Source organism: Dipodomys merriami, unplaced genomic scaffold (assembly GCF_024711535.1).
Source record: "Dipodomys merriami isolate MVZ:Mamm:240054 unplaced genomic scaffold, mDipMer1.0.p SCAF_1, whole genome shotgun sequence".
NCBI lineage: Eukaryota > Metazoa > Chordata > Mammalia > Rodentia > Heteromyidae > Dipodomys > Dipodomys merriami.
The window spans coordinates 39,484,584-39,628,762 of record NW_027202270.1 but is presented as its reverse complement, the minus strand read 5'-3'; the positions used below and the strand labels follow the sequence as shown (position 1 = coordinate 39,628,762).

The 144,179-nt window shown below is 37.1% G+C and overlaps 1 protein-coding gene and 1 pseudogene across 3 annotated transcripts; one reads left to right on the top strand and one right to left on the bottom strand.

Moving 5' to 3' along the window:
* Positions 1-34,413: 34,413 nt before the first annotated feature.
* On the top strand, positions 34,414-143,969 carry Agps (alkylglycerone phosphate synthase). Of its 3 annotated transcripts, XM_070020327.1 has the most exons (20): positions 34,414-34,775; positions 63,033-63,122; positions 68,692-68,782; positions 72,129-72,249; positions 72,439-72,513; positions 76,270-76,341; positions 78,965-79,044; positions 81,779-81,859; positions 85,816-85,941; positions 88,273-88,381; positions 93,641-93,768; positions 100,479-100,530; positions 104,459-104,535; positions 106,406-106,518; positions 112,833-112,902; positions 114,375-114,436; positions 115,445-115,534; positions 122,266-122,365; positions 125,957-126,014; positions 138,554-143,969. In XM_070020327.1, exons 1-20 carry the CDS (start codon positions 34,444-34,446, stop codon positions 138,673-138,675), a joined length of 2,049 nt encoding a protein of 682 aa, XP_069876428.1. In that variant the 5' UTR covers positions 34,414-34,443; the 3' UTR covers positions 138,676-143,969. The 3 variants fall into 3 exon arrangements, with proteins under 3 accessions (XP_069876428.1, XP_069876431.1, XP_069876432.1); XM_070020330.1 differs by lacking the exon at positions 125,957-126,014 and having other exon boundaries at positions 34,505-34,775; positions 138,554-138,667; XM_070020331.1 differs by lacking the exons at positions 122,266-122,365; positions 125,957-126,014 and having other exon boundaries at positions 34,505-34,775.
* On the bottom strand, positions 48,953-49,383 carry LOC138833447 (tubulin-specific chaperone A pseudogene; annotated as a pseudogene).
* Positions 143,970-144,179: the final 210 nt, after the last annotated feature.

Here is a 144,179-nt window from a genome sequence, read left to right as displayed (position 1 = left end):
TAGCCTCTAAATAACCATTTTGCGGTATGAACTAGTAAGAGGAAAATGCTGGGCAAGCATTCCTAAGCTTTCTTGACCTTTCATAGAATTGGTATTGTGTGGAGCATATTTTAGGAAATATTACAATGGAAAAAGGAAATTGGTCTGTGGCTATGGCATGCACACCACTCACAAGCATACAAGTTCCCCCTCCTGTCACCAACTGCTGCTCCTAACAATAGGGATATAGCTTTATGAGAACATCATTGAGAGTACTTGCACAAGGCTAGATGGTATAGGTCAATTACTCCAGATATGGTCTCCTATGTGATTGAGAGATGTGGTGAACAGAAGATGTATGAGACTGCTCCTGGCTCAACATGGCAGACTGTATTTACAGTAAGCTGCCTCTGCCGCTGCCTCCTCCTCCTCCTCCTCCTCCTCCTCCTCCTCCTCCTCCTCCTCCTCCTCCTCCTCCTCCTCCTCCTCCTTCTCCTCTTCTTCCTTCTCCTCCTCCTCCTCCTCCTCCTCCTCCTTCTCCTCTTCTTCCTCCTCCTTCTCCTCCTCCTCCTCCTCCTCCTCCTCCTCCTCCTCCTCCTCCTCCTCCCCTTCTTCCTCCTCCTCCTTCTCCTTTTCTTCGTCTTCCTCCTCCTTTTTATAAACAGAAGCACTACTCTCTAGGCTGGACAAGGTGGCTAATACTTGTTATTCCAGCTACTTAGGAGGTACAAATGAAGAGGATCAAGTTCAAAGCTAGCCTAGGCAAAAAGATTTGATCTCAATTAATATGCCAGGTATGTTGGTTCTTGTCTGAAGGCCATAGACAAGAAGCTCATGGTCTGAAGGCAACCCTGAACAAAAATACATGACACTACATAAAAAATAACTAAAGCAAAAAAGAGAGAGAGAGAGAGCTAGAGGTATGGCTCACGTAAGAGTGCCTGCCTACCAAGCACGAGGTTCTGAATTTAAACCCCCATGCCACCAAAAACAAAAAGGCTACACTCTAATGATAAAAGTTAAGGTATAGCAAAGAATTCTTTATGTATTTGTTGGTCCTTGAACTCAGTGCCCAGGTGCTATCCCTAAGTTCTTTTGCTCAAAAGAGTTTTAGAAACTTTCCTGCCTGGGCTGACCTCTATCATATCTCTTCTCCCTAAGCAGCTTGTATTATAAATGTGACCCAGAAGCACCCAGCTGAAAATTACATTCTTCATGAAGCTAAGTGAAATTATTGTTTCTTTTTCAAAACTTTTCTGCATTTAGAAAAGAAATATATAACTAATTCATTTGACTCAAGAAATAATGCCCCTAATAAGGCATTAATAAGGTTGGTAAAGCCTGGTGCTGGGTGGCTCATTCCTGTAATTCCAGCTGCACAGAAGGCTGAAATCTGAGGATAGTGGTTCAAAGCCAATCTAGGCAGGAAAGTCTGTGAGAGTCTTATCTACAATTAATCACCAAAAATCCAGAAGTAGAGCTGTGGCTCAAGTGATAAAGTGTTAGCTGTGAGCATAAAAACTCAAGGATAGTGCCCAGGCCATGAGTTCAAGGCCCAGATTCCGCCCTCTACCCCTGCCCCACCCTGCCTCAAAAAAAGGGAGAAGATAAAAAGGCACCATCTACTACAAGGGAAATATATGGTTTTCATTTTTATAAAAGCAACTAGGACTCAGGGAAGTTAGTTTATGTAATAGTTTGCAAAGGTCAGACTAAGGTTCCAAGGTAACCCCAAATTCTTTTTTTTTTTTTTTTGAGTTGGAGTTGGACATGCTGACCTTGAACTCCTGGGATCAAGGGATCTTCTTATTTAGATGGGATTATAGGTATGTACCACCACATCTGGTTTTCCCTAATTTTTATAACTTAAAAATATGCCTGCGCGGGGCTGGAATGGTGGCTCAGTGGTAGAGCGCTTGCCTTGCATGCCGGAGGCCCTGGGTTCGATTCCTCAGCACCACATAAGCAAAAAAAGAAAAAAAGCCGGAAGTGGCTCTGTGGCTCAAGTGGTAGAGCGCTAGCCTTGAGCTGAAAAGAGCTGAGGGACAGCGCCCAGGCCCAGAGTTCAGGCCCCATGACTGGACCCCCCCAAAAAAAATATATGCCTGGGGCTGGGAATATGGCTTAATGGTGGAGTGCTTGCCTAGCATGCATGAGGCCCTGGGTTTAGTTCCTCAGTACCCATATAAACAGAAAAAGCTGGAAGTGGTGCTGTGGCCTATGTGGTAGAGTGCTAGCCTTGAGCAAAAGAACCTCAGGGACAGTGCACAGGCCCTGAGTTCAAACTGCAGGACTGGCAAAAAAAAAAAAAAAAGGAAGTGGCGCTGTAGCTCAAGTGGTAGAGCGCTCGCCTTGAGCTGAAGAGCTGAGGGACAGCACCCAGGCCCAGAGTTCAAGCCCCACGACCGACAAAAAAAAAAATGCTTGCAAAAGTAAAAACTAAAACAGTTTTACTGGATTTAGAGAACAATGCATAAAAATATAGGAGACTTTCTGAGAGCAGAAACCATGGGCACATGTCTATTCTCTTTACCATATCCAGTACTTAGCACACGGAATGTAGGTCCCCAGTAAAAACCTGTTCAATGAAGTACACACATATGACAACATTTGAGAATAGGTGGTAAGCTTGCATGAAATACTTTAAATAACTTACTGCATTGTTTTTGCAAGATAATTCACAGTTATGTGTCTGTAAAAGACAACAAGATAATTTAAAGCAGGATGTTTGAAAATGAATTTTCGCTCTCCAGGAAATAGTCTGAATCTGGTTAGATTAATTAACCACATTGTGAATTAATTTGTCATAACTGAAAGCTTTCCTCTTCAGATCTTTCTGGTCATGCCTCAACAAATTCATTCAATGAAGATGGCTCAAAATAGTAGAACTGAAAGAAAATTAGAGATAAACGCAAAGAAAAAACATTTTTTCTATTTATATTTTAGCACCTTTCTTCACAATAGGACCCAATATATGCTGTAAAAGAAGGTATTCCAAAAATACAAGGATTCTGAGAGAAATGTTGGTGTAGTTAAACATCTTAGGTTTTATCCTTGGTGGCTCATGTGAAGTTGAACCAATCCTTTCTCCTTTTTTATACTTTAGTACCTTAATCTGGAAGTCAGAGATTTTGAACTAGTGGATTGCGGGCGCTTTTGGCTCACACCTGTAATCCTAGCTACTCAGGAGGCTGAGATCCGAAGATAGAGGTTCAAAGCCAGCCCGGGCAGGAAAGTCCGTGAGACTCTTATCTCCAATAAACCACTAGAAAACCAGAAGTGGCGCTGTGGCTCAAGCGGTACAGTGCTTGCCTTGAGCTGAAGAGCTCAGGGACAGTGCCCAAGCCTAGAGTTCAAGCCCCACAACCGACCCCGCAAAAAAGTTGTTGAACTAGTGCATTGTGGATGGGGCTGAGGTCATTCTTGGTATAAACAAAGCCATACCTGTTTGTGTACACTAGGGGGTACTGTAGTACTAGTGCAGTGACCTTGGTCATTCAATGTAGTCAATTCTATTGACCTTTTTCCTAAATTTATTCCTGTGGAAAACATTCCTTACCTTAAACCTTCAAATTCAAGTGTATACTACATACAAAGTATATACTATATACAAAGCCTGATTTAACTGGTATTGGAAGTTAGATAAACCTAGGAAGCAGTCACATAATAATTTATATGGCAGTAAACAGCACTTTATGCTTTTGCTTAAGCCAAAAGGAGGGCCTTGGAATTTGCTTCCCCCTCCCTTTTCTCCTCCCCCTTCCTTCCTTCCTTCCTTCCTTCCTTCCTTCCTTCCTTCCTTCCTTCCTTCCTTCCTTCCTTCCTTCCTTCCTTCCTTCCATCCTCTGCTCTCTCCTCCCTTTCCCCCCTCTCTTTCTTCTTTCTATACTGGGGTTTAAACTCAGGTTTTGTCTTTGTGGTTGCCAACAAGCATTTAACTCCTAAGTCATGCCTCTGTCCTCCTCCCCGTTTTTATCCTGCCACCAGAGTTTTAGGTCAGGGCTTCATGCTTGCTTGATTTGCTTGTTCCACTGGTGTTGTACCACTTGTGTCACTCCTGTGGCCTGGCTTTTCATTGGTTAATTTTGGAGATGGACATTTCTGTCTAGGCTAGCTTTGAACCATGATCCTCTGGATCTCAGGATCTTGAATAGCCAGGATTACAGGTGTAAGCCACCAGCAGCTGGCTCCATCCCTGTTTTTCCTTGGGTTAGTTTTAAAGAGTCTCACGTTACGTTAGCCTGGACCCAAATCCTTCTATTTATGCTTTCTACTGCAGCTAGGGTCACAGGCTGTGTCACCATGCCCATATTTTTCTGTTGAAACAGGGTCTTATGAACTTTTCTGCCCATGCCAGCCTTAAAACATGATCTTCTTGACCACTATCTCTAGGGTAGTTAGGATTACTGGTTGACCGACTGGCTCCTTGCTGAAATTCTTCCAAAGGTAGATAAATTAGAACAAATTCCAATTTACATAACATGAACAATATAACTTAAGTGTGCCAAACTCATGTTAAGAGAAATAGGTCAAAATTAGAAAGAAAATGACGTTATGTTTTCCCATATATGTGGAAGCTATATTAAGCTTATAAAATTACAAGTAAATGTACATAAATACACACTTGCATACAAGTATATTAACTGAAATATAATAGATTTGAGGGAGAATTCAAATAGTATAATTCTTTAGAAAGGCAAAGGCAAAGTTCAACAAAGTAAACAGCAGAAGGAGGGATGGTGTCAAGAGGAAAGGTGTAGACCAATGAAAAGAAGAGGGGGAGATGCAGCGACAAGTTCAGGGCACAGCCTACACAATTAAGAAGTGTGAGGGAAAGGGTAGGTAGGGGAGGAATTGATGAGAATGTTGAAAGGGGTGACATTGATCAGCAGGCATTGTATTCATAAACTGTATTGTTAAATAGAAATTCCAGGAGACAAGAATGCTGGAGCAAATGTATGTCTGACCCAACTACTCACCCAGCTTCCCAAAGAAGGCACGGTCAAAGTCCCTGAGAAACTAATCGACGAGAGAAAAGACAACATCTCAGAAGGCAATTCTGAAGAATGTTTGTGTAGACAAAGAATGAGGCTACAGCTGAATCTGGCTTAGTGAATTTCATGGTAATAAGAGAATTCTAGTATTTGATAACTGCTTGTGGTTAACTTTGAAAGCAGTAAAGTCAGTGTAAAACCAGAGTGCTCTGACCCAGAGATCTTGGTAGATGATGAACTGAAACATGGAGCCCCTAGAGATGCCCACAAAGGTCCTGCTTGAGGAAGTGGCGCTGTAGCTCAAGTGGTAGCGCGCTTGCCTTGAGCTGAAGAGCTGAGGGACAGCGCCCAGGCCCAGAGTTCAAGCCCCACGACCGACAAAAAAAAAAAAAAAGGAATTGTTACTCCTTGGGGCTGGGAAGTTGGCTCAGTGGTAGAGCGCTTGCCTTGCATGCCTGAGGCCCTGGGTTTGATTCCTCAGCACCACATAAGCAAAAAGGAAAAAGCCAGAAGTGGCGCTGTGGCTCAAGTGGTAGGGCACTAGCCTTGAGCTGAAGAGCTGAGGGACAGTGCTCAGGCCCAGAGTTCAGGCCCCACAACTGGAAAAATAAAAAAAAAAACAAAAAAAAAAAAAACAAAGGTCCTGCTTGATTTGAATAATGAGAAAACAAGCAAGCTAGAAAAGACAGCCATTATCTTAATCTCAGATATAGACAGACATTATCCAATTTTCAGATACAAAAGAAATATTGGAATCTATGAAGAAGTGCCTATTCAACATTTCCTCCTGGCATTTATTAGGATAATTGTGAACAAAGATGAAGCAGAAATAGTTTGCTTAGTAAGGTTGCTAAGGGTCTTTCAATTTTTGTTCATTTTTTTTTCAAAGAATCAACTTTTTGTTTTGTTGATTCTTTGTATTTTTTTTAGGTTCTAATTCGCTTATTTCTGGTCTAATATTTATCATTGTTTTCCATCTACTGATTTTGAGTTTTGGTTTGTTCCTGTTTCACTAGGAGCTTGAGATGCATCATTAGAGTAATGACTGGAGATTTTTCTAATTTGTTGATGTAGGCACCCATTAAATATAGTGCCTTTGCTGTGCCCTAGAGGAGCTGATATTTTATGTGTTCATTTATTTCAGAAATGTTTGGATTTCCCTCTTTATCTCTTCAATGACCCACTGATAATTCAGCAATGTATTGTTCAGTTTTCATGAGTCTGAGTATTTTCTGTGATGCTTTTGCTGTTGAGCTCTAGTTTTATTCTATAGTGGTCAGACTGGATACAGGTAGTTAAGTTTGATCATCTAGAATTTGCCATTTTGCTTTGAGATCTAGGATATAGTCTATTTTGGAGACTGTTCCATGGGCTGCCAAGAAAATTGTGTAATGTACTGCTGTAGGTAGAATATTCTGTAGATAACTATAAGGTCTAGATGATCAATGCAGTTATTTAGACCTTACAGATCTTCTTTCCTGAATTTTTGCCTGGATAATCTATCCAAAGAGGACAAGGATGTGTTGAAGTCACCAATGTATTTGGATCTATGAGTGTTTTTAGCTCAATGAGTATTTGTTTGATGAAGTTGGGAGCTCTAACATGTGGTATATAGATGTTTAGAATTGTTATGTCCTCCTGATACAGAGTTCCTTTTTTTAAAAAAAAATATAATGTCTTTTGACTATTTTTACTGATTTTAATTTGAAAACTGTTGTGTGTGTGTGTGTATATGTATATATATATATATATATATATATATATATATATATATTTAGCCTGTTAATCAGGGTTGTTTTCTTGAAAGACTGGTTAATATCACCTTCTTATAATAGGATTTTATCACTTGGTGACATGACCTTTGTAATTTCAATCACCAGATCTGAATCTGAATCTATGGAAAGTCTCTAATTTCCTCATTTTATAAGATATCACATTGAATCAGAAAACTGTTAATATATGCAGATGAGGACAACAAAAGAATTGAAAGTAGTCATTGATCTTTGAACCTTGAGAGCTATAGAGGAGGAAGTTTTTAGGGTCCAATAGCATAGACAAGTTGCCTATGAGCCTAAAGTGGAGATAAAATCATACTTGAGCTCTTTACCAGTAATGAAGAGGCATTATTTGGTCAACCTCTTTTTTATTGAGTGCCATCTAATCCTGAATTACCTAGTATCTTCGCAATCTAAATTGGTCCAGATATTAAGTAAGGCTCCTAACTCAAGTTGAAAAGATGACTACAGTTCAAAGCTTAAATAAGGCAAGTAAATTAAATGGGCATATTGCTCATATTCTCTTACTGCCTATACATGTCAATTTTACATGTCACTATGATCAATTGACCTGAGAGGAAACAATAAAAATCATGGCTCAAGAGGATTGCTTCAGCACTTATAGTTCATTCAGAGACTTTGAAAGACCATGGGAAAAAACTCCAATCCTCATAATGAATAGAACCTTAAACAATATATATTTCCTTGTTCAGTTTGTGTGGAATTAGCACTGGCTTAGGGTTTGGTAACCTGGCTAGTGACTTGGAGAGACAGATTAGTGATGAGCAAGTATAAAAAAAGGTATGTGTAAGGACCACTAAGAATAGACCAGAAAATGCAAGTATTACATCTTATTTGTCATGGAAAAAGGAAACAGAAATGATAAGATTTCTTGGTTATAATGTTTAAATTTTTAATTTAGCTTTGGATCTTACACTACAGATTGATAAATCAAATAAATGTGATCATTTAGTGGTTGAATCTGGCTCTCTCTGTATATGCCTATGTGTGTTCATATGTGTGTAAAATCCCACCTTTTCCTTTCTCACTCTACTTTTATGAACCCCTAGGCCTCCTAGAGTATAGCTTGAAGTCATCAATTAATCCAATCTCATTTTAGAGAGTAAGAAAAATCTAAAGGATTGAATTGATAGGTCTTTGTCTATACAATTGTTGGCATAGCCAGAAAAACCTTCAGTTCTGCCTTGTAAGCTAGTGCTTTCTCCAAAATAACACGTGAAGAAAATAAATTTAATAGCAATTCTATTCTAATTCATATCTGATCACACCATCATTTTCTATTCTTCAAAACATGAAAACTGAATGATAGGGTAGGTATTTGGATGGTCACTGGTAACATACATCATTTTTTTCTGACTTGGAATAGCCTCCCAACTACAAAGGATTCACTTAGCATGCTGTGTTTAATTGAAAGAACAGACAGCTTAGGTCTTTGAAAAATGTCTCCGGCTGTGAGTCTTCCCTTATTTTAAAATAGCTCTGTCTAGTACAGTAGTCAATAGCCCATATGGCTATTCAATACTTGAAATCTGGCTAATCTGAGATTTGCTAGAAGTATAAAATACACTCGATTTTAAAGATTCAGGAAAAGAAGGACAAAGCAACGTATTTAGTAACTTTTTAATGTTAGCTACATGTTAAAATGCTAACATTTTAGAAAACTATGATTATATAAAATGCTTTATTAAATTAAATTTTACAAAGAAACCAGTCTGAGAAGTCTGCATTCAGCATAATTCCAATTGGATGACATTTTGCAGAAAGCAAAAGTATGCATACAGTGAAAAGGTCATGACTGAAGGGTTAAAGTGAAGAACAAATGAATAGGTAGAGATGGGATTTTCAGGTCAGTGAAACTATTCTATTACTGTAGTTAGATATATGTCATTACAACTTTTTTCCCAAACCCATAAGATACACAACATTAAGAGTGAACTTTTTTTTTTTTTTTTGTCGGTCGTGGGGCTTGAACTCTGGGCCTGGGCGCTGTCCCTCAGCTCTTCAGCTCAAGGCGAGCGCTCTACCACTTGAGCTACAGCGCCACTTCCGGTTTTCTGGTGGTTTATTGGAGATAGGAGTCTCACGGTCTCTCCTGCCCGGGCTGGCTTTGAACCGCGATCCTCAGATCTCAGCCTCCTGAGTAGCTAGGATTACAGGCGTGAGCCACCAGCGCCCGGCGAACTTTTTTTTTAAAGAGTGGACTTTAATGTAAGTTGTAGACTGTGAATGATAGTGATGTTTAAGTGTAGGATCATCAGTTATAACAAAGATCACTGTGGTAGAAGGTGTTGGTAATGCTATTCATATGCAGAGGCAAAGACAATCTGTACCTTCCTCCTAATTTTGTTATGAACCTAAAACTGCTCTAAAAAATAAGGTCTTCCAAATTAGTATTTTAGGTTTTTTTCTCATCTAATTGATCTAAATTATTGAAATTATTGAACTATCTATCTTAATATTCTAGATCTAAAGACATCATTTTCCCTATTTGAATACTTTCTAAAAGAATTCTTGTTGCCTACAGGATAGTTACAACTTTTTAAATATCATATTTAAGGTTCTATATATTCTACTCTTAATTTACTCTCCCAGACTTAACTTTTTTTGCTCCCATCATACTCTAGATTATAACTAGCAAAGTTACAAAAATCATATAAATAAAAATCCATCAAAATTCTGAATTATTTCTTAAGATTGATACTGTGGGAGAAATGGAATGGATTTGTGTATGGTATAATGAAATGAATATTACTCAAATACAAACCTATTATTTATGGGAAATTTATTTTATGTATTTCAATATATTCTATATTCAAATTGGTATTTGTTATCACAAAAAGAGTAATTATTGCCTTATAAATTTCTTTTTTTTTTAAATTTATTTTATTTTATTTTATTTGAGAACATACTGTACAGAGGGGCTACAATTACATGGGCAGGATAATGCATACTTTTCTTACCAAGCATTGCAGCCTCCTCCTTTGTTTACCCTTCACCTCCCTTCCCAGCCTCCCCCCTCCCCCCACCCAATTATACCCCCCTCCCTTGCCTTATAAATTTCAAGGAGGGTTTTATTTATTTATTTTTTGGGGGGGGTCCGGTTGTGGGGCCTGAACTCTGGGCCTGGGCGCTGTCCCTCAGCTCTTCAGCTCAAGGATAGAGTTCTACCACTTAAGGCACAGCACCACTTCCGGCTTTTTTCTTTTTCTTATGTGGTGCTGAGGAATTGAACCCAGGGCCTCAGGCATGCAAGGCAAGCACTCTACCACTGAGCCACCTTCCCAGCCCTTCATGGAGGGATTTAAAAGCTAACCCCTGGGCTTCATTCCTGTAAATCTTAGCTAACTAGGACACTGAGATCTAAAGATCATGATTTGAAGCCAGTCTGGGTAGAAAAGTCTGTAAGACTCTATTTCCAATTAACCAGCAAAATGCAGAATTGGAGTAAAGTGTGGTTCGAGTGGTAGAGCAGCAGCTGTGAGGGATAGCGTTACACCCTGAGTTCAAACCCTAGTACTGAATGACACCAAAGGGTGAAAAAACTCAATTGAAGAAGTAAAGACTGCATTTGTACCTTAGGAATGATTGGCGGGACATCATTGCCATCACAATTCCCTTTGTGAACTGGGTTGGCTCCTCTATATGCCTTCTCCTCTATTCTCATTGCAGATAGGATTTCTTTATGAAGCAGAAAAGAAAATGAATGGCAATAGTTCCTTGGGTTAGTATTTTTTTTTTTTGTCAGTCCTGGGGCTTAAACTCTGGGCTTGGGCGCTATCCCTCAGCTCTTCAGCTCAAGGAAAGTGCCACTTGAGCCACAGTGCCACTTCTGGTTTTCTAGTGGTTTATTGGAGATAAGAGTCTCACGGACTTTCCTGCCTGGGCTAGCTTTGAACCGCAATCCTCAGATCTCAGCCTCCTGAGTAGCTGGATTACAGGTGTGAGCCACTGGCACCTGGCTTGGGTCAGTATTCTTTAATAATTAGATAGCTATCTTTCTTTTTTTTTGGGGGGGGGTCCGCTCATAGGGCCTGAACTCTGGGCCTGGGCACTGTCCCTCAGCTCTTCAGCTCAAGGCTAGCACTCTACCACTTGAGCTATAGCGCCACTTCTGGCTTATTTTTTTCTTATGTGGTGCTGGGGAATCGAACCCAGGGCCTCATGCATGCAAGGCAAGCGCTTTACCACTGAGCCATCTTCCCAGCCCCTAGATAGCTATCTTTCTTGATTGCAGTTTGAAAATTTCAAGTAAAAGAATCTGCTTTTACTGGCATAGGTAAGGTGCCTATTCTTGATTCTACCAGGTGTTGTCAAGGGAGTAGTATCACATAAACACAAAAAAGTTCTGGCTATAACAATGTAGTTGCCTGAGCTGAAGAGCTGAGGGACAGTGCCCAGGCCCAGAGTTCAGGCCCCAGAGCAGACTCCCCCCCAAAACAAACAAACAAACAAACAAACAATGTAGTTTGTGTCAGAGGGAGGGGGCTATGAGTTTTAGGCAAAAGAGCTTCTGAAGGAAATAGTACAGACATCTGCTTAATAATTGCCATAATAAACAGTTATTACAATTCCAATGGAATTAAGATAAACTAACTGAAATTTATCATTGTTTTTCACTTCAATTATAATTACTGATTGGTCAAAATTAGTTAACACTGTAGTTGGATCTACCTTAATAGATATTTAGGTCTGCTTGGACTATATATTTGTACCCATATTTGCTTATTCTATCTATTTATTTTGTTTTTAGGTATCTAATCATTTATTCAAAGTACAGATAACTTTGTTTCCCAATAATCATAGTTAATATTTGCTTTGTTACTTATTTTATTGGTCTTAATCTCATAATCAGAAACAATTATTTGTATTATTATAGAGCTTGTTATTATAAAACCTAGTATGATAAGGATGCAGGAAAAGCATATCTCCATTGAATGAATATATAAGAGCCTGTCAGAGCTAGAACTTCAAGATAGGCTTGTAAGAAGACATTATGCAGACTACAGCACTCCCAGCTTTTACAATTTTTTTTTTTTGGTCGGTCGTGGGGCTTGAATTCTGGGCCTGGGCGCTGTCCCTCAGCTCTTCAGCTCAAGGTGAGCGCTCTACCACTTGAGCTACAGTGCCACTTCCGGTTTTCTGGTGGTTTATTGGAGATAGGAGTCTCACAGTCTTTCCTGCCCGGGCTGGCTTTGAACCGCGATTCTCAGATCTCAGCCTCCTGAGTAGCTAGGATTACAGGCGTGAGCCACCAGCGCCCGGCGCTTTTACAATTTTTAAATATTTCATTATGAGTTAGTGAACTGCTGTTGCTCTGAAGTATTATCCTTTTTCACAATTCCACAGTGTAATGGAAAATATATTCTAAAAGAAAAATTCATCTCTTCTTCCTGATAATGAAAGTTCTAAGATTATTTTTCCCTATAGGACCATATGGTTTCTATATAATTGGGTTCTGGTATAAATAAACCAGTTGGAGACAGGGAGGCAGAAAGACATTGAGAAAGATAAAGGGAGGGAAGAAGGAAGCGAGGCATAAAGGAGAGAGAGGGAGAGAGACAGAGGGAGAGAGAAAAAGGGTGAGAGAGAGTGAGGGAGAGAATACCTATATGAGCATATGACTGTCAGAAGGAAAACAAGCCAAAAAGGAAGTGCAGGCCCCATTCATGAGGTAGTAATTACCCTCATATACCAGTTTGGATCGCAACACAGTTTTGAAAGGTTGCTCTGAGGGCAAAATGTAGAAAGAATAAAAGTGAGACAAGAATAAATGTGAAGCGGGGCGCTGGTGGCTCACGCCTGTAATCCTAGCTACTCAGGAGGCTGAGATCTGAGGATCGCGGTTCAAAGCCAGCCTGGGCAGGAGAGACTGTGAGACTCTTATCTCCAATAAACCACCAGAAAACCGGAAGTGGCGCTGTAGCTCAAGTGGTAGAGCGCTCACCTTGAGCTGAAGAGCTGAGGGACAGCGCCCAGGCCCAGAATTCAAGCCCCACGACCGACAAAAAAAAAAAAGAATAAATGTGAAAAGAATATTCAGAATCCAGGCAAAGAAATGAGGGTGATGTATATAGGGTAGAGACAGTGGGGACGAGAAGAAAGGATGGGAGGATAGCAAGATCTAAAGAGAAAAATATGGCTTGACAGAATCAGGGTTGGTTTTTTTTTTTCTTTTTCTTCTGGTCTTGGGGCTAGAACTCAGGGCCTGGGCGCTGTCCCTGAACTTTTTCACTCAAGGCTGGTGCTCTACCATTTTGAGCCACAGCTCCACTTCTGGTTTTCTGGTGGCTAATTGGAGATAAGAGCCCAGGCTGGCTTAGAACTGTGATCCTGGGAGGCTGGGAAGGTGGCTCAGTGGTAGAGGGCTTGCCTTGCATGCCTGAGGCCCTGGGTTCAATTCCCCAGCACCACATAAGCAAAAAGAAAAAAAGCTGGAAGTGGCACTATGGCTCAAGTGGTAGAGCACTAGCCTTGAGCTGAAGAGCTGAGGGACAGCGCCCAGGCCCAGAGTTCAGGCCCCACGACCAGACCCCCCCCCCAAAAAAAAAAAACTGTGATCCTGCGATCACAGCCTCCTGGATAGCTAGATTTACAGGTGTGACCCACTAGCACCCAGTTAATTCATTTATTTTAATAATATTTTCTTTTCCCTCACATTCCAAACCAGACCCCAAAGCAGATCAGAATTTCAAGAATCAGTCATCTTTCCCTAATCCCTGTATTCTGAAACTGTGTAAGAAATTGCTTGTGCAATCACACCCTAATTAATTACTCTCAATCCTTTCCCAGAACCTTGTGCTCAATTTTAAACAGTCATATAGTAAAGGCATCCAAAAGACAAAGAAGAAAATTAGAAACCTGTAATCAGCTGGAAGAAAAAACTGGTGGGTAAATATGGGTTAACAGAACTGAGTCACAGAAACATTTGGGCACAAGTTCTCCAGGTCTTCCTGTTTTGGGTGGAGATGCATAACTAACTTTATAGAAAGAACTTGAGCTGCAAGTATGTTTGCGGTTCTTATCTGCTGTAGCAACACCCAGTACTAAGGTAAGGTTTGGACCCTATAGTTTCTTGCCAAATATTTGTTGAAGCATAAGTTTAACAATGTATGAGACAGGAAAGTCACAAGGTCTCTAGGGTTGTACATTTCCATCACAAATGACTTACAGCCTCCAATTTCTATCAGTTCATTACAAAAAGGAGAAGGACCTGGGTGCCTGTGGCTCATGCCTGTAATCCTAGCTACTCAGCAGGCTGAGATTTGAGAATCATTGTTCAAATCCAGCCAAGGCAGAAAAGATCGTGAGACTCTTACCTCCAATTAACTACAAGGAAAAGCCAGAAGTGGTATTGTGGCTCAAGGGGTAGAGTGGTAGCTTTGAGCAAAAGAAATGCAGGGACAGAGCCTAGGCTCAGAGTTGAAGCCCAAGGATCCGAAAAAAAACAAAAAACAAAAAAAAGGAGGCAGGAAGCAGATGAGGGCTTAGCTGTTGTGGAAATAGAGGCTTTCTGGAATACAAAATAAGTCCTGGAGTCTTAGATCTCAGCCTCTTGAGTAGCTAGGATTACAGGCATGAGCCACCAGCACCCGGCCTCATGAGCATTTTTGCTTACGGATAACACTATACACTTCCAGCTTTTTTGGGTAGTTAGCTGGAGAAACAGGCCTCACAAACTTTCCTGCCTTGGCTGGCTTGGACTGGAATCCTCAGATGTTACTCTCCTGAGTAGCTAGAATTGCAGGTATGAGCCACAGTGCCCAGCACCCAGCTTCCCTCATCTTTTTTTTTTTTTTTTAATAGAACAGTATCAGAAGGGTTAACAAACATAATCTCAAATAGAGATTTTTAACAAAGAACCTATAAAATTATATTTGTCAAAAGCAAATTTTCAATGAAGAGTCTTTAGACAATGAATCATTCTCTCTCCTTATAACAGATATTCAAGTTACTTCTTGGAAGGGATCCAGATTCCTTGTGAAAACACAATATACAATAGACACAGTCTTCTAATTCCAACAATGAGAAAAAAGAAGTGGTTTCTGGAGGTCCTTGGTCATAGGAAAATTTTTTTTTACAGGTATCTCATAATTGGGGTTGACATAGAAAAATAAAAAATCTCTCAGTAAGCATAAATTTAGGGTAGCATAAAAAACACCAAGTTGTATTTATTTGAATCACTGAAAAAAAAAAACAGAAACAAAACAAACAATCCCTTCTTTCAACAATTAAGTAATTCTTTGGTGTATTTTATTCAGAGCTTAGAATAACTGAGATGATTCTTTTAAAAGGTGCTTAAAAGAAAAAGCTATGTTCCAGTGGAACTATGAATAAGGAGAGGAAGAGGTCCTTATTAGTGAAATTTGATCCATATAAAAAAAAATCTTCTTTTTCCAGCATTTGGAAAGAAGCTTGAGCAAAAGGTCTGATTTAGGGAACCCAAGAAAATCCTCTTGTCTCCTAAATAGATCTGTTCTACTTACTATATTCATGGGTAGCAAATGTAGGTAAAAGTGGCACCCAACTAGCAATTCTTATACAATGAGGTAGCTTTTGCCTAGTCTTACTTCCAAGGGCTGGTCCTGAAGCACTCAAGTCACTTTCTAACAGTTGAATTTTAAGATGTAGAGAGGAAACAAATATATAGAGTTTGCTTAAAGTAGCAATATATTTTTCCTTTTAAAATGTGCAACCTTAACATTGTTTGGTGCTTATAAGTTGATGACTGATTTACTCTTCATGGATTGTTCCCCTTAATGTATAATAATCTTCCTTGTCTTATTGATTTTTTTTTGTTTGTTTTTGGGTCCAGTCGTGGGCCTGAACTCTGGGCTTGGGCACTTTCCCCTCAGCTCTTCACCTCAAGGCTAGCACCCTACCACTTGAGCCACAGCACCACTTCCGGCTTTTTTTTTCCTGCATATGTGGTGCTGAGGAATCGAACCCAGGGCCTCATGCATGCAAGGCAAGCGCTCTACCACTGAGCCACCTTCCCAGCCCCTGTCTTATTGATTTTAATGAGAAGTCTATTTGATCAGATATCAGTATGGCTCCTGCCTTCCTGCTGGGTGCATTTGGAAGATCTTTTTCCACCCTTTCACTTGGAGTTTGTTTTTATCTTTGGCTGTGAGATAGGTCTCTTGGGGACAACAAATGGATGGATTTTGTTTTTTGATCCAAGCTATAGTTCTTTATCTCTTTATTTGAGACTGAGTCAGTTAATGTTTAGGGTTATTATAGAGGGATGTGTTATATTTCCTGACATTTTCTTGCTTTCCTGTATTTTGTTTCTTTCCTTTTCCTGTGCTTAATAAATTGATCTTCTAGTGATTTCTATCTGATGTGGTTCCCTGATCTTTATTGTTTTCTTCATCTTGTATTCCTCCTTTTAGTATTTTTTTGTAGTGCTGGTTTAGTGTTCATGTATTCCTTTTGGTTTGTCATGAAAGGTTTTAGTTTCACTGTAAAATGTAAATGCTAGCTTCACTGTGTATATCAGTTTGGGTTGGCAGTTGTTGATCTTCAGGACTTGGATAGTACCTTTCAAGGCTCTCCTTGCATTGAGGGTTTGTATGGAGAGGTCTGCAGTGATTCTGATTTTCTTCCCATTGTAATATAGCTCCTTCTTTGATTTTGCAGCATTTAAATCAGCTGCTTGCTACTCAAGTCTAATGTTTTTACTATGATGTGTCCAGAGTGTTTCTTCTAGGAGCCTGTCTACCTGGTGTTCTATATGCTTCTGTTATGTGGGCGAGATTTTCTCCCTTAAGATTGGGGAAATTAGTCTGGTGCCAGTGGCTCACACCTGTAATCTTAGCGACTCAGGAGGCTGAGATCTAAGGATCGTGGTTCAAAGCCAGCCTGGGCAGGAAAGTCCATGAGACTCTTATCTCCAATAAACCACCAGAAAATGGGAAGTGGTGCTGTGGCTCAAGTGGTAGGGTGTTAGCCTTAAGCTGAAGAGCTGAGGGACAACCCCCAGGCCCAGAGTTCAAGCCCCAGGACTGACAAAAAAAAAAAAAAAAGATTGGGAAAGTTTTCTGTAATAATCTCATCGACTAAATGAAGATGGACTCTGGCCTCTTTGTCCTCTTCAAGTATTGTGTCCTTCTTGGGTGGGAGAGGTAGGGATCTAGGTCAAGCTCTGTGGCTCACTGCCAGTGCTGGTCTCCCATGATAAGGGATGTCCAGCCACGCTGTGGCAGATCTTTGTATCCATGCAGCTTGCCGCTGGTTGCTGGGCCATCACTCTGTTCCACTGCCATGATTGTGGGCTGAGCAGTGGGGCAGTGGGAGCTCTCCAGATCTGAGTTTTTTGGTGCTTCATCTTTGGTCTCTTGTCTCTGTTTGCACTGTCCAGGTCCAGTGCTGTGGGAGTTTTCTGTGTCTGGGTTCTGCTGTCTGCTGGTGTTCCTGAAGTCCCAGGCAGTTGCGGGCCACTTTCACGGCTTAGCCACTGTGTCGGAGAGGGGTGGGGTATGGGTCTTCGAGATTTTCTGTGTGTGCAAATTCTGAGTTTTTTCTTTTTCTTTTGTTCAGTTCCTGTGATTCTCTGCCTGTTCATTTATTCATTGTTGTTGATCTCTTGGGGGAACTGTGTGTTGGGACCCCAACTCTCTGGTAGGTTGGAGAAAGCCAGAGTGTTTCCCTATCATCTTGGCACCATCTTCCAAGTTCCTTTTTCTTATAGACACACTGGCTCTTGTCCAAGTTTTATTAACATTTGAGACCAGTTCTCAAATTTTAATGTTAATAAAAAGCATCAAGAGTATTTGTTCAAACAAAGATCTAGGATTGGTTGTGAGAATTTACATTTATTACAAATTCTCAGAAATCCTGATGCTTGCTGGTTTGGGGACTACTATATACTGATGCTGGGGGTTTACCCCAGAGATCTGAATATATTAGGTGTTAGGTACGACATTGCTGTATGAAAATACTTCCCTGGTATAAACCATTAGGATTGAGAATCACTAGAGGTTGATCACAATTAGACTTTAAAAGGCTAGCATGTCTGTCTACCTGTTTTCCTACCTCTTTCTACCATCTCCTTAGAACTCATTCCTTTCACAGACATTTGGCAATTTGTTCTAATGGGAAATGCATCCTGCCAAGATTAACCAAACAAGAGTTGTATCTAGGAGTTTGCCACATTTTATGGAAGACATAGGTATGTTCATAAACATCCACACTGGGGCTGGGAAGGTGGCTCAGTGGTAGAGCGCTTGCCTTGCATGCCTGAGACCCTGGGTTCAATTCCTCAGCACCACATAAGCAAAAAGAAAAAAGCCGGTAGTGGCACTGTGGCTCAAGTGGTAGAGCACTAGCCTTGAGCAGAAGAACTGAGGGACAGTGCCCAGGCCCCACGACCGGACCCCCCCAAAAAAACAAACATAAACATCCACACTAAAAGAAAATATAAAATCTACTGAGCCATATGAGTTTGAGAAAAACATATGAAACAAATAAAGTATAAGAGAAAAGCTCAGAAGGGAAAATAACTTATAAAAAAGGAGACATTATAAAGGTGTGTTTCCTACATATTGGATTGTTGGGAATAAACATTTTTTGGTAAAAGAATAGTACATACAAAATCTTGAAAGGTGGGCTGGGAAGGTGGCTCAGTGGTAGAGCGCTTGCCTTGCATGCCTGAGGCCCTGGGTTGGATTCCTCAGCACCACATAAGTAAAAAGAAAAAAGCCGGAAGTGGCGCTGTGGCTCGAGTGGTAGAGTGCTAGCCTTGAGCTGAAGAGCTGAGGGACAGCGCCCAGGCCCAGAGTTCAGGCCCCACGACCGGTATTAAAAAAAAAAAATCTTGAAAGGTAATTTGGGCCAAATTGTAAAAGGCACAAATGCAAGAAGATAATGGGGATATTTAGTGGGTTTGAGAGAACAATGATATATTCAGAGTACTATGGGCCTTTCAGCATGGCAGGAGTTCGTAATATAAACCAAAAATGAAAATTATACTGGAATCTTGTTTAGGTATTGGAAACATTTCTCTGAACTATGAGAGTAATTGTGATATTGGGACTTAAAAATATGAAAACACAAGGAAAAGAGTTGACAATTGTTTTGAACTTACGAGAGTATTTGTTCATGTGTTCTTTTGTAAGTTATTAGAGGTGGTCTGCATTTTGGCAGAATTTTGACAGCAGGATTAAGAACTGAGTAAAGATATGTTCTATCTAATCTTTCCTAAACCACATTTTGGGACCTGGTATTATTATTATTTTTGGGGGGGTCCGGTCGTGGGGCCTGAACTCTGGGCCTGGGCACTGTTCCTCAGCTCTTCAGCTCAAGGCTAGCACTCTACCACTTGAGCCACAGTGCTACTTCAGGCTTTTTTTTTTTTTCTGCTTATGTGGTGCTGCGGAATTGAACCCAGGGCCTCAGGCATGCAAGGCAAGCGCTCTATCACTGAGCCACCTTCTCAGCCCCCTGGTATTCTTATGAAACCTTTATCTCTGGCCTATCAGAATTTGGTCTTAGGATGGAATCTGATATCAATCATTTATTCTTTGGCAAGATATATTTCAGAGTATTTAAAGTTTCTTTTACATGTTTATATAAGGCAAAATTGATTTCATACTCTCCCATCACTGTCCCTTGCCCTCAGAAATCATCTAAAACAAACTCTATTTATAATTAAGGCAAAGTCAGTCTGTAGAATTCTTAAAAAATAAACACATGAAAAAGGAATTGGACCTATTGTATGATCAACAACTTTCTCTGGGAAAAAGTATGCTGAAGAGAACCTAAAAAAAAAGAAAAAAAACACAACACCAAAAAACCCCTATTCAATTTGTAGTATATAAAGAATGAGGCAGAGAAGAGATGCTTTTGATCTTAAGGTATTTCTCTTCTAAAATATGAAGAAACGTATTTTGACTTTTTTGAGGGGATGTTGTAGAGATACTTTATCCTTAGAATAATACAAAAAATCCTATGAAGAAATACCAATGAATTAGCTTAACAAGAAAAAAACATCTGACAACACTAATCCCACATGTTCTGCTAACAACAAGAGAGGACAGACTCAAATGAAAAAAATCCATTTTTTTTTTTGATACTGAGAATTCTGTTAGGTTGGAAGAAGATAATGATTAATAATGACTATTAAAGTCAGATTGAATGGTCACATTTATCAAACACTTTCCACTAAAGATAGCTAATTTATTATCTCACTGACTGTAAAAATGAACTAGTAAATTTCTTCTTTATCAGTGAATAAAATTATTATAGGCTATTTCTTTCAAATAGCTGTTATTAAAGTAAAAAGAAAATACTCTTTCTATCCTATACCTCAAAAAACATCTTTCATAGTTTATGATGATTAGGGACAGTTATGCAAATATTATTAGCCTCTAGTTTTGATGAAATATATATATATACAAAATACATAAAAATATATGAATATGCAATATATAATATAAATATATACATATTATATATATGTATATATATATATATATATATATATATATATATATATAAATAGAAGCTCCTTAGGAGTCTCAATGTAAAAATTACAAAGGAATCCTAGAGACCAAAAAGTTTTAGTAGTACATTCCTATAAGAGTAGCTACATAAAAATAAAATTAAACCAAACCAAGTGATGGATTCAAGATTAGTTGGTAAAACCATAAAGAAAATGGCAAGTAGACAGTAAAGGGAGAGAGCTTAAGGAGAATTGTTGGGTTGCTAGCAATACTTCTTGACCTAGATACCAATTATGCAGGTGCTTGCTTATGATAATTAATGCTTTTGGTTTGGTTCACATTTCTCTGTATTATACTTTATAATATAAATAGTAAAAATGAAGAATTCATATATTTAGGTATCAGTATCATTGAGCAGCTCTGAAGAAGAGTAATAAAAATCAGTGCAGAAAAGAAATTTGATACCTATTTCAGATAGATATTTATATATCTATTCTATTTATATCTCTTCTATGCTTCAGAAAAATATTAACGCAAATAAAGGCATTTCATTTATTCCACATGGCTTGGGTTTCCCTTCATTTTTGTTCATGTGATAGCTCTCCACATGGCTCCAAGTTATTACCAAAGGCTAGATGTCTGAAGACTCAGAAGAAACGGGCTCACTGAAATGGCTTTTCTTTTCTTTTTTTTTTTTTTTGGTCCGGTTGTGGGGCCTGAACTCTGGGCCTGAGCACTGTCCCTTAGCTCTTCAGCTCAAGGCTAGTGCTCTACCACTTGAGCCACAGCGCCACTTCCGGCTTTTTTCTTTTTTGCTTATGTGGTGCTGAGGAATCGAACCCAGGGCCTCAGGCATGCAAGGCAAGCGCTCTACCACTGAGCCAACTTCCCAGCCCCTGAAATGGCTTTTCTGAAATGTGAGGTTTTGATTTTTGTGGGAATCATCTTAATAAACCCAGTTTCATATGAAGCCTAAAAAGATGTTTCAATATGAAACATTTCTGATAGGCAACACGAAATAAATTTTAGGCACTATTTTTGGGATCTCTTGTAAGGGGAGGCAGGAAAAAGCCCTTTACCAAGGTCACTTATATCATACTTGTCCTATCCAACAGTATTACACTTTTTCCCCCACATATATTCTAACTCCATGTTGATGAGCCACTGGCTTATATACTTTTTTTTCGGGGGGGGGGGGTCTGGTCATGGGGCCTGAACCCTGGGCCTGGGCGCTGTCCCTCAGCTCTTTAGCTCAAGGCTAGCGCTCTACCACTTGAGCCACAGTGCCACTTCCGCCTTTTTTCTTTTTTCTTATGTGGTGCTGAGGAATCAAACCCAGGGTCTCATGCATGCAAGGCAAGCACTCTACCACTGAGCCACCTTCCCAGCCCTGGCTTAAATACTTTTGCATCTCATAAGTTAGGTGTACAATAGGTTCTCCATGAATGCTTTTACAGACTATATTACTTATTATATTGTAGTAAATTTCAATGTTAGAATATTTTAACACTATACATATTTGAAACATATGTAAATTTTACATCAAGATTTATTTCATCATGCATGATAATGCTTTTGGTTATTCTATTGTCTGCCAAACTTATAAATTTGGCAAGAATTGGTAATCCATGATATATCCAGACTTCAATTTGAACAAGACTGAAGAAGTCAGTTATATTTGTACTTAAGTATAACAGTAATGTTAAGACTGGGGAGTCTGGCAAACATATTTATTCTATTCTAAATAGACTCCTCTTTTCTATTGAGGATACCGTGCCTTACATTTTTATTTGAAAAAAAAAAACTATGGATTTATGTGACTGCAAGAAAACATGCTAGTTGGTATTGCAGTACTGTTCTAGAAATATATATACGATTGATGACTAGGATTGTTGAATTGTCAAGTTTGAAGATTTTGCCTTGAGAACTCATCAGTTTACTCCATCTCCTGTTTCTTTTCTTCATTCCTACTCTATGTGAAAAAGCCAATTACTTCTAGGAAAAGTACAGTGACTAAAAGTAAGTAGTAGCAAACAAGAGTTGGGCTCAGTGATTCTAGAGCTGGATTGGAGAGTCTAATACTGAATTATGTCTTTATATCTGGAGATGAAGCATTTACATCAAATCCTCCTCATTATTGTCTGATTTTTTTCCACATCATTAAATATTTCTTTTGCACTGGTTAAATAATTTGGAAAAGGTCCTAACTCTTTCACAGAGGCTATTTTAAAAATTAAGTGGTTTGTCAGAAAAGAGCTACTTCATCAGGCTTAGAACCTTTATAGGATTCCTTTCCTAAGACTTGTTTTATTTAAAATAAATATGTAAAAAATATATTTGTATGGTTAGATCTGTAAGGCAGTTTATGAAAGCTTTCTGATCTGGCTGGAGGCATGGTTAAGTAGTAGAACAAGGACTAAGACAGAGTTCATATCACACTCCAATACTGCTAAGAGGCTATCAGATCCATAATATACTGTAAGTTGCATTATTTTGCCATATGTAATCATTAATAGCATTTTTGCATTAAATATATTTATAGCACTAAGTCAGTAAGAAAATATTTTCTCTTACACATTCCTCCAAAGTTAAGTGTGGATTATACAAGGAAATAAAAAATGATAAGGTTGGTATTTCCAAGTACCAGTAACTTATTAACTCTCTATTAACTCTCTATCCAATGCAGTCAATGTGAATAACATATGTCCATTTAAATTTACATCAATTTAAAAAAACACAGTTTTTCAATCATCCTAGTCACATTTTAAGTTCATTTAGTTACATGCAACTAGGGTTGCTGTATTGGACAACACAGACACAGGACATTTTGTCACTGTGGATATAGTTGTTCTGTGAAATGGATAACTTTGTATATTAATTGTTAGCTAGGCATTTTCTATTTTCTTTTCTTTTTCTTTTTTGTCGTTTGTGCTGCACTGGGGTTTGAACTCCTGGGACTTGGACTCTAGCCCTCAAACTCTTACTTGGCTTTTCCCACTCATGGCTAGTGCTCTCACTTGAGCCATGCCTTCACTTCCCTCTTTTTGCTAGTTCTTTCTGGAGATAGTATTTAAAACCAGAGTTGAGTTTTGAACTTCGATTCTCAGAACCCAGGAAAGTGTAATCCTGAGTAGCTAGGATTATAGGCATGAATAACTGGTTCCTGGCTAATGAAGCATTTTCATTTGGAATAGAAAAGAAAAAACAGTTGTTATTAGGCCAGTGGCTCCAGTCCTCCTCAAACTCCAGTTTGTAGGTCTCTTCTAAATTAAGATTAAGTTTCAGCTTCTTGCATACTCTATGTATTCTGCTTTCATGGCAATTTTGGCCAGGCTGGAGAAACATATACACAAATTGAAAAAAATTAACAAATAAGATAGATTATGATAAATAGTGAGAAATTTTAAGGAAACATTGCATTATGGTAAAGAGGCTAAAGTGCTGTTGAAGCACTGATTGTAACTAGGAAAAAGACAAAGGCTGAAAATACCTGTTGGAACAGGATGGTGGGATGCTGGTGGACAAGGAAAGATAAGAGGAGAAAATGGTTTCTGTTCCTGTCCTATTTGAGGAGTCTTAAGGAGAATCAATACACTTGCAAAAGCAAAAGGTATTCTACTATATTGAAGCTCAAGGACATCTTAACTCAGTAAATGATTAGTTTATCATTCTCTCTGAAATTATATCACTAGTGACATCTGGGTTTGTTTTGTAAACTACAGGAAGTGAAACAGAGGAAAGAGGTAATGCCCAGATAACCAGAAGCAGTTAGGAATAATCCTTGGGTCATTAATTCTTGGGAATGAGCTACTTTTACCAGTTTTGATGACTTTATCACCTCAAAAGATCTGTGATTTTGTTCAAGCTGCACAAGACAAAAATGCCACTAGGATCACAGGCGTGACATTACAATTTTAAAGCAAGAGACAAATTCTGTAACTGACAATGAAATCAAGTAAACAAGAACTAAGATCTCTTTTGTCTGTTACTAAATGTGCAGGAGTGTATATCATTTTTCTAGTCATTAGCTGAATCCTGAAAATGTCAATCTTGACAAGTTTTCATTTGTGATAGGGTGCACCAAAGCAGGGTGCATGTATGCAAAAGTAAAACACTATTGGCTCCCAGGTTTCAAAATTTCATTCCACAAGAACTATTAGATTCTTTCTCAGTCATGATGAAATGGATACTGGGTCTAAGAACATCATCTTGTCCTCACTGCCCTCCAGGCGTCTTAATAGATGATGAACACTTTTCACCCAGATCTGAAAACCCTAGAAGTAAAATAGGTCATTCTTCAAATTGCAGATGTATCATGTTGTTTAGCTCCAGGAAAGTTTTGTTCCAGAGAATACTTGCCCTTGATTGTTCGCCTCAGATAAGTGGCTCAATGTTAGGCCCACCCAGAAAAAAATGGCACCTTCCCCATTGTTCTTCCTGGGTACATAGGTGACTCATTTTCTAGAAAGCCTGGCCCACTATTCATAACCCAGGTTATGAACTGGTACACCTGGGGGCAGTGGGAGGTCCCCAGGCTCTGCAGTCATCCCAGTAGCTATATCTCCTACCCACCTTCTTTCTATATATCAGTTTCCATCATTAGTTCTACTCCTTTTCCTTGTTTTTCCCCTGGCCCCCTTGCTACCTTTCCTTTGCTCCTTGTCCTTCTCTTCCCTTCCCTTCCCTTCCCTTCCCTTCCCTTCCCTTCCCTTCCCTTCCCTTCCCTTCCCTTCCCTTCCCTTCCTTCCCTTCCCTTCCCTTCCCTTCCCTTCCCTTCCCTTCCCATCCCATCCTTTCCCTTTCCCTTCCCCTGCATCTCTTGCACTCTCTGCACACCTCTCCCCCCCAATAAACTCTTTTCTGCCTGAACCATGTGGTGGTTTCCTTTGGGTTCTGTGACTGGTGCCAAACACCAGAAGGGGTCAGTGTCAGGAATGGTGGGATTCCCTCTGCTTTTCCTTTTTCTGGGGGCTAATTCACATCCTGACAAACCCTTTTGAACTGAACTACTATAGGAATTTTGTGCCAGACTTCCCACCTTTACTATTGATGGCCTTGTATCCAGGCCACATTGGTCTCCCATCACCCTCTACTTCTGGTCAGTGTCTACTCTAAGCTTTCTGACTCTGTCTCTCTAGATGTGGCACCACACAAGAGCATCCCTATACTTCCTTGGCCTATCATTTCACTTTGGGGATGCCTGAATCAGAAATCAGAAACCTCTAAAAGAGGCATGTGTGGATAGGGATACCTTCTATCCATCACCTCTTTACACTCACCAGACTCCCTTCATGTGTTTCTTATTCCCTTTCTACTCAGGACATGCCTTTGGAGTGTCTCCTACACTCTCTAGATGTCCTTTTCACTAAAGGACTGAAACACCTTATTTTTATTGCCACTGTTTCTGCTAATACAATAGTAAATGCCCATAAGTTCTGCACGTTAATGCTCTCCTTGCTCATCCTTCTCTCTGTCTCCTGTCTCATAAGCCTCTGAGCCCTCTCCTCTAGAAAGGTAACCTTCCTTATCTTGTAGGAGTTCAATCTCCTCTCCCTCTCCCTCTCCCTCTCCTTCTCTCTCCTACTCCCCCCCTCTCTCTGCTTGTGTTCTTGAGAGTGAGATGCAGGCTGGGTCCCAGGGACCCCTCCCAGACTGGTTCCCTCTTAAGGCTAGCCATCCTGGCTTTAATTCTGTTAGCTAAAACTGTCTCTCCTTAAGAACATCCTCACTGTTAACAGTGTGCCTTGCCTTTCTGCTTGTCAGTGTGTCTGATGCTTGTCTGCTTGCTTGCTTACTTAATAAAGTTCTTTTTTTTTAATTTTTTTTTTGGGGTCCGGTCGTGGGACCTGAATTCTGGGCTTGGGCGCTGTCCCTCAGCTCTTCAGCTCAAGGCTAGCACTCTACCACTCGAGCCACAGCGCCACTTCTGGCTTTTTCTTTTTGCTTATGTGGTGCTGAGGAGTCGAACTCAGGGCCTCAGGCATGCAAGGCAAGCGCTCTACCACTGAGCCACCTTCCCAGCCCAAAAGTTCTATCAAGTTTTCTTACCATCCTGATTTGTTTTTTCCATGTGATGGGTTTTCATGAGACTCTCTACACTTCTAGCAAGCATTCAAAGGTCAATTTGTATGCTAACCCAGAAATATGCCATCTTGACCATGTGATGTGGTTTTTGTGCAACCCCTATCCACACACCAAGTGTTCAAAGGTCAGTTTGTATGCTAATGTGTCTCTTGACCAAAATTGTTTTAAAGGTTTTCTGTAGGCCAAAGGAAAAAATGGGCGGTTTTATAAGATAAAACTCGTGAGTAAAGTTGGTATGTAACTAAAGTTGTCTGTGATTTAAATAAGGTCAAGATTAATGTAAAACCAGAATGTCATTCTTTATGTCCATGTATGAAAGCAATTTTTTGTGCACTATTAAGTTTGTCAAGTTTTGATATGTGTTTCCCAAGTATGTAAACCACCTTAGATACAGATCTGACAATGGTTTCAATCTTAAGTAACATCCTAAAGCGCTATATTTAGTTAAGCAGTTACTGTTTGAAAATTCTCATCATATCTACTGAATTTTGTCACTACAGATTTTATCCTCTGCAGCATTTAGTCAGACCCATAATGAGACAAGTAACTCTGGCAAGTATTTGATGCTCAATTCTTAACAAGTTCCAGGTAAATCCTACTTAAAAACTTTCTATTGATCTCCTTGTTGCTTCACTTGGGAAAATAAAGGGACATTGGCAAAGGCTCACTTGATCTGAGGATTGCAGTTTGAAGCCAGCCTGGGAAGAAAAGTCTCTCTGAGACTCTTATCTCCAACTAACCACTCAAAAGCCTTATCTCCAACTAACCACTCAAAAGCCAGAAATGGAGCTGTGGTCAAGTGGTAGAGTGCTAACCTTGTGCAAAAGAGCTCAGGGACAGTGCCCAGGCCAAAGAGCAAAAATGTCAACTAAGACAATTCATACTACCAACAAGCACCGAGATGCCTCGGGACAAAGCTGGCAGTGAGGGATCATGGAGAGGAGTAAGAGGGAAAGGTGTCACATTCTAAATGGACTCATTTTGTGCTGCCCTTTCAAAACTTAACAGAGCTGGGGAGATTAAAAGGAAATAGTTAATGAGCATACCTATCTAATATTTATACCTGTCTTCTAATTGGATAGGAAGTAAAAATGAGTCTTAGACTCAGGACAGTTAGCCTTGGCAGCTTTCTGGGTCTCCCATACATACTCTATAATCCAGACATCTACAAGGCCTCCAGCCAGGTCCTTAATCACTCCAATCTAGCTCCAGTTCCTGCTGTTTGTTGGTCCTCTATTACTTTTTCTTATTGCTTAGCCCCTGCCTTGTAAGATTTCTTTTAGGTTTCATCTAAAGACACATACATGTGTTCACCACCAAGGAATAGTCACTACTGCCTTCTCCCGACTGGACAATTTTGTCTTCTACCATTAATGTTGATGCTACTTGCCAGCAAAAAGTAACCAAAGAGAATCAGTGCCCCTTTATAATTATCCGAAGACTGGAATGTTAGGCCTGCCCAGGAAAAATGGCCCATTCGCCACTGTTCTTCCTGGGTTCACATGTCCCTTTCCCTAGAAGCCTCTGCCCACCATTCATAACCCAGATTACTGCCCTTTCTTCCCTGCTTTCTCCCTCTTCCTATAAAATAGTCTCCATCATTAGTTCTGCCCTTTTTCCTTGCTTTGGCCCTAACCCACTTGCAGCCATTTCCTTGCTCCTTGATCCTTTCCCTTCTTCCGTGCCTTGCATCCCTTATATCCCTTACACAACTCTATCTTGTGCAGGATGGCAGTATGATCTCCCCTCAATAAATACTTTTCTGCCTGAATCACATGGCTATCTCCTTTTGGCTAAACCTTACACCTTATTGTTCCCCTCATGTACTTTGCTTATGTATAATACTTTCGTTAGCTTAAGTTCCCCACCCTAATCATGTGGTTTTTGTTTTTATAAGCTTGTGCTAGCTACATTTAGGGCTGCAGGTTTTGGGGACAGGAGTCTGCTTGCAGACTCAAGATGTGGCTTCTAGCCAGGCGCTGGTAGCTCATATCTATAATCTTAGCTACTCAGGAGGCTGAGATCTGAGGATTGATTCAAAGCCAGCCTGGGCAGGAAAGTCCATGAGACTCTTCCCCCCACCCCCAGACTCTTATCTCCAATAAACCACTCAGAAAACTGGAAGTGGCACTGTGGCTCAAGTGGTACAGCACTAGCCTTGAGCTAAAGAGCTGAGGAACAGTGCCCAGGCCTGAATTTCAAACCCTTAACTAACAAAAGAAAAAAAATTGTGGCTTCTCTGTATTTTGCTGATTGAATTCTCATATAACAATAAGAGAACAGGAAAGTGCATGATTAACAAAAGGAATTTTTTAAAGACTATAAGCAAATTTTGGACCCTTTGTAAGTCAAAATGCCCTTCATTTGGTGTAAGAAGGGGATTACTAGACCCTTCTATGGAAAATAATTTAGGAGAGGTACCTCCTCCTCCCCTTGGAAATCCTGTTTGGGTACCCTCCCTACTCCAATTCTCTCTGCTGGCCCTGGAGAGTGATACCCACCTAGGGAGTGTTCAAAGGTCCATTTATATGCTAATGTGCCTTGTTAGTACAGTTCTAATCATATTCTGTTCTTGGTAATCTATGTATAAGTGTGGAGAGTCTGTTAAATTCTGTTTGTTATTGACAAAAGTTGTATTTTGCATTTTGTCTTATATATTGTTTGGTATTATCTGATTTTTTTCTAGCATTAACAATGTGGTTCTATCATGCAATGAGCAAAAATATAATTTGCAACTGGTAGTCCAGAAAACATACTGGCAAATTCAATTTTGAAACCTAAGTGTGCTGGGTATTGGTAGCTCATGCCTGTAATCCTAGCTACTCAGGAGGCTGAGGATTGTGATTAAAAGCCAGCCCGGGCAAGAAAGTCCAAGAGACTCTTATCTCCAATTAACTGGAAAACTGGAAGTGGCGCTGTAGCTAAAATGGTAGAGCGCTTGCCTTGAGCTGAAGAGCTGAGGGACAGCGCCCAGGCCTAGATGTCAAGCCTCATGACTGACAATAAACAAAACAACACAAACAAACAAAAACCTCTAAGTGTGTATTAAAATTTTTGTGCATAAGTGAGTGTGCTCATGCATGTGTGTGTGTCTGTGTGTATATATGTGATAACATGTTCAAAACAATCTCATTTTAATGCATAAAAAAATGTCAGCACTGTAAGCAGGAGTTAACTGGCTCAGCATGCCAAAAGGAAAAGAAATGGTAGTCTAAACTGTAAAGAAGGTCATCAGATATGGTTTTTTACCAAATGTGTCTAAGGGTAATTATGACTTTAAAAACTTATCTAAGTATTTTTCTTAAGGTCTAGATTAATACACTGAAAACCAGGTTCCCATTGTTCATGTCCATCCAAAAAAGAAACTGCTTGTGAAATATTAAGCTCATCAAGTATGAATCACATAATTAAGCCAAAGTTCATTTAATGATCACCTTTTAAATAGGTATTTAAAACTAATGTACTAATTTTTGCTGTCTAATGTGTGTTTCCCAAGTATGTAAGCCATCTTTGATACAGAGCTAAAAAATCATGAAACAGGCTTATGTTCTTGCATGCCTCATTGTAATCAAAAAAGGTTAGTGACATCTACAGTGGTTTCAATCTTAATTAGTACCCTAAAATGCTATATACAATTAAATATAACTAGATGTTTAACCAGTTGCTGTTTTAAAACTCTCATCATAACTACTCTTTAAGTTTTCCTATTACAGATTTAATCCTCTGTAGCAATTACAGTCAGACCACAGAGGGACAGATGACTCTTATTTGGCAAGTTCACCTTTGAGTCTTACTAAGTTCCAGGTAGGCCCTATTTAAAAACTATTTCTATTTAAACCCACAGACCTATAGCCACCTAATCTTTGATAAGGGAGCTAAAAAAAGAATAGAAGAAAGAGCTTCTTCAGTAAATGGTGCTGGCAAAATTGGTTAAACACCTATAGAAAACTAAAGCTAGATCTTTATATAGCACCCTGCAACAGAATCAACTCCAAATGGATCAAAGATCTGATGGCAAAAGTAGACACCCTGAATACATTACAGGAAGGAATAGGAGAAACTCTAGGGCTCATTGGCATGGGCTGAAATTTTCTTAATAAAGACCCAAGAACAAATCAAAGAAAGCTTGGACAAATGGGATTGCATGGCAAAGGACATAGCTTGCAAGATCAGTAGAAAGAACACAGATTGGGAGAAGATCTTCACTAGCCATACAACAGATAAAAGCCTTATATCTAAAATATACTTAAAACTCAAAAAGTTAAATCTCCCAACAACAAATCCTCAAAGAAACAACTGCCCCATTAATAAGTCCGCTAAAGACTTAAAGACAGACTTCTCTGAAGAGGAAATAAGGATGGCCAATAACACATGAATACTCAACATCTCTGGCCATAAAAGAAATGCAAATCAAAACAACATTGAGATTCTACCTCACCCCAGTTAGAATGGCTATAATCAAGAAAACTAGTAACAATAGATGATGACAGGTATGTGGCCAAAAGGGAACCCTACTGAATTGTTAGTGGGAGTGTAAACTTGTTCAACCACTTAAAAACAGTATGGAGGTTCCTCAAAAGACTCCACATAGAGCTCCCCTATGATCCAGCAATCCCACTTTTGGGCATTTATCTAAACGATCACAAACAAGGCCTTACTAAAGCTACCAGCACAACTATGTTTATTGAAGCTTTATTCACCATAGCTAAGATATGGAACCAACCCAGGTGCCGCTCAGTAGATGAATGAGTCAACAAAATGTGATTTTATACACACACACAACACACACACACACACACACACACACACACACACACACACACACACTCAGAATGGAATTCTATGCCTACATCAGAAAGAATGACACTGCCCCATTGTTAGGAAATGGAAAGATTTGGAAAAAATTATATTAAGTGAAGTAAGCCAGATCCAAAGAAACGTATGTCCAATGGTTTCCCTTATTTTCAATAACTAGTATACATCTAGGATAATCTTACCAGACAAGCAGAAAAGGTCAAAACTATGTTCATATGACCATATATGATGATGCTATGTGAAGTGAACCTCAAGATAGGGACACAAGAGGTTTAATCTTTATTGCTGTTGTTTTTAATGTACTATATGATTTTTTTTTGTTTCTTTTGTATGTTCTTCCCCCTTGGTCTAACCCTTGTTTTCGTTGTATTTGATTCTGGTGCTCTGCATCTTGTATATACATTCTTTTTCTAATTTGGGGAGGGGAAGGGAAATAACAAAATGCTTAAATAAGGATACAGGTTGACCCATTGTAACAATGAGATGTACAAGACACTATGTTGAAAACAACTTGGGAGAGGGAGGGAGGAGTTGGGGAGGTGGGGAGGGAATGTAGGGGATAAACAAAGGAGGGGGTAGGAATGCTTGATAGGAAATGTACTCATTACCTTACTCATGTAACTGTAACCCCTTTCTGTACAGTATCTTTACAATAAAATACATATAAAAAACAATTTCTATTGATCTACTTGTTCTTAAATTGAAAATAAAGGGGTCTATTGGCACCAACTCTAACCCAATCTGTCAGCCATCTCCCTTCAATGTGAGATTCAGTCAACTGGGACAGGTCATCCCAGATCAAGCAAAAATGCCAACTGGGAGATTATCCCAGCAAGAAGAAGAGATCTATCAGACCTGCCAAGACAAAGTTTATCCTGGCAATGAGGGACTATCTAGAGGCAATTGGGAACAACTGCTTAGATAAAACTGAATGGTGTCAGATCCTGAATGGAGTCACTTGTTCTTGACCCTTGAAAAGTAACTAAAGAAAACTAACAGTGGATCCCTGCTTATCACTATGCACTAATATCAATTCAAAGTGAACTAAAGACCTAAATGTCAGACTTGAAACTTTGAAATTACTACAAGAGAGAATAGGAGAAACATTAGAATTTATAGCTATTGGTATTAGTTTCTTGAAAAGAATCCCATGGCACAGTAGGTAGGAGGGAGACTTGACAAATGGAATTATACCAAGACAAAATAGTTTCTGCTAAGAACAAAAGTTTAGCTAAGGACATAGCTATTAAACTAGAAAGACAGCCAACAGACTGGAAAAAGATTTTTACCAGTAATACATCAGACAAAGGTCTAAAACCATATACATACATACATACATATATATGTATATATACACATATATGTATATACACATATATATGTATATAAACATATATATATATATATGGAACCAATACCCCAATGTCAGCAGGAAGTAGCCAGAAAAGACCACAATGTCACAATGTCCCTTTACTTTTTATATCCCTTCAGGGTCTCAGGGAATCTGTTTTGTTCTCATAACTCAATATTACTCCCATAGCTTGACCCACTGATTACCTTTCCTAGCCTTCAGGAAGGGGTACCTTCCTGAAATTCTTCAGCGGAGTTTCCAGCCCAGAATCTTAACCTACATATGAAAGCTCTTTCCGTTCTCTTCCCACCAGGTGACAGGTGCCTGAGTTCCGTTAAGCAGAAATGGGCAGGGCAGGAAACTTGTTCAAACAATAGGTTTCTGCACCAGGCCTGCACCATAAACTCCAGAAAGCCTGGTATCTCCTGACTCTCTTCAGATCACCATCACATCCCTCTTCAACTTCCCACCTGGTCTGTTGAGTTCGCTTCCTACTTTTTCTTTATTCTAATACTTTCATGACTCAGTTTCTTAAGAGTATTGACATAACTTATTCTATTGCTGGTCATTTGTGCTGTTTTGGATGTGGGATTGGCATCTCTTTTTATTATTTTTATTTTTTATTTTTATTTTTTTGGTCCGGTCATGGGGCCTGAACTCTGGGCCTGGGAACTGTCCCTCAGCTCAAGGCTAGCACTCTACCACTTGAGCCACAGTGCCACTTCCAGCTTTTTTCTTTTTGCTTATGTGGTGCTGAGGAATTGAACCCAGGGCCTCATGCATGCAAGGCAAGCGCTCTACCACTGAGCCACCTTCCCAGCCCCTGGCATCTCTTTTTATTTCTCAGAACAAAAATGTTTATATGAAGGTCAAAAAATATGTATTTTAGAATTTGTGGGACCATTTGTAGGACTCTCTTAGACATTTCTTGTCTTCCTTTTCCCCCACTTAAGGAAAGGTTTTCAAACATAAAACTAAATAGCTCTAGGGTTGTATAAATACAGGTCATAAGCTAGAGGTGATTTTTTAATAGAAGCTTGCCTTAATGGACATTTTAAAACCATTTCTGGGCCTGTCTCGAAGTTCATTATAATGATAGCTTCTCAGTCTTAGAAGCTGTCAAGACCCTCTGCTTTTTCCTTTTCTAAGTTAGACATAACTTGAAAGTGGTAATACCATGTAAAATGACAATAGCCTGTACAGTCTTTAAGCTAACTCTTAGCAAGACTGGCTGGAAATGGTTCTGAACTATGTTTGTATGGGGATTCCCCAATCTCATGGCAATCTACTATCTAAAACTGAAGTCAATTTGTCAATAATTGAGAAATCTTCACAGCTCTTGGGTAATTTTATCTGTAGCAATAAAGATCGCCTACAGCTGGATTAGGAAACAGAATGTAAAATGCAACCCAGTTTTAGCATTTACTACACAATAAGCTCTTAAACTAGTCACATGTTTCTGAGTCTCAGTTTTTGCATCTGTAAAATGGCGATTACTTACTTGAAGTCTAGCATTAAAGCAGTGTCAGGCGCACAGCAAGCCCTGAGCAACAAGAAGATGAGAGCTACTTGCACTCTTAAGAGGTAAAGGCAAAGAGATTCAGTTTGGACTTCAGGTGAGTGAGGTAGGACAGCGCCTGGAAGGCGCGGCTGGTTCAGATGCCCCAGGGCGTCCCCAGCCCGCAAGCGCCTCCAGAGTTTCAGGCAATACCCCAGGTCACCCAGACCCCGCGGCGGGGAGGGGGTGGTGCTTGTGGTTTGGCTCATAAACTGGTGGGGCCACGGCTCATCCATCACCGGTTGTCGGGCGACTCACCTGCCGGGCTGACGCTCCAGGCCGAGGCGTGACCCTTTCGGGGCGGGGCGGGGCGGGGCGGGGCGGGGCAGGGGGCGCGGTGGGCGGGGGCACAGAATGTGAAGCTGCGGGCGCGCCGCACCCTCCGCCCAGTCGCCGCGGTGGCTGCCGGGAAGCGCCGCGGCGAATGGTCGCGCCGGGCTCCGCTCTGAGTGACCTTTCACCCGCGTCCAGCGCTCCCGGGCGGCGGCACCAGGCGGAAGCCATGGCGGAGGCGGCGGCCGCAGCTACGGCGGGCGGGACCGGCGCGAGCTCGGGCTCCGCGGCGGACCCGGACCCCGACCCGGACTTGGGTCGCGCGGGGCGGAGGCTGCGAGTGCTCTCGGGCCATCTGCTGGGCCGGCCCCAGGAGGCTGTAAGTGCCAATGAGTGCAAGGCGCGGAGAGCCGCGGCGGCGGCCCCGGCGTCGCCCACGGCCACTCCCGCCGCGCTGGAGACTGGCTCCATCCCCAAGAAGCGGTGAGTAGCGGGCCTGGGGTCGGAGCCGGCGGCGGCGGCGGCGGCCTGGCCGGGCCTGCGCTGCGGGAGAGCAGGCGGGGAGCGGGACGCGAGCTGACACGGGCGTGCGGAGAGCATCCCGCGTCCCCAGAGTACCGGGTGACCTCGCGGAAGACAGGCAGCGCGGGAGGGGAGGGGGGGGTTCGGTCACGATTTGAGGCGCCGAACTGAGGACAGGGTTGACAAGAATCCCTTCTCGTGAGTTTCAGCTGCCAGCAGCCCCCTCTCTGTCTGAAGTGAGCGCTGGGGGGCTGCGGGCGTGGAACGGGCTCGTGGTGTGTGAAGTTTGCTCTCGAGGGAGACTCCCGGGAACGTCTGGGTGCAGGGGTGTGGCGGCGGGGATGGCGGGGAGCGCTGCTCCGGGGAAGGTGCTGACGGGGTCGGCGGGGTACGCTTCCGCATCCGTAGGGGACATTTTTTTTAAGGGGATGAGTGAGAGATAAACTGCAAACACTAGTTCATAATCGATTTTAGGGTGAGTTGCAGGGGAAGGGGTTCCTTCATTCTTGATGAAAGCTACTGCGAGTCGCTGTGTTCTGCGATGTAGCTTTTTTGTCAGCGTGTGTAAACTTGGAAAGTGAAAAAAAAAAAAGTGTTCCTGGGATTAATGTGTACTTTCAAAGCAGCAGAGTTTGTTCCCTGTCCGTTGTTTGTTGTACTTCTTCGGAAACTATGAAGTAGGTGTGGTTATTACCTATTTTGCAGAGGAAGAAACTTACACAAATAAAAGGCTAAGGCACCTGCTGCGTGAGGAGTCCTTCCCCCCCCCCTCCCCAAATAATATAAGCTACTTAAAAGTCGGTTGCAGGCTTGTCAGATGTACTTTGTGGTAGGTTAGAATTAAAAAGCCCATTAAACTGATTTTGGTGCCAAGTTGTTCTCATTACTTTTTTTTTTCTCTTTAGAATTCAGGTTTCTTCTCTGCGTCCTAAGTGCTAGAATTGTAGGTATATGCTACCATGTCTTACACAGTGTTTTAATTTTTAAACTACATGGCTTCTCATGACCCTAGATCTTGGTTAGAATTTCATGCAGCAGTTTTGCCTGTATGACTAGACATTTCAGCCTCAGAGTTTTAGTCACTTTATTTTAAGAAATGAGTATAGTAATCATAATCCCTGCCTTGCCAGTGTATCTGTGAGAAATGTAGAATTAAAAGATCCAGTGCTTTCCTGTTATATAAGCTCTTAAACAGTAGCTATGATTTTTCATTGTGTCCAAAGGTGGAAAGAGAAACTTGGACTGTATTATTTGAAGGAGGCAAACTATTGGGAGTAGGCAACCTATTTGGAAAATAATTTAGAGGTTTATTTTCCCAGAACTTACAGTGGTGATGGAGAGAGGGATGAAGGATCATATCTTATTCTCTATATTAGCTGTCACTGGGCTTAAGACTTCTCTTTTCCAGGTGGCTTCACATACTTTTTATATCTACTCATTTGTATGCATCTGTGTGTGATTGCACATTTATGTGCAGATTCATACTGTTGGAATTAAGTTGTGAAGGTAGGTTTTCTTTGTGGTTGGGTTTAGTGGCCTTCATCCACAGTATTATGAAGAAAAAACATTAATGTTTCTACTGGGTCAATGAGTGAGGCATCTTAGGACAGAAGATAACTGGTCCAAAGTTGTCTGTGTTGCTGCCAAGGACTGAAGGCATCAATAGCCTAGGCCCAACTGTAGTGTGTTTATGGCCTACGTTATAGTTGTTGAGGAGCTCAGGTTTAGATGCTAGTGGTAAAATCTAGTCCTGTATAAATACTTTGTAGTTTACTTAGAATGCTGGGGTTTTGACTAGCTCAAAACACAACACCAACTTGCATTAAACAAAATATTGCTGTTATGAAATCCAAACACTTCTTTGAGAGTGATCTTAATAGATTATTCATGGGAAATTCAGGTCTGTCTTCTACTTCTTACCACTTCGCTGGGCTTCCGGTTGCCAGCAATAAAAAATAAGCCTAAAGGGAGGGCAAATGATGGAGGTAAGTGGAGCCAGAATGTATTTCCAGTAAGGCATAATTACAGCTATATGATTCATTTTTGAATCCTTTGGTAATTTGTCCATTCTTTTTTCTTATTCTGGATGTTGGTATCGGTTGTATTTTTTAAGTTAAGTGGTTGTGCAATGAAGTTACAATTCCACATGTCAGGTTATAAGTGTAGTGCATCTTGATCAATGTTACCCCTTCCATCTTTCTCCCCCATTGTTTCCCCTCTCATCCCTAGCCTCAAGTTACATATGTAATTGTTATCTTATCATGGACTCGGAGTAGTGACTTCTTGATGCAGCATGCTTTTAGTCTTCTTCCAGAATAGGTTGTGTACATTAATTTAACGAATATTCGCAGAGTAATTGCTTTGTGACAGGGACAGCATAGGCACTGAAGGTGAAGAGAGAAATCCTTAGCCTCAGGGAATTCAAGTTTAGGTCTGGTGTTGATGGCTCACACCTGTATTTCTAGTTAATTTGGAGGATGAGATTAAGAGGATCTTGGCTGAGGCCAACATTGGCATACACAGGAGACCTCAGCCAGTAGCTGGGTGTAGGAGGATTGCAGTTCCAGGTCAGCCTGGGAAGAAAAGTCTGAATAATTCTATATCAAAGGAAAAAGCTGGATGTAGTGGTGCCTATCCCAGAGCTATGGTCAATCTAGGTGAGTTCAGGTGCTCACTTATTCAGGAAGCAAGGTCCTATCTCAAAAATAACTAATGCAAAAAAGAGCCGGAGGTGTGACTTAGTGGCAGAACACCTGCCTAGCTGTGTGAGGTCCTGAGTTCCCGACAAAAATCCCCAAGAGTTCACAGTCTAGGAAGGGAGATGAAATGTTTAATAGTTTAATTAGAACCAGTGTAGACAAAGGTACAGATAGACAAAGGTACAGATATTGCACAAAAGAAAGTATGTCTTATTTTGTCTGTAGGGTCAAGAAGCCTTCTGGAGGAATGATTGGATGATGGGGAGATTTTATATTCCAGGCAGAGGGAATAGCATGTGGGTATGTAAAAGTAAAGGAGTGTGAAAGTGAGTAGTTCATTGTTGATAGAGGTAGAGATTAAATAAATAAGAGAAGAGCATTGGTAGGTCATGGAAGCCTTTTGCATGTAGTTCATTAGCCCATTCCTGCATTCATTTCACTCATTCAAACAAGTAACATATAGCAGTGAACAAAAACTGTCCTTATGGAATGTGCATTTTAGTTGGAGTATAGACACTGGACAAATAATATAGCATATTAGATAATATAAACATGAGAAAAATGAAACAACTTAGGAATTTGGGTGATGGAGAATCCTAGGAATTAAACTAGTCAGATTGAATTTGAGTTTGAGAAAAGTCACTTCAGCATTAATTATTGTTAGGAAAGGATTGGAGAAGGTAAACATGGGGAAATTAGCTAGAGGAGGCTGTTGTAGCACAACAGGTAAAAAATCTTGAAGGATTAAACCATGATCATGGCAGTGAAAATAGGAAGGAAAGGATAGATTTGAGAGTTTTGGAGGTTAGTGCATTAGGCGATACTTGAAAATTAAATAACTAAGTTCCATGGAACTTTAGGACACTGATCAAAAGCATTAGGCGATACTTGAAAATTAAATAACTAAGTTCCATGGAACTTTAGGACACTGATCAAAAATAGAAAAGGGATGACAGAATCCTAAGGAATGAGAAGCTGATAACCCAGACCAGTGACTTACTTGTCCTATGGTCTCCTGTGAGTTGGTTCCAATTACTTTTAGCCAGGTATGGATAGTTTAAGTATTTGAAGTTGATGAGCAGAGTTTTGACAGTGAGTTACTTGTGTACTCTTCTTTTTACTTTGTGTGTTATTCATATAGCTTTTATTTTGACCTTCTGAATGGAACTTTAAGTTCTTTAATATCAGTTATGTATGTGACTTTTTTGTCTTAGTTTTAGATTTTTTTCAGTTGTTTTGAAAGCAATTGTAATGTGTTTATAAATTATTTTTGTTAATATACATCGAGAAGACAAAACTATGTAGGATCTGGAAGAAAGTTGATGTTTAATAAATGTCTATTGTTTTTACACTAGTAAAATGAAAAGAAAAAATAATAATTATAATGGCAGATACTAATGATGAACATTTATTCTCCTAGCTATTCAGGAGGCTCAGATTTGAGAATCTCAGTTCAGAATTAGAGCTATTGTAATGTTATGAAAAAGAGGATGAAAAACATTGCTTGCTACCATACATTTTTAAGCACTTTCCCCATTTTACCCTTGGTCACAATCTCATTGTGGTTTACATTACTAAGAGTTGCTCTCAGTTTTTACAGAAATCGTAAACTCTGGTTCAGATTAAAATAATATCTCATTAGGAATGATATGAGTTAATTGACTTGGTTATGCTTTTCTTCACATAACATTCTTAACAAGTATTAAAATATCTATTGCAGCTATAGTTTTTAAGAGGGAAGAAAGCAGAGTTAAACTTTTTTTTTCAGATCTGCATCCTGAAGCCTACAAGAGCTTAATGCGTTTTGAAGCAAAAATTATTTGTGCACATGACTTTTGGCAAAATCATTTTGTTGACTATATTTAATGGAAAAGCATACTATGAGTTATTTAGTAACGGTGGTAATAGGATTTCTAAGTTGAGTAAGTCAACCTAGTAGGCATCATTCTAAAGCTATGGTTATATCTCATTGAGTCTTATATACTAAATGATGGGGAAGTAGAGGGAATATTTTACAGAACAACTAGCAAACAAGTATTGTTCCTTTTAACTTTATTTTCCTGTTGAGAAGATAACTTCTGCTGTTCATCAGATTAGTAAATCCTAAGTCAAAGATTCTTATATGGTCTGATACCTTAAGGCATTGGTAATTGCCCTCCTCTCATTATTGCTCTTTTCTTATGCTTTAGTGGTATTATTTAATCATATTACTGTTCCAATAGCTAGTCAATTGATAATGTGTATATGCTACAGAAAGATGAAAAGTAAAATTGTCACCTTTATTTCTGATGAAGCTGGTTGGAGAGCATACCTTAGGTCTGTACCACTAATAATAATACTTGCTCTGACTTAGATAGACTGCCTGGGCACGGGCAGTACTGGGCTACAGAAAGCCTACTCTTCAGGGGCAAAGCCAGCTCTTGTAAGCTCCCTACCATCTACCTCTGAATCTCTAGAGGAAGTATGTTCTTTTTTTTAATTTTAATTTTATTGTTAAAGTGATGTACAGAGGGGTTACAGTTACAGAAGTAGGGTAGTAGTACATTACTTGTCGAACTTGTTACCTCCTCCCTCATTTTTCTCCCTCTTTCCTCCCCCACTAAGTTGTACAAATCATTTCCAACATAGTGTCTTGTGAGTATCACTTGCATTGGTTCCCCCTTCAGTAAATGGTGCTGGCAAAATTGTTTAAACACTTGTAGAAAACTAAAGTTAGATCCTTACGTATCACCCTGCATCAGAATCAACTCCAAATGGATCAGAGACCTGAAGATAAAAGCAGATACCCTGAAAACATTACAGGAAAGAATAGGAGAAACTCTAGGGCTCCTTGGCATAGGCTGAAATTTTCTTAATAAGGATCCAAGAACAAATCAAAGAAAGCTTGGACAAATGGAATTGCATGGCAAAGGACATAGCTTGCAAGATCAATAGAAGCCCACAGATTGGGAGATCTTCACTAGCCATATAACAGATAAAAGCCTTATATCCAAAATATACCTAGAACTCAAAAAATTAAATCCCCTGACAACAAATCCTCAAAGAAACAACCACCCCACTAATAAGTGGGCTAAAGACTTAAAGAGAGCCTTCTTTGAAGAGGAATTAAGAATGGCCAATAGACACATGAAGAAAGCTCAACATCTTTGGCCATAAAAGAAATGCAAATCTAAACAACATTGAGATTCCACCTCATCCCAGTTAGAATGGCTATAATCAAGAAAACTAGTAACAGTAGATGCTGAAGGGGATGTAGCCAAAAGGGAACACTACTATACTGGAGTGTTGGTGGGAATGTAAACACTTTGGAAAGCAGTATGGAGGTTCTCAAAATAAAGAGCTCCCCTGTGACCCAGCAATCCCACTTTTGGGCATTCACCCAAATGACCACAAACAAAGCCATACTAAACCTACTAGCACAACTATGTTTATTGCAGCATTCTTTACCATAGCTAAGATATGGAACCAACCCAGATGTCCCTCAGTAGATGAATGGATCAAGAAAATGTGGTATATATACTCCATGGAATTCTATACTTCCATCAGAAAGAATGATACCTCCCCTTTGTAAGGAAATGGAAAGTCTTGGAAAAATTTATATTAAGTGAAGTAAGCCAGGCCCAAAGAAATACAGGTCCCATGGTTTCCCTTATTTGTAATAATTAGTGTACATCTAGGACAGTCTTAGAATAGCTCATATGTCATATGTACATATGACCATATAGGATGATGATAAGTGAAATGAACTCCAAGACATGGACATGAGGTTTTTCTTTGTTGTTGTTTTTAATGTACTACATGATTTCTTTTTTCTTTTGTTTTCCCCGCCATGGTCAATCCCCTGTTGTCATTGTATTTGACTTTAGTACCGTGGGTATTGTATATATGTTCATCTGAATTAGGGAAGGGAAGGGGAACAAAAAAATGGTGAGACAAAGGGAGTAGGTACTAGCTGGGCCCTGGTTGGCTCACGCCTGTAATCCTAGCTACTCAGGAGGCTGAGATCTGAGGATCATGGTTCAAAGCAAGCCTGGGTAGGAAAATCTGTGAGACTCCCTCCAGTAAACCACCAGAAAACTGGAAGTGGCACTGTGAACTCAAGTGGTAGAGTGCTAGCCTTGAGCTGAAGAGCTCAGGGACAGCTCCAAACCCAAAGTTGAGGCCCCATGACTAACCAAAAAAAAAAAAAAGGAAAGGGAATAGGTTCTAAAGAGAGAAAGAGTTTACCCAAGTGCTCTCAGAATTCACTCACTACCCATATCATTCCTCCCTGAGAAGGTGTGTATAAGTAAGGGCTGGAGAGAGACAAGAGAAATTACTTTTGCTGAGTATTTTTCTACATTGGCAACTGGAGAAAGGAAGTATTATTGAAATGTTTTTGGAGAAATTAGGAAGAATGGTTGAAACTTAAAGGTAACTGAAGTGTCTTCTACCTTCCTCATTAGCATATATGATAATCATTATCAACTGATTACATTACATAAATTTTTGATAGGGCATTAAGGTCTTCCTAGATAAAAGTGTCCTAGTTAGCCTGTTTAGGCCTACTTCTTATTTCTTGATACCTACTATGTATACACTGTAGCTACATATCAGAATTATTATACTCCTGGAGCATGCCTTTCTCTTTCCTTCTCTTTTTTACCTTCCCCCATCTCCCTACCCTCCCTGACTTTGTTTTTGGTAGTCCTGAGAATTTGAACCTATGACTTTGAACATGCTAGACACTACTGAGCTTAGCTCTCCTTCCCTTTCTTTGGTTTATTTGACCCTCACAAAAACCTATTTCATAGTTTAGGGACTGAAGTTTATAGATACTTGCCAAAAGTTAGTTCATAGATACTTGTCAGAAAACAATTACTTTCTAATTAGTGAGTGTAGAGCTACTAATCTAGATCTTTTATTTGAAGTTTAGAGCTTTTTCTTTAGTATTACACTGATAGCACAAGTTCTTTTCATTTTTCATAACTCTTTAAATATATTTTGTGCTTAAAGTAATATGTATTAAATACTTTCTCTGCTCTCGTAAAACTTACATTCCAATGGGTACAAGAGATAAACATAATAAGAAAAAAATTATTAAGCATTATTAGGTTAAAAGGTGATGTGTGCTCTGAACAAAAAAAAGGAGGTAGGGTTCAAATTTTAAATAGGACATTACTAAGAAAGTGAAATTAGAACAAATATTTAAAGATGATGAGAGAGCTTACCTGTAAGGATCTTTAGGCAAGTGAGTATTTTAGGTAGAGGAACACATGTACAAATACCTGAGGAAGAAGTGCATTTGTGATATATTTGGAAAGTAACAGAAAAGTATCCTAATATCCATTGTATTATCCCTTAATCATTGATTAAAGTCTTTTAAGCCTGAACTGTTAACTTACCTGCTTATTTACTGTATTAGGCAAAGTCTATTCCTGCCACATGGTCCAGCTTTCACATCTTTTTCAGTGCTATTCTTTGGGAAACTGTAGTTGTTGATACTAGGATGAAGGATATATTGTTTGGGATCTTTCCTTTTGAGTTTTTTGAATTGGGAGGCATGATCTGTTTTCCCTTACTTTTTTGTTAGGATTTCTCAGGCTGTAAACAGTAAATCTTAAGTTATACAGTCAAATGCTAAGGGTCAGGGATGTAATATTGAGATCTTTGATTCATTTAAATCAATTAGGTGCTCTCCTGATATTTCGCTTACTTAAATTTCATCTGTCTAGGTTTGTTGGCAGTTTATGCAACATCTTCTCAGTTCTAAGAAAAGGAGTAACATGGAATTTTTGCCTTCAAGCTTACTTAGGTTTTCTAAGAAGACGATTTTGACTTCTATAATTACAAGGTGATAAGTATAGAGGTACATGGTGATTGGTACAGCTATGGAAGAACAACTTTATTTCAAAGAAAGATAATACTAGAAGAATTAGAAGAGTACTATGTTGTATCAGGATGTTATGCAACAATCCTTAAATGTGTGACTAAAACCATTGATAGAATTGGGATAAGAACAGAATTAGAGTTTGGGTAGGACAATCTATAAACAATATAATAGTGATTATAAAACTGGTATGGAAGGGAGGGGCGATGGGAGGGCAGGGATGGTAAGGGGAAACAAAGGAGGAAGTAACAATGCTTGATGAGAAATGTACTCATTATCTTGCTCATGTAATTGTAACCCTCTGTATGGTATTTTCACAATTAAAAAAAAGGAAAAAAAACTGGTATGGAAGATGGAACTGTTAGTGTCTGGATAGCCTTTAGAAGTTTATTTCTGCTAACAGAATAACTGGCAGTTATTAAGATAAAAATGGAAGGATAAATAAAATTTTGTTCTGAAACATGCATTTTATTAATAGAAAAGTAGATAATCAAAATGAAGACAAACATCTAGGCTAATTAAGGTATCACCATTGTAGTATAATTAAGCATAAGCATATGGGTATAAAGTATCTTAAATATCATGCTTCATTTACTATCTTGTATAAAACTTTCCGTATCAAGAAATACTAACATTGGGCGGGGGGAGGGTTTTGAGGGATGTGGGGGAAGAGATAGGAAGGGGAAACAAAGGAGGAGGCAACAATGCTTGACAAGAAATGTACTCATCTTGCCCATGTAATTGTAACTCCTCTGTATGGTATTTTCACAATAAAAAAAAAAGAAAAAAGGAAAAAAAAAAGAAACACTAACATTCAATATTATTTTCAGTGGCACAAAAAGTATTGTAGCTGGGTGCTGGTGGCTCACATCTATAAGCCTGGCTACTAAGGAGGCTGAGATATGAGGATCACAATTTGAAGCCAATTCAGGTAGGAAAGTTCATGAGATTCTTAGGGCCAGTTAACCACCTAAAACCAAGAAATAGAGCTGTGGCTGAAGTGATGGGGACTAGCCTTGAGAACAAAAGCTCAGGGACAGTGCCCAGTTCAAGTCCCAGTAGCCACACACACACACACACACACACACACAGACAGACACACAGACACACACACACACACACACACACACACACACACACACACACACACACACACACACACACACACACACACACACACACACACACACACACACACACACACACACACACACACACACACACACACACACACACACACACACACACCCTTGCTACTGAGGAGCTGAGATCTGAGGAACACACACACCCCTTGCTACTGAGGGACAGTGCCCAGTTCAAGTCCCAGTAGCAATACACACACACACACACACACACACACACACACACACACACACACACACACACACACACACACACACACACACACACACACACACACACACACACACACACACACACACACACACACACCCTTGCTACTGAGGAGCTGAGATCTGAGGAACACACACACCCCTTGCTACTGAGGAGCTGAGATCTGAGGAACATACACACACACACCCCTTGCTACTGAGGAGCTGAGATCTGAGGAACACACACACACACCCCTTGCTACTGAGGAGCTGAGATCTGAGGAACACAGACACACACACCCCTTGCTACTGAGGAGCTGAGATCTGAGGAACACACACACACCCACACACCCCTTGCTACTGAGGAGCTGAGATCTGAGGAACACACACACACACACACACACCCCTTGCTACTGAGGAGCTGAGATCTGAGGAACACACACACACACACACACACACACACACACACACACACACACACACACACACACACACACACACACACACACACACGCCCCTTGCTACTGAGGAGCTGAGATCTGAGGAACACAAACACACATACACACACACCCCTTGCTACTGAGGAGCTGAGATCTGAGGATTGTGGTTTGAAGACAGGATGGGCAGGAAAGTCTGTGAAATCGCTATCTCTAATTAAGCATCAAAAATCTGGAAGTAGAGGTGTGGCTCAAGTGGCAGAGCCCCAGCCTTGAGCAAAAAAGCTAAGAGTCAGCACCCAGGCTTTGAGTTCAAGCCCCAGTGGCAGCAGCATCCAAACCCCGCCCCCCCAAAACAAAGAAACAAAAAACATTGTAGCTGGGCACCAGTGGTTCATAGTTATAATCCTAGCTATTCAGGAAGTTGAGATCTGAGGATCTTGGTTTGGTGCCAGCACAGGAGGACAAATTGGAGAGGCTCTTTATGTCCAGGTAACCAGCAAAATGCTGAAAGTAGAGATGTAGCTCAAATGTTAGAAAGCCAACTTTGAGCAAAAAAGTCACATAAGAGCTCGAGGCCCTCAGATTAAGCTTCACTACCAGCATACACACGTAGAAAAATATTGCATTACAAAAGTAATGCAGGCAATATACTCTTTACCTCATAAAAAGTATTAATTATACTTAATGTTTGCAATTTTTCCCAGTTAAAACGAAGGCTATGGTAAACTTCTTTTTTTTTTTTTTTTTTTTTTTGGGTCCAGTCGTGGGGCCTGAACTCTGGGCCTGAGCGCTGTCCCTCAGCTCTTCAGATCAAGGCTAGTGTTCTAACACTTGAGCCACAGCGCCACTTCCGGCTTTTTTCTTTTTACTTATGTGGTGCTGAGGAATCGAACCCAGGGCCTCAGGCATGCAAAGCAAGTGCTCTACCACTGAGCCAACTTCCCAGCCCGGCTATGGGAAACTTCTAAGAATTAAATCATTAATAATTTCCTTTAAAAGGGCCTAAATGAGTAGAAGACCATTCATTGGAATACATCATTTACTAGTCTCTTGGGATGGAGACAGAACTAAAGGATAGCTGTTTGGACTTAACTCTGACCAAGAATAAAGAACTGAAAATGATTAAAATACTTGGAGAAATAGTACATTATGTTCAAATAGATATATGATTTAAGAAAATAGCTTTCACAAAAATCTAGATTAAAGAAAATTAGTTTGGTTTGATTCTCTAAGAGAATGTAGCAGAACACAGAGAGAGCATGTCCCAGACATACACTAGTTATTGCAAATAAGGGAACCCATAGGACCTATGTTTCCTTAGGCCTGGCTTACTTCACTTAATATAATTTTTTCCAAATCTTTCCGTTTCCTAACAAATGAAACGATGTAATCCTTTCTGATGGAGGCATAGAATTCCATTGTGTATATATACCACATTTTCTTGATCCATTCATCTACTGAAGGGCCTCTGGATATAACTAGTATATATCTAGGATGAGCAGAAAAGGTCAAAAGCTATGTACATATGACTATATAAGATGATGTTAAGCAAAATGAACCCCAAGATAGGGACACAAGTGGGTTTTTCTTTCTTGCTATTGTTTTTAATGTATTTATAATGTATTATGTGATTTCCTTTTTTTTTTTTTTTTTTTTTGTTTCTTCCCCCACATTATAACCCCTGTTTTCACTGTATTTCATTCTGGTGCCCTGCATCTTGTATATACATTTTTATAATTTGGGGAGTGGAAGGGAAATAACAAAATGCTTAAATAAGGATACAGGTTGACCCATTGTAACAATGAGATGTACAAGACTCTATATTGAAAACAAACTTTACAACTTGTGGCGGCGAGGAGTTGGGGAGGTGGGGCGGGAAGGGATGGTAGGGGAAAAAACAAAGGAGGAGGTAACAATGCTCAATAGGAAATGTACTCATTGCCTTACTCATATAACTGTAACCCCTCTGTACAGTATTTTTACAATAAAATATATAAAATGATTTTTCTGTAAGAATACTGTGTATATCAAATGTGTATGGATTTCAGTTTTGATTTTTTTTTAAGGCTCTTGCTGGTTTGGTAGTCTAACCTTGAAAGACAACTGAGAAAGAGAGCTCCAATTTTGTTTCTGCTATAAAATGGCACACATTTTTTGGAAACAATCACATTTTCTTTGTGTTCTATGTCATAGTTTCTGCAGAAATGTAAGCCCATACCAGAATTGGCATTTACTCACTTACAGTCAATAGAATAAACTCTTGTGACGTAGTTTGTTTTCATTACTAGCAAGCAGGGATGGAGCAATGAAAGTGAGTTATGTTTTACACTTGGTGCCAGAGAAAGGCTAGAGTGGTTACCAAAATTACTTCATTGATTAGAACAAAATCATGAAATTTAAAGTATAATTGAGAAAATAAGAGTAATCAAACAAAGTATATACCTGTATCCTTTTGTCTTTTTCTGACTGTTTCCTGACAGTGATTTTGGTGGTTTTCATTACACAGAGCAACAAATGTTCATAGAAAATAAGATAGATGTATCTTTTGCAGGCCTTCAGAATGGCAAGTATGAATCTTGTGTGTAAGTGAGGCAGTGCATATCCGTACCTGCCTGCCTTAACCCAAAATGTTATTTTATTATATTATTACGTATGTATGAATGACTATGTTTTATTTCCATTTTGGAAGACATCCTTCAAATGACAATAAATATCTAATTGGCAGCATTTGCCATAATGTTTGAAGTTTTTGGTTCAAGAAAAGTAACCAAGGAATCCAATGTGAGTAGTAACTGCCAGTGTGTAAACCTAGAATTGCTTTTTTTTTTTTTGTCAGTCGTGGGACCTGAGCTCTGGGCCTGGGCGCCGCCCCTCAGCTCTTCAGCTCAAGGCCAGTGCTTTACCAGTTGAGCCACAGTGTCACGTCCTAGAATTGCTTTTCTTGTTCCAGTGTTCTCTTCTTTGACTTTGTACTTTTGTCTACAAGAAATTTTCCCTTGTACATTCCATTTTTTAAAAACATTTGTAGTAAGTATAGTAGGATTTGGGCTTTTGAGACACAATTTTGACCTTTGAACTCAATTTTTTTTGGCAGTATTGGGATTTGAATTTAGGGCCTGATGCTTGCCATACAGGCATTTTACCATTTGAGTCATGACTGCAATCGTTTGAATTCAAATTTCATAGTTTCATTAAAGTGCCAGTTTCTTGCAAACTATGAAAACTTAACTATGCTGGATATAGTGCCTCATACCTGTAATCTCAGCACTCAGGTTATCGATGTGGTAGGATGACAAGTTTGAAGTCAGCCTGGCCTATGTTAGAAAGACCATATCTCAAAAAAGAAAATAAAAAGTTGACTGTAAGGAGTTAAATATATAGTAGAAGCTGACTTATCATAATGGAATTCTGTCATTTAAAAAACTTGTTGCAGTTTCTAGGAACAAGTGCAATGGGTTTTATAATAAATTCATGGAATTCATACATGTATATGAAAGAAAGGATTGTTTTCTAACAACAGAGAAACTTCACTGAGGTCAAAGGCTGGCTGAGGATCTTAATTTCAGGTTCAGAGTTACATTGTTCATGGCATTTGTCTATGTGAGGTCTCTCATTTTTATTTTCTTCTCCAGTTCCTAACCCTATCAGCCCCTCCCATGGGCATGAATATTTTTGTTTTATTTGCCAAAATGTTTAATGTTTGGTAAAAGGTTAATTAAAATTTTGCAAAATATGAAATAATCAGTTTTATTAGATGAAATTATTACTAACATTAAAATATGCAAAAAAGATACAAGTAAAAATATCACAATCTCATACAGTTAAACATACAGCAGTGTTTAAAAACAATGAATTGTAGAATGGACCCCAAGATCTAATGCAAACGCACTGTACACACAAGTTTCAGGCTTCTAACTTCACTGAATCCAGTACAGAACGTGCTTCTTTATATTCCTCAGCTTCTTCCAAGTCTTTCTCACTTTCTAGTATCTGCTGAAGATCGGTATATGCAGCTTCTAACCTGCGTTGGCAATCTGGGATCATCATCGGAGACTCTTGAAGGATTTCTGCCTGCTTCTTAATGGCATAATTTTCACCATCTTCAGCTTTCATTTTTTCAATCTTTTCTTTTTGCTGTTTTGCTTCTTTTTCATACATTACTTTTTCTTTGACCAATCGCTTCACCACGCTGGTCTTGATCTTGATCTGCCTCACGTGAGGGTCCGCCATAGCCTCCTAACCGCGCGGGAAGGAGGGGCAGAGAGCGAGAGTCGAGGTGGGGACAGCGATGGATCAGCATGAATATTTTTATATATGTGTTTTGTAAACATTCCTAAGTGTACTGAGAGTTTGTATTTTCAATTTGCATAAATACTATTCTGTTTCTACTTTGCTTTGCATTTACTGTTTAAAAGTAACTGGGTTTATGTATGTTTCTCTTACCACTTTCTTCTGATTTTTGTGTAATATTTCAAAGGATACATTTTCTGTTTAATTTATCCATTCCTCTAATGATGCTTGTAACTTTTTTTTTTTTCTTTTTTTCCCTGGTCCTGGGGTTTGAACAGGGCCTAGGCACTATCCCTGAGCCTCTTTGGACTCAAGGCTAGCACTCTGCCATGTGAGCCACAGTGCCACTTTTGGCTTTTTCTGAGTAGATTGGAGATGAGAGTCTCACGGACTTTCCTGCCTGGGCTGAGTTGGATCTAGGAGCCTCAGATCTCAGCTTCCTGAGTAACTAGGATTACAGGTGTGAGCCATCAGCTCCTGGTTTTGTAACTATTCTTAAAAAATAAAAAACCAGAAAAAAAAACAGTGCTCTTGAAAATATATAGTAGACATGTTTCCCTTTAAGACCCAGGGGTTATATTGCTGGGCCATTGAAATTACATAACCCAGGAAAGCCTGGTATGTAATTACTCTGTGAAGTGACTTTACCAGTAGTACGCATAAATTCCATTATTCATGTTATCTTTCTGTGTTCTTAAATCTCATACTTTGGTCAATTTAGACACTCACACTTGGAAAAATTAGTCACTATATTAAAGGCCTAAATGTTTATTTTGGCAGCTAGAGCTAAAAACTTATAATGGGAATATTGAGGGAAGTTTGAAATTGGTGCTGAAGTTCAAAATGTGGTAGGTTAAGTCCACCCTCTGGACAGTAAATCTTCTTATAAAACTTGCATATTAGAAACTTCATCTTGTCAGAATTCTCCAGCCAATCATATTTGGGAAGTATGTTTGTTATTAACTACCCAAACCCATTGGTTCAGTTATTACTGAAATTAATTAGCAAACTAGTACATTTAATTTATAATGAAAAGTAAGGTTTTGCTGTACCTTATGGCCATTTTAGTTGGCCTGTTTCTCTCTTTAGGAAATAAAACTATAATCAGATGAGGATATCTTGATGAGTTTTTTTTTTTTTTTTGGGTCCGGTCATGGGGCCTGAACTCTGGGCCTGGTCGCTGTCCCTCAGCTCTTCAGCTCAAGGCTAGCGCTCTACCACTTGAGCCACAGCGCCACTTCCGGCTTTTTTCTTTTTGCTTATGTGGTGCTGAGGAATCGAACTCAGGGCCTCGAGCATGCAAGGCAAGCCCCCTACCACTGAGCCACCTTCCCAGCCCTATCTTGATGAGTTTTATGTTAGACAAGAGGAAAAATTATGATTCAGATGTTTGATGCAATTAGAGCCTGGTAGCATTATTTTCTAAGTCAAATGTAGCAGTTTTGAAACATGAGATATATAATAGCATTAAATTGTTTTCCCTAAAAGAACCCAGAAATTATTACATATATTATTTACTTTTTTATTTGAAAAGGAATTTGTGTGTGTGTGTGTGTGTGTGTGTGTGTATGTGTTTGTGTGTGTGCACGTGCGTGTGCGCACACTTTAGTACTGTAGCTTTTTTACTCCAAGTGGGTGCTCTGCCAGTTAAGCTATATTCATAAGTCCACCTCCAGCTCTTTGGTGGCTAATTGGAAAGGGTTTCACAGACTTTTCGTCCTGGATTGGCTTTTTGAATGGTAATCTTCAGATCTCAATATCCCAGGAGCTGGTACCACAAGTGTGAGCCAGTAGTACTTGGCTATTTTTTGTTTGTTTTGTTTTTTAAAGGCAACATCTTGCTATATAGCCTAGGCTGTCCTTGAACTCAAAGTCTTCCTGTCTTTTATTTCCCTACTGTTGGTATTATAGGCATTCACCATCATGCCTGACTATAGGAATTTTTTAGTATGTCTTTAATAGAATATATCTGTTTACTGATCAGATACATAGCTTATCAATTTTGTTTCTTCACTTTTATGATTTAAAGATATCTTGGATTTTTGTTTTTTTCAAAATTTTTGTCTTCATTAAAAAAAACATTCTTATTGTAAAAATACTGTACAGAGGGATTACAGTTACATAAGCAAGGTCATGAGTACATTTCCAATCAATCATTGTTACCTCCTCCTTTGTTTTGTCCATACCCTCCCTTCCCTCACACATTTACTACACTAACCCCCCCCCCCCACCTCGCCTAAATTGTAAAGTTCATTTTTCAACATAGTGTCTTGTAGATCTCATTGTTACAATGGGTCAACCTGTATCCCTATTTAAGCATTTTGTTTTTTCCCTTCCTCTCCCCAAGCTAGAGAAGTGCATGTACAAGATGCAGGGCACTGACATCAAATACAATGGTTAGATCATTGGGGAGGATCATACAAAGAATTAAAATCACATGGTACATTATAAATATGTTAGGAACAATAGCAATAGCAAGCAAGAAAAAACCACTTGTGTCTCTATCTTAGGGTTCATTTTGCTTAACATCATCTTATCTGGTCATATGTACATAGATTTTGACCTTTTCTGCTTGTCCCAGACATATACTAGTTATTGCAAATAAAGGAAACCATAGGACCTATCTTTCCTTGGACCTGGCTTACTTCACTTAATATAATTTTTTTCCAAGTCTTTCCATGTCCTAACAAATGGAGCGATGTCATTCTTTCTGATGGAGGCATAAAATCCATTGCATATATATATATATATATACACACACACCATCTTTTCTTGATCCATTCATCTACTAAGGGGCATCTGGGTTGCTTCCATACCTTAGCTATGGTAAATAATGCTGCAATAAACATAGTTGTGCTGGTAGCTTTAGTATGGTCTTGTTCGTGATCATTTGGTAAATGCCCAAAAGTGGGATTGCTGGGTCATAGGGGAGCTCTATGTGGAGTCCTTTGAGGAACCTCCATACTACTTTCCAAAGTGGTTGAACAAGTGTACACTTTCACCAACATGCAGTAGGATTTCCTTCTGTCCACATCTCCTCCAGCATCTGTTATTAGATTTCTTGAGTATAGCCATTCTAACTGGGGTGAGTTGGAATCTCAATGTCATTTTGATTTGCATTTCTTTTATGGCCAGAGATGTTGAGCATTTCTTCATGTGTCTATTGGCCATTCTTATTTCCTCTTCAGGTCTTTAGCCCACTTATTAATGGAGCAGTTGTTTCTTTTAGGATTTATTGTTGGGGGATTTAATTTTTTGAGTTCCATGTATATATTTTAGATATGAGACCCTTGTCTGTTGTATGGCTAGTGAAGATCTCCCAGTCTGTGGGTTTTCTATTGATCTAGCTATGTCCTTTGTCATGCAGAAGCTCTGCAATTTCATGCAATCTCATTTGTCCAACCTTTGTTTGATTTGTTCTGTTTCTGGGTCTCTACTGAGAAAATTTTGGGCTGTCCTAAGGAGACCTAAGGTTTCTCCTATTCCATCCTGTAGTGTTGTCAGGGTGTCTGCTTTGACTTTTGAGGTTTTTGCTCCATTTGGAGTTGATTCTGGTGCAGGGTGATATATAAGGATCTAGCTTTAGTTTTGTACAGGTTTTTAACCAATTTTGCCAGCACTATTTACTGTCTTCCATTCAATTTTTTGGCTTCTTTATCAAAGATTAGGTGGCTATGGGTCTGTGGGTTCATTTCTGGGTTTTCAGTTCTATTCCATTAGTCCTCAGGTCTGGTCTGTTCTTGTGCCAGTATCAAGCTGTTTTGATTACTATGGCTTTGTAGTAGAGTTTGAAATTTGGTATTGATATTCCTCCAGCACTGTTCTTTCTGTTAAGGATCGTTTTTTCTATTCGGGTCTTTTATTGTTCCATATGAATTTTTGGATTGCTTCTTCTATTTCCTTGAAGAATGAGGTTGGAATATTGATAGGTATTGCATTGAATGTGTAGATATCCTTGGGACGTATTGCTATTTTCACGATGTTGATCCTTCCAATCCAGGAGCATAGGAGGTTTTTCCAGTTCCTAAATTCTGCTTTGATTTCCCTTTTCAGGTTTTTAAAGTTTTCATCATAGAGGTCCTTCACTTCTTTAGATAATTCCTAGGTATTTTATTTTTTTGTGGGGCTATTACAAAAGGAGTCGTTTTCCTGATTTCAGCTGCGCTCTTCTAATTGGCATACAAAAAAGTCATTGATTTTTTAATTCTTTTTTTTTTTTTTTTTTTTTTGAGGGAAAGCTGGGCGCTGTCCCTCAGCTTTTTAGCTCAAGGCTAGCGCTCTACCACTTGAGCTACAGCGCCATTTCTGGCTTATTTCTTTTTGCTTATGTGGTGCTGAGGACTCGAACCCAGGGCCTCAGGCATGCAAGGCAAGCGCTCTACCACTGAGCCACCTTCCCAGCCCCAAGCCATTGATTTTTGAGGGTTAATTTTATACTCTGCTACTTTGCCAAAGTTTCGAATCAGCTCCAGTAGTACCATACAGAGGGGTTACAATTACATGGGCAAGATAGGGAGTACATTTCTTATCAAGCATTGTTGCGTCCTCCTTTGTTTCCCCATAGCATCCCTTCCCTTCTCCACTGCCCCACCCCCACACCCCTCTTCCACTCCCTCCACCCCCCCACCTCCCATCCCACAAAAGTTGTAAAGTTCGTTTTTCGACATATCACATTGTTGTAATGGGTCCATCTGTAACCCTATTTAAACCGTTTGTTTTTTCCCTTCCCCTCCACAAATTGTATCAGCATCAAATACAGTGAAAGCAGGGCTTATACCCTGGGGGAGGTACATACAAAGCAACAAAGAAATCATCTTATAAATATATAAATAATGTTGGAAACAATCGCAAGAAAGAAAAAAAATTTTGAATCCTTATCTTGGGGTTCATTTTGCCAAACATCAACTTGTCTGACAGTTTCTGTTTGTCTCAAACATATACTAGCTGTTACAAATAAGGGAAACCATGGGGCCTATATTTCTTTTGGCCTGGCTTACTTCACTTAATAAAATTTTTTCCAAGTCTTTCCATTTCCTAACAAATGGGGCAATGTCATTCTTTCTGATGGAGGCATAGAATTCTATTGTGTATATATACCACATTTCCTTGATCCATTTATCTACTGAGGAGCATCTGGGTTGGTTCCATATCTTAGCTATGGTAAATAATGCTACAATAAACATAGTTGTGCTGGTAGCTTTAGTATGGTCTTGTTTGTGATCATTTGTTAAATGCCCCAAAGTGGGATTGCTGGGTCATAGGGGAGCTCTATGTGGAGTCTTTTTTTTAATTTTTTTTGGGTCCGGTTGTGGGGCCTGAACTCTGGGCCTGGGTGCTATCCCTCAGCTCTTCAGCTCAAGGCTAGCGCTCTACCACTTAAGCCACAGCACCACTCCCAGCTTTTTTCTTTTTGCTTATGTGGTGCTGAGGAATCGAACCCAGGGCCTTGAGCATGCAAGGCAAGCGCTTTACCACTGAGCCACTTTCCCAGCCCTATGTGGAATCTTTTGAGGAACCTCCATAGGACTTTCCAAAGAGGTTGTACAAGTTTACAGTACCACCAACACTGCACACATCCACATTCCCTCCAGCATCTGTTGTTATTAGAGTTCTTGATTATAGCCATTCTAACTCGGATGAGGTGGTATCTCAATGTTGTTTTTGTTTGCATTTTGTTTGCATATGGCTAGGGAGCTTGAGCATTTCTTCATGTGTCTATTGACCATCCTTCTTTCCTCTTCAGAGAAGTTTCTCTGTAAGTCTTTAGCCCACTTATTTATTGGGCAGTTGTTTCTTTGAGGATTTGTTGTTGGGAGATTTAATTTTTTGAGTTCCATGTCTATTTTAGATATGAGACCCTTGTCCATTGTATGGTTAGTGAAGATCTTCTCCCAATCCGTGGGCTTTCTATTGATCTTGCTAGCTATGTCCTTTGCCATGCAGAAGCTCTGAAATTTCATGCAATCTCATTTGTCCAACCTTTCTTTGATTTGTTGTGTTTCTGGGTCTCTATTGAGAAATTTTGGCCTGTGCCAAGGAGACTTAGGGTTTCTCCTATTCCATCCTGTAATGTTGTCAGGGTGTCTGCTTTGACTTTTGAGGTTTTTGATCCATTTGGAGTTGATTATGGTGCAGTGTGATATATAAGGATCTAGCTTTAGTTTTGTACAGGTTTTTAACCAATTTTGCCAGCACCATTTACTGTCTTTCTTCCATTCAGTTTTTTGGCTCCCTTATAGAGATTAGGTGACTATGGGTCTGTGGGTTCATTTCTGGATTTTCAATTCTATTCCATTGGTCCTGAGGTCTGTTCTTGTGCCAGTACCAAGCTGTTTTGATTACTATGGCTTTGTAGTAGAGTTTGAAATTTGGTATTGATATTCCTCCAGCACTGTTCTTTCTGTTAAGGATCGTTTTTTGCTATTTGGGATCTTTTATTGTTCTATATGAATTTTTGGATTGCTTCTTCTATTTCCTTGAAGAATGAGGTTGGAATATTGATAGGTATTGCATTGAATTTTTAGATAGCCTTGGGAAGTATTGCCATTTTCATGATGTTGATCCTTCCAATCCAGGAGCATGAGAGGTTTTGACACTTTCTAAGTTCTGTTTTGATTTCCCTTTTCAGGTTTTTAAAGTTTTCATCATAGAGGTCCTTCACTTCTTTGGTTAAGTTAATTCCTAGGTATTTTATTTTTTGTGGGGCTATTATGAATGGAGTTGCTTTCCTGATTTCATCCACTCTTTTCTCATTGTTGGCATACAAAAAAGCCACTGATTTTTGAGGGTTAATTTTATACCCTGCTACTTTGCCAAAGTTTCAAATCAGCTTGAGTAATTTGGGAGTGGAGTCCGTGGGATTCTTTAAATACAAAATCATGTCATCTGCAAGGAGGGAGAGTTTTACTTCACCTTTTTCTATTTGGATCCCTTTTAAGTTTGCATCTTGTCTTATTGTTGTTGCTAGGCATTCTAACACTAGATTGAAGAGAAATGGAGAGAGTGGACATCCTTGTCTCGTTACTGAGTTAAGAGGAAATGACTTTAGTTTTTCACCATTAAGTATAATGCTGGCTGTAGGTTTGTCATATACAGCCTTTATTGTATTGAGGAATGTTCCCTGTATTCCTAATTTTTCCAGAACCTTCATCATAAAGGGGTGTTGGATCTTGTCAAATGCTTTTTCTGCATCTATTGAGATAAGCATGTGGTCCTTATCCTTGGTCTTGTTGATGTGATGAATTATATTAATTGATTTCGTATATTGAACTAGCTTTGCATCCCTAAAATGAATCCTGTTTGATTGTGGTGTATGATTTTTTTGGATGAATTGTTGAAGTCGATTGGCCAAAACTTTGTTGAGAAGTTTTGCATCAATGTTCATCAAAGAAATGGGTCTATAGTTCTCTTTCTTTGATGAGTCCCTGCCTGGTTTTGGGATGAGGGTCATGATGCCTTCATAGAATGAATTCGGTAGTGAACTTTCTCTTTCAATTTCATTGAAGAGTTGGAGGAGTATTGGTGTGAGCTCTGCTGTGAAGGCCTTGTAGAATTCCGCTGTAAATCCATGTAGTCCTGGGCTTTTCTTAGATGGGAGGTCTCTTATTACTGTTTCTTAGATGGGAGGTCTCTTATTACTGCTTAATATGAGCCTGTTAAGATGGTTTAATTCATCTTGGTTTAGTTTCGGCATGTTGAAATTTGCTAAGAAAAGGGGCATTTCTGCCAAGTTCTCAAACTTACTAGCATAAAGGTTTGAGAAGTATTGTCTTATAATGTTCTGAATCTTGGTTGTTTCTGTGGTGATGTTTCCATTCTCATCCCTGAGTTTATTTATTTGCGTGTGTTCTCTTCTTTTTCTGATAAGATTTGCTAAGGGTCTGTCAATTTTGTTAATTTTTTCATTTTCGAAGAACCAACTCTTTTGTTGATTCTTTCTGTGGTTTTTCTTGGATTCTAATTCGTTAAATAATTTCTTTCCATCTACTAGATTGGGGTTTGTCTTGCTGCTCTTTTCCAAGGAAGTTCAGCTGTTTCATTAAGTTGTTGGTTTCAGATCTCTCCAATTTGTTGATGTAGGAACTCAGAACTATAAACTTGCCTCTGTGTTCCAGAGGTGCTGATAATTTGTGTGTTCATTTTTGTTGAATATCATGAACATTTGCATTTCCTTTCTAATCTCTTCCATGACCCACTGGTGATTCAATGTGTTACACACACACACACCTAAACTGAAAATTATGAAAGCAAAAAAATAGAAAACAATGTTTTAAAATATAAAAAGAAATTATAGAAACAAGTTGATTTGGGGGGGGGGAACTCTTGTATCTTCCCTGTGTCTGTAACCCGTCTCTTGGTGGAGTCTCTGGTCTGCTTGTGCTGTTTGGTTTTCCTGTGGCTTGATTGGTTTCTTCAGTCAGTTTGTTTGAGCAGGCAGAAAAATGCTCTGCCTTACCCAGGACTTTGTGATTCTCCTCCCAGGCTAGTTCAGTGGCGGGGAGATCTGCCTTGAGTATCACAAAAGAGGGAGAGGGCTGTTTCCTCTAATTTGGCGTAGTTGTGATAGGCTAGGTTCTGGGTAGGGTTGAGGCCTTTCAGCAATCAGTAGCTTTTCCCTGAGGGGCTAGCTCCTGAGACACTCACAGTGCCCCCCACACTCACAGTGCCCAGCCTGGAGCCATTCTCAGGGTTTACGTTTACTGAGTTTCAATTTTTTGTCTTTTACCTCTCTTGTTGCTGTCTAGGCTGTAGTGGGAGGGGCAGCCTCTGGCTCCGTTTACCCAGTGAAGAAAGTCACTCCTCTGGGGGTAGAACTATCTCTGCTTGGGCTTAGTGAATTTCCCCTGGGTGGAGCTGAGCCTGTCACATCAGAATCCTGTGACCTGGTGAATAGCTCCTATTGTTTTCTTCCTAGGCCTGAGTTGGAGCTAGCTGTTTGGCTGGGCCTTTGTCAGTATCAAAGATGGAGTTCTCAGTTGTGGGGGAGGGTCTACCTTCCCACCACTGCTCCATGAGAAGGGGTGAGGATGTCTTGAGGGTACTCATGCAAGCTTCTTGGTTTCTGGGCCGTCCCTGGTCAGTGATCAGCAGGATGAAGATTTCTGCTCCTTGTCCGTTCTTGCTGGTGGTGAGTAGAACCCGCTCGCAGATCACGTCTGGCGCTTTTGCTCCAGGCTTTCTCTGTTTATATAGTGGCCATGGCAGCGGCAGCAGCCACCGCCTCCTCAGACACTGGCAGGTGCTCAGATCTGTCTCCTTGATCAAAGTTCTTGCATTTTTCCTCTCTGGCCACACTCTCTGTACTGTGATGGCACACTTGGTGTGATTCTGTAGCCTGGAACACTAAAACTTCTTCTTTGCAAGAACTTGTTTAGCCTCCAGCTTCCCCTCCGCCCTTCTTCCTCCGGACTTGTTATCTTGGTTTTAAAATAGGTATTCACACAAGATAAAGATTTTAATCAGAATAAAAGTCATTTAAGAATTTTCAAAAAGTATGCATATTTTACTATATGGAATCAATTTAAATTGAAGCAGTATTGACATTCGATAGATAGAAATCCAGTACATTTTTGTTTTTACATTTCAAAAATACACCACCTGATTTTTTTCTAGTTTTATCTAAAATCATTTTTGAAGTAATTTTAATTAAATGTTTGTTGGAAATTTATCAGAAAATCTCTTTTATAAAAGTTACTAGCCAATTGATAACCCAGAAGGTAGACCAAAATCTTTTGGGACCTCAGAGTCTCTATGTGTGGCTTAGTCTAGACTTGAACTTGCCCTTTTCTTTCCTCAGTCTTCCTACTGCTGCAGTTACAGTTGTGTGCCAATGAGGACCAGCCTTTTTCTTCCTTGAAAGTCAAAGCATATCATGATTAGATATAAAATAGTGGAATATATGCATTTATACTTTGTATTTGCAACTTCTTACTAGGACGGGAATGATAACTAATGATTAATCTTTATGTAAACAGACTTAAAAATGAAAACTCTCTATTTAAGATTGAAGAAAAGAACTCTGTGGTCTTAGTAATAGAATAAATCTAAATATTTAGTGATTTACAAATGAGCTTGGAAATGCAGAAACCTGAATATATTTATCACGGGCAAATACTGCCACCTTGTGTATATGTGATGTTATTTTATGTCTCCACTTTCTTTTATGATATCAGTGAATACAATGTTTTTGCACTATTTGTTACTGTAGTCAGATGCATAAATGTGTAAGACTTTTTTTTTTTGATGATATAAAACCAAGCCAACATTTTTTGGCAGTTGGAGGAGTCTTGAATTTTTTTTTAAGATGAAAGAATTTTATTTAAAATTAATACTAGATAGATATAATTAAATTACCTTTTTTTCACAGTATGAATTAAGAGAACGTAGTCTTAGTTGAAAAACCAAGAACTAGAAAAGGAAGTGGAAATTACAGATACCTATATTAAAAACCCATTAGGCATTTTCTTTTAAAATACATATTTTTTTTAACATTCTTGTCATTCTTGGCACTGTTTTTAACGAGAAACTCCATTATCCCAAGCAAAAAGCACAAGAGGTGGAGTTTGGCTTCAGGAGATGGGATTCAGATTCTAAAGTGTAGCATATTTATGGAGAATTGCTGATAAGGGCTTTTTTTTTTAAAAAAAAAAAAAACCATGAAATCCCTTTAGTAAATTCTCAAGTCAGAGGCTGTAAAAACCAGTTAAATCAGAGGATACAAGGACTTTTTCAGTTTGTTCCCCATGCTGGCCCCACTTCTCATCTTGATATGAGTCTTGAATTTTGAAGACATCAAATTTAGTGTAGTTATCTGCAGGAATTGAAATGCCTAAGAGGTCATACTGGTTAATTGATGTGGTTACTCATGGGACGATGAGAGAGTCTTCTGTCATTCTTTTATTTAGTGCTTGCAGTGCTTTGGAATTTCTGTTGTAGATGACAGAATTTACTGGAGTGATTGGGTATCTCGCTTATTGGCACAACTCTCTGATTTTTAAATGATTTACTTCAGGTGAAGTGCAGAAGAATAACCTCAGAATAATAGTACTTTGAAGAAACAAATAGTGAACACAGGCTTGAAAATTATTTTTTCTTTCTTTTTTTTTTTTTTTTTGGTCCAGTCGTGGGAACTGAACTCGGCCTGGGCGCTGTCCCTCAGCTCTTCAGCTCAAGGCTAGCGCTCTACAACTTGAGCCACAGCACCACTTCCGGCTTTTTTTCTTTTTGCTTATGTGGTGCTGAGGAATCGAACCCAGGGCCTCAGGCATGCAGGGCAAGCGCTCTACCACTGAGCCACCTTCCCAGCCCCCACTTCTGGCTTTTTGATGGTTAATTGGGGATAAGAATCTCACGGACTTTCCTGCCTAGGCTGTCTTTGTACTGTAATCCTCAGATCTCAGCCTCCTGAGTAGCTAGGATTATAGGCATGATCCACTAGTGCCTGGCCAGGAATGAGTGTTATTGATAACCACAATTTTATATCATCATCATCATCATTGAGTTTTGAGGGAGCCTCACTATGTAACCCAGGGTAGCCTTGAATTCTCTTTGTCCAGGTTGATCTTGAAGTTCCTGCCTTTGTCTCCTGAATGAAATAGTAAATTGTAATTTTAAAGAGAACATCCTTAGTTTCTTTGTCTCAGTTTTTTGTATGATAGATAATGTTTTTATTTTATTATGTTCATGTACCTCTTATTTGAAAAACCTTTGAAGTAGAGCAAGAATGATGATTGTAATAAGATTTTGTCATTTTTTGAGAGTTATGACACAGTAGAAGGACACTTGATGCTAACAAAGTGTGTATACTTCTTTACTTAGAATATTATTAGTATTTTTAAGGAGATGAGTTCTTTTTTGGGGGGAGGAGGGGGTCCGGTAATGGGGCCTGAACTCTGGGCCTGGGCGCTTTCCCTCAGCTCTTTAGCTCAAGGCTAGCACTCTACCACTTGAGCCACAGTGCCACTTCCAGCTTTTTTCTTTTTGCTTATGTGGTGCTGAGGAATCGAACCCAGAGCCTCAGGCATGCAAGGCAAGTGCTCTACCACTGAGCCACCTTCCCAGCCCCAGGAGATGAGTTCTTTAGCTGAGTAGTGGTGTGTGCCATCGCCATCAAATTTGTGTTGAAATTTTAACGAATTAAATAACCTTCTGGCTAGAGAACAGTTTTGATCAAGTTATTTTCATCATTAACTACATGACTAAATGAGCAGTAGGAAGATTTATTATGGATTTAGTGCTGAGCCAAAGATCACAGTAGGATACTGTGGTGAAACATGATAAATACTAACACTCCACTTGAGTGTGGTTGCCAAGCACCAGGCTTACATATTTCTTGTGTAATGTGCAAAATTGAATGATTGAGTTATTATGGAGTTTGATTGAAGTAATCTTTAAAACTATGAAATGTTAACATTTTAGAAATTAAAAATAGAACCTTGTTTGGAATATTGAAAAGTTGCTTAGTTATTAGCTATTAGGATGTACAGGTGAAGGTAGAGATTGATAGTTTAATGGAAGTAGAAGTTTAAGAACCCAACATTAATATTTTTATTTTTAAAAAGTAATATTTTGTCACTGTATTTGATTTTGGTACCCTGCATCTTGTATATATATTTATCTAATTTGGGGAGGGGAAGGAGAATAACAAAATGCTGAAACATGGACACAGTATGACCCATTGCAACAATAAGACTCACAAGACACTGTTGGAAATGAACTTTACACTCCCCTGGGGGAGCCAGGGAGTGAAGGGATTGTAGGAGAAAAACAAGGGGGATGTTTACAATGCTTGACAATGTACTCATTACCTTATTCATGTACCTGAAACCCTCTGTACAGCATCTTTACAATAAAATAAAATTTAAAAAACCTATAAAAATAATATTTTGATTTAGGATCTCACTAAGTAGCTTTGACCTCTCTTTCTCTCTCTTTTTGCTGGTCCTAGGGATTGAACTCAAGGCCTGGATACTGCTTCTTAGCTTTTTTGCACAATGCTATCACTTTATCACTTACTCCACATCTCCATGTTTCAGGCTTTTTGATGGTTAATTGGAGATAAGAGTCTCACAGATTTTATGCCCAGGCTGACTTCGAACTGTGATCCTCAGATTTCAGCCTCCTGTGTAGCTAGGATTACAAGTTTGAGCAACTTGTGCCTAGTTCACCTGAATTATTAGTTTTAATTGAGAACTTCTCAAGATACCTTACGGTTTATATATTTGAAATTTAGGAGACTGAACCCAAGATCTTGCACATGCTAGGGTACATTCTACAATTTAAACTTTAGTACAAGATGAACTATATTCGTACTCTTAAGCACTTCTTCCATTCTCATTCGAGTCTTTTTTTTTAAAGGCATATTTATTGGTGTAGTTCTCTATGTACCATGTATGATGCTACATTCTAATTCGTCACAGTGATTCTGTATTTAAAAATAGTAATGTTCCCATGTTTTAATTTGTATTCATTTAAAGTGATACTGTATTACCAGGCATAAGGTCTTTTAAATGAGTTTGGAAGTTTATTCATACTGTTTAGTTTTGAAATGTTTAGCATAGATCTTATGTATTTTTTTCCTTTCTTTTTAGGCAAGAAGTTATGAAATGGAATGGATGGGGATATAATGATTCCAAGTTCTTCGTCAATAAGAAGGGCCAGGTTGAATTAGCTGGGAAAAGGTAACACATTTTTTTTGGTTCTTTTCCCTTTTCTACAGGAATATTTTAAACATACATAAAAATAGAAAGGATAATGTAATAATTTTTCCTCCAATTTAAAAATTAAAATTTTGTCATAATTCCTATTTTTTTTTCTTTTTGTGCCAGTCTTGGACTCAGGTTCTGGGGGCTGTCTCTTGCTTTTTTTGCTCAAAGCTAGCACTTCTGGCTTTTTGGTGGTTATTTGGAGAAAAGAGTCTTATAATTATTCCTGCTTGGGCTGGTTTAGAATCAGCATCCTCTTATCTCAGCTTCCTGAGTAAGTAGGATTATAGGCATGAGACATCAGCACATAGCAATTCCCTTTCTTTTTCTGTAGGTTTTTTTTTTTTCTTTTGGTCAGTCGTGGAGCCTGGGCGCTGTCCCTCAGCTCTTCAGCTCAGGACTAGTGCCCTACCACTTGAGTCACAGCACCACTTCCAGCTTTTTTTGCTTATGTTGTACTGAGGAATTGAATCCAGGGCCTCATGCATTCAAGGCAACCACCTTCCCAGACCCTTCTGTAGGTTTTTTATTTTCCTAACTTAGTTTAGCTATGGGGGGGTAATTTTAATTATTACATATATTGTGTATTTATAATATATTCCAATTAATCTTACCCCCTCTGTCACTTCCTGCCTTTCCCACCCATTTTTCTATATTATTTTTAATTCTGAAATTGTCATGACCCTTCTAAATATATACCTCCTTGTTGCTGTTTACACAGTGAGACCCAGGAACTCGGTATCTGGTAGGCAGAAAGGGACCATACCATGCAGGTATAGACAAAGTTTATTGAAACATCATGTACATAGGGCATAGAAGGCAAGGCTGTAGTCAGGCCAATCCCAGGACAGGAAGGTAAACAGCTTGAAGGAAAACAACTTGGAAGTAAACATCTTGAAGGTAAACAACTCTTGGGGGATATGGAAGATTAGCAACTTTTAATCTGTGACTGAAAAGAGTCATTCAGGGCAACAAAAGAGGTAGTAAGGTGCATGTGAGGATCTATTTAGAAGAACACAAAAGGAATCTTGATACACAATTAACTAGGAGGAGCACAAATGGTATATCCTGAAAAACACCACTGGAGCCTGGCACCTGGTGCAGGACCTTTGCCCAGCTTGGAGGAAGGGACGTCCCCCTTATCCCCCAGAGGAATGCATGCCAGCACACACCCTCACGGCACACAGGAACTCAGATGGGGTCTTGCTAGCCGAGGCCTCCTGAATAAAGAGCCTATTACAATTGGTTATGTTTGACTGTTAACATAATTCCAAAATAACAAACATTTTTATAATATCTGATTATTTGAGACCATATTTAATCCATATTGCCCAGTTATTTCACAGTTGTCTTTAATAAGCAACTTGTTTGAATTGAGTTATGGATTTTGATGAAAGTAATCTTTTGGAATCTACAGTCGCCCTGACACCCAGTCTTCATGGCATTGATTTATCAAAAGTAATTTGATATGAGAATTGGTAATTTACATTGAAGTATGGGAAATAATAAAGGACTACAATTTTAGGTCTGTGTGAATATAAACAGAATTTAAAAAATTAGCTTCTGAGGTATAATTGGAAAAACATAGTAAGAGATCAGTCATTTGTATGATAGCTTTTACATTTCTTTTTTTTTTTTTTTTTTTTTGGGTCCGGTCGTGGGGCCTGAACTCTGGGCCTGAGCGCTGTCCCTCAGCTCTTCAGCTCAAGGCTAGCGCTCTACCACTTGAGCCACAGCGCCACTTCCGGCTTTTTTCTTTTTGCTTATGTGGTGCTGAGGAATCGAACCCAGGGCCTTGAGCATGCAAGGCAAGCGCTCTACCACTGAGCCACCTTCCCAGCCCAGCTTTTACATTTCTGAGATGGTTTTGTTAATGTGTTGATAAGAATTATAAAGGCTATTCATGTCTCAATAGAACTGTGAAAACTTAAAGAATTTGAAGAATGTTTTCTGGACAGAATTGTGAAGGGATATCTTAGTTTTATGAGTTTTGTGCAACACTACCCCTGCCAAACTGTGTTTTGGTTTTTGGTTTGTTTATTGAATTTTAATATAACTATGAAAAAAGAATGAAGCTGGGCGCTGGTGGCTCACGCCTGTAATCCTAGCTACTCAGGAGGCTGAGATCTGAGGATCACGGTTCAAAGCCAGCCTGGGCAGGAAAGACCACAAAACCGGAAGTGGCGTTGTAGCTCAAGTGGTAGAGTGCTCGCTTTGAGCTGAAGAGCTGAGGGACAGTGCCCAGGCCCAGAGTTCAAGCCCCACAACCGACAAAAAAAAAAAAAAAAAAAAAGAATGAGTACCAATAGGCAATATTTGAACTCTGGCTCTAAAAAATTAATTCAAAATTCAGACTGAGGAAAAATTTGGATTTGATAATATTGTGAATTCTAGTATTCACTTTGATTTGATATATATATATATGATATATATAATATGCTAAGATTAAAGGCACACGTCAATATATGAAAATGGAAGAGGCTGAGATTACATAGGTGGTACATACCTGTAATCCCAGCTATTTGGATTATGGGAGTGGTGGATTGCTGTTTGAAGTATTCTAGGGCAAAAAGTTATTTAGACCCTATTTCAAAAAATAAACTGGGAGTCAGGTGCTGATGGGCTCATGCCTGTAATACTAACTGCTCAAGAGGCTGAGTTCTGACTATCTCAATTCAAAGCCAGCCTGGAAAGGAAAATCTACAAAGACTTATCAATTAACCACCAAAAAAATGAAGTGAAGCATTGGTGTGAGCAAAAAAAAAAAAAAAAAAAACTCAAGAAGAGTTGCTCATGCCCCGAGTTGAAGCCTCAGGACCACCATGCTGGCCCTCCCTCCCCCTCCACGCACACACCCTAAATAATAAACTAGGTGTTGTGGTTTATGCCTGGAATCCTAGCTGTGAGAGAACAAAGGTAAAGTAAGAGTGTCATGGTCTGAGGCTTACACAAGACCTTATCTGAAAAATAAAGCAGGAAGGGTTGAATAGCATGTTAAAAGGCACACCCAGGAAGTTTTAAGTCCCTGAGTTCAAACCCCAATATTGCCAAAGAAATCAGTTTTATAATTCACTTGGAGAATTAAAAAACATTAACTAGCTGGAGGTATTGCTCAAGTGGTAGAGTATCTTATCTGTCTAAACAAGTCCCTGAGTTCAAGCCCCAGTGCCGCCAAAAAAAAGCAAAATTAAAATATAAAATTTATTTTTATCAAAAAACATATGAGAATGAAAAACATAAATCACAAAGAGAGTGTTTAATATCAGCTCTATAGTAACTCAATAGAACCAGATGTCGGTGGCTCACACATATAATCCTAGCTACTCAGGAGGCAGAGATCTGAGAATTGCAATTAGAAGCCAAACCAGGCAGGAAAGTCTCTGAGTAGTTTATCTCCAATAAGCTACTCAAAAAAGCCAGAATTCTCACTGTGTGTATAGTGCTAACCTTGAGCAAAAGAAGGTCAGGGTGAAGTAAGGAGGCCAGGTCTGGCTGGCGCCATACTGGCCACATACTGGATTGTAGAGTCTGACATCTTGTCTTCATGCTGGGAGAAGGAACCCTTTCCTCCTCCCCCATCACCTGCCTCCTAGATAATGGGCACCCCTAGAGGCAGGGGCAGGCACTTGGCAGATAAGTTACTGAATCTGTCAGTCTAGTGCCTGGGACTGGGAATTTTCTGAGGATCTGCCCCCTGCTGACCTATTTAGGCCGGGACCAGCCTAGCCGCTGGACTCCATGCTATGTGTTGTCTCCGTGATCCTGTCCTGTGTCCTGTCTCCTGGCTTATTTCCAGTCATCATGGAGTCCCAGTTCAGCTCTCCATTGGAACTGAATTGGCTTGTTGGTATTGTTATTTCTTTCCTCTTTAGCGTGTTTCCTAGATGGGTTATGTGTATTTGCACATTGCAGGCTTTTGTAACCACTGGTGGCCTACAGCCTGTTAGTATATAATAAAGACTCCAATATTCTGTATTTTAAAATGTGGCTTCTGGGATGATTTACCTTACAACAAGGGATAGTGCCCAGGCCCAGAGTTCAAGCCCCAGGACTGGCAACACAAACCAAAAAAAAAATCTCAATAGAAACATGTTTCACAAACTTCAACTGGCAACAAAACAGCATAACTAAGTGGACAAGAGGCTCAGTCACACAGTAATTAATGAAATTTAATAATTTTTGCCTGCCTGCCTGCCTGCCTGCCTGCCTGCCTTCCTTCCTTCCTTGCTTGCTTCCTTCCTTCCTTTCTTTCTTGTTGGTCGTGGGGCTTGAACTCTGGGTTTGGGTGCTGTCCCTGCACTCTTCAGCTCAAGGCAAGCGCTCTACTGCTTGAGCCACAGCACCACTTCCGGTTTTCCAGTAGTTTATTGGAGATAAGAGTCTCATGGACTTTTGTGCCTGGGCTGGCTTTGAACCGTGATCCTCAGATCTCAGCCTCCTGAGTAGCTAGGATTACAGGCATGAGCCACCAGCGCCCTGCTAAATTTTGTTTTTCTATTGAGACTATTGTTACTCAATGGGGGGGAACATTTTTTTCCCTTCATAATTAATATAGCTAATTTAAAATCATTCTGTGCTATTTTTATCTTGTTATCTTTGAGTCAGTCATTAATTGCCCCTTCTCTTTGATTATGGATCACACTTTGTTCATGCCTTGTTATTTTGGAGTATATCTTGGCTGTTGTGATATTGATTGTTATTCCTCTAAGGAAGCTTTCTCTCTGAGTTTTGTTTCATTAAAATCAAGCCTGATTTTAACTCCAGGCCTGATTTCAAACTCCAAAATCTGTTCATCTGTCTCTGTTTCAATGAACAATGGAATTTTTGTTTGGGCACCATTAACATATTACATGTGTAATTGAGAATCATTTAGACATTCTGCCAGTGTTAAAAGTCCTTATTTCATATGTGTGCTTTCTAGCTGCTGTTTTCAGTCCTCTCTCTCTTGGTTCTTCAAGCTAGAAGGATGGTAGCTTGTCAGGATTTTTGTTACCTTTTGGGCACCAGCTGGAGCTCTCCTGCTAGTTAAAATCCTAACAAAAAACTAAAGCAAAAGTAGAAACTTAAGTAATATTTTCCTCCTTCTTCCAAATACAGTGTGCCTGGTTCCTCTACTTTTTGCCTGTTTTTGGTCTATATATATTGCCTTGCCTTTTTTTTGGCTGGTCCTGAGGCTTGAATTTGGCCTCGACATTTTTGTTCCTGAGCTTCTTTTGCTCAAGGCTAGTATGCTACCACTTGAGACACAGTGCCACTTGCAGCTTTTTCTGTGATTTAATTGGAGATAAGAGTTTCACAGACTTCCCTGCACAGGCTGGCATTGAACCACAGTCCTCAGATCTCAGCCTTTTGAGTAGCTGAGATTACAGGTGTGAGCCACTGGCGCCCAGCAGCTTGTTGTTTGTTTTTGTCCTGAGTTTGTAGTTATATGTGGGAAATAGTTGGGTTGATAGCTTTTTGACCATTTCAAGAAGCAGAATATACTTTGCACTCATATTTTCAAGAAGATACCTTGCTCTAATAATTTATCTTCTTTGTACCTTAGGTACCCTCTTAGTGGCATGGTTTTACCATCTTTTAGAGAATGGGTCCAGACTAACCTTGGAATATATTGGGAACATAGAACTACCTCTAAAGTAAGCACATAATAATAACTTCACTGTGATTTTTTTTTTAAATCTCAAATTAATTAGAGTTGTCTGTAATTTCTTACAGTTGCTTGTTTCACATTTTTATTATGGTGAAGTCTTGTAATTATATTGGCCATGTTAGGATTTCTAGGAGCATGTTTTATCTGAGCCTTGATAATTTTAATTTGAGAAGTAGAGGTAAAACCTGCTGTACCTCTTACAAGGTAATAGTGAAGAGAAATTATGAGAGCACTTTGTTACAAAAATGTAAGTGGCTGTTCTTTTAGATAATAGACTTATTTGTAAATAATTGACCACAATCTGGAGTAAATGTGAAATAAATTAACATAAAATATGTTACATTTAATGTTAGAACTTCAAGAGTATAGAGAATTACATAAAGTAAAATTTATATAAATGGTAGAGATTTTAATTTGTTTATGTGGATTTGAATATCAGAAGTGAGATTAAAAAGCTGAACTGAACTGGGCATGGTATCTTATGCCTATCATCTCAACATTCAAGAAGCAGAGGCAGGAGATTAGGATATTGAGGCCAGCCTAGACTACAGAAAAAAAAATCAATAAAAAAATCCCAAACTCTTTCAAGTATACAGAAATGAAACTTTAAAAACATCTGGCATTTCTTTCCATATTAATATTACTTTTTGTTATTTTGCTATACTTTTCATATTGTTCCACATTGTATTTTTCATATTGTTTCAGCTGAATATAAATCTAAAAGTTGGAGGCTGTTTCCTATACAATATTCACCATTGTCTACAACATATTATTAAGTGTTGGTATTCGGTTCAGTACTGTTAGATTTATTTAGAAATTTAAATTTTTATTTAGTTTAGACAGCTAGATTTAGAAATCTAGTTGTTGTATTCTTGTAAATAAATTAGACTGAGCAAATAATTTCTTGCCCATTCTTTGAACTTTTCTTGTCTTTTTCATCTCTTAAATTTTTTCTTTCTCAACTATTTGTGATTTTTTTATATTATTACAGTTGCCATCTTCAAAATTTTTGTTAGTTTTAGATATATACCCCTTTTTCTACATTTGATTGCCTTTCAGTTTTTGTAACTGAAAATAATAATACATTTTTTTAGGGTTCTTTTGGTTATTTCCCTTCTACTGTAGGATAAATTTCATGAGGTCAAACTTATTTTATGTTTAATTCACTATAGGATAGTACCTGATTTATAGGAGCCATTCAGTATTATATGAATGAATATAGTATTCTAATTATCTTAATAAGAGAGTATAGACATAACATGTATGACTTTCTCTCTTTCTTTCTGGCAATATTGGTATTGAACTCAGGGCCTCATGTTTGCTAGTGCTCTATCACTTGAACCATGCTTCCAGGTCGTTTTTGTGGGATATGTCTGTGTTTGTTTATTAGGACTTGAACTCAGGGCCTAGGTTCTGTTCCAAGCTCTTTTGCTTAAAGCTAGTGCCCTGTCACTTGAGCCACAGCTTCATTTCTACTTTTTGATGATTGATTGGTGATGAGAGTCTCACAGATTTTCCTATCCAGACTGGCTTCGAATTTTGATCCTCTCCTTTCAGCTTCTTGAATAGCTAGGATTATAGCCCTGAGCCATCTGCTTCTGTGATCCAGGACTTTTTTGATTGGTTGTTTTCAAAGCAAAGCCTTCCATGCCCTGGCTAGCCTATGCTGCAATCTTCCTACTTATACTTCCCCATATTACTGTGAATGACAAATGACAGGCCTGTACCATTTTGCACAACCACTGTGCTTTTCTCAGAGCTAGGATAACAAGTCCCAGTCATCTGCCCAGCCATTGAATGAGACAGGAAATCTCATGAACTTTTTTTTTTCCTATCCTGATATGGCCTTATATCTTGATCCCTTGATCTCTACCTTCTATATGGCTAGGATTACAGGCTTGAGCCATTGTGCCTGGTATCATAGATTTTTTTCACATATTCTTGTACATTCTTTTTCTGAAATACTGTATTATAGCTTTTCTTCTATATCAGATTTAATATGCTAGGCATACAATTTTTTTTTAACAAAAATTGGCATGTTTGAGCTGCTCCCCTTAACAATAGTCCTACACATTTGGTAGTGATAATATCATTTAACAGATTGAGAAGCTAAGGCTCACAGAAGTTGAATGACATACCCAGTATCACATAGTTTTTTTTTTTTTTTTTTTGTGAACATACTGTACAGAGGGGTTACAATTACTTGGGCAAGATAATGTGTCACATAGTTTTTGTTTGTGGTTTTGTTTTTTTGGGGGGTGGGGTGTGGGTTGGTCTTTGGGGCTTGAACTCAGGGCGTGGGCTCTGTTCCTGAGCCTCTCTGTGCTCAAGGCTAGTGCTCTACCTCTTTAGCAACAGTACCACTTCCAGCTTTTTCTGAGTTGCTTATTGGAGATAAGAATCTCATGGACTTTCCTGCTTGGGCTGGCTTTGAACTGTCATCCTTCACCTCCTGAGTACCTAGGATTATAGACATGAGCAACTGGCAGGCTCAGTGTCACATAGTTTTAAATTTAAAGCTGAAAATTACCATTCAATATACTTGTAAATAAGTATCAAGTTTATGTATATATTTTTTTCTTTCTTTTTTTTTTCTTGATAGTACAGAGGTTTGAATGGACAGTTTACACTTGCTAGCCAGGATCTCTAGGCAAGTCACCTGAACCACATTTTTGCTTTAGTTATTTTCAGGTAGGATCTTACATTTTTGCTCAAGCCTGGCCTAATTGTGATTCGCTTATCTATAGTCTTCTGTATAGTTGGGACCATAGGTGTACAGTATACCACAATGCCAACTTACTAAGTAAAATAAAGGTCTTGCTAATTTTTTTTTTGGTGGGCTGGCATTAATTCTCTGAGTTTCTTCTGGGATTACAGGTATGAATTATGGAGTGCTGCATGACTAAGTTTTAAAATAGTTCTGTAACATTGGTTTTATACTTGCTCTAATATTTTTTGTTGATTGTTTAAGTTTTTTTTTAAATCATTTTGAAGTTGTCATTAACGAAAATGTATTTAGTTCAGGAAAATACAGGAAAATGTATATAGTTCAAAAATAAGTAGCTTCTTTCCAGTTTCCTGAGTCTAAACTGAAGATTTGAGGCTTCCCTATTTTTGATTGTGGGGATTGCAAATACAAGTAAAAGGAAACTGATTTAGGTTATAGAATGTGATTAGCCAGGCAATTTGCTACTTTCATAAACTTTGTTTCTGAATCTGTCTAACTTAGGATGCAGAAGGAGAAAAATGTACATTTCATAGTCATTCTTTTTAACCGAGGTATTCAAAATTTACTTTTTACAAATAAGCAAAAATAAAAAAATATTTTCTAGGCATCTTTGAATCCTAGTGATGCACCTCCATCTATTGTAAATGAAGATTTTCTTTATGAACTTAAAGAAACCAATATTTCATATTCACAAGAGGCAGATGACCGAGTGTTTAGAGCTCATGGTAAGCCATTTTATATCAATACTGTTTACTTTTTTTGTTTGTTTTGGAAAAGATTGAGAAGGTTGCATGTTCTTTTTAAAATTATCTTTACGTAGTTTACAAAGAAGTTGCTATTTAACAAAGTAGTTTATCAATTTAAATTTTTACTCTAATTTACAATATTTCTGCACTTTTTAAATCACCTAACAGGTCATTGTCTTCATGAAATATTTTTGCTCAGGGAAGGAATGCTTCAACGAATTCCTGATATAGTTGTATGGCCAAGTAAGTTATTTTACCTAGCTGCATCATTAATTTACTATTATTAAATCTTAAATAAATTTAGTATTGGAAATATTGCTTTTAAACATGAGTTGTAAAAAATATAAAAAAATATAAATGTCATGAAACTATTTCTTGATCTGATTGTCCTGAACTGTTTTAAGGGCTGCATCTATTGATGATGATTAACTCTTCATTGTACATGGAAGTAATTATATTTAGAAATCACTAACATGCCATTTTAATTTGGAAGGTTAAGGTGAGCACTCTACCACTTGAGCCACAGCACCACTTCTGGTTTTCTAGCAGTTTATTGGAGATAAGAGTCTCACGAACTTTCCTGCCCAGGCTGGCTTTGAACCGCGATCCTCAGATCTCAGCCTCCTGAGTAGCTAGGATTACAGGCGTGAGCCACTGGTGCCCAGCTACAATATATTATTTGTATGTACATACACAGACATGGATGTTTTGAGAAATTATTTATGTTTGGCTTAGGATAGAAGATGCAGGAGCTTACCCCAATATGGTTTAGGCACACATCTTTTTCATGGCTGTTCTTGTTTTATCTGTTTCTGTTAGCAGATAGTTTAAGGTCCGGACAACTACATTGTTTTTTGCTGTCCAAGACTGCATCTTTTGAAAGTTCTATTGATTTTTTAAAACTTGTTTTTCTCTTTGGATTTTAATTTTCAAAACATCAGCTCATTCATGGATAGTCAAGTCCTAGATAATATCTTTCTCCTTTGCAAGGACTATCTGAAGGGAAAATTATGTATTCATATGGTGTTAGAGTAGAGGTGAGATACACAGCAGGAAATTCCTAGCGCATATAGAACAGAGATTAGTTTCCTGATACTTAGGATATATAGTCTCTTGTCTGTCTCTAGTTATGAAATAATTCCTTTGTTTCTGTTAGCATAGCAATTTATTTGCAAGAAAGAAAAGAGGTATCTCAATAGAAAAAAAATTGTTTTGCGTACCAATTTTTAAGTAGCTTTAGGCTACTTCTGTACCAGGATTTGATACCATCTTACTAAAAAACATGAAGGCAAAGATTCATCAATTTTCAGTTCCTTTGGAAACTTTAAATAGTATAAGTAGTAAATAGACCTCTTTCAACACATGAAAAAACTTTCACTTGTGCTCTTTATTGATTTACTTCGTGTTTGAATGTTAAAATGTTGAGAGAATAAATACTATAAAGGGAGTTTGTGTTTTGCTTTAAGATATCTAAATGTTTAAGAACAGACTAAGGAAACAAGTGAAGTTTATCAAATATTGCACAAGTTTTTTTAATTTTAAAAAATAATTTCCATTTGGTTATTGTTATTTCCCTCTCACCTTTACCCTTTTTATTTTCCCCTTTCCATTCCAATTTAGTTTCTTACCAGTACTTAACTGTGTTTTTGCAATGACTTTAACTATTTTTATTCTTACCATTCCCTCCCTCCCTCCCTCCCTCCCTCCCTCCCTCCCTTCCTCCCTCCCTCCCTCCCTTCCTTCCTTCCTTCCTTATTTCCCTTTTTTCCTCTTACTTGAACTTACCCTATCTCCTTCTCTTCCCTCCCATCTCCTCCCTTCTCTCCTCTTCTTCCTCCCTTCCCTGGCTTCCTTCTTGGTGGTACAGGATTCTTGGCCTTGTAGTTGCTAAGCTGTTCATGAACTACACATATTCAGCCCTACTTTTTGTGTTTTATTTTGTTTTTGAACGAGGGTTTTGAGGAATTTTTTATTTTTTATTTTTCTGTCAAAGTGGCTTGAACCTTGATGCTACTGCTCTCAGCCAGCAAGTAGCTAGAATATATAGACATGAGCCATCAATACTTGGCATCTTAATATTTTCTTGACCTTTTAAGCTTCCTGTACATATTTGAGAAGCAAATTCCAGTGAAAGAATTCCTTTGTCATTTTGTTTTACACTTTAAAAATCTATATGAATGTTACATTTCTGGATAAATGCAATTTGTAAATTTTGCAGAATCTTAGAGTTATTTTAAGGACTTCTTTGAAATAGTTTCTCAACATATTATCAGTTCATTGAGGCCTTAATTCACCTTTAATGTAAATTTCCTGTTGATTAAATATGATGAGGATAAGCTTTGAGAAAATGTCATAATTTAGAGCCATGGGCTTTGAGTGATAAAACAGTTTGGAACGGATTCATGGTCCCAAGGTATCTGATCTCAGTTTGTAATTTAAGAGCTGCAAAAGAAATCTGTCATTATACTTGTCTTTAAATCTGTTCAGTCTGAATCAAAATTCTGCATCTTGCTTTATTAGAGTATCTGATGTTTAAAGTAAGAATTTATAATAACATGTAACTTCTCTGACTTGGGGTTATTCTTAATCAGGATTTTTACCACTTGTGACCTTTATACCTGTGAATATTTTTAGTTTGGACAGATAGTTATTCATGTACTTCACTTTCCTAGTAGTAATATAACTGACACTGATAGAGAACCTTCCAGCTACATACAATAGAAATTCATGTGCTAGTCTATTTTATGTAAAAATTTTGTTTGTTAAAAAACAGAACAACGACTGGACACTTGTGATTCACACCTATAATCCTAGCGACTCAAGAGGCTGAGATCTGAGGATCAAAGAGACTCCTATCTCCAATTAAGCACCAAAACAGCTAAGAGTGGCAGGCACTCAGCAACAGCACTAAGGCCCTAAGTTCAAGCACAAAGACCAGCACCAAAAAATTTCAGACAGAATATAAATCATTGATGGGGTCTAGAAAAGGTATAGCTCAAGTGGTAGAGCACTTGTCTAGCATGTGCAAGTCCCTCGGTTTTAGCTCCAGTATGGGGAGAGAAAAAGAGCAACCTTAAGGGGTGAAGTATGAAAGGAAACGTTCTGTTTACATAATCTAAGGATATTAATTTCAAGAGAAAATATAGTATTATTTTGATGGAGAAACTTAGCAAATACTACCAAATCAAACTATCAAAGAGGACATTAGAAATGAAATATGTCAATTGCCAGATCATGTTGAGAAAAGCATAGCACTTATTCCTGCAGCATCTTTGCAAAGATTTGTGAGGTTACATATACAAAGTCAAACTGAGGGATATTCTATGAAGCAACTGACCAGGGTTCAAAAATACCATTGCCATCAAAGTCAAAGACTTAGGAAAGGTCTACCTTAAAGAAGACTAAGAAACCATGACAACTCAATTCAGTGTGTGATCTTGGATTAGACTGTGGGATAGAAAAGGAGACATTAGAGTGAGGTCTGTAGGTTTGCTGATTGTTTTATGTCAATGTTAATTGCTTAGTTTTGCTTTAGACTGGAATTATGTAATTACAGTGGTAATGTATGTTTGAAATTATTTAAAAATAAAAGTTGGAAGGAATCTAACTTTTTTTTTTTGGTCGGTTGTGGGGCTTTAACTCTGGGCTTGGGCGCTGTCCCTGCACTCTTCAGCTCAAGGCGAGCACTCTACTGTTTGAGCCACAGCACCACTTCCAGTTTTCTAGTGGTTTATTGGAGATAAGAGTCTCATGCAGTTTCCTGCCCAGGCTGGCTTTGAACCGTGATTCTCAGATCTCAGCCTCCTGAGTAGCTAGGATTTACAGGCGTGAGCCACTGGCGCCTGGCTGGAAGCCAACTTTTAATATAGCTAGTTAATATGTTAATGAGTGAATAAACAAAGGAAAAGTTCAGATGTTAAAGAACTGTAAATCCTCATTTCCTAAGGTAACCAGAGTTAATATGCCTCTCAATTTATTTTTCTTTTTTTTTTCCAACAGTGTGTCATGATGATGTAGTTAAGATTGTGAATCTAGCATGCAAATATAACCTTTGTATCATACCAATTGGTGGTAAGTATTGTGCTTTCAAATTTTAATATGATGTAAATTACTGTATTTAAAATACTTGTATTTTAAACATTCTTGTATCTCTTGGAAACAAACATTCTTATAGTTACGTTTATTTTAAAATTGGCTTATCATTTTCATTTCTGTAACAGTAGATCTTCCTAAACTGAGACTTAGTTTACTCTTAATTCATGGCTTATTACGAGATCATATTTGAAGCTGTGATTTGATGACTAAATAAGAAAATGTTCCTGCATTACTAGTTATTTTCTGACCTAGCATTTTCTTGGCGTGTGTTTGTTTATTTTGGTGTAGATCCTGTGGCTTGAATTCTGGGCCTAGATACTGTCCTAAGCTTTTTTGCTAAAGGCTAGCAGTCTACCACTTGAGCCACAGCTCCACTTCTGGCTTTTTTGGTACTAATTGAGAGATAAGAGTATCACAGACTTTTCTGCTGGATGGCTTCAAATTGTGATCCTCAGATCTCAGCTTCCTCAGTAGCTAGGATTATAGGCAGGAGCTGCCAGCATCTAGAAGCATTTAAAGTTTCAAAGATAAAATATAAATATACCAAATGTAAATATTTGAGAACAGAGTAATCATGATACACAGTGCAACTTAAGATATCATCAATATAGTGATGACTAAATCAGTATCTTCCAATATAGAAAACATTGTTTTGCATTGTTTCGTTGTTATTGTTTGTTTTTGATGGTCCTAGGGTTTGAACTTAGGGCCTAATAATTGCGAGGTAAGCTCTTTAGTACTTGAGCCATGGCTCCAACTCTTTTTGTTTTATTTATTTTTCAGATAGAGTTTTGAGTTTTTGCTTTGGCCTTGGGCCACAATCCTCCTACTTATTTATACTCCTGTGTAGCTGAGATTATGAATATGGTCACCATTCTGGGCTTTGTTGTTGAGAAAGGGTCTTGGAACATTTTTTCCTAAACCTGCATTCTTCCTGTCTTTGTCTCTGAAATAGCTACTTGAATTAGCATGCACTCAGCTGTTGTTTTGTGTTTTTAAGTGAATTTGATCTCTTTTGATCTTTTATTTATGATATTTTTAACTACTTACACAAACCAAAGGAAATCACTTTCACTCAACAAATTGGCATTGATAGAATGAAAGGAAATGGATGTCCATTATTCCAGAAACTCTACTCCCACAGCTAGTACTATATATTGAATTCATTCAAAAAGGCACAATGATGCTACTTATGATAAAATATTGTATTTTAGATGGTAAGACAAGCAAGTAATGGTTACTTATCACAGGCATTTTGTTTGTAGCTGATGTTCATTATCTTACCTTCTGAAATTAATACGATCCATACAGATCACTTCTATACTACTTATGATAGGTGACATCCACATACTTTCTCCTATGTAAAATGCATGAAATTCCAATTAGTATTATTATATTTGCTGTAGGATGATATAGGTCTAGCTAAGACTGTAAAATATTCTTACTTATATTAAGAAAACATTTTGCTTTTGACAACAAAGAGAAAGCAGCAAGCCAGGCAACCAGTGGCTTATACATGTGATCTTAGCTACACAGGTGGCTGAGGTCTGAGGATTGTGGTTTAAAGCCAGCCTGGGCAGAAAACCACCAGAAAACTGGAGGTAGCACTGTGGCTCAAATGGTAGGGTACTCACCTTGAGCTAAGGAGCTGAAGGGACAGTGCCCAGGCACAGAGTTCAAGTTCCACGACCAACCATTTAAGAGAGAGAGAGAGAGAGAGAGAGAGAGAGAGAGAGAGAGAGAGAGAGAGAGAGAGAGAGAGCAGTAAAACAGTATATGGTTTAAATATTTCTAGGGGCTGAGAGTGGCTTGGTGGTATAGTGCTTGCCTTGCGTGCATGAGGCCCTGGGTTCGATTCCTCAGCACCACATAAACAGAAAAAACCAGAAGTGGCACTGTGGCTCAAGTGGTAGAGCATGAGCCTTGAGCTGAAGAGCTGAGGGACAGCGCCCAGGCCTGGAGTTCAAGCCCCACAGCCAACAACAACACGAAAAGATAAATACTTCTATGTATTACACATTGTATTTTAAAATCACTTTTTCGCCAGAGAATATATAACTTTGTTGTTAAATATCACCTAATCTAGACATTTTTTTTTCTTTTTTTTTTTTTTTGTCGGTCGTGGGGGCCTGAACTCTGGGCCTGGGCACTGTCCCTCAGCTCTTCAGCTCAAGGCTAGTGCTCTACCACTTGAGCCACAGCACCACTTCCGGCTTTTTCTGCTTATGTGATGCTGAGGAATTGAACCCAGGACCTCATGCATGCAAGGCAAACACTCTACCACTGAGCCACCTTCCCAGCCCCAGCTTAGAACTTTTCTAATTACATTTTTTGAGTTCTACAAATTGCTAGGAGCTTCACTTTGAGTATGTCATGATCAGGGGATGGAGCAATATAATATTGCCTCATTATGGCATTCAGCATGAAAGAAAGATAAGTTTACTTTTAGTGTGTTAGCATTTGCAAATCATATTTTGTAAAGTAAAAATAGATCTCATTTCTTAGGCAGCCTCACTGTGTAGTCTAAATTAGAGATTTGCCCTTAAAACATAGTTTAAGTAAAATATTTAAGTAAAATAGTTGTCTTTTATTTTGGCAGGAGGAACAAGTGTTTCATATGGCCTAATGTGTCCTGCGGATGAGACAAGAACAATAATTTCTTTGGATACTTCACAAATGGTATATGATAATTTAAGATGTATTTGAAGATAGTTTTTGAAGGTATTTTTTTTTTGGGCGGGGGGTCCTGTCGTGGGACCTGAACTCTGGGCCTGGGTGCTGTCCCTCAGCTCTTCAGCTCAAGGCTAGCGCTCTACCACTTGAACCACAGCGCCACTTCCTATCATTGCTAGGATCATGTGTCACTGTGCTCTGCTTTCCTCCTGAAGATGTAGTCTTCAGATTTTTATCTTCAGGATGGCCTAGAACTCTGATCCTTCTGATCCCAGCCACATGTGGTTTAAGATAACAGACACATACCACTGAGCCCTGCTGTGTGTAGAGAAGAGGTCTTGTGACCTCTTCTGCCTGGGCTGTCCTCAAACTTCAGTCCTCCCATTCAGCCCCCAAGTAGTCAGGATTATAAGAATTGGTTTCTCTTTTATTATTATTTTATTTGTATTTCTTTATTATTTTTACCAGAACATACTTAGACATTAGATAGGTACAAGATCTATATTTACCATGAATATAATTGCCTCAGGACCAGTCTTTTGCCTGTTGGGGAAAGATATTAATTTACATTACTTATTACTAAGAAATTGAATACACTGGGGCTGGGAAGTTGGCTCAGTGGTAGAGCGCTTGCCTTGCATGCCTGAGGCCCTGGGTTCGATTCCTCAGCACCACATAAGCAAAAAGAAAAAAGCCGGAAGTGGCGCTGTGGCTCAAGTGGTAGAGCACTGGCCTTGAGCTGAAGAGCTGAGGGACAGTGCTCAGGCCCAGAGTTCAGGCCCCACAACCGGACCAAAAAAAAAAAAAAAAGAAATTGAATACACCAAAATTCAAAAGACTTCCTTGAAATCCAGTGAAAAATCACTGAGGGAAGGACTTGATTGATTGATTGATTTTGGTTCCAGTTCTAGTGCTTGAACTCAGGGGCTGGACACTGTCTCTGAGCTTTTATGTTCAAGGCTAGTGCTTTGACACTTGATTCACAGCTCCATTTATGACTTTTTGATGGTTATTAGAAGTGAGAGCCTCAGACTCTCCTGCTTTGGCTGGCTTTGAACTGCAATCTTCAGATATCAGCCTCCTGAGTACTTAGGATTGCAAGCATGGACCACTGACATTTGGCTAAGGAACTCCATTCTTCTTCTTTTTTTTTTTTTAATTTAGTTTTATTGTCAAGGTGTTGTACAGAGGGGTTATAGTTGCATATGTAAGGTAATGAGTACGTTTCTTGTTGAACTTGCTAAGCCCTCCCTCGTTTTTCTCCCTCTTCCCCCTCCCAATTCCGCCCAGGAATTTCATTCTTAATAATAGAAAATAATTCATGAACATTCATATATATAGGTAAAAATTGGATCAACTAAGAATTGCAAAAAGCACACCTTTGTTGGCAATCTTACATTTGGTAAGCTGAGTCAGAAAATACTCAGTTGTTTTAAGAATGAGGCAAGGATATGCTGTTTTCTACATGGGATTTCTGATTCTATTTCAGATTAAAGCAGAGATGGCATTTATATTAAGATAACCTAGCAGGTGTATTTTTTCCATCCATTTTCTGATTTTTTTTCTTTTTGTCCAAGTATGTGGGTTTGAATTCAGAGTCTTGTGCTCTCACTTGCTTTTTTGTTCATTGCTGTCACTCAGCTACTTGAGGCATGCTCCATTCTGGCTTCTTAGAGGTTGTCTTGAGAATTTGTCTGCCTGGGTTGGCTTTGAATTGCAGTCCTCAGGTCTCATTCTGAATAGCTAGGATAAGCCACTGGAGCCTGGCTTCATTTTTTTTTTTTTTTTGGTTGGTTGTGGGTCTTGAACTCTGGGTTTGGGCGCTGTCCCTGTACTCTTCAGCTCCAAGCCAGCACTCTACTACTTGAGCCACAGTGCCACTTCTGGTTTTCTGAGTGGTTTATTGAAGATAAGAGTCTCACGGTTTTTTGTGCCCAGGCTGGCTTTGAACCTCGATCCTCAGATCTCAGCCTCCTGAGTAGCTAGGATTACAGGCGTGAGCCATTGGCGCCCAGCTCTTCATTTAAAAAAAAAAACTTTTAAGTAAATATGATTGCTTTGATAACAGTACTGCTGATAGTATTGACAGGCTTCATATATGCTATGTTTTTCATGCACAGCATCTCATGTTCTTATAACAACCCTGTGAGTATGTATTACTATTGTCTATGTTTTACAAGTAAATAAGCACTTCATCCTGGACAAGGTTTTTTATTTTATTTTATTTTTTATTGGTCTGGGACTTGAATTTAGGGTTTGGGTATTATCCTTGAGCTTTTCTTTTTCTTTCTTGCTTCAGTCTAGCACTATACCATTTTAGCCACAGCTCCAATTACAGCTTTTTTGGTGCTTAGTTGGAGGTAAGAGTTTCACAGACTGGCAGCTAGGCTGGCTTCAAACCTTGATCCTCAGATCTCAAATCTCCTGAGTAGTAGGATTAAGGCATGAACCACTAGTTCTAGGCATAGAGTTTTTGACTAAGCTAAAAGATTAAGTTCAATTCAAATTAATACATGCATAAAGACAGTCTTTTTTTTAACCAACCAACTGCCTTGATTAATATGACATGTTATATATTAAGGTTTTAGTGGAACTCATTTCCCATGTAGCTGTCCATCGGAAAACCCTACTTGCTTAATAGTCTTTATCATTCATTGCTTTGGATTTAAAGAAATTAAATATTTCCTGAGGAAATATTAGTAGTTCATAGAGATAAACTTTTCTCTTTCTTTTGTAACAGAATCGAATTCTGTGGGTAGATGAGAACAATCTGACAGCTCATGTAGAGGCTGGCATAACAGGACAAGAATTAGAAAGACAGGTATGACATCTCTGTATTAAGGTTTAAAAAACTGCTGTTATCTTCTGTCTGAATAAAGTACTTTTCACAGTATATTGCATTGTTTGGATTCTTTTTTTCTCTTTTCTTTTTAATCCTTCCTTCCCCCTCTCCTCCTTCTCTTCTTCCTTGCTCTCCTACCTTTCCTCCCTCTGTCTTACTGGGAGTTGAACTCAGGACTTCACACTTGCTAGGCAAGTATCTGCTGTTTGAGCTGTATGTACTTAGTCATTTTGCTTTTAGTTTGTTCTTCAGATACATACCATAGTAGCTAAAATCTCACGGACTTTTCTGCCTGAACTGGTTTGAACTACAGTCTTCTGATCTTAGCTTCCTGAGTAGCTAAGATTACAAGTGTGAGCCACTGGTGCCTGGCTTGCATTGATTTTTAATATGGATAAGGAAAGTCATTAACATGTCCGTTCTGAATTTGGGGATATTTTTCAGGTTTATTACACTTTTGGCTACTTTACTAGTTAATAGTCTGTATGTGTTTCTGTTTTTTGTTTTTTTTCCCATCCAGCTTCCTGTTATATTTTTTGTTTCTAATGGATATTAGCTTTTACTGTAAACTGTAGCTCCTAGGTGTGTAACTTTGAGCAAATCACTAACCTTTATGCCTCAGTTTCTTTTATAAAGTGGGAATAATTCTACTTTCTGAAGTTTTTGTTAGGATAAAATAAGTTAATAATGTAAAATACTTAGAAATTTTAATTCAACTAATTTTAATTGAGCATTATTTGCCTCATCTAGTCATACATGACCTTAAGTATTCTTTTTATGTACTATAGACCCCCACATTTGTATCATTGATGTGGACACTTTTTCTGAACATATATCCTGTTTCCTAGTTGGTCTCTCTACTTAAAGGTCTAATAGACATTTCAAATTCAGCATTTTAAAGCTGAATATTTAGGGGTAAAATTTGTAATATTTTCCAAAATTTGTTTATTCTATAATTGCTTAATTCTCACTTGATAGAGTTTATTTCTTAGGGATTTTAGATCAAAATCTGAATCCTGTTTTTGTTTTACATTACGCTACTTCATAATAATTTAAGTGAAGTATAACTATCATATAGTAAATGTTTCTTGATAAATGTGTAATTTGGTAACCTTTGACATGAGTATAGCCATGAAAGCATCAGCGCCATCAGGATAATGAATATATCCATGAATTCCAAATGTTTCCTCTTGCTTTACTCAGCCCTACTCAAAGTCCTTACCTAATCCATGACAATCATGGTGGTTTTTTTTTTTTTTTCAGTGTAGATGGATTTTTTTTTAATTTTAATTTTTTTTTATTGGGAAAATACTGTACAGAGGGGTTACAATTACATGGGCAAGATAGTGAGTACATTTCTTATCAAGCTTTGTAGCCTCCTCCTTTGTTTACCCTTCCCATCCTCTCTCCCCCCCACCTAATCCCCCCCCCCCCCCCGCCCCAAGTTGTAAAGTTCGTTTTGGACATGACAACTTGTACTTCTCATTGTTGCAACAGGTCCACCTGTATCCTTATTTAAACGATTTGTTTTTCCCCTTCCCCTCCACAAATTATACCGACATCAAGTACAGTGAAAGCAGGGGTTATACTGTGGGGGAAGTGTAGATGGATTTTAATTCCTATAGTTTTATTATAATCATATAGTTCACTTTTACAGGGGCAATGTTTCTGGTCATAATTATTTTGAGATTCATTTTTACCATTTCATGTATTATTTTTATTATTTAGTGGTATTCTATCATATAGTTAGCATTCTATCATCTAGTTTATTCTTTTGCTTGTTGATCCTTACTTTGATTATTTTCTTTTTTTTTCTTTTTTTTGGGTCTGGTTGTGGGGCCTGAACTCTGGGCCTGGGCACTGTCCCTCAGCTCTTCAGCTCAAGGCTAGCGCTCTACCACTTGAGCCACAGCACCACTTCCGGCTTTTTTTTTTCCTTTTTTGCTTATGTGGTGCTAAGGAATCTAACACAAGGCCTCAGGCATGCAAGGCAAGCGCTCTGCCACTGAGCCATCTTCCCAGTCCTTGATTATTTTCATTTTAAGGCTATTTACAAGTAAAGCTTGCAGCCAACAGTCATGTAGAAATCTAGTGTATACTGTCATGCTCTTAGATAAATATCTAGAAATGGAGTATGTACTCAAAACAGTTGAAAAAAAAAAAGAAACTTTTTCTAAAAATGATTATTTTATTTTGTATTCCTACCAGTATTATTTGAGAGTTTCTGTTTCTGTTTTTTCATGCTAGTACTTTGATTTTTAAACCAAAAAAAGCTCCAAGTGGAGATGTGGGTCAAGTGGTTAAGAGTGCCAGCCTTGAGCAAAAAAGCTAAAGGACAATATGCAGACCCTAAATTCAAGTCCCGATACTGTGTGCACAAACACCAGACACACACCAAATACACACCAAACACACACCAAACACACACACACACACACACACACACACACACACACACACACACACACACACACACACACACACACACACACACACACACACACACACACACACACACACACACACACACACACACACACACACACACACACACACACACGAATGTTTGAGGATAGAGTTTAGGAAGAAATGTGACAGTCTGGATTTTGTTTTGTTTTTCTTTCTTTTTTTGCCTGAACTCTGGGCCTGGGCACTGTCTCTCAGCTCTTCAGCTCAAGGCTAGCGCTATACCACTTGAGCCACAGTGCCACATCTGGCTTTTTCTGCTTATATGCTGAGGAATCGAACCCAGGGCCTCATGCATGCAAGGTAGGCACTCTACCACTGAGCCACCTTCCCAGGCCCTGTGACAGTCTGATAATGTTCATTTTAACCTAGCTTATTTGTGAATGGTTATGATCATCTTAAACATAAATAAGTTGAATGTTTAGTGAAAAACGTAAATAACAATGTTTTTCAAATCTTGCTTTCCTAGAAACAAAATTAGAAAAGGTGAATAATTTCCATTGCTAGTGTTCAAACACTAATTAATGATATTTGTCCAAATAGACTAAAATTTGGATTACAATTTCCCTATCATACTTAAATACATAGGTACAAGCAGAGCTGCCATATAATACATCTCTGCATGGTTTACTTCAAAAATAGAAGCAGTTGCTTCACCGGATGACTGTCAAAATGGTCAACACAGATTGATGGGCTTGAGTGCAGTAGACAGTGGGTATGCAGATGGTGGTGTCATACCATTTGACAGGAGGTAGTTGAGTCTTTAAAGTGATTTCAGTAGAATGGCTTTGGTGGTGTTTCAGTAAAGGGCATCCATTCAACCTCAGGTGTTGTGCAGATGGCGCAGCCAAACTAATATAGAAAAATGAGGAACAAGTGACTGTTTAATGTACAGGAATCCACGATCCACATCCCAAGTAAATGACAGTGTTACATGCAGGAAACTTAGCCAGATGGTTGTACATTAAAACACATGACTCCTTGAGAGAATTAAGTACAGGCAATTTGCTCAGATTTTCTGTAGACCTACTGCATATTATATTAGAATAGGGAGTAAAGAGATTAAGTGCTTTATTTATTGAAACTGTTTGGGTGAACTTGGCAGTTCTTTAAGCATAATCTGATCTCCATACATGTTGAAATTGTCTCTTTGTGTAAAAAAATGTAGGAGGGACAACTGGCATTAAATAAAGTAAAATAATGTAAGGAGTAAATAATTGGAAAATACAAGTGTCTTTTGGTCCACCTTTAGTTTTATAGTTATCCAGTAGGCAAAATTATTAAAAATTAGTAGTAGTATGATAAAAATTTTATTTTTCTAAACAAGATTATTGAATCTAAACAACAATGACATATGGAAATTTCAGTATAGGAGCAGTTAATGTATTGAATGCTGTGTGAATGGTAGTAAATGGTTGTAAATTGGTTGTAAAATTTCAGTAGTAAAATGTTACATTTTTACTTTTCAGCTTAAAGAAAGTGGTTATTGTACAGGTCATGAACCGGACTCCCTGGAATTCAGCACTATGGGAGGATGGATATCTACCAGGGCATCAGGCATGAAGAAGAATATCTATGGCAATATTGAGGACCTGGTAATTTTTTGTAGTTATTGTATAATAATTGGTTAGTGAGTAAAGTCTTTTATAAAATGAGTAAAAGCCTTTAAAGGTTAAAAGTTGGATTTAAAAGTATACCCTTTTTGATTATAGTAATATTAAACATGTATAATAAAAACAATCGAAAGACACAGCTCTGCTCATTTTTTAAGGATCTTCCCCTTTCCAAGTGACTAATTTTTAAGCAATTAAGTAACACAGCTGTGGCCATTATTTTAGAATGTCCCTTTTCAAGTGACTAATGTTTAAGCTTGTAAATTTTTTACAAATATTTATTTAAATATTCTTCATTTATTTAGTCCATTTACTTAGATGATCTCATTATTGCTATGTGTTACATTAGGAGGTTTTTACCTTCATTTTTTTTCTGGGAAAAATTTTAAACTATGGAATATGGCCCGATTGAAATTATTCTATTATGTAGCAATAAGACTTGTAATGCTTAAATAAATGTGAATAAAATTTTACTTTGCCTGTGCCAGTTTGCTAATGTGATAGTAATGTAACTGTGAGCACACTAGTTACATTTTTTGTTCCATCTGTAACATTTCCAGTGATTAACAGTGTTATACAAATTGTTTTGCCTTTCGAAACCTGTTTCTTTTTTTTTTTTTTTTGTAAAATAGAATGATAGTGTAGAATTCTAAGAATTAAAGAATATAATATGAAAATTTAAGTCTTTGGTGTTCCTTGGGTTCAGGACCACGTTTAGTATTTGGTAACTTCACTCATTCATCCAGCATCTTACTATGTAGCTCATGCTGGCCTCAGACTGAAAATTCTTTCTTAGCTTCTTGAATGCTGGGATTGCAAATGTGTCATAATGCTTGGCACATTTTAGAGAACTTTATGTTCAGTTTGGTTTTCAATTCTAATGTTGCAGCATTTTTATTACTAATAGTAATAACAAATACTTCTTTAATGAAATATACTTTTATCATTAACACCAGTTGTTTAAGATATCAATATTCTGCAGACTTTAAAAAAATGTTTACCTAATCTTATTTCCTTTATTTTATTGAGGAATTTTAAAAATTATATTCTTTTTGCATTAAAATAAACTCAATTATTGAATAAGAGTTATTATATACTTGCACACATTTTTCATGCACTTTGATCATATTCATATCCTCCGTTCTTTTGTCATCTTATTAGTCTTTCATATTTTATTATATATTTTTTGGAATAGTAGGGTTTGGACTCAGGTTTGTGATTGTTATTCAGGCATTCTACCACTTGAACCATGCCTCCAGCCTCTTGTGCTAAGGTTATTTTTGAAATAGGGTCTCATTTTTCCACAGTGCTAGCCGGGACTGTGGTTCTCCTCTTTATGTTTCCCACATAGCTAGGATGACAGATAAGTAACACCAGGTACAGCTTTTTCTGTAGACATGAAGTCTTGCATACATTTTTTTGTCTAGTCTGTCTTGGAACCTGAACCTGATCCTTCTAATCTCAGCCTCCTGTATAGCTAGGATGTTACCATGTATCGCTGTGCTGAGCTATTGGTTCACATGGGGTTTCATGAGCGTTTTGCCTTATGTTGGCCTCAAACTGTGTTCTTCTCAATCTCTGCCACCTGATTGGCTAAGGTTACAAGGGTGGATCCTGGCTTCTGATTCTGGCTTGTTTTTGAGATAATTTTACTGGCGTTTTTTAGCCCTGGCAGGCCTCAAACTTCAATTCTTCTATATCCATTTCCCAAGTGGTTGGATCATAGGTATGCACCACTATGTCTAGCCTTACCTTTTTAAATTTGCTAGTGAATGTAAATTTTTAATATGTCCTCTTTGGCAATTTTATTTTCTGCTTTTTAGGGAATTGTTTATTGATGCTCTTTGCTTATTTCCTTTAGTAATAAACATTTATCTGTTAGAATCTATTCTAAAAATGTGTTGGATATTTAGCTAGCTTTTTCTTACTCAGATACTGGAAACTATTTTTTGGAATGACTTTTCTTTCTCAGTATACCAGCTTTTTCTTTCTCTTGTATGCAGTGTGCCTCAGGCTTCTCTAGTTACTTTTGTGTGTGTGTATGGGGGGGGAGGGGGAGAGGGAAGGGTAATATGGAGGGGTGTGGATTGTGTGTGCATGCTAGTACTGGGGCTTGAACTCAAGGCCCAAGTACTGTTCATTAGGTTTTTCCTCATGGCTAATATTCTACCACTTAAGCCACACCTTCACAGCTTATCATTTATTTTGAAAATAGTGTTTTATATTAAAATACTTTAATATATTTGTAAGCACACAGGCAAATTTATTTACAGATGTTTAGAATTTGTATCATGTATGTATTGCGTTAAACAGGTGATTCATATGAAAGTGGTCACACCTAGAGGTATAATAGAAAAAAGCTCTCAAGGACCTCGTATGTCAGCAGGCCCTGATATCCATCACTTCATCATGGGATCTGAAGGTAAATAGCTATAAGTGAAAATTTATTATGAAAAATAGAGGTTAGTGGCTTAGTTATATGAGAATCTGTGATGTTATGATATCAGATATTTGAAGGTAATGTTTTATGCATTTAAGGAATAAAGAGCCTTGAAATTTTTAAAAAAGTTTTAATTAGTACTTCATTTATTGTGAGAACATTTTATTAAAGTTCATCTTAGGTTTTGCTTTTTATATTTCTAGAGACAGTGTAGTCTTTTTGGTTTTATATCATATTGAAATTTTAAATGAATTTTAAGAAAAGTTATTAGGGTTTAAAATGATTTAAACTTCTCTTCATTAATATTTTACATTGCAAGTGGTATCCTTGCTTGATTACTTAATATTCAGTAGATGAGAATGTCATTCTTCATTTCATCCAAAGCATAGACTTCCTATACAGATCAGAAGAACACTGACCTTATTTCTTCTGTTTTGCGGAATGTTTTCTAGGCACAGTGTTGTATATTATATGCATAGCATAAACATGGGCTTGTTTTTAGGTTGAAAACATCCCTTAAATTCAGAGTAATAAAATAGATATAAGTAAGAAACTTTTCTAAGTTAGCAAAGTCTGAGCTGAAATAAGATAGATTTTGGAAGTATTTAGCTTTATTCAGGAATAATGGAAGACTTTTAGCAAAGTAAGATATTGTGGAATAAATTCTCACCTTTGATGTTACCTTTGATGGTAACATCAAAGAGGGAAAAAGTAAATTATATCTCTTGATATGGTAGAGGCTACATCACTGAGCCTGTGCTAGGCTGATGACCAGTTAAGTCATATAGCTTAGTTTTTTTTTGTAGGATAATGAATTACAGATCTTTGTCAAGATATCTCACCAGTTTACTGTTTAATCCTGTTGTGATCAGCATACTATATGAGAAAACAGTATTGCTTTTTTAATAAGAAAAAGTAAAACTATTGAATTCTTTAAAAACATGTAATTCTTGATTATTTTTCTGGACTGTGTGTTAATATGTCTAAGATAAATTAACCTAACCTTTTACTATCAGATGTCAAATTGAATAATAGATATTACAACTCTTAATTTTAAATTAATGATTGAAGTACATATATATATATATATATATATATATATATATAATTGGAGTTAACTTTTAAAATATATTATCTTGCTGGGCGCTGGTGGCTAATGCCTGTAATCCTAGCTACTCAGGAGACTGAGATCTGAGAATTAAGGTTCAAAGCCAGCCTGGGCAGGAAAGTCCGTGAGACTCTTCAGTTAACCACCAGAAAACCAGAAGTGGCGCTGTGGCTCAAGTGATAGATAGTATAGTGATAGTATTATACTCCTTGAGCTGAAGAGCTGAGGGACAGTGCCCAGGCCCAGAATTCAAGCCCCACGATCAAAGGGCGGAGGTGGGGGGTGGGGTGGGGACTTCTTTTCAATTAACTTCATCAGACAACTAGTATTTTAAAATTCTGTATGCTAGATACTGTCCACATAGACTTAAGGACACAAACTACTATACTGCAGACAATATAATCTATGATTGAAGTAAATGCTAGAGAAATGCAGACAATTAAGGTCAATGGGTGCTATAGGGAAGCCTAGAAATAACTAATGTGGTCCTAAAAGATTCATGAGTAGGAAGTAATTCCAGATCAAGTTGCCTTCTAGAAAGAAGATGCAGGTAGACACACGTAGAAGCAAGAAGGAACTGTATCATGCTATTGCCAGTTTTTAATTATAACTGGAGCATAAGGATCGTTGTAGGATAGAATATACAACAGGTCTATTTGTATGTATTGGCTATTCCTCTTGCATATTCAAGATGGTTTTAGTTTCTTCCTATTCTCAAACTTCTCCCTATAGGAGGGCTTTTGAACTTTCCAAGTGTGATTAGAGTATTTGGGGATTTATTGTTCCAAGTTTGCTTTTTAGATGCAATTTTATCTGTATTATTGTAAGTCTTCAGTTACCTTCTACTTTCTACCCTTTGTTGTGTAAGTTTTTAAGCTTATATTACTCTGTTTTCAGTGTTACAATCCTACAGCAGCTGGGAGGCTTTAGGAGAGTTGTTGGATTTCTCTTTCTTTCATTTCTATGTAGAGATTTGATAGTTGCAGTATTTTTGTGTCACAGTAAGAAGTTGTAGATCCCATATAGGGAGTAGAAGGAGAGGACAGATTCAGAAACTAATGATACTGATTTTTTCTAATTATGTTACCAGTTAGTGCATTTTCAAATTATGATTTTGCTTTAAGCAGCTACTTGGATTTTATAGCAACTAAGAGTTGAAGCCTTTAGTTTTCCTCCAGAGCAAAAAAAATATTTTTGACAAATTCTGAAATAAAATGGAAATTTATTATAATTTTTAAAAACCTCAAAACATGTATAAACCTCTGTATTATGTTACATTGCCATGAATTTATTTGTAAACAGTTACATGGAGTATCGACTATTGGCATGATATGCATATATTCAAGTATTAAGTAGCTAGGGTTTTTTCCTATTTTTGTTCTTAAGACAGGGACTCTATCCCCACATTAGTCATAAACATGAATGGACATGCCTCCTAGCTCAGCTTCAGTTAGGATTAGAGATGTGTATCATCATACCTGAATTGAACCCAGGAATTCACACATGGTAGCCAAGTGTTCTGCCACTGGAGCTATGTTCCATCTCTACTTTATTCTTTTTTGTGATTGGATAATATTACATTGCATGGATATGCTACATCTTGTTCATTGTTTGTCAGTTGGTGAACATTTGTATTATTTCTACTTTTTGGTTGCTACCAATTATGTTATAGTGATCATTCATGTACAGATTGTTGTGTGGACATAATATTTCCACTTTTCTTGGCTCTATATCTAGAGTGAAATTACTGACACTATCACGTTAGCTCATAACCCTATATTTTATAGTTTGAAGCACAGCTATTTTCCTGCCTGCTTCTGAAACAGTTGAAATATTGACAGCAATATTATAATTAAAGCAGTTTCATATAACAATAAAAATTCAAGACTAAAGAAAGAAACGATATGAAAAACAGGCAATTCAGTGAGTCCAGACCTATATGCCAGTAGCAAAATAGAAAAAAGTACTCACCAACACAGAAGATAATCTTGAAGAAAGGTATTATATACATCAGGATTTTTTACCCCTAAAACTAGGAAAACACTTGTTTAAAGTGACTTAGATTTACAAAAGGTTGTAAACAAGTTCTTACCAAACCACAAAAAAAGGAAAGGTCTTTGTTATTGTGCCACAGCATCCTTGCTTATAAGGGTACAAACTTCTTGGCTTGTGCTTGAACCCATTTCTTGTAATGCATTTGTTTTGGCAGTAAAGTATGTAGGCTCCTATTTTAGCTGAATCTTGGATATTTTGTTCATTTATAAGTGGACAAGGAAAATAGGTAAAAGTTAGATTTCTTTTCCTGTCAAGAAATCAGATAATGACAAGCCAGAGCAAAGGTGATTAGGGTCCTAGCATTAGTGTTCCCTTGATCCAGAAATGAGTTCCACATTTGGCTGCAAGTTATCTGAAACTTAACCTTGGGAAAAGATAGCTTAAACTTAATCTTGAAAAAAAGTATTATAAGCATTAGGAAATTTCCCCTAAAACTAAGAAAGTTTTTAGTCACATACCCAAAAAGAAGAAAAAAATGCCACATAAAAACTTGTGTACAAAATCCAGTAGAAGTAGTACATCTGTAATTCTTGCTACTCTGGAGATGAAAATGGGAGGATTATGGTCCAAGGCTGACAAAGTAAAAAAATAAAAGAAGGCTGGAAGTGAGGCTCAAATGGTAGAATGTTTGCGTAGCAAGAATAAGGTTCTGAGTTCTTTCCTGTGTTCAAACCCCAGTGCTTCCCAAAGCAAAAAAAAAAACAAAAAACAAAAACCCTCGCATAATATATTTATAGTGTAATATAGTCATAGTATTTTCAGTGGCGTTCCAAATTTTTTATCAACTAATGAACAGATAAAGTGAGTATTACTATATAATGGAATAATAGTAATTACCACTGTTTTAAAAACAGTGAATAAATGAGATAACACATGCAAACCTTAAAAACATTTAAATGAAAGAGGCCAGTCCCAAGGCCATATTTTGTGAAATTTCTTTTATGTAAAATGTCTCGTGTGAATATGTATCTAGACAGGACGTAGATTAGGATTGACTGGTGTAGGTGTGGAAATTCATTGTGACTTTAATTGGTATAGATTTCTTTTGGGAAGTTTGAAAATAGTCTAAAACTTATCGTGGTTGTATGTGTATGTGAATGTACTATAAAAACCATTCAATTTTGTACTTTAGGTAAGTTTTATTGCCAGATTATATCTCAGTAAAGAAAGATGTTAACCTAATAGAGAAAGTTTAACTACTTGATATTTAAAATTTGTAATAATGCTTTTTGTGGCTAATATTGGTTATATCTTTATACATGTCTACATTGTGTATTCCAATCATTTTACCCCCTCCATTACACTCCCTTCCTCTTCTCTCTAAGAAATAGTGTCCCCAACAGATTTCCTTGTTTTATATTCTTCGTTGGAAATAATCTATTTTGACAGTGCTCAGTCTTCATTATCCTCCTCCCAAGCCATCTTCCCCTCTAACTAGTCCACTAAGTGCTTGTTTCTCTTTCCTTCCATTCTCCTATTTTTTTTTTTTGCATTTTAATTTGTTATTGTAAAGGTGATATCCAGAAGAGTTACAGTTACATAAGTCAGACAAAAAGTAAATTTAACTTTGAATAGTATGACCCCTTCCCTTGCTCTCCTGAATTTTTCTCTCCTGTCCCCACCCACAATTTGTATAGTTGGTTTTCAACATAGTGTTGAACGAGTCCATTCTCCTATTGGCCATTAGTTTTTGGTGAGTTTCTCTGTGTTGCTCTCATATATACTTACAATGTATTACAGTTATTCATCATCTTCATTTTTCCCTTTTCCCTCTCCTTCTGAGCATTCCCTTAGTTTGATTCATGTTCTGTTTAACTAATTATGCACATGTATATTTATACTTATATACATGTTTATAAAAACATTTTTAAGGCCTAGCATCCACATATAAATGATAAAAAATTTAAATTTTATAAGGTAACTCTTTTAGGTTAAAATATTAATTGAGCCAAGTTGCAATCATACAGTTATAGGAGAGCCATTTTATATAATCTCAGTGAGAAGATCACACATACACACATAAATATGATTTAGAAAATCCTCATGATGTATTGGATTATTTCTCCCTTCTTTTTCAGGAACTCTTGGTGTAATAACAGAAGCTACAGTAAAAATCAGACCAGTCCCTGAATACCAAAAGTATGGCTCGGTAGCGTTCCCTAATTTTGAACAAGGAGTAGCTTGTTTAAGAGAAATTGCAAAACAGGTAAAAAAGTTAATATATGTATATACTTAATTTTTATAATTCCATATAGTTATGTTACAGTAATCTTTATGTTTAGCTGTGTTATATTTGTGCTTTTTACTCAGTTGTATATGAAAAGGTAAAGCCCTTAAAGTATAGTTACTTCTTTCAGTAATTATATTGCTATCAAATTTTTTTCTTAGTTTAAAGAGGGATGTATGATTTTAAGCCAATTATATCTCTGTGTGTGTATATGTATATATATATATATATATATATATATATATATATAAATTGATGGCCTTGATGGCCTTAGACTGAATGTTTTATATATATATATTTAAAGTTACTTGGAGGTAAATTTTTTGTGAGTAATTGAAAAACTTAATATGCCTTAAATAAGATAGTTGTTGAAATCAGAATAATGGCTGAATATCAATGGCCTCAAAATTTGGAATTTTATTTATAAAATAAAATTTAAAAATTATAAAAACTTTATTAAAGATTCAGTTCATAATATTTTGTTCAGTTTTGAATAACATTTCTAGCTATTCATTGCTGCTTCCATATTTATGGAAAAAGAAATGTGAATGCCAAATTAAAACTTTAAAACATTGTAGAACTTTTGTTTAGTGTTGAGTAATATTTCTATCTTCTTTATTGTGTCAATCATGGGACTTGTTCTCAGGGCCTGGGCACTGTCCCTGAGCTTTTACACTCAAGGCTATCAGTCTACCACTTTGAACCATAGGGCCACTTCATGTTTTCTGGTGGTTTATTGGACATAATAATCTCACAGACTTTTCTGTCAGGGTTGACTTCAAACAACAATCCTCAGATATCAGCCTCCTGAGTAGCTAGGATTACAAGTGTGAGCCACCAGTGCCTGGCTTGAATAATATTTCTAAATAATCATTACTACTTCAATTTTTGTGACAAAATAAACATGAATATCAAGTTACAATTAAAAAAATCTCTTAGAGGCTGAGGCAGGAAGACATGGGATCAACCTGGGTTACGTAGGAAGAAAACAAATAAAATTATAGAGGTTAAAAAGTAGTTTTTTAAAAAATGGGTCTTTGTAAGATAATTCAGTCTATTGGGCCAATTCTGTTTCTTCATAATATCTGTTATAAGAACACAGATTTAATAGATTCATTGAAACGTATTGTTAAGAGATCTTTGGAGTAGACATGTATGTTTTGTAATTTTCTGAGTGCTTCATTGCAAATACTCACATGTAAATATATCTTAAGTTTCATCATTGAGAAGCTTTGTACAAATACACCAGAACCTTAAGTTTACATTTTCATTAGAATGCGTCTGTTGGATCTAAACATAAATAGTTGGTATAATCTGATAGAGTTTTGTTACATTTTGATAGACTCCTAACAGAAAGTGACTGACAAGGAAGTACTTATCAGTCCTGTTGAACTGTGGGGAATAGAATTTTTCTTTGTCCTTATACAAATCAGTGAAACTTGCCCTTTTATTAATTTAAAAACAAATAGTATATTTACTCTATGGCCGTAGTCTAAATTACCTGGACAATACTATTTTAGGTATGTGCATCCTGGAATAAATAAAGGTAAGAATTGACTAAAGAAAGTGCCACAATGAAGTTAAAAAGCAGGTTAAAAAAATAGATCACTTTTCTGTAGTTTTAGTATTAACAGTTTAGTTTTGTGTACATAGTAATGGACAGTTACGGTAGATCTACTGTGGACCTGAAAGTTTGCCTTACTGAAACTGATTTAAAAGTCTAGATTGATAATATTTTCTCTCAAGTATTTCTTTGCTAAGAATAGTTACTCTGATTTAGAGAGATCATATTATTTTTCACATTTGCGTATTTTATTTTTATTTGTAATGTACCTGTAGAGAAGCATTATTGTGTGCCTAGAAATGGAATAAAATGGATAAAAATATTTTATAATGGCTTAGGGATATATCACCTTATGAGTTCACTGAGTATACAAATCTCATATGTCAAGGGAGTAGAACACCATTTTTTTCCTTTGTAACAGTATTCTTAGGTTTAAAAAATAGAAAATTATCAGATTTTGGCACTAATTGTTCAGTTTGGGATTTGGAATTTCAGCTGATAGCTGGAGAATTAAGGTTTATTAAAATAGATGGTACATTGTTTATGATCATGCCAAATTCTTGATTGAATAATGAGTTGACCATTTGTAATTCTTCACTGTCATTTCTTAGTACTTCTATTTTTACAGTGTTTTTGGTCTCGAGGTGCTTTTTTGAAATTGGAAAGTCTATTTTGGATGACTGTCTTTTGGAAAAGAGCACACATGATTTTTCACATATAGCAAAGTGGGCTTGGTATATATTTGTACCTTTCTTACTAAAGAAAGTAAATTAAGCAACCTTACAATGGCAACTGATGGATTCTGCCACAGTCTTGTCTGTGATCTTTGTGCATGTGAGGAATTGTACTTTTTCAGTGCTTTACTGCCTTGTGAGGATCTATAGGAAGATTTAGTGTAAGATTAATGAGACTGTGTCTCCTAAGTGGCAGTCCAGTCTAATATCCTTCTTTACTTAGTAGATGGGTAAGTGATTTTTAAGACTTTCTTAGATAATAGATTTCCTGTTAGTCTTTCAAGAGGGTAGAGGAAATTGGGTTTTAAAATTGGAATATCAGTATCAGATAGGACATTTGATTTTGTTGTTGTTTAGAAATGACAATGATATCTTTACAAGGTTTCAAACAAGCCCAAAAGCAGAATTTTTTTCACTTGTGTGTTTTCCGGGAGAATGATGAAGCATGCACTATGACATTGAAGGAGGAACTTATCTTCCAGTTAGAGAAAAAAATGGAATATTTGAGATAGATTAGTACTCAGTTTCCTTAAAAACTGTTTCAGTATTAGTGTGTGTTTAGAATTATTTGTTTAAAAAAATAGCCTTAGGCTGGGAAGGTGGCTCAGTGGAAGAGTGCTTGCCTTGTATGCATGAGGCCCTGGGTTCGATTCTTCAGCAACACATAAGCAGAAAAAGCAGGAAGTGGCATTATAGCTCAAATAGTAGAGCACTAGCCTTGAGCTGAAGAGCTGAGGGACAGTGACCAGGCCCAGAGTCCAGGCCCCACGACTGACCCCCCCATCCCCTCTGTCCCCCAAAAAGTCTTTTTACTCATTATTTTTGACCAGGGGTGGCCTTTAATACTTTTTATCACTTTAATTTTAAACTCATTGATGGTTTTTTTCTAGCAAGTTTAGATCCTAATTAGGAAAAACTGTATCATAAATTGTTCTGTAAAAATTAATCCTGCAGGAGTTCAAATTAGTTAAGAGGAGTTTTAACAGTTTTAACACATACTTTAAAACACTTATAAAACACATGTATATTTAACAGTAATTATAGGAAATATTGTTACATATAGAACATGGAATTATCATTTTAAATCAGTACTTGTATCATACTTTTCTCTCTCTGAAGCAGAAAGTATGACCTTAGTCAAATGTTTCATAAGCCAGATTCTTTACTATCGGATCCAGAAAAATGAGAACAATTTTAAGATGTGCTGGCTATCATAAGCTACTTTTTACTTTTATTAAGCTGACAAAATGTGAGATTGTAATTAGGAGACTGGTGCTAAAGTTTGATCCTTTCATTAATTTTAAGTGAAGGGAAATGTCTGGACAATAATATGTGTGTTTCCATTCTTTAAAAATCAAGTTTTGATTGTCTTAATAAGCGTTCTTTTTGTTGTGGACTCTTAGCTCTTAGGCTCATATGTCCTTTCTAGTATAATCAACCAGTAATAACAATAGCCTTAAATATTGTGTGATTTTTTTTTTCTCTAATATCAACTCTAACTTCTAAGTTAGGAAAAATCTGTTAAGTTTTTTTTTTGGTCGTGGGGCTTGAACTCTGGGCCTGGGCGCTGTCCCTCAGCTCTTCAGCTCAAGGCGAGCGCTCTACCACTTGAGCTACAGCGCCACTTCCGGTTTTCTGGTGGTTTATTGGAGATAGGAGTCTCATGGTCTCTCCTGCCCGGGCTGGCTTTGAACCTCGATCCTCAGATCTCAGCCTCCTGAGTAGCTAGGATTACAGGTGTGAGCCACCAGCGCCCGGCTCTGTTAAGTTTTTATCTCAAGAATTTTGCATTTAACAGACTTAAGCTTCTTTGGAAGTTTTTTTTTATGATTAGTTTTATCATTGCCGGTTTTTGTGGCTATACTGTTCTTAACTTCATAGGACACATAGTGAAATGGATGGTATGTAAGTATTTTCTAGTAATCACTAAGGTTATTACATACCATAATATCTTCTACATTTATGTATCACGCTATACAAAAGTTTATGGTTTTTAGTACTGAAGCATTTGCTTGATATGATATGAGATTAGCAGACCATTTCTATTACAGCCTTTAGGCTCATGAATCTACACAGAAAGTTTGAGTTACTTTTTGAAGAAACAAACTTTTTCAGCTCAAACATTATTCAGTCCTTAGTCCTTTGCACTACAAATATAATCCATTCAATACTCATCCTTTAATAATTCATCTTAAAGAAGCTAAAATAGAGCTGGGAAGGTGGCTCAGTAGTAGAATGGTTGCCTTGCATGCATGAGGCCCTGGGTTCGATTCCTTAGCACCACATAAGCAGAAAAAGTTGGAAGTAGAGCTGTGGCTCAAGAGGTAGAGCGCTCACCTTGAGCTGAAGAGCTGAGGGACAGCGTCCAGGTCCAGAGTTTAGGCCCCATAACCCACAAAAAAAGCAGAAGCTAAAATAATAGAAACCTCAGACATTGAAATATATGCCAATACTGAATTTCTTTTCCCAGTCACTAACCATTTGAAATAATTTGTCCCATCTGAACTGCTAATAGAAGCCATGACTTGGTCCTAGGAAAACCTTTTTTCAGCAATCTTTTGAAGTGTTTCATGAAGGGCCTTTTTAAATAATGTATTTGTATTGAGTAATCTGATGCTTTTGTAAGTTAGTAAATAGAATACTGCTAATACTTAGTAAAATAAGAGTAATCAAAGTGGTTTTTTTTAACTGTCTTTTTTACATTATACAATTAAGTAAGTTTCTAGCCTCCTTGAAAGAAATCACCAGCAATTTGACTTAAAAATTTATTTCATGGGGGGGGGGCAGGGGAAGGATGGGAAGGGATGGGAAGGGGAAACAAAGGAGAAGCCTACAGTGCTTGATAAGAAATGTACTCATTATCTTGCCCATGTAATTGTAACCCCTCTGTACAGTATTTTCACAATAAAAAATAAAAAATTAAAATTTATTTCAGCTTGGAGTAAGCAGACTTTATTTGTTATTAAATTCCTTGAATTTCTCATTAATTCAACAATAAAATTGATTGAAATATTTCTTTTCATGTGAGTTTTGATCACCTACCAGCAGGGGTCACTTTAACTCAAGGACCTTTTCTCCCCATTTTCTGTGGGATACTGAAATCTTACTTCAGAATACTAGAATAGGATGAGAATGAAATTAGAGCTATAATTATTACAGTCTGTGCTATCTTCAAAGCATAAAGGTAATCTTGAATTTGTAAAGGAAAACTTTAGATCTTTAACCTACAAATTAGTTTTAAAACATTGATAACAAAAGCTAATCTTAACTTTAGATACAGCAACTCAAATTGAATATTAAAAAAAATGCCCTTTTGATATTTGTTCTTTTGAGCCACTGTCTCAAAGAAGAAAGAATTTGAAGTTCAGTGAGAATTAGCTTAATTTTAATTTTGTACAGAAATTGTAGCTAATATGATCCTTATTAGCTCTGTTGTAGTCTTTATTATAATAAAATTAGTAAGAATGAAAGCTGAATATTTCTTAATAAAAAATTACAATGTTAAGTGTATCAGCTTTCAGATTTATTTTTCCACTTTTGAGTATTTGTATACACTAGGATTGTTGAGCACCCCTTATTTGGAAATCCAAAATGTTTTAAAATTTAAAATTCTGTGTGTGAAAAGTAAGTGCTCAAAATGTTTTCAATATTAGTGATTTTGGATTTTAGGATATAGGTTAAGGCTAAATCAGCCTGTACCTGCATTCTTCAGTTTTTCTTTTTTGCAACTTTAAACACATGGTTATATAAATAAGACACTGCAATATTTGATTCTTTAGATACCTGTTCTTATGCTTCAAAGTTTCTATTTTTATTCATGTAACCTTGAATAAAAATTAAAAATCTGGACACTGTCTGGCTGGTTTCTATGTAAAATAAACTATGAGAAGGGATTAAAAAGAAGGAATGTTCACTAGAGTTGTCTATGGAGATACAATTAATTTTTAGAAGTTTTTTGGAAAATTGCCTCCATTATCTCTCATTTTTAAAATATAGTTTAAAAAACTTAGATAATATAGTTCATAAGCAGTATAATTTTTCAGGCACTGTGTTTAATCTTAATTTTTTTTCTAAAATGGTCCACCTTTAGGGCTGGTATTTCTTTTGACCTTTTCCCATAGAGCTTTGCTAGGCATTAAACAGATCTTGCTGAAATAAAGATGTGATAAATTAATGTTTATGTGTGTAAGCAGCTGTTTTATATGTAGATTTCTCTTCTAAACACTATAGAAGCTAGTAAATTTTGTTTTTATATTATATGAAAAGTTAAGGTGTGTTTTTAAATTTTTTTTCTTTTGATCTCTTAGAGAAAGATAATGTTCATATTTTACTTATGTGGATTACTAGTATATTAAAACAATATTGCTTTTTTTGTTTTTATTTTTAAACAGAGATGTGCTCCTGCATCTATTCGTCTCATGGACAACCAGCAGTTTCAGTTTGGTAAGTGTCGAGTGGTAAATTTAAAATATACCTAACCTCCAAAATTTGTAGAACTGGAAAAGTAAATATGGTTTCTGCTCCTTAGTAAGTTCTAGTTGAATGAGTTACAAAAATGAATGAGTACAGCAAGACTTCATTGACTACTAGGGACCATAAATGAAAGAATGTTTATTCTACTTCAATTTGCTCAAAGTGGAGTTATTTAAAGAAAAAAATGGTTTCTAATGGATTATGATGTTTGGGATAAATCTTCCAAGGGAAATAGAGGTTTGTGAGATAGAGTTTCTTCTTCCCTACCACACTTGTTTGTCAGCAAAACTATGACTTTATGAAACTTCAGTGGTATATTTTAGTATACTTTGAATAGTTCTGTCTGCCTCAAATAGACGGTAGGGTTGTTATGTGGAATTAAAGGTAGGGTTTTGCAGAGTAGATATTGATTGAATTTTATTAACAGTAGGATTTATTTGTGCCTGGAATATAATCTATCAGCTTTCCATTTAGAAAGCTTATCTGGCAACATTGTTAGGGTGGAGTCAAAGGATACAGGAGATCAAACAATTCAAGATACAAATTGGGGTCCTTGAGCAGAGTAAGAACAATTGTGATTCAGTATAAGGGTAGATTTAAAGAAAAGTCAGCCAACCAATGATGTGGAAAGTTAAATTGGATAGATTAAATAATAGCACAAAAGAAATGGTATAGGGAAACGATTATGATGGGCTGTTTATCTAAGATGCCATTGAGATATTGGATGGAGAATTGCATTGGCAATGTGCAAACATTTTTTTCTTTATTTTGTCAATGTCTTTCTGACATAATTTTAGGTTTACTGCTGTCTTTTCACTCTCTCTTTTTTTTTTCCATGTGTTTGTGTGTGTGCGCGTGCACCCCGGGCCTAGGGCTTGAATTTAGGACCTGGGGACTGTTCCTGTCCCTGAGCTTTTTTTTTTTGCCAAAGGCTAGCACTCTACCACTTGTGCCACAGTTCCACTTCCTGCTTTTTGGTGCTGAATTGGAGACGGGAGTCCATGGATTTTCCTACTTGGGCTGGCTATGAAATGTGATTCCATCTTCAGATCTCAGCCTCAAGAGTTGCAGCATTTCAGGAATGAGCCTTCAGTGCCCATCCCTGTAGTTCTTACAAAACTTAAAACATTTGAAATAATTTCTGAGATTATGGGAATGATTGCTCAGTGATAGATACTAAAGGCTAAGAGACAGACTTTTGTTTATCATGTCTAAGAGAACTTAGGAGTTTTTTCTTTGAGGGGGATGAGTGATTTATACTTAAATAGAAACAACTAAGGAAGTCAGGCTAGTACCATCAAAAGATAGTTTTTAAATTTGATTCTTTTAAGTCAGTTATAGTTGTCTGGTATTTTTTGTTGTTGTTGTTGGGTTTTGTTTTTTTTTTTTCTTTTTGGTTGGTCATGGGGCTTGAACTCTTGGCCTGGATGCTATCCCTGTGCTCTTCAGCTGAAGGCTAGCACCTTACCACTTGAGCTACAGCTCCATTTCCAGTTTTCTGGTAGTTAATTGGAGATAAGAGTCTCATGGACTTTCTTGCCCAGGTTGACTTTGAACTGCCATTCTCAATCTCAGCCTTCTGAGTAGCTTGGCATGAGCCATTGGTGCCTGGCATTAATTTGTTGTTGTTGTTGTTTTTTAAGTAAATTACGTTGAAAACTCAATACTACACATAATGAAAAATTTAAGTTAAATGTGCCTATAACAAAGAAAATATTAAAAGGAAATTCAGCCGGGTGCCTGTAATCCCAGCTACCCAGGAGGCTGAGATCTGAGGCTTGCAGTTCAAATCCAGCCTGGGCAGGAAAGTCTGTGAGAATCTTATCTCCATTTAACTACCAGAAAACTGGAAGTGGTGCTGTGGCCAAGTGTTAGAGCACTAGCCTTGAGCTCAGGGACAGCGCCTAGGCCCAGAGTTCAAGTTCTACAAGCGACAAAAGAAAAAAGAACAAAAAAAAGAGGAAATTCAGTTCTCCTCTGTGTATTGGAGACACAGAGACCTTATTTTTGAGTCATGTATAGTATAAGACTTACTTATTTACGATTATTGTAGTGAATTGTATTAGATATAAACTGCTTTGTAATATTAACTATAATTTGGGCATTTTTTTTTAAATAAGTGGAATTTGCAATGACTTAAAAGATGAGAGAACAGGTCTTTCTAGATATCTGGGAAGTGGCACTGTGGCTCAAGTGGTAGAGCAGTTGTCTTGAGCTGAAGAGCTGAGGCCAGAGTTCAAGCCCTACAACCAGGGCTAGTGGGGGGGAGGGAGTGGGGGAGGGAAGAACTAGGTATCTGTTGTCCCTGTTTGTCCCTGTTCTTATTTTTATTACTGTGCCTAGAAGTATGCAAACACACTTCCTCCTAGTTCTATGGTAGGTTCACTTAAAATAAAAAGTAAATGGATGGTGCCAAGTGATAGTAGCTCATACCTGTAATCCTAGTACTCAGGAGATTGAGAGCTGAGGATCAGAATTCAAAGCCAGCCCTGGCAGGAAAAACTGTGAGACTCTTATCTCCAATAAGAACTACTAAAAAAGCCAGAAGTGAAGGTGTGGTTCAAGTGGTAGAGTACTTGCCTTGAGCAAAAAAACTCAAGAAAAGTACCTGGGCTCTGAGTTCAAGCCCCCGGGCTGGCACAGACACACAAAATATATGTATTAGATATATTGACTAACTAATTGCTGTTATAGAAATGACTAGTTTACTATTTGTATTTATTTATTTTTATTTTTATTTTTATTTTTTATTTTTTTGTCAGTCGTGGGGCTTGAACTCTGGGCCTGGGTGCTGGCCCTCAACTCTTCAGCTCAAGGGGAGTGCTCTACCACTTGAGCCACAGTGCCACTTCTAGTTTCTTGGTAGTTAATTGGAGATAAGAGTCTCATAGACTTTCCTGCTTGGGCTGTCTTTGAACCATGATCCTCAGACCTCAGCCTCCTGAGTAGCTAAGATTACAGGTGTGAGCCACCAGTGCCCTGCTATTTGTATTTATTTTAAAGGAAGAGCTTATACTTTAAAAGCAAAATCCCCATTTAAGGCTTAAAAAAATAAGCCTTTTACTTGGAAATAATTTTATATTTATTAAAGACTTTAACTTTTTTCATAAAAATTATATATATAATGCCATATTTTTCTGCATTGAGCCCATAGCATTAAAGCTAGATGTATAACTCTTAAATGAGGGTCATAAGAATTGGGAAGTTGCTACTCTTTAAAAACAGAAAACAGCAAAGATTTTTCACTCAAGCTAAATATGTAGTTAACAGATTCTGATATGCCATTTATCTTATTTTTGCAGTTTTAACTATTCATGTATGATTAAAAAAGAAATTGCCCTTCTATGCCATGAATTTTGGATGAGTTAAGAATTCAGATATAACATTAAATTCTGATGATAACTGAGTTGTTTCTGCATATTAAAAAATAAAAGTTAAACCAGCCATCTTGGGTGTTTTTTGTTTTTTGTTTTTTTATTTTAAAGGTGATGAACACAGGGGGTTACAGTTACATAATAAGTAAGGTGTAGTAACTACATTTCCTTTAAAACACTGTTACCTCCTCCCTCATTTTCTCCTGTTTACCACTCCCCACTTGTGTGTTCTTAATGAAATAAAAATTAATGAAGTAGTTTTACACTGAACAATAACCTAAACTATATATAACATTGATTGCATTTGGTAATTTTATGCAAAAATCAGTGGGTTTCGTAAATGAAAAGTTGTGACATTGGAAAGAAGATGAAGACAAAAGATGGAGACGTTAGTTATAAGTATATATAAAACATTTAAAAACATTAGTCATTAAGCTTGTATCATTTTTGTAATAGTAAGTTGACATAGCTTTTTGATCTTCTTTCAGCATAATTTTATTTAAATATAATTTTTTTTCTTTTAGGTCATGCTCTTAAACCTCAAGTTTCCTCTATTTTTACATCATTTTTGGATGGGCTAAAAAAGTTTTATATTACAAAGGTAAGCCTTTTTAATAAAATGCTAAAAATTTTAAATGCTAATATATTGTTTCTTACCTTCTCCTTAAATGAACTTGCTGTATAAAAGTGTTTTTTCATGTTACTGTCTACATTTTATTTTTCATGTTGGAATAAATATTTGATCACATCCATCTTGCAGTTTCAGAAATTTTTCTTTTCCAGTTTAAAAAAATAACACTGTATTGGACAATCTAATGGTGATAACATTTCCTATTTTAATTTTTACAGTAAAAACTTAGATGTGAAATTTTTTAAACACCTTTGATTACTAAATTGCTTTCCTAACGAGTTACAGTAGGTTATATTACCACTAGCAATAAATGTGCATTGTTATAACCTTGTCATTGCATAGGATTTTTGTTGTTTATTATGCTTTAAATTTACTAGAGTGAAAATAGTACTGTGTTTTAGTTTATGATTCTTGAAACTAAGGAGAGACTGAGCATATATCTTTTTATTCCAGATAAAATTTTGTGTGAATTATTTGAATGTAATTTGTTGAGCAATGGGATTATTAGAAGCCCTTTGTAAATAGCTTCACCCAGTGAAGTGCCTCCATTTTAATAGGATTTTTGTTGTTGTTTTGGTGCTTGTTTCAAATTTATATTTTTTCCTGTGGTTATTTAATCACAAATTTAGAAAAGTCTTCCTTTCTTTGAAATATAATTAGGATTGCTTGTTTCTGTCTCCCTCTTTTGTTAAGTAAAAATTGAAATTTTCTTTGTTATTAATTCTGTTTTAATTTTATGATGTGAGATAAAAATATTAATTGATCTTCACTTCCTGCTTTCTTATGCTAATCAGCTGTATGAGCACTGTCATCTTTAATACCTGATACTCTTTTTTTTTTTTTTTTTGGTGGCTATACTAGGGCTTGAACACAGCAGCTTACATTTTTGACTGGCACTCTGCTATTTGAGCTATGCTTCAGTTCTGGCCTTTTGCTTGTTAGTTGGGGATAAGAGTCTCCAGGATTTGTCTGACAAAGCTAGTTTTGAATGGTGAGCCTCAGATCTCAGATCCCAAATAGTTAGGTTTGTAAGTGTGAGCTACCGACACCCCTATCGACTTCTGCTACTCATACATTGATTTGTCTTGCCTAAGACATTTGTTTGTATGGTACATCTCCAAGAAATAGTCTCATTTTAATATTTTAAATTATTTTAAATGAGTCATTTATTTTTGAAAATTTAAATAGATTTAATTGTTGTAGGTCTGGTTTTTCCTATTATTGTGAAAGTCCATTGGGATTTTTGAATTAGAATAAACTAATATATTAACTTAAAATATTGGCAGGCTTAGAATAATTTATGCATTCAGGAACATATCTTTCAGATTTTTTTTCCTACTGAACTTACTTATTTGCAGATCTTTGTTACCTTAATTTTATGTACAAAATCTTTTTAAAAGTATTACTTAATAAGTTATTACTGGGATATAGGAATTCTGTTGATTTTCTTCCCCTTATGTCCAGCTACTTGTTGTTTCATTTTGTAGCTCTTACTTGGTTTGACATTTTTAATTCTGATGTTATCTGTTGTATTTATATACCATTATGTCATTATGATTTAGACATGTAATACTTTCACATAAAGTTTTTGTGGGTTTGTGTTTACTTTTTGTTTTTGTTTTTTTGGGATCCAACTCAGGGCCTCTTGCATGGCAAGTGTTGTATCTTTAAATGTGATTTAATGACATTAAACATTCTTATTGATTAACAAAATGTAACAAAGCTCAATTTTTAAGAGATGGGTATATTTAAGCCCAGATCAGAAAGAAAAATGTAAAAGTTATTTTGATTTACTGTTTTATAGGATAAAACTTAGCTATAATAATATTTTATTTTTTAGTTTAAAGGATTTGATCCGAATCAAATAAGTGTCGCCACATTACTGTTTGAAGGGGACCGTGAAAAGGTTCTTCAACATGAGAAACAAGTATATGACATTGCTGCAAAATTTGGGTATGGTTTTAAGTTCATAATATCAAGAGAAAGTCAAGCTGGAATGCTAATATCTCAAGCATTTATTAATATACTAGGGATTTATATCTCTATGAGACTTGCATGTCTTTTGGTAGCTATTTATTTAAATTTGCTATTGTGGAAAATTGTTTTACTGCCACAATTTGTAGGATGTTAGATTGATTAATTGCTCTTGTCTAACTATACATACACATACTAAATATTTTATTTTTCAGAGTTTTGTACTTTTGCTCATTTAATTCGTTGTTTGTACAAGAGTAAAATAAGAAAAAACATTTTCATGTTATTCTTGAGTTATAGTATGTATGAATAAAGCATGCTATTGGTGTGTTTTAAAAGGCAATTGTACTTAATCTATCGTATTTGATAAATCATTGCTGCTCCATTTCCTGTCACTTAGGTTTTTGTGCTGGTATAAAGAAACAGAAGACATTTCACATTTATAACCAACTGAATAATGATAGGGTGGTTTCTGTCTGTCTTTTTGATAGATTATAAGACTGATGGATGAGAATTACAGTGGAAATGCCATTTATCAGAAGTACATTTTCCCTCTTTTAAGTACATAAACTAACAGTTTTCTAGACATTAACCTTTCTTACCTTTTCTGTTTTATACATATTATACATGTATATGTGTGTAGCATGGGTTCTTTATATTTACTTTCATTCCTTTTTGTAAAAAAACAAATGAACATATGGTTTAGAATGTTCCAGTCTTATGTATTTTTTCCACATATAAAATAGTTTAGCCCTTTACTGGTAGGATTGATTGAGCTTAGCGAGGTGCTGATGGCTCATGCCTGTAATCCTAATGGAGGCTGCTAAAATCTGAGGATCATAGTTCAAAGCAGCCTGGGCTGGAAAGTCTATGAGACTCTTATCTTTAAAAGTGGAGCTATGGATCAGGTGGTAGAACGCCAGAATTGAACAGTGACAGTGACAGTAGCCAGTCCTTGAGTTCAAACCCTAGGCCATGCACATAGCAAAATAAAAATATTGTTCTTAGAGTGACAAAGGTTCTAATTTTGAACTTACTAGTTTACTTTTTTACTTGTTTTGAGTATTGGAAACTAATTGTTCACTTTTATTTTTATATTATTTTGAAAAATAGCAAGAAGAATTTTGTTTTCTTTAGTAAAAGATAAAGTTCACTTTACCTTTTACATTGTTTCCTTAGTATCTTTTTAGGAGAGTTACTGATGTTTAGCTAAATTAGTTAAAAGTAATTATTCTAAAGGGATTTATTTAATAATCAAATGTCTTGAATTTCAAGTAATCTCATTTTTGTTTCAAATGTTGAAATATATTTTTCCCAGAGTTTATTTAGCCCTATGTATACACCAATTTTTTTACTTTTTAAATTTTATATATATACGTATATATATAAAATGCATGTATAATTTAATTAGAGGTTTTTTTTTACAATTAGTCAAAAAAATTTAAGTTAAAACATCTTTTTTAGTCTTAAGTATTCAAGATTCAAGGCTGACAGCATGGTTCAAGTATTCAGAGTACCTTTCTAGCAAGCACAAACCTAAAGTACTTTAAAAATTTTTGAGGTTGTGAAGGTGGCTCATTGGTAGAGCGCTTGCCTTGCATGCCTGAGGCCCTGGGTTCGATTCCTCAGCACCACATAAGAAAAAAGAAAAAAGCCGGAAGTAGGGCTGTGGCTCAAGTGGTAGAGTGCTAGCCTAGAGCTGAAGAGCTGAGGGACAGCGCCCAGGCCCAGAGTTCAGGCCCCACGACCGGACCAAAAAAAAAAAAAATTTTTTTTTTGAATACATGTAGGATTGAAACTTAAAACTTTTTCCCTTATATATTTACATATCTAACTTCATTAAAAAATTTCTAGGAGAACTTAAGGGAAACAAAATAGGACATTTTGCTGTTAATACTTGAATCACTGTTGATAGGATTAAATTTATATGGTTTTACCTTATTCTCCCATCCCGAGACAGACAGACAGACAGACAGACAGACAGACAGACAGACAGACAGACAGACAGACAGACAGACAGACAGACAGACTGACTGACAGACACACACACACACACACACACACACACACACACACACACACACACACACACACACACACACACACACACACACACACACACACACACACACACACTTACTTTATGGGATCAATAATTATAATTGCAATTCAGAGCAGCTAGGCAATCATTACCAGTTAGCAAATGTGTCTGATGCCTGTTTTCTGCTTCATTTATGCCTAATCACTATGGTACTTGTAAAACAGTATATTTTATTCTTTAGGTCTTTGCCAGAACCATTCCATTGGTTTTGTTTCATAAATGTTAATGCCAGTTTCTCACAGAACACCATTCATTTGGAATTTGTTATGTGGCTTCTAATAAGCTGTTACATTGTAATTAATTTCTTAGGTATTTTCACCTTGACTTCTTTCATGTAGATATAAAATTATCTGTTCAGAGTAACCAAGATGGTTACAAAGGAGATGACTTAGATATTTTGAATTTTTTAATACCTGGAAACATTTTTATTTTCTAGTGGAGGCCCCAGTTTTCTGTAGACAGTAGTATTTTGTTCTAATTACTGAGCTCAGTGTATTTTTGTTATTTTAGCCCCACTCTGCCAACCTATTATTGTCACTTCTCCATCTGTATAATAATTTGGAAGAAGCTATTTTTTTCTGCTATTTTTTGGGGGGGGGGAGGGAGCAATCCTGCAGCTTGAATTCAGGGCCTACACACTGTCCCTGAGCTTTTTCTCTCAAGGCTAGCACTTTACTACTTGAGCATACTACTTCCAGCTTTTTCTGAGTAGTTTATTGGAGATAAGAGTTGTATGGACTTTCCTGCCAGGGCTGGCTTCAAACTGTGATCCTCAGATCTCAGCCTCCTGAGAAATTAGGATAACAGTCGTGAGCCACCGGCGGCCTGGCCTGCCAAAGTTTTTATATGTTGTTTTGGTTTAGGTCTTTTATTTTTTCTTTGGGGCATTAATAATTTTTCTTTTCTTCTGTTCCTCAGTTTAAATTGGTTGCTTTTAAAGAAATGCTTCTACCGGTTTAGAATCTTTTTCCCTTAGTACTAGAGTTGGAAGTCTAGTCCTCAGGCTTGCTAGACTTTGCTTGCTGTACTGGAGCTCTACCACTTAAGCAACACCTACAACCTGGTTATTTTAGAGATGGAGTTTCAAGGACTTACTGCCCAGGCTTGTTTTGAACTGCTGTTCTCTAGATCTCTCTCAGCCTCCTGAGTAGCTAGGATTGTAGATCTGAACCATTGGACTAGCTTAGAATATTTTTATATGTTACCTGTTTTGCTCCTTTCCTTTTACTCCTACCCAAGTTTCAACAGACAATAGTATCTAAATATTGAATGGTCATACATACTTTGGTTGTTTATTCATGTTGGTTAGTAATGTTTTTTCACCTTTCTAAGAGCTACACAGGATAAACATTGCCTGTCAGCAATCATAACAGGTATTTTGATATTTAGTATAGAAGTTAAGGTGGTATGTTATTATTTTTAAGGAGACATCTGCGTTGTTTAACATAATTTCATACAAGAGTGATTAGACTCACCAGATGGCCCTTGTATGTAAGGTGATTGTCTCTCGTTCTTCTTTGACTTGTCTTTCTAGTCCTTCTTTATGAACAGCTTTAAATACGTTTGAGTAACTTGGAAATTGATGTTTGACATTTCTGCCAAGAGCAGGAAATAGAGGATGGACATTCTCACTTTAAAACAGTTTGAATCAGAGCACAGGTTTGTGGATTATCTGCAAAAATGACACCTTGGAAGAATTTAATTTCTCAGCTCTGCAGTTTTTTACCTTTTGTATCTTAAGATAATTCCAGTTGGGGCTGGGAAAGTAGCTCAATGGTAGAAAGCTTGCCTTACATGCATGAGGCCCTGGGGTTCGCTTCTCAGCACCCACATAAGCAGAAAAGGCCGGAGGTGGTGCTGTGATTCTAGTGGTAGAGTGCTAGCCGTGAGCTGAAGAGCTGAGGGACAGTGTCCAGGCCCAGAGTTCAGGCCCCACAACGGACCAAAAAAAAAAAAAAAAGATAATTCTGGCTAGATTCATAGTTCTGAAAGCTCAAAAGGAGCTTCTACAAGCTAAATTTTCAAGGAAATGTGTGTGTGTGTGTGTAATTTTTTAAAGCACCTCATTGCTTTTTCTTCTCTATTAGGATTTATGACGTTAGAATGAGAATGTAGTTAAAAGGGTTTTTTTCTGAATTAAAGAAAAATGTGTATTTCTGTATGATTTGTACCACTAGATCTCAATGTGTAATACTCCCTGTCTACACATCAAATATTAGATGATGATTTTTAAAAATGATGGCTTGATCAGGGACTAGAAAGAAGATGTAGTCTTATCCTGATATAGAGACAGGCCTATTAAGTGTTCATGCTTACAGCTTTTTACCACAGAACATACCTTACATGATCCTTCTAAGAGATTCCAAGCACAGATCTCTAACATATTTTCTCTTTTCATTTTCCCACTACTTCCAGAGTGAACAGCTTCTACTTCCTAAGCCTGAGTTGTTTTTCTCTTTTACAGAGTCCAGCTTTGTGTTATGTCTCCTTGAGCTATGAGCTTGTATATTTTCCTTAAAATATTGTCATAATAATTTTCTGCTTTGTTTTCCTTTGGTTTTGGGACTTAGTTTGGCTCTTTACCTCCAACCTCACATCAACCTAGGGTTGTTTTTTGTCTCTTTATGTTTGATGACTTGATCTAAGTTCTGTCTACTTTGCTCTTTAACTTGCCTTAATACCAACAATCTTCTTATTCTGTTATACTCTTATCTTCAATCCAGAGCTGCTTTGGTCAGGTCTGTCACTCCTGGATGCCTCTAACTTGTATACTTATAAAAGTAAGCCAGGAAATACTGATTTTTTCCCACAGGTTCCAGCCTGAATTTGTGATGCAGTATTGTATAGAATAAGAGAATACATGTCTATATCGAAGTCCAGCAAAACTTCAGCAAAAGAAAGGATTTAATACATTATAAGTTAAGGTCATCAGGGAAGTTATTCTTCCTTTAATTGACTAAAAGAAATTAAAAGTTATTTTTTGAGAATAGAACCCCCACACAAAATCTTAAACTAAAGGTTGTAGAAAACAATTTTTATTCATTTAAAATAATAGTTGAATTATATGTTCCATGGGGTTGATTCTAATAATCAAATGCAATTTCTATATATTACTACTTGTTCTCGCTCTTTTAAATAATTTCATAGGATACCATATTTAATACCAAATACAATGTACTTAGGTATTCAAGAAACTGTTAGTATTTTGGAATTACTATTTAATTATCACATACTTTCTATATGTATCAGACTGTAATAATTTGAGTATAAGAATTTAAAATATAGCACATGTTGAGTATCCCTCATCTGAAATGCTTCCAATTTTGGAATCTTTATATATGCCTAATGAGTTTTCTTTAGGATGAGACCTAAGTCTATAGCAGGAAATTCATTTATGTTTCATGTACACCTTAAACACATGGCCTGAAGTTAATTTTATACAGTATTTTTTTAGTACACTATTTTTTGGTCCCTAATCTATTACTTGAAACCTACTGTAAAAATTTCCTATTTGGGACGAAATGTTGGTCAGAAAGTTTTGAACTTTGGGGCATCTTGGATTTGAGGCGAAAGATACTCAAACTACCTGAATAAATTAATAATATTTTAAGTATTTTGTTTTATGCTAGTGAAGGTCATTCTGATTTTTTTTTAAGGTTATTTCTCATGCCTGACTCCGAAGTAGTTGAGTTCATTTGAGTATTACTAGCTTGGTAGATAGAATTTTTAACTTTTTTTTTTTTTTGGTCAGTGGTGGGTGGGGCTTGAACTCTGTGCTTGGGTGCCATCCCTCAGCTCTTCAGTGCAAGGCGAGCGCTCTACCGCTTGAGCCACAGTGTCACTTCTGGTTTTCTAGTGGTTTTTTATTGGAGATAAGAGTCTCACGGACTTTCCTACCCAGACTGGCTTTGAACCATGATCCTCAGATCTCAGCCTTCTGAGTAGCTAGGATTACAGGCGGGAGCCACCAGCGCCCCGCTAGAATTTTTAACTTAATGACTAGATTGAAATATAAAAAGTATTTTCAGCTTTTTGCTACCCAATCTTATTCTCTTGATAGCTCCTTGATATATTTTTGATAAGTGAAATTAGGATAAAAATGAGATTTAATACATGTTAATGTGTGAAATAGTTGGATATCAATTTGGTAGTTTAGTGATACATTTAAAATAAATTTGTTCTTAAATTATAGTGGACTGGCAGCTGGAGAAGATAATGGGCAAAGAGGTTATTTGCTGACCTATGTCATTGCATATATTCGAGTAAGTTAATCTGTTTTAAAGATTCTTTAAGCTTTAAAGTTTTGCCTTTAAATTCTGAATTTTGTTTGTTTCTTTTTTCTCTTCTAATACTGAATCTTGAACTAAGGGCCTTATGCCCTTAACACTTGAGCAACATTCCTGTTGTTCTTAGTGTTTTTGTGGTTTCCACCCACTCCAAATATTTCATGTTTTTGTCAGAGTCGGACCTGAACAATGATCCTACCTTTTCCTCCCAACTTGAGATTTCATTTTTCAGATAGCCTATTGAGAATTTGCTCCTTCTTAAATTTCTCTAAATAGCTTTAAAATGTTGTAGAAGAATATTTTTAAGGAATTTTACTGAGTTCAGAATTCTAGAAAATAAAACATAACTAACATATATAGCATAGACACAATTTGGAGTGTCTTAGTTTTAAGGTTCTAGTTAAGATTGAAGCAGGGACAAACTATGATGGAAGGGGTTTTTTTTGCCCTAGATTTATTTTATCCTTAAAATATTTTTCTGAGGGGCTGGGAAGGTGGCTTAGTGGTAGAGTGCTTGCCTTGCATGTGTAAGGCCCTGGGTTCGATTCCTTAGCACCACATAAGCAGAAAAGGTCAGAAGTGGCTCTGTGGATCAAGTGGTAGAACGCTAGCCTTGAGCTAAAGTGTTGAGGGACAGTGCCCAGGCCCAGAGGTCAGGCCCACAACCAACTATATATATATATATATATTTTTTTTTCTTCTGATGTATACTGTCATTGTCACAGGTATTTGTTTACTGAACAAATGAATGCATAAGAAAAAAGAACAATAATCTAGAGATTTTCATTGTTTACCATTAATGGTGTTGAAATGATTCATCTTTCTGGAAATGAAAACACAAAGTTTTTGTCTCTGATAAATTTCCTTTAAAATACTTGTATATCTATGGCAGTTTATGAATCTTTCCTGCTCTGGTAATAGAACAACTTTAATTTGGCTAAATAAATTGAGTATTACAAGTTAATTATTATATTTTGTATGCTACATTTTCGTAGCAGAATAGTTTCAAATGCTCTATGTATTGTCACTTCAAAAAGAGGCACTATTATTTTCTAAATTTTTTCTTAAAAGTATATGAGGAAAAACAAAGATCTCCAACATTTTTACTTCCTCTTCCTTTCATGTTGGTGCCCAATTTTTAATTTTGTTTTGCTATTTAGGCCTCTAAAAATCTATTCTTTAGTCCTCTTAATATATACCTAAGACTTTGACTAGATAGAGATTCTGTTTATAGAGCTGTGTGTGTTGCCAAAGAGAACAACCCAGACAAAGCTTCTGTACTTAGAGAGGTAATATACCACCCAGAAGTTTCCAGTGTTCTTCTGAGATAGATAATACAGAACACTTGAGGTTGGATTAGAAATATGTTATATTAAGTGTCTTGAAATGCTGACAGTATTATTGATTATTGTATTTGTTGTGGTTTTGTGTTTTTTGTGTCTTAACAGGACTTGGGTTTGGAATATTATGTAGTAGGAGAGTCTTTTGAGACTTCTGCTCCTTGGGACAGGTAAAATCTAATAAAATACTTCATTTAACTATGCTTTCTGAGTTGCTAAATGTATGGGTGCATGTAATATATTTCTCTGTGAATACATAAACTTGGAATTTGATGAAGAAACATTAAAACAAAGTAGCTACTTGTCTTTAACTTAATATCCTCAGAAGGATGCCATGTTTGCAAGCCCCCAACTCCATATCACCTTTAAGAATTATTAACTATTCTTCTGTTTTCATTGTTTTTCTCTTCCTCTTCTTTCTGTCTCTCTTTCTCTGTCTCCCATCATTTCTTTTTGAGTCAAAGTTTCACTATGTAGCCCAGGTTGACCTTGAACTCATTGTATAGTCCATATTGGCCTTAAACTTGAAATCTTCCCAAGTGCTAGGATTACAGGTGTACTCCTGGCTTCACAATTTAATATCAGTATATCATAGTACATTAACATTTTACATGTAGTTTGTATAAAATAAATGTTGTATTAGATGTTAATTTAAGAATAGGCTTTTGAATGTTTAATATAAAACCATTATTATTGATTGAATTATTTTTAAATTAAGGTGAACTTCTTAGGCATGGATAAAGATTGCTATTCTTATAATCCAGATTTGAATTTTGATTAACATGTTCCACATTTGCATGTTATGTCCTTATTTTTATTATATTAAGATATATCAGTTCCTCACTAACATGTTCTTTAAAGCTCTTAAAATCTTGTATTTACATTTATTTTGAAATTGAACTCTCCTAATGTAGGAAACTACAAAAGATTTGAATATGCTCTTCTGACATGCCTTTTTCCTATAACAAAAAAAAAGCAAAAAAAAAGGAACAATTCTGTTCTCTTTGAAATTATGATCAGAGGGTCGAGGGTCAATTTGAATGACTCCTGTTCATTTTTGTAAGAATAAAAGACTTAGTTAAGAACATATTGGTCTTGCAGGGTATCATGAAAACTAGTACGTAACAGAATTTGTATTGTTTTTATTTGAAAACAGTATTATTTTAATTTTTTTCCAGAGTTGTAGATCTTTGTAGAAATGTAAAAGAAAGAATAAGAAGGGAATGCAAAGAGAAAGGTGTTCAGTTTGCACCTCTTTCCACATGCAGGTAAGTTTTCTTATTATTTACATACTCCTTATTCAAAAACAAAAACAAAAAAAACCTGTTTCAAATTAGTAGAGAAATACAGTTTTGCCAGCTAAGGAGAAATTTTAGTCTATTCCAATTAGTAACCTTCCCTGAGCTTTCTTTGTCATCTTGTCAGGATTGTGTCGCTAGCAATTATTTTCTCATTAAAAAAAAATCAGCATCAGTTAGTTGTACAAGGAGGTTTTATTTTCATAGGTCCATGCATCAGTGTACCTTGATCAAGCACAGTCTATCACTTTCCATCTCACCATCCTACTTCCCACACCAATTTTAATAAGCATGAGTATTCTATTTTCACTTATGTATATAAAATATTATGACCATATTTTCTCTCCTTCACCCTCTCTGTTTACCCTTACATTTCTCTCTCACTATTATCTACACCCTGATCAAGACCAATTTTACATTCCTGATATTTTTTAAGTGTATGTTAATTGTTCAAAGGAGTTTCTCCAAGATATTCTAGTCATTTAGCATAGAAGGTCAATTCACTGTATATGAATCAATAAATGTAATACAGCATCAATAACATAATACAGTGCCCCTAGGATTTAACATAGTTCTGAGCTCTTCAGAAGCAGGATATCATTCATAACTCTACCAGGAACAGTCTGGTAGTGAAGAGCCAAGTGTCTCAGCTCCTGGAAAAAGAAGACTTTTATTTACTAATGCTATAAACCATGTGTAGGATCAAGAAACTATACATTATATACAGAGTCAGTGTAGCCCTGGCCCTATTTTCATCATAGGAAAAATACCTTAACCATTTTGATTGCTGATTAATTGACTATTAGTGGAATAAAGGCATGAAAGGAACAGAAGATCCAAATGAGTATTAACTTGATGCTTTCTAATAATTCTTTTTTTTTTTCTGTACTGGAGTTTGAACTCAGGTCCTTGTCCTAATTACCAGCTACTCTACCACTTGAGCCATGTCTCCATCCCTTTTTGCTTTCATTATATTTAATATATGGTATTGAATTTATGTCTATGCATGCCTAAACTGCTGGCTTCCTACTTAAGCTTTCAGTGTAGCTGGGAATCCTCCACCATGACCAGCTTTTCATTGGTTGAGATTCGTTCATTAGAAACAATGTGTGAACCTTGTTGTCTAGGCTGGCATCAAGCTTTGATCCTCCAGATCTCTACCTCCCAAGTAGTAAGGATTACAGGCATGAGCCACTATACCCAGCCTGGATATTTCTTCAGAAGTATTTTCTGTATCCAGTTTGTTAATCACATGGAAAGATTGAGACATTGTTAGTGTAACTAGAACTGAATTTTAAATTTAATTTTTTGTTAGTTAAAAAATTAAATTTAACAAAGGAGGAGGCTACAATGCTTTATAAGAATTGTACTCATTATCTTGCCCATGTAATTTAACCCCTCTGTACAGTATTTTCACAATAAAAAATAAATAAAAATTAAAAAATTAAATGTAAAACGCGTGTGACTGCTAATATCTTCCATATTGGGCAGTGTGTGGTTATCTGATGATCCCTTCTTTGTTAAATAATAACAACTCTAAAGTAAGCTTTTATGAGAAGGGACACTTTTGTATTTAGTCTTTTGACTGAATACAAAGACTGTGTAAACCCCAGGAGATAAATGTCTCAAGACTGAATTGAACATTTGATTACTCTAGAAAGTTATAAAATTAACTGGATAGAGAATAAATGGAAATCAGAACAGATCATGAAAATGAGTACCTTCAAATAAATGATACCATTTGTAATCTAGGATTCTGTATTGTATAACTACCTTACATTTTCCCCTTTTATGTGTGTAGGTGTGGTTTAAGTATGTTTCTGTTCAATAGCATTTTCTTTATAAGAACTTGGCCCTGGTTTATGATGATTTGACTTGGGATTGCTATACATTATAATAGTGCAAATATATACCTCCTATATAGCCAATCAACTTTTCACTTTCAGGATAGCATTCAATTAATCACATGAGGTATTCAACACTTTGCTATAACATAGGCCTGTGTTACATGACTTTGTCCAGCCACAGGCTAGTGTAATGTAACTGTTATAAGTATGTGCTTGGCTAAGCTATGGTGTTTAGTATGTTACATATGCTGGATGCATTTTGAATTTATAGTATTTACATATTATAAATGGGCTTAAAGAGGCATAACTGATTTCAAGAAGTCAAGGAGTTTCTATATTTTTATTTGTAATGTTTATTCCTCTGATTTATCTGGCATTATTTAATCTCAACCCAGGAAGCCTACCTAGTCCTATTCCAGCACAGGAATGAGGATTTGCCCACCAAGCTTATTATCATAACAACTTCCTATCAATTTTTTTTGTTTTTTTTTTTTGGTCCGGTCGTGGGGCCTGAACTCTGGGCCCAAGCACTGTCCCTTAGCTCTTCAGCTCAAGGCAAGCACTCTACCACTTGAGCTACAGCGCCACTTCCGGTTTTCTGAGTGTTTATTGGAGATAAGTGTTTCACGGACTTTCCTGCCCGGGCTGGCTTTGAACCGGGATCCTCAGATCTCAGCCTCCTGAGCAGCTAGGATTATAGGCGTAAGCCACTGGCACCCAACTTCCAGTTTTTCTTGAACTTTGTAAATCTGGATCTCAAAGTACAAAAGTTCAGGAATTTTTTTTTATGAGAGAGCTAACACTAGGGAAAAAAAAAACAGCTGGCAAATTGACAGTAGCATTGTTAAACAGTTCATTTCTTCTGTTCTGAGGCACCTAACATTTGGCCTAAAAGGCTATTAAAATTTTAGATTGGATTCTGTTTGTATTGTGTAGTAAAAAGAGTATTTCCTATGTATTGGCTCCTTCTGTTTAAATTAAATTCTTTGTGGGAACCTCTGTAGATTACATTTGGAGAATTTTACTGTTTATCTGAGCTCTCTTTTAAGTGCTTTCTAATTAGCTTTTGAAAGCCCACATACTTTTCATATATGACTTAATAATTTAACATTCTTGCTATACACACACACACACACAGTATATATGATCTCCATATATACATAGGGCATAGATACTGTTAAGGTCATGTTGCTGCATTTAATATGATCATTTAATTTGTTTTCCAAGTTCTTCCTTATTATTAAGGTGAACTTGATGGAAGAGATAATAGTTCATCTTTTCTGATTCTGTTTGCTGTTTGAACATTTTTCCTATTTTTGGTCATATTTATTTCCATTAATTTCAAGGAAGCTTGGAAAACTTGTAGCTGATAACCCAGGGAAATATTTTTTTTGGGGGGGGGTCCGGTCATGGGGCCTGAACTCTGGGCCTGGGCACTGTCCCTCAGCTGTTTAGCTCAAGGCTAACGCTCTACTATTTGAGCAACAGCGCCACTTCCGGCTTTTTTCTTTTTGCTTATGTGGTGCTGAGGAATCGAACCCAGGGCCTCCGGCATGCAAGGCAAGCATTCTACCACTGAGCCACCTTCCCAGCCCCCCATGGAAATATTTTTAATGATAGTGTACTTGCTGCTGCTGCTCTGATAATGATGACAATGCAGTATTTAAAAAATTTCTTTAGTAGACATGCAACTTTTGCTCATTTCAGGCCCACTGGAGAAGGATTTATATTGTTTTTAAATTTTTATTTGTTGGAGTAGCAGATAATAATTTAGACTCACAAAAAAGTTATAAAAATAATACACGGTTTCCATATACTGCTCACTATTTTCCCAAATGTTAATATCTCACTTAATTACAATTGAAACTAAAAAAAAAAAATCAGGGGGGTCAGGGGGAGTATGGGAAGGGATGGGAAGGGAAACAAAGGAGGAGGCTACAATGCTTGATAAGAAATGTACTCATTATCTTGCCCATGTAATTGTAAGCCCTCTGTACAGTATTTTCACAATAAAAAAAAAATCAGTGCTAACACTGTTAATTAACCTACAAATCTCTCTTTACCATTTCTCTTACTAATGACTTTTTCTAATTCAGGATTTAATCCATTATTATATCATAGTTTAGTTTTCATTTCTCTTCAGTAATCTTGAATATAGAACAACTCTACTCTTCCTTTATTTCCCATGACTATTACAGATTTAAAAATATTGACCAGTTATTTTACAAATGTCCCTCACTTTCCTTGGGATGGAACACATGCTGTATATACTGACAGGAATACCACAGAAGCCAAGGACTCTCCTTAGTACGTCATGTCAAGAAGAGCATGATGTTGACATGTCTTATTATTGGCTATATAAACTTCAATCACTTAATTAAGGTGATGCCTGCTTAGTTTCACCATCCAGAATGACTGTTTTGCCTGTTTTGTTTAATATATATTTTAGGGGAATAAACTTAGAGATTTCATATATTTTGTTGGTTGGTTATACTGTCTCCTAATCACCAATCTCCCAAAGTGATTCCTAATCATAAGTTGTTTTTGATGGTACTGGGGCTTGAACTCAGGATCTTGTGCTTGCTAGGCAGTTGCTATAGTACTAGAGTCCTATCTCTATGCTTTTTTACTTTAGTTTGTTTTTCAGATAAAGTTTTATACTTCGTGCTTCAGGACTAGTCTCCTGCTATGATCCTCCTCTTTTTGCCTCCTGCCTATTCATGAACCACCATGTCCACTTAAGTTTTTGAGATAGGATCTCACTAGCTTTTGCTCAGGCTAGTCTTAAACCACAGTCTTCCTATCTGTGCCTCCTGCCATGTAGCTTGTTTGTGTTATTATTGTGATATTTGCATATGGTGGTGCATATTTTCATTACCCTCTTCACATTTATCATTTGGAAGTCACTTTAAAGAGTGACTTCCAAATCTCCATGTCTGTGTGTGTTCATGGGTGTTTTCTTCACTGAATTATACACATGGTTATTATTGTTTACTTGGATGCTGCAATTTTTCAGATTTGGCCACTAGAAATCCCTTTAAGTTGGCTTCTGTGTCAGGAGGAGGAGCTAGTTTTTGAGGAGGAAGGGCTTATACTAGGAAGGGCAGGATGAGTGGCATATGAAAAGATAGGTCTAGAGAGACAAGGAAAAATAAAAAAAAGCAAACCTATGTGACATAAAAGATCTGGGTTGTAGAGTTAGCACTGAGTGAAGATACATCTTTCCACCTGGTATCCCAGCAGTGATAACCATTGCTTACTATCGCTCTTTTAAATTTGGTTTCTCCCTCAAATTCTCTTTCCTATCCATCTGTCTGTCTGTCTACTTATTTATTATAACTCAGGGTCTGGGCACGGTTCTGAGCTCTTATAGCACCACTCCAGTTTTCTAGAGATAAGAGTCTCCTGGACTTTGCTGCCCTGACTGGTTTAGCCTCCTGAGTAGCTAAAATTATAGGCGTGAGCCACCAGTGCTTAGCACTTTTGTCTGACCCTTGATGTCATAATTGTGATTTTTTAATTCACTCTGCTTTGTTCTCAGTCTGTTTGCTCAGTTGTCTCTTTAGTTGACTTATCCTATACCTCAATAATAAGGCCTCTTCCCCCTTCCCTCCCTCCTTCCTTTATCTTTTTTCCTTTCAGTTTCTTCTCTCCTCCCCTCTCCCTCTCCTTCCTTTCCTTCTCTTTTCCCCTTTTGCCTTCCCTTCCCTTTTCTCCCCTTCCTCCTGAGGCCCTTCTGCTTTCTTCCCCTTCCCTCTTCCCTCTCTTCTCCTACCTTCTCCTCCCTTTTTCTTCTCACTTTTCTTCTCCCCTCTTCTCCCTACCTCCTCCTCTCCCTCCCTCCCTGCCTTCCTTTCTCTTCAGGTATGGGGTCTTGAACTCAGAGCCCTCATACTCTTGCTTATCTCTTCCACTCATAGCTAGCACTCTACCTTCAGTTCTATACCTTCAGTTCCAATGGTAGTAATACAACACTTTTCTTACCAGAACTATAGTCTACATTCCATGTTAGTCTACACACACACACACACGCACATGCACACGCACACACACACACACACACACACGCACACGCACCTTTCCCATCCTGACCCCCCAGATTTTCTTAATATTTATAAAATCACTCATGATTTAATTACTTTAGCATTTTCTATCTATATAGTCCTTCATAATCCAGGCTGGTTTAAATTGATGAAGTTGTTATTGCTTTGTCTTTATTCAATTGGGGTCTTTCATTTTCTAAACATGCTTTTGAAAAATAATGGAGCTTTGCCATTTGAAATATATCTGCAACTCAATTCTACACAAAATACATGAGCAACTAGTTGGGCATAAAATTAGTTAAATATAGTAAAGAGGAAAAAGTGACATTGTTTCTTTTTTGTCAAGATATGTTAACTTTTAAGAATGTTTTTGTTAACTGTTGTTATTTTGATTATGCATTTTATACCAGTACTTGTCTGACTGTATTTTAAGTGTTTTTAGATTTGCTACTTATTTGCCTATTAGTTCTAGATAACATGATTGCTGAAAGGCATTCTATAAGGATGCTAAAATTTTTGTTATATTTCCTAGTAGAAATTGTAGTAATATGGTGCAAACAGAAGTCTTAGTGTGTACTAATAGTATTGACTAAACTCACTTAATGATAAAATACTTTGTTTTTCGCAGTAGTCTTAGTTCACTTGTCCTGCCAACAGTGGTAAAGAGAGCCAATCTGCTTCCCTTCTTTGGAATTGGAAGTTGAATAGAGGAGTTTATATTTAAGTGAATTCAGGAATCTTGTCTTTTAGTTTTAGGATTTTAAATCTGTTTTCACTTAAAGTCCTTGTGGACATTTTGTCTGTTTTTTAGGGTAACACAGACATATGATGCAGGTGCATGTATCTACTTCTATTTTGCCTTTAACTACAGAGGAATTAGTGACCCACTGACGGTGTTTGAACAAACGGAGGTAATTGTGCATATAGCTTCACTCAACTAATTCTAGTATCTATGAATTTGCTTGTTTTTTTAAAACTACCTGTGTTCTACCTGGCCTGTTTGCCACAGAAAACCTATGTACTATATGATATGGAGAATGAGACCAGTAGCTTGTGATTCTCTGGGTGCTACAATGCATGATATTAAATTAAATAACAGTAGGAATTCTATGACTATAGGGATCTGATATGACTGGCTATTGACCTATCTCCAGTAAATGACTGCAGGTTGAGGTCAGCAGCTCTTGTCCTTTTGGTCTATGCTGTAATGTCATCATTCTACATTTTCAGTGTTTTTGTATGCTAATGCTTATGTAAGCCATGGGGACTCATTTGCTAGCAGGTTTTGTTACATTTCTTAAATGACTTTAAGATGCTAATTTTTATATAGCTGTTGATGACCAGTATATCTTTCATAGGTAATTATAAAGCTCTCTATTCAACTATGGAGAAATGTGTAGCAAAAAGCTTTTTTTTTTTTATTGTCCTAATGTTTTAAGTTTGTGCTTGCCAAAGATAGTACTAAAAAATAATTCCAGAGTCACAACATACTTCTAGATCCATGTCATGGATAGATTGGTTGTCTCTCAGTCCTCGGTTGTTTCCCTACCTCCCCCCTTTATTTTTTCCCAGCTTTTTTTGACATATAGCTGAAATGTATTAAGTGATATATAGTTAAAGTATACAACCTGATGAGTTTTAACATGTTTGTACCCATGAAATCATACTAAAATCAAAATACTGAATGTATCCATAACTCAAGTTTCAGTGCATTCTCATCCTTTAGCCTGGTTATCAAAAATCCCTTTTGTGCAGTGACCCCAAGTGACATTGGTTCTTTTTCCTGTTCCAAAATGCCATTTGCTTCGTGGTACTGATCTTAAGAAGCTACTTTATTTGCAGGAATTTGTTTGAAACAGTAAATTCTTAGAACAAAGGCTAGCATTTGGAAAACTCTTAACTCTATTTCAGGGTTTATAATAACTTTGTAATGGGATATGATCCCACTTTCCTAGTTCAGGCCATTTCTACATTGACCTACCTCCTGATAGTTTAAATGCACTTAAGTAATTCTGAGAAATTCAAGTCACAGTAGGCATTTCACCTCATGATTATTGTGTACTCATGAATCATTAAGATTAGGAGATGAGCCCAGTTTCTATTATTCTTTCTTACTCTGCATCTCTATTATTTTGTTAAAAATGTATGTGGTTCTTTTCTCTCTCTTTCTATTTCTTCTTTCTTTCCTCCTTCCTTCCCTCTCTCTCCCTCTCTCTTTCTCTCTATTTCTTCCTTCCTCCCTCCCTCCCTCCCTCCCTTTCTTCCTTCCTTCCTTCCTTCCTTCCTTCCTTCCTTCCTTCCTTCCTTCCTTCCCTCCTTCCTTCCTTCCTTCCCCTCTCTCTCTCTCTCTTTCTTTCTTTCTTTCTTTCTTTCTTTCTTTCTTTCTTTCTTTCTTTCTTTCTTTCTTTCTTTCTTGCTCTCTTTCTTTCTTTTCTTTCTTTCTTTCTTTCTTTCTTTCTTTCTTTCTTTCTTTCTTTCTTTCTTTCTTTCTTTCTTTCTTTCTTTCTTTCTTCCCTTCCTTCCTTCCTTCCTTTCCTTCTTTCCTCTTCCTTTCTCTCCTCTTCCTTTCTCCTTTTCTCTCCTCCCTTTCTCCTTCCCCTCCCCTTTCCCCTTCCCCCTTCCCCCTTTCTCCTGTCCCCTCCCCTTCCCTCCCCTCCCCTTCCTTCCTTTTTCCCTTTTCCCTTTTCCCTTTTCCCTCTTTCCTTTCCTTTCCTGTCCTGTCCTGTGTTGGAATTTGAACCTAAAACTTTGTGCTGGCCAAGTAGGTACCCTGCTTCTTGAGCTTATCTCTTCAGCCCTCTTTGTTCTGATTATTTTTGAGATAATCTCACTTTTTGCTCAAGCTGTCCTGGACCACAGTTCTCCATGTATGCTTCCTACTGTAGCTGGGGTGACAGGTACAAGCAACTATGCCCAACCTTTTCTATGAAGATGAGGGGTCTCTTGGACTTTTCTTTTTTCCTAGAGTGGCCTGGAAGCATGATCTTCCTACTCTCAGCCTCATGTATAGCTGGAATGACAGGTGTCTACCACTGTCAGCCTCTTGTATAGTTAGAATGACAGGTGTCTACCACTGTCAGCCAGAATGACAGGTGTCTACCACTGTCACCTGTCAGCCTCTTGTATAGTTAGAATGACAGGTGTCTACCACTGTCAGCCTCTTATATAGCTGGAATGACAGGTGTCTACCACTGTCAGCCTCTTACATAGTTAGAATGACAGGTATCTACCACTGTGCCCAGTGTTGGTTGAGCTGAGGTCTCTTGAACTTTCCCAGGCTGGCTTCCAACCACTGTCTTACCAGTCTCTCCCCTGAAGTAGCTAGGAGTAAAAGCATCAGCCACAAGTGTCTGGCCTATTTTTTACCTAACATATTTAAATAATTAACACATACACACATTTGATTATTACAGAACTGCCAAGTAATTTGTCAGTATCCTTGGCCAAATAAATGTTCTCTGTAAAGATGAGATTTGAACTCAGGGCCTCACACTTGCTAACCAGTTGTTCTACCACTTTTTTTTTTTTTTGGTCAGTCGTGGGGCCTGAACTCTGGGCCTGGGCACTGTCCCTCAGCTCTTCAGCTCAGGGCTAGCACCCTACCATTTGAGCCACAGCACCACTTCTGGCTTTTTCTGCTTATATGGTGCTGAGGAATTGAACCCAGGGCCTCATGCATGCAAGGCAAGCACTCTATCACTGAGCCATCTTCCCAGCCCCTCTACCACTTTTTATGTACTGGTTATTTTTTAGATAGGATCTCATTTCCTTCCTAGACCAACATCCTTCTGTTTTTTGCTTACTACCATAGCTGGATTGCCACCAGCTTCTTCCATTCAAATGGAGTCTCATGGACTTTTCCATCTGGACTGATCAAGAACTGTTTCTTCCTGATCTAGGCCTCCCGTGTGTAGCTAGAATTACAGATGTCAACAACCAGTACCCAGCTCCATAAAGATTTTTCTGGTTGATCCCTAATATTTTGTGGGTAATCTTAACTGTCATGCCTCCAATATAATAATAGTTCCTGTGAGATGGAGTAATTATAATTATTCCATGAAGTTATCATGAAAATAAATGAAATAGTATGGGCAAATTTCTTGATGTTTTCTGAGACAAACAGGAAATAGTCCATGTTGGTTATTAATGCCTCTTGATATGACATATATTAAACATAAAACCTCACGCTTTTTCCTTATTACTATTTAACAGTTTAGTCCTGCTGAGTTAATTATTTTGCCTCCCCTCCCCCCCCCCCCCCCCGTCCCTAGAATCTCAAAGTGGTCTTTGTAGATACTGTGACTGTTTACTAGGGGAAAAAAATACAAAACTAGGCTTCATATTTTAATTGCTTTAATTTTTTTTTTACAAAGTGGGAGGGAAGTGAGGCTGCTTGATTATTGTTTAACCTAGTAAGTATGCACCTCATTTGAGAGTTGGGTCTTACTGTTTCTCTCCCAAGTGAAATCTAAGTGGCGACACTCTGTTGTTTCCAAATCCAGGCAGCTGCTAGAGAAGAAATCCTTGCGAATGGAGGGAGCCTGTCACATCACCATGGAGGTACTCTTTTTTGGGGGGAGTAGGATTTCTAATATTCCTACTTCAAACAATCTTTGATTTGATAAAATGCTGGGGAGAATTACAATGTGAGTCATTGAGAGGACCAAAATGTCGTAAGCTTTTTCATGTGTTTGAATAGCTATGACTAAAATACAAAGATTAGTATACACCTGTAGAAGCTTGATTTGACAAGCCAGCCAAAATAGGGAACCTAGCCAGATTTCTGAGTTCTCAGGAACCTCACAATAGCAAGAAATAGCCCAGCTTACAAAGAGGTTGTTTGACCATTACAGCCAAAAGTTTTTTTTAAGGAAGTGGAGGGAAAAAACAACAAAAACTGGATGAGAATGTATTTTAGACTATTGAAGTATAGCTGGATATCTTTATTAAATGTTTTTTGTTCTGCTAACCCAAACTTAACAAACTAATCAAGAACAGGATATCACAAAACACAATATTATGTTAATTACTTGTTGGTGATTTTTGTTTTAGGGTGTTTTTTTTTCCAGTACTGGGAATTAAACTAAAGACTCAAGCTTTCTAGACAAATTTTCTGTCATTTGACCTATTTCCCAGTCCCCAAATTTTAATTTATTCTTGTTTTACTTTCTGACTGCTTTTATAATTGTAATAATATATCAGTTATATCTGGTAATAACATAAGTCAGCTGTTAAGAGTAATATATCCTGTATGATTTCTATGCATTTTTAGGCCCTAGATTTAGAGCTCTTTATTTGTTAAGAACTTCAAGTATGGGGATGTAGTTTGTTTTTATTTTTGCCAGTCCTGGGGTTTGAACTCTGGGCCTAGGCATTATCCCTGAGCTTCTTTTGCTCAAGGCTAGCCCTCCACCACTTAAGCCATAGCACCACTTTTGGCTTTTCTTGAGTAGTTTATTGGAGTAAGAATCTCATGGACTTTCCTGCCTGGGCTTGCTTTGAACCCTGATTCTCAGATCTCAGCCTCCTGAGTAGCTAGAATTATAGGTGTGAGCCACCAGCATCTGGCTAAAGTGGTTTAGTTTTTAGAAATTATTGACATAAAGTTGAAGTTAGCAATATTTTCTTACCTATCAGAGAAGCTCTGCTATATTTAACCATAAATCCTTCATTTTAACCATTTCTCATGTTTCTTATTTTCTGTGTGATCAAAAATATGACTTGTTAGAAACATACTCAAAATTACTTACCTGCTTTCACTAATGCTTAGGAAAAGGAATTAGGTATGCCTAAATAAAGAATACATTTCAGATATGCTGATTCAATGAAAATGTTTTCCCTTTTCCAAACTGCTGAAAATTGGATTTTTTGGGGGATTAGCCCTTATCCTTTTATTCTTCTGTATTCCTTACTTCCTTAGTGATTATTTCAGTGTTACAATTTAAGTGATTTTCTTTCTATGGATACTGCCTCTTCTCCTGCTGGGGCTAGTGCAATAGCCTCCTAACTAATCTGTCTCTACTTTGTTCCCTGCTCTCAGCTCTGCTGCCAGAGTACCTTTTTTTTTGTGGTTTAAATCAGGGCTAATGACAATTGCCTCATGAAGGTTAGAATGTGTTTGTGACTTTAAGTATCACTATCTCACAATACTATGAAATTTTTGAAATTTATGTAATCAATCACAATAAAAAAAATTTTAAAAATCGGGCTTCTTCTCACATTCAGAAAAAAATCTAGATTCCTTACCAGATATGAATGGTGGTTATTCTCCCTCCTTCCCCTCTCCTTTCATCTCCTCCTCCCCCTCCTCAGCTACCTCTCCCTGCCTGTCTTCCTCTCCCAAGGCCAGAATTAGCCTTCCTGCTGTTCCTCAAACATACCAATTCCTTTTCTCCTTCAAGGCTTATGATAATTAGTTCCCTCCTTTTTTCTTTTCTTTCTCTCCTTTTCTCTTTTTTCATTTTCTCTTCTCATTTTCTCTTCCATTTCTCTTCCCTCCCTTCCTTTCCCCTTCCCTTCTCTCATCTCTTCTCTTTTTTTATGCTGATACTGGGACTTAAATGCAAGGCCTTGCATTCTCCCTCAGCTTTTTCGATCATGCTGGCACTCTTACCTGTTGAACCTGACCTCCAGTTCTCTTCCCTCTTTTTCTAATATTCTTTCTCTTATTTTTTTTCCCTTAAGTTTTGCATGCCTCACATTTGAGTCTCCAGTTCAAAACATAACCTTTTTAGAAGTGTCTTCCATGTATGTCCTGTTGTGTAGAATTTGTTAAAATTCACTGTTGGATTCCCCAGTCCCTAGAGCAGTGTTTGGCTGCTATACACAGTTGTGTGTAGTAAATGTATGTGAAAATGCTACGTGAGTGCATGTCCAAGTATTTAAAAGAATTTCTGACAGCTCTGTTTCACATTAGAATGACAATTGTACTCTTAATACTAATTACCTTCAAGCATGTTACCCAGCTTTGATTGAATATGGGATCATATTTAATATATTAAGGTTAGTTTACTTAATAATATTTCTGGAAAGAGTGAGAGTCAGCTTATTCAGTAGAATAGAGTAAAATAATATACATTTCTTTCTCTGCAGTTTCATGCCTTTGGTCATTTCAGTGTTCTTTCATAGGTGAATGTCTTAGAAATAAAAGGTTTCATTCATACTTTGTTTTAAAATAAATATAAGTTTGAGGGGCTGATAAATAGAAAAAATACAGACTTTGGGATCAAATCTATATTGGACTGCTGGTACTTAACTGTGTAATGTTAATCAGTAATTGTTCTGAGCTGCCTCAACTGGAAAACAGGAATAGTAATAGTGATAATGTAAACATGCATAAAAATGGTATATTAGTCTGGCAATAATGGTACATTCCTATAATCCCCCTTTCTCAGGTGGCAAATCCTGGTTTGAGGCTAGCCATGGCAGAAAGTTAGCAAGACCTAACTGAGAAACAAGCTGGGTGTTATAAAAATGTAGTATATTTTGTATCAGTAGTAGCAACACCAAGTGGCGTTCTTGTTTATATTTTTTGTAATAACAATGAAGAAAAGATTATAGCTTATTTAGGAATGATCTATCCATTAGATTGCTCTAGAAAAATGTCTCTCTTAAGTTTTTCTCTTTAAAGTTACTTATTAGCTTGTGAATTTCAAATGCCCATCGCTATTTAGTATAGTTTCACAAAGCAAAAATCTTTTTAGTATAAATTTTAAATAATAATGTTTAATTGTTCTACTAAACTCACACTAGAGTTTTGAGAGAACACTTACTTTATGTGCACAAATGATTATTTTTTATTTTGAACTCTAGGCTGAAAACTAAGCTGACTTCATAGTAACATCTTTATTTACTGACCTTCAGGCAATGTCATGCCACTCAGTTTTTGAGTTGCAGAGTGGAAGAGCTGGGGGTTGCAAGAATATTGATGCAATTTTTCTTGGAGGAGTTGGCCTGTAATTGTGATTAATGACAGTTGCTTTCACTATCTGGAAACAGACAGACTGGTTTGTCTGCCTACAATCATGCTGTGATAAATAGAGCTATTTTAACTCTGGTTTTGTGTATCAAAGAAAACAGATGTAGTCTGGAACTGGAGGCTATCAGAAAATATAAACCTGCAGAACTGTATCTTCATAGTGCTTGTTTTCTAACTGTCCAGCTGGTCAGTTTAAACAGCAAGGTTTATGTCAGCCACATATTTCACTTTATGACTTAAATTTTAAACTGCTCATTTGCTAAAATTGAAACTGTCATTGTCAGAAAAGAAAATACTCTGATTAATAACATTGATATCTTTACCTAACTAAATTATTCACCGGACAGCTATTTTTAGCTCTTTTATGATCTTAAAAAGAATCTAATAATATTTTAAAGTAAAAGAAGACCATTCAAAAGGAGCTGAACAGAGCATCAGCTTTGAGACCATTGTGAAAAACTTATAGGCATAAAAATTAGAAAAGAACAAGCAAAGTTATCTCTATTTTTATGCTTGATGGTTAATGTGGAATATCCCAAAGAATATATAAACAGAGTCAGTAAGAATGTAGAATATAAGCTCACATAGAGAAATTAATTGAATTTCTGTATGTTAACAACAAGCCTGCTTCCATCAGAATGATATTTGTACCATTCATAAGGAAATGAAAAGACTTGGAAAAAAAATTAATTAAGCCAAGTAAACCAAACTCAAAGAAACAGAGATTGCATGTTTTCCCTCTTTGTTATAACTAGAATGTGCCTATAAATCTACAGGTAAACACACTGGATGGTAAAAGACAAAAAATTATACTTGGACGTGATAAATTACATAGGACTCTAAACATTCACACAGTGAGACCAAAGGAGGATATTCTTGGGAGAGGAGCATAAAGGTTCAATAGCTATGTGCATATGATCTTTATATATAAAACAATGTTTTTCAAAATGGACTCTAAGAAATAGAAACAACTTTTTTGTTACGTTGCTTTTTTTTTTCTCCTTTGTCACTGTTTTTGATTTCTGTACCTTTTTGTCTTGTAAGTTTATGTGATTTAGGGAGGGTAGGGGAGAACATAAAAATGGTGGATAAAGGGTGAACAAATGCAGCAGTAGACAAAAGCATTGTCTACTCACTAGACATAATTTTGAAAATGAACTATATAAATTGTGGGGGAATAGGGTCGGGAGGGAACAATTAGTAGAAAATAAGGGAAGAGATGACACTTCAAAAAGCAATGTACTCATTACCTGACTTACATAACTGTTAACTCCTCTGTACATCACCTTTACAAAAATAATTTAAAAAAATTTAAAAAAACAGGCATATTGAAGCTGAAATGTAAAAAATACCACTTACAGTTGCTCAAAAGAAAATGGAGACAGATGCCGGTGGCTCATGCCTGTAATCCTGGATAATCAGGAGGTTGAGATCTGAGGATCGCAGTTCAAAGCCAGCCTGGGCAGGAACAGCTGAGAAACTATCTTCATTTAACCTCCAGAAAACCGAAAGTGGTACTGCGGCTCAAGTGGTAGAGCACTAGCCTTGAGCTGAAAAGCTCAGGGACAGTGCCCAGGCCCAGAGTTGAAGACCCACAACCGACCAAAAAAAAGAGAGAGAGAGAAGGAAAGAAGGAAGGAAGGGAGGAGGGAAGGGAAGGGGAGGGAGGGAGGGAGGGAAGGAGGAAGGAAATGAAGTACTCATAAATCTAGTACACACACACACACACACACACACACATGCACGCACGCACACACGCACACACGCACACACGCATCTATCTGACAAAATAGCTACAAGATTTATATTCTAAAAATTGTAGAATTCTGGTAAAAGAAAGCTAGTAAGACCTAAACAGATAAACAGAGTATGGAGTATAGAGTGTATAGAGTTCATGGACTGTTAACCAACTTAATATAGTAAAAATATCAGTTCTGTCCAAAACCATTCATTTATTCATTAATTTACTCATTCATTTTTACCAGTATGGGGGCTTGAGTTCTTGCTAAGCTGTTTTGCTTTTGGCTGATGAGGTGGTACTCTTAGCACTTGAGGCTTTTTTTTTTTTTTTGGCTGGTTAGTTGGACATAACAGTTTTTTAGTTTTGTCTGCCTGGCCTGTATCTGAACTTGGATTCTCAGATCTCTGCCTCCCTAATTGCTAGGCTTATCGGTACAAGCTACTGTTATATGGCTCAGTGTTTAAAGATTGCCTATCTAAATTTCAGCAAGAATTTTTTGTTACCATTTCAACAATAATTTTGAGGAATGATTCTTGCAAAAAGTATATGGTAAAGCAAGAGAATTAGAGAACTAAAGCAAATTTGAGAAAAGACAAAGTAAAAGTAAACAAGTTTTTTTATTTCAAGCCTTACTATAGAGTTTAAGACTATATAGTACTATATAGTAATTAAGAAAATGTTGTATTGGAACAGAACAGAGAACACAGAATTAGACCCACACAAATACACCCAGCTGACTGACAAAATAACAAAAGCAATCCAAGGAGGAAGCATAGCCTTTTTAAGAAATGGTGCTGGAGCAATTGTACACAGAAAGAACAAATTGTGCTAGAAATCACACATCTGAGATCTCAAAATAGGTAATGAACTTAAATGTAACATGTAGAGTGCTGAACTTGTAGAACAAAAGCATAGGAGAAAGTCTTCAGGATTAAAGAGTTTCTTAGGTTTAAATTGGTCAGCAAAAGGGAAAAAATGATTCAGGGAAAACTATATTCAATCAAAAGTAAGTTTTACCATGAAGAACTCAGGAGGATGGAAAGATAGACCACAGAATGGGAAAGAAGATGTACAAACTACATACCCAACACAGACATATCTACCTTAAGAACTTAGTAGTAAAAGGCAAAAATATTCCAATTAAAAATGAACAAATGGCAGGAAGAAATATTTCACATCAGTTTTATTCATAATAGCCAAAACAGCCCAGATGTTCTTCCTCTGGTGAATAACTAAACAAAGTATAGTATAGTACATCTATGTCATGGAATACTACTAGACAGCAAAGAGGAATGAGCTGTTGCAATGTGAACTGCTTGGCTGAACAGGCAAGGACTTGTGCTGGCTGGTGAAAAGGCAGTCCCCCAAATGACATCCTGCTGCCTTTCATAACACTTTTGAAATGATAAAATTGTAGAAATGGAGAGCAGACTACTAGTAGTTTCCAGGAGTCAGGGCTGGGGAGGAAATAACTATAACTAGGAAATAAATAAATCGTATCAAAAATTTATTGTGATTTTTTTTTTTTTTTTTTTTTTTTTTTGTCGGTCGTGGGGCTTGAACTCTGGGCCTGGGCGCTGTCCCTCAGCTCTTCAGCTCAAGGCGAGCGCTCTACCACTTGAGCTATAGCGCCACTTGTGATATTTTTATACATACATACATACATATATATATATATATATATATATATATATATATATATTTCAGATTCACCTCTTTTAATCTTTCCAAAACCCTCCTACTTATTGGGTTTCATTGTGCTATTTTCATGTGTATGTATATTTCAGTCATGTTCATTGTCATTTTCCATCATCCTCTCCTTTCTCCCTCCTGTCTTCCAAACAGTCCTTTTAAATCATGTCATGCCATATTGTTGGGTGTGTGTGTGTGTGTAATATTTCCTTTATTCATTGATTGTTGAGTACTTAGAGTTATTCTACAGCATGGCTATTTTAGATAGTGTTGCAGTGAACATGGGTATGCAGATACTGCTCTCATATCTGACTTATAGTTCTTCAATATATGCCCAAGAATGGTACAGCAGGATTATTATGGTAGTTGTATTTTTAGTTTGTTGCGGAGCCTCCTATTCATTTCTGTCACGTTCCCCTTATCAAGGAGCCCACTATAAAGGGTTCTCTTCCCCATCCTTACTAGCATCTGTTGTTTGTTTTCTTCCTTTTGAAAGGGGTAGTACTGAGCTTTGAACTCAGGACCTTGCACTTGTTAGGCTGGTGCTTTATCACTCCAGCCTTGTTCTTTGTAGTTATTTCATAGATGAAATGCAACAGTCTTTTCTGCCCAAGTTAGACTTAACTGTTATCCTTCAGATCTTAGCCTCTTGAGTAGCTAAGATTACAAGCATTAGTTACTGGCACCAGGCTATTTGTCTTCTTGATGATTGTCATTCTGTTTGGGATGAGATAGTTTTTGCCCGCTGGTCCTGGGGCTTGAATTCAGGGACTAGGGCCTGAGCTGCTTTTTCCCAAAGTGAGTTCTCTACTCCATAGCTTTGCTTGCAGCTTTTTTTTTTTTTTTTTTTTTTGGTAGTTTATTGGAGATAAGAGTCTCAGACTTTCCTCCCTGGGCTGGCTTTCAACCACGATCCTTAGGTGTCAACCTCCTGAGTAGCTAGGATGACACTAAAGCGTGTGGTCTCCATGTGGTTTTAGTGTTATTTCCTTTATAGCTGAGATATTGAACAATTTTTGTGTATTATTTGTACTTCCTTTTTGAGAACTGTCTGTTCAGTTCATTTGTATTTACTAAGTGGGTTACATATTTGGAGTTTAATTTTTGAGACTGGGAATTAATGCTTTCTCAGATGAGTATTAGCAAAGTCATGATATGATAGAACAGCTGTATCATAGGTTCAGATTTGAGGATTGACAGAAATTTTATAGGTAAAATTTTCTGCTCCCTGCCCTTCCTACCTATGCAACTATACATGCTCAGTATTAGATAAAGGTCCAATGACAACATTGTGTCTGTTGTCTTTTACCACCTGTTCATGAAAACTATGCCTTCAGAGATAACTTTAAGAGAAGATAGATAGCTTGAATAACCACTCCTCTTCAGACCTCTAAAGAGAACTTACTCTTCTTGGCACTTTTTTTAAAGCTCAAGTCTAGCATTCTACCCCTTGAGCCACAGCACCACTTCCGATTTTCTGGTGGTTAATTGGAGATAAGAGTCTCACAGATGTTCCTGCCTAGGCTGGCTTTGAACTGTAATTTTCAGGTCTCAGCCTACTGAGTAGCTAGGATTATAGGCATGAGTCACCAATGCTTGGCTCTTTCTGACACTTTTATGTCTAAGATTCTTATAAGTAAGATATTTGTTCATCCAAGAATACCTACACTCTATTATTATAGAATACTTTTTGTAGTTTTATAGTATTAGCAAACAGATAATTCTGATAAGAGATTTTCAAATTTAAATCTTTTTTCTTTTTCTTTTTTTTTTTTTTTTTTTTTGTCGGTCTTGGGGCATGGGCCTGGGCGCCTGGGCCTGGGCGCTGTCCTTCAGCTCTTTCAGCTCAAGGCTAGTGCCCTACCAGGTGAGCCACATGCCACTTCTGGCTTTTTTCTGCTTCTGTGGTGCTGAGGAATTGAACCCAGAGCCTCATGCAATTCTAAATATATGTCCCATTTCATTATTTATTCTTAACAAATGTACAAGTCTCCTTGGCTTTAGAAGCAAGCTTAGTGTTTAAAAAAGTTAAATTATATCAAGCTAAAAGAGACTTCTATGACAAGCAGACCCCAGATTTGTCTCTTTTAAGTGGAGCCTTTGGTGCTTTCTGCTAAATCTTCATTCCCTTAAACCACAAAGAGTTAACTCCTGATAATAATTAGTGGCTATGCTGACCAAGTCCACACTTTCCACAAACAATATCACTTCACTGCTGCCTTCACATATACATCTGTTTAATTTTTTTGTGCTGTTGACTACACTACAGAATATATTGTTCCTTAGAGTGGTTAACATCCAAATGTGAATAATGAGCCTTTGATTTCAAAGGATATCTCTGGAAGTTTCCGTTTTTTTTTCTTTCACAAGTATATATATAAATTAATTGTATATTGGAGAACACATATACCCCCAGGGAAAAAAGAGAAAAAAAATCCAACCTGTTTATCCAGTTGGCATGTATACAGCAATAGAAACAAAATTGTAAAATGTGAAAGTGTGAGCCCTGTTTTTAATTCAAACTGCAAAAGATCCTCCCCGGTATATGTTCAATAGTTGAATCCTCATTTTTGTATCTTATGCATCTAAGACTTTTAAATATATGAATACTGTGGGCATTCTTATTTATAATAGTTAATTGTGGAATACATGGTTCCTATAGCTTTTCTTTTTTTCAGAAATGGTGAACTTGGCTTTTTATAACAATGTTAACTCTAAGGCAGCAAAATTTAAACATTGAGAGAATCAGAGATCAAAAGTTACTAACAATAAATGCCACCACCTCAGATGATTCAGATGTAGAAAGGAAACAAGACTCTATGTGGTCCAAATGTACATGCCTTTTGAGCCAATAGCCATCATGCATTGGTATGCTAAAATAGTCTTAGGCTATCTGTTTGTTATTTTTATTCATTCTCCTTTCTCTGATGTAGCATGCTTCAGAAAATGAACATGTTTAAGCTACTAATATATAGATATGTGTACATGTGTGTTGCATATATACAAACTGTGTAGGCAGCTAATTTCTGAGTGCTTAACAGTTCAAGAATTGTTCAGGGGGATTTGCGTGTGATGGTGCATGCCTGTAATCCCTCCACTCAGGAGGTAGAGACAATAGCAAAACTCTCTCTCTCTCTCTCAAAAAAAAAACCCTCCCCAAAAGAATGTACAAGGGCATTATTGTGATTGTGTGGCTATAGAATGAAAGTCAACTTAGATTGCAATGTCTTTTTTCTCTGGGTTTGGGCTTGTGTTGTTCTAGGCATCTACAGAAAGTTCTCCAGATCTCAGTATCATTTGCAGTAATTGTCTTATTAAGGCACATTGAGTGTTTTTACTGAAGCTTTTTTCTACCTATACTCTCATTATACAATGTACTTGACTTAATTTGGTAAGCAAAGCAAAACATTGCTAGTCTGTAATTTCAGTTTATGATTTCTAATGCCAGTCTAAATCTAGTCAATAGCAGAAATTCATATACCTGTTTACCACCAAGGAGTTAATTCTTTCATCAAGTATGTTTCTGAGGGGCCACAGCTATGTTGGCTACTTTCTACTTCACTAATCAAATGTATGTTAGATTGATTATTGTAAAAGTATAAACCATAGAAAATTTGACAAGATAGATGTGTAAATTATCCTTCTGACAGAACTAATGATGCACTCCAAGCACCTTCTGTTTTCTAGCGTTTGGTGAGAGACTTCATTAAATATGCAATGGCTTTTGGGTGGCTTCTCAGATGATGGTTGAGTTCCTTGTGGAATTGCATTCTTACTAGAGGTGTAAAACCAGCAGACAAGCTAGCTATTGGGCATCCTGCTGAGCTTCTAATGTGCTCCATCTTGTTGGAGCAGTTGTTTGCAATCTTTTCAGGACAATTACATCTATAACCATAGGACACATTCAGTGAAACTGTATTACAGATAACAGTGGAGACTGGCATTGACTGCTCTTCACCCCTCTCTAAGTTGCCTCAGTATGAGACGCATGTAGGAAAATAGTAGGGCCACTTATATTTGTCAAGAGAGGTTGTTTTGACTTTTTAATCTCACAGAGCAAATCTGGAAATAACTAATTTTTAACATTTAAATATTAACATAGAGTATTAGAACTGAAGACTAGATTCTAATCCATTTGTAAGTGAGAAAATTGAGATTAAAGCATAGTCATGGGTTACTCCTTAGGGAGATGGATGTTACATAAAAAGTTCAGGTAGCATATTTTTTAGATAGTAGATATAATATGAATAGGAATTTGTATTGTTTAGTGTCTGGTTTAGTGCTTTCTTGAACAAATTTTTTTTTATTAAGTTGGTTTTTGTTTTTGTTTTGGCCAAACCTTATTTTTTCTATCTCAACACCAACAGTAATTTTACTTCCAAAAGCCAAGCAGAAATATCTTGCTGTTTAAGGGTATCTTGCTACTTATTATTTTGATGACAGTTTGATGATTTCATGGAAAACTTGGCACAAAAGATGGTTTGAGTCGAACTGAAATGGTATTTAAGGTTTCCAGAAGGGAGATGCCATGATACATTGCACAACCTGATAAATGAGACAGGCTCCATACTTTAATGAAAGAAGGTTTCTCATTTCAGTTGGCCAACTAAGTCACTGTTTATGACTGGATCATTAATGAACATTTGTGGAAAATGATGACCATTTGAATCATACTAATGCATATGTTTGAGAAGTGCTAACTGCAAAATAACACAACTATAAATTAAAAGTTACCCATTTGATACATAGTCAGGATTTTGCTTTACTTTTCAAGGCCAAGAAGTCTTTTACATGTAAGTCTTTTACATGTATGTAAATAAACTTACATATACACATGTTACGTATATATGTATACGTAACATGTGTATATGTAAGTTTATTCATTGCTTTCACTATATTATATACGTTTGTTAATGGGCTTTAAAATGATATATGTGTTATAGACTTTTAAAATAGAATTATATCAACTTATTTTCCTTGAGGTAATAAGACCAAGGAGGGACATTAGAGAGTTTTAAAAAACAAAAGGTTAAATTTAAAAGAACTTTAGGTATCTGATACTTTCAATGCCAAAAAAAAAAAATCATAAATGCAGAAAGTAACCATTTTTTGGGAAGGTGCAATTTTATTTAGAAACATTGTGAAAAGAAAATATAAATAGACTTCATAACTAGTTTTCTTTCCTATAGACATAGCTAAGGTTCAGATTTTCTTACGTTTTTAAAGATCATGTTTTCATAAAATATTTTAACGATCTGTATCTTGTCCTTTTTTGCATAGTGTACCCAGCAAATTCATTTCTATGTGGGTTTTTTTGTTGTCGCTAACATCATTTTCTCTGAAACATTGGCATATTGGTAGTTAAGATACAATCAAATTTTTTTTAATCCATGTTTTCATCCTACTGTTACTTGAAAGTAGTCTGTACTCTCAGTCCAGGCTTTCTTCAATCTCTGTTTCATAGTTTATAGAGAAAGGAGACACTGAAACACAGACTTCCCCTGGGAATGCATTGCGCTTAATGAGCTTGATAGTCTGGTGGGCTCAATAAATCAAATAAAGCAAAACATTTCTCATTTTTTGAATAAAAACATTTATCACACAGTGTTTGTGCACTCATGGTCACAAGATTGATTGGTTCCTAGCATCATAGTGTATATTGAAGCATTTTTGATTTTGTCTTTCCAGTGGGCAAGTTACGGAAGCAGTGGCTAAAGGAAAGCATTTCTGATGTCGGCTTTGGGATGCTGAAATCTGTCAAGGAATATGTGGACCCCAGTAACATCTTTGGAAACAGAAACCTTTTATAAGTCCATTAACATCATTATAAAAAATAATACTTTTTATTTAAGTATTCATCTATGGTTATACCAGTTATCAAATATATCATGGACTGTATTCAGCTATATTTGTTTGTTAGTTTAAAATGTTTGTATTCGTTCTGTACTTTGTTTTGTTTCTACACTTATGGGTTGACAGATGGTATTCCTCAATCTCTGTCACTGTAGGTATATCAGCTTACATCCAATTGTTTGTTGTTGTAAATTTTAGTGTGGCAGCCCAAGGCTGCAAGTTATTTTAGAGAAAGGTGCTGCCAGCTGTCTAGAAAGGCAGATTTGGGTACCATCTATTGTTTTAGCCTTTTATTAAAAATGCACATTACTAGGAAGCAGTTACCTAAGGAAAGATTCCCCTGGGGAGTGATCTATGTATATGTTTTTAAGAACATATTCAACTGGGAGTAGACCATTGAGGGAGTACATTCATGAATGAACATAGCAACCTATTGGGATGCCATCATCTGTAAGTTGCTTGGTTTACAGTTTTCTTTGAAATTACAACATAGTTACAAACCTTAAATCACCAGTATGCAAATAATTCTATGAGAGGACATATTTGTTCTCCATGTTTCTGTTTGGGTTGTGTTTGTATCACGGATATATATTCTAGATTGTGTTTGGTGAGAAAAGCTGATGTACCATTCATTGTAAGTGAAGAACAGGCTTCTGTGAAATGAAGGCCTTTATCCTCCCTAGCGTTCTGATATTTCTGCTGTTGCATGCTTGTTGCTGTGCTGCAGAGGAAGCTGCAACAGGAGCAGAACAAAGATCCTGACCCTATGTGACAAATTGAAAGAATTTGTTTGGCTAAAGAAAGTCATCATTTGGCTCTTGAATTTGAAAGCCTCAGTGATTTCAATGACGAAAGACCTTTTTTTTTAAAAAAAAAATTAACCTAAATAGCATGATAAATTTTCATATAAAAGTAACATTTCAATTTTGTTCTTAATAAAGGTTTAATGCCTTTTATGAATTACTGGTTTAGCCTAAATTTTAAAAAATGTATTAATGCATATGCCATAATCAAAAGTTTAAAATATCCTGTTTCTTAAATTATAAAAACATTAATCACATTTAGCAAACATTTTTACATTCAACCTGATATTTTAAAAAAAAGTGAAATGATTAAATCACCGTCAAGCTTCATGATTCACATTTGGAGATGGATTCTTTTCTTAATGCAATACCAAACTTTTGATAATTTTTTAAAATTAATATTTAATCAGATAATGTATGTGAAAATGCAGACGATCCTTTAAAAGGACTCACTGTCTGTGTATGTAGCAACAGCTCCAAAGTATTTTTGGGCAGTTTGATACCTTTTATATCTGAAATAGCCTTAACCAGAAAAGTAAAATTTGAAATTGACAAAATGTTATTTTTAAGACTTCAAAATGATGAATAATTTTTAACTATTAAAATTGGCCACAAACTAACAAAACTTAAACCTGTAGGCAAATCAAAATTATTAGTTTAACAACAAAAACTGAATATTTACTTTTTAGAACTTGTGTCTCTTTGTTGGTGATTTAGTTTGAATTATCAAATTTCCAACCGATATTTGCTTAATCCCTTGATTGTTTGAAATAGTTGGACACTTAATAAGAAAATGCCTCTGAAATTATAAGATCTTCAGTTTCATAAAATGCATCTGTTCATTAAGGTGATTTCTAATTGGTGATCAAAATGTAAAATTTACTAAGGTACTAATATCTCACTGATTGTGTGTATTCATGTTACTAAATAATGTTTTAATAAAACAGATTTATTATTAGATCCATTCCTTTGCATGTGACTGGTACAACATTCTTTCCCAGAGAGTTCAGCTTTTGTCACAGAGATCTGTATTTGATATTAGGATTTATAAATGTAATATCTAAAATTGTTGTGTTCACTATTCTATGTGAACCTTATGGAAGTTAGTGAAATAAATCTTTGTTTTCCTTTTTCCATGTATGCTAGGATTCCCCAACCTTGATTTTATAATGGTGACTATATTTTATAGTTGGAATCATTTATACAGGTATCATTATGGAGCACAGGAATATTCATCGGTATTGTTTATTCTGATTTACTATATCAGAATGCCTTCCCCAACTTCTCAAAGACTCAGTTCTGGAGGTACCTCACTATAGTGGAGGACTATGAAAATGCACAGAGCACTTAACCCATGCCTCTTATTTCTGAAATATTTGAAAATGGCTTCATAAAGCTAGGAGAATAGTGTTTATGTTAGGCTTTTTAATTCATTTTGAATAATTTTATTTAAAATTTAAAAGCCCATAACCTAGTTGATTTTCAGTACTGGGTAACACTGACTTGTCTTTTTTAAGTTAATAATATTTGTAGTATCTTTCTTAAATTTGGTGATGTTACCTGTGGATTGGGGTTTCAGTGGGAATGGGAACTTGCTGCTAGTAAGAAGTAGCACTGATACTAAAGATTTAATGTGCACAGGCTTTATTGTGATTGCCTTAATGTTGGTATACAAGTGAATTTACTTTGGTTTTAAGTATACATGAGCCATTTCAGTTTAAGAATTGTGGAGGCCACATTTTATTCTTCTCAGTATTTGAACATAGCAAAGAGGATTAAGTTATTTCCTCTTGAGGAATTGGAAGTTTGTTTCTAAGAGTGATTACAGTAGTATAGGCCATTACTCTGAGGTTATTTATGAAGTGGGAAGCCTTCTAGTATGTATATTGTAGTGTTTTGATATATTTTGAAAAACAAAAGTGGAATAAAGAATGATGTTCTATCAATGTGTATATTATCCCACATACAGTTGATTCCAAGTGAACCTTTTTCCCAGACTATTATTAACTAAACCCAAGATTTCATTTTAAAAATGTCTTTCTCCATGTTGACCCCAGAGATTTTTTTTTTCTTTGTTACATTCTTTCACAATTAACAGTTTCTGAACTTTAGCTGATCAGAGAAGCTCTCAAGCCCTAAGCTGAAGTATGTTGTTTCCTCAGCTGGTCATCTGGAGCTGGGTTTGATTGAGCTCAGTATTAGAGCACTGTTACTTAATGGGGATAGAGTAAAAATCTTGGATGAGCAGGTATAGAATCAAAACTTGGTGCTTTAGACTGCCAGATGGAATGCTGTGGAAAACATTACTCCATTCTAAGAAGCACTGAGACAGAAGTTGGACAGTTTCATTAACTTTTTACCACTTAATCTTTTAGCAATTCTGACTTTAGTTAGGACTTAGCTTATGGTAGGGGGAAAACAGAAGCATTCAGTGTCCTACCTTTAGCTTCATGGGTGTGGGGGGCTAGTTTTGCTCAAAGCTTTATGTTCTCCAGTGAGACATGTGTCCACATATTTATTTCTTACTTGCTTCATATTCCTGAAAGGGAGAAATGCACATACAGTGATGCTGAAATAAAGAAAGTTCAAGCTTACTTGAACTGTTGAACTATGCTATCTGATGGGAAGGATGTAACTTACTCAACTTTCTGTTTCCTAAGCCAAATAGTGTTTGTCTTCAGTGTGAAATTTAACTGTAACAACTGCTTGTATAATGTCAAGATATTATAGAAACATATTATTAATAAAATGGACCTGATCTAAGAGTTTTTTTATTCAAAGGGGGTGTGAAGCTGTTTTTTCTTCTGTTTGTATATGGATTTTTTTCAACTTTAGTTTTTCATCTTCATATTTCTACTTATTTGAAAACAGGAAATAACTTATAATTTGATGTTGGAAAAATAAAGTTCTACCTAACTGATGAAATCCCTTTGGATTTATAGCTAAATATGACATTGCATAGGTTGTATTAATGTTCTTTTTTTAGAAAAAAATCAATGTTAAATTCCTAGTTAGTGTTCAGTCTTATTTGGTTCAGAAGCATTCCCTTTGAAACCTTGGAAGATCCTCAGTGAACGAGCATTCTTAAATGCTTTTCTAATTATAGCTATTCCTTAACAAAGGAGAAAAAGGACCTTGGATATTTGCCACACCAAAGAACTGTCACGGTAACTTACTTCTGTGAATATGGAAAGACTTGGTTCCTAACATTTTTTTTTTTCCACAAGGAGAACATAACTATTACTGGTAAAAAATTTTTTGGATTTTTTGAATTCCCATTCCAAGCCTTTGCAAAAAGGGATAAAACTGTTTAAGTGCAGATTTCTAAGCAACATGCATAGTTTTTAAGGCACCTTATTATTGTTTTTCATAAATACCACAAGCACTCTGTGAAATGTATTTTTAACCTTTAATCCGATTAGCAAAAAGGTTATGAATACTTGTATTGGTACATTTGCTATGAAGCTATTAAGTGACTTAATATCCCCCAAAGCCCTCAGTGCCTTGTTGGTATTATTTTTTCCATGAAATAGCCATTTAATGAGTGGAAGAGGGTAAGTCTTTAAAGATAGAGGCTGTTTAGCAGGCCAAGGCTATTCCTCCTCAAGGTGGGTGTCAGGAATTAACTAGTTGTATGTAGAAACATTGGTATTCTTTTTCCACAATGTTGGTGTGGGTCATCTAGAATATTTACATAATTGTATGGTGAACATGTACTCTGACACATCTAATCAGTGGGATTTGTAACAACTTCTCATTCTTAATGCTTTCTTCTGTCCCGATATAGTAGCCCTAAGATGTGGCCTGGCAAATGTGACAAACTCACCAAGTCTTGAGATGCTTATTACATGCTGTTGGAGTTTTGCTCACACAGCTCCCTAGAAGAGCTGAGCCTAGAAGAATGGTTTTTATTTCTTACGTTCTGTGTCCTTTTTGTGTGATGGTGCCTTCAAAATATTTCTGTTCCTGGGCAATAGTGAATCTTATAAGAAATGTGTATAGATTCGTTTTTTGCTAAGTCTGTGAAATACTTTGGCTCTGAATCAACTTGACTTGAATAATATCCTGAGTCTTCCTCCAAGGCAGCACATATTCCTGCCAGTACTGTAGTAGCCTTTTGGGAGCTACATGTGGGTAAACATTTGTATGTAAGCCATTATACTGCTGTAACTAATGCATATAAAACAGATCTCTTTAAATTTATAGTCTAAAACTGGATACGCAGTGGGAAGGGAGATTTCCTGGAGAGTTCAGAATAGCTTTGTCAATTCAACCTGAGCCATACTGTTTTCCACAAGGGCTCGCCACATAGTCTGTAGACTGTGCTTTCAGTGTATGTTCAGATTCTCCTTTTATTAGTTTTCCTAGATTGTATTGTTCTAAGGCAAATGCCTATGTGTGATTTTTTTAAGGTGTTCTGGGAACAAATAAAACTATTCCATGATTAATTATTGCACAGAAAGTTTTATTTCATATTGATTTCATGTAAACTTCAACAGCATCATGCTGTTACTTGGAGAAATAGAATACATTCTATACCTATGAGTAGCTTCCCCATTAGTGAAGAACATGAACACAGGTATTGATTTTGTCATTGCCTGTTGTTCCCACACTGGAAGGGAGGTTGTAGCTGTCTGGGTTCTGGAATGACTAAAGAT

Excerpts from the sequence above, each read along its gene's own strand:
- Agps (XM_070020327.1), top strand. The coding sequence starts at position 34,444 with ATGGTCGCGCCGGGCTCCGCTCTGAGTGACCTTTCACCCGCGTCCAGC. Across the intron at positions 72,514-76,269 it reads TGATATAGTTGTATGGCCAA|TGTGTCATGATGATGTAGTT; the intron begins GTAAGTTATTTT and ends TTTTTCCAACAG. Across the intron at positions 79,045-81,778 it reads CTTTGGATACTTCACAAATG|AATCGAATTCTGTGGGTAGA; the intron begins GTATATGATAAT and ends CTTTTGTAACAG.